Source organism: Ammospiza nelsoni, chromosome 1, assembly GCF_027579445.1.
Source record: "Ammospiza nelsoni isolate bAmmNel1 chromosome 1, bAmmNel1.pri, whole genome shotgun sequence".
In the NCBI taxonomy this organism is placed as follows: domain Eukaryota; kingdom Metazoa; phylum Chordata; class Aves; order Passeriformes; family Passerellidae; genus Ammospiza; species Ammospiza nelsoni.
This window is the reverse complement of record NC_080633.1, coordinates 136873835-137018013: the sequence shown is the minus strand read 5'-3', so window position 1 is coordinate 137018013 and position 144179 is coordinate 136873835. Positions and strand designations below refer to the sequence as shown.

Here is a 144179-nt window from a genome sequence, read left to right as displayed (position 1 = left end):
GATCCTGGTGTCATCTGCTAGTAAACCAAATTCTGTTAAAACTCTACAAAAATATCAGACACCATCTTATCAGTCTACATTCTCACTATTTCTGCTGCCATTTCCTTAAATACGAAGCACTTAAGGTTGTGAGTAGCCACAGACCCAATGGTTACATCTATTCTGTTATGCTGAAAAGGCCTTAAGGCCACATGAATTGCCCTCAGGAGTATTTCAGATTTCTTTCTAAGATAAGTCGTTTAGTTTAGTAAAGTGGAACAGTCCTGGCTTGTTTGCTCTGCTTTCAGCCTTTGGTGCACTCTTCCTCTATGCTTCTCCCCCTGCAGTGACACCACATGGCTGACAGCAGACAGAAATGTCACCCACAGAAGAGAATAAGTGAGGAAATCTTTCTTGGGAAAACTCCTTGGCACTCATTCTACCAGTGGATAACCAGGTGCAAGGTTCTTGTAGTTAGTCACAGCCCTATCTGAACCCGTCCCTTGCTCCTGTCTTTGCCCTGGGCATTTTTTATTCTGTGTTTGGCATAGAGTTGCAGTCCTTATGTTTTAAACTTCTCCAAGTAGCACAACCAGGCACTGGCTCTACTTTGTGGTTGCTGGTGCAATGCAGAAATCCTCTTTCTTTCTTCTGGGGATGGAGATACCAAGAGTGACCCATTTGCAGAAGCAATGTCTAACTTTGTAGAGGAATGTGATAGCAGAAACAAATGAAATTAGCAAAACTGCTACTTTGACTAGCAAAAGCAATGTACATATTCAGATAAAATAACAAATGCACCATGGCCCGTCTTATTTCTTTACTTCTGGGGAGTGTTCTGGGATTTTGAACTAACAGACATTACACAGCTTAGAGTTCCTCCCTTTCCCAATGTCTGCTGTAAATGGATTTTCTGGTAACATCTACCTAAGTCCAAAAGGTCAGATGAAGGTTATTTTGGAACAGTTCCTCTCATGCCTATGTTAACATTATACCTAAACTATCCTGTCTTGAAACAAGCCTGTGCTTCCAGGAGCTACAAATGCTTACATATGTATATGTACACATATTTACATATGTACACACTTACATATGTACACATATTTACATTGATATCTATTTACACTGCTTTTGTTTAGTCTGGATTAATGAGACACAGAAAACCAGAATAGAGTTTATAGATTGCTGAAGCCTCTGTATTTCTCCATTTTATAATAGTTTTCCATATTTCTGCTTCCCCTTCTGCCAGTAGTGGCTAACAAACTGTGTACACAAAAAAAATACAGTAGCTAGCTATAAACCTCCAGGTTTTTAATAGTTTTAACACTTAAATATCTCTGTATCATTCAAATTTCAATATGAGTTTTATTCCAGTTTCTTTCTCACTTTGATTTTTGATAGCTGATCCTACTGAAGTGACTTTGAAAGATATCACATTGACATCTTTGACTCATTGGCATAATAGAAGAAGGAGAAATGAAAGCCTATTGTTTTGTATAGGAAGAAGTAAAAATACTGATTTTTTTTTATATTGCAGAAAATAGCTAGAGGGGGATAGACAGAATTCATCAACACTTGATTTAAATTGCTGTATCTTCATTTTCTATGTGAACCAGTACATGCTTATTCCTGTAGTATGCAGACTGTGTGCTTATCACCAAAAGCTTCAAAAGTATGTGGGTGTAGTCAACATCTGTGATTGCTTTCCTGAATGTTCTGGGCTGTTGCAATCTTCTCATAACAGAGGCAAAGGGAAACACCTTTCACTGTGCATGTAAGGCAAGAAATGCACATTTGTAATAAGTTCAATTTGTGCCTGTCTCATGGTTTCCATTTTTAGAATCCTAAATAAATATTTTTATCCTACCAGGCTTCCCTGAAGAAAGTAGATAGCTTTACCTCCACTGCACAAATGGGAAGACTAAGGCAGAAATATAATACATATTACATATAATACAATAATATAATACAATTACATATAATATTATTACAAAATATACCTCTAATTCAGAAGTCAGAAATCTGTATCACCTAATCCTGAATACTCAGCTGAGTGGTCAAAATGGACCAGTATACTTCAGGAATACCACAGTGACTCTTCACAGAGATATAGCTGCATTTTTTATACACAGAAAATAGAAAGGAACAAAAGTACATCAGGGCTTCTTACCAATATATATTCACATTTTTGAATAATAAATATATTATATGCTGCTTCTGAAGTCCATACCAGCTCTGTTTTATACAGTCAGTACCCATTTCTGATTAAATCATCCTGCAGTCCATTTTTATTTATTACTTGACATAGAAATATTTTTTCCTCCATTTGTGAACTACTTGTGGATCACTATTTCCGTTAGTTTGGCCTCGATGACACATTTGCCACCAAAGAACAAAGCCTTAGAATGAGTTCTACCCAGCCTTGGGCTACTCCTTTTATCTCACTTTTTAGAAATTTTTTGACATTGATACAGAAGCAAGGGGTGGAATATTTTGCCCTCTATACCCCTGTTCAGTACTGCTCAATATTATTTGAGATGTGGAGTTCTAAGAAAAAAGGGATTGGCTGTGTAGGGCAGATGACCCTCTCCTGCCCTTCCCTCATGCCCAAGCTCTTCTGTGCCTCTGGCCAGGGCACCACTCTGAACTGGGTATGCTGAATAACCTATGGGCCAGGGGAGTGCTGCCTGCTCCAGCTGCTCCACAGCTAATTTTGAGCACTAGACATGCACAGATGCTCCTCTACCAGCACTAGAGATCTTTCTAGAACAGGGAAGGTTTTGTGAACCCATAAATTCATAAAGGCCAGAAAGGAGGGTTGCAACCTCTGTCTAACCCAGTCTCCTGTATGGTGCAAGGGAAGTTAACCCTTTTTTCCACTATCTTCATTTGACCAAGGTCCACAATCCCCAGAGGACTCCACCAACATCTAAGGGTGAGAGATGTCCCTGGGCCTCCATGAATCTTTCTGCTCCGCTCAGGAATGAGCCAGAGCTGGGCCTTTGCTTGGGTCTCAGGGCAGACTGGAGATACTGTCCCTGCAGCCCCTGTAGCTGAGTCTGCTCTCAGCCTGATTCAGGAAACCACAATGGTTTCACACCCATGAACCACACACGGCTAAAGTGCTGCTGGCCAGCAAGCCCTGGCTAGCACAGGTTTGAGAGGGGTGGCTCAGGTCTAGCCTCAAATTCTCATCACCTCTCTTATTGTCTCCTGGCCTCCTTCACCTTCCTTTAACTCTTGTCCATTCCCTACTGGCTTCACTGCAGAGGCAAAAACTGGACTGACAAACAATTAATTGATCATTTACTTCTTGCAACACAAGTACTTTTCCTTAGATACTGAACTAATAATATACAGTGTGGGAAGGGAAGCTGATCTCCTGCTAAAATTCCTGCATGAAGTTTGATAGAAGTCAAATATGCTGTGACACATCAGATTTCACCCTGAAAAAGAGAAAGAATACCCCAAAGGCTTTGAAGTCTAGTGCTACAAAGATGGTCAGAGTGGGATTTGGAAATTCTGTCACCTTCATTTCAAGCAGTTACATCTACTGTGGTTGCAATTTTAAGGTAAACTTCATGGTGAACATCCTTAAATTAGTTTGGATATCAATTTAGACATACAGTTACACACACCTATTTTTAAGGACAAGGATATTGATCTTGGCAAGGCAATAAATTCCAGTAATATCTCTCTGTAGAATAAAGCCAAGACAATTCAAACACAATTTTTTTTTGTCTTCACAACATTTTTCCAAAACTATGATATTGTTGGACAAATAATTCTGATTTATATTCAACAAGAGTAGTAAAAAGATTTTATAGAGGAGACAGCCAGAGTGATATTTTCCTATAAATCACAATGATTTTTACTGCCACAAGATCCCACAGCTCAACTTCAAATACAACTGAGCTGTAAACTGCATGGCTGAAGCTGCATTCCTTCTGGATGAGAAGCATGTTTCCCTTTCTCAGTGAGTGACTCCACATTCCTATCAGTGTCTAGCAGATAATAACAATATCCAAACAAAAGCAATTTTTAGAGCTGGTAGAGCAGTGATGGGAAAACATGTTCAAAGTGGTGTCACTCCATTGCATATCATTCTTCTGGAAAAAAAAAAAAAGAGAGAGAGAGAGAGAGATAAGGAAGGTGCATACCAGACAGTAAGTAATTTTTTTCTGTCATGTTTCTGTTTGTTCTCTTCTGGGATAAATTTTCCTGCTGATAGAATATGGAAGAATATGACTGGAACAAGAGCAGTATTTAACTGACCTGGGACACAGCACTCCTGATCTTTTATATAACCCACAAGGCACCTGAATCAGGTAAAGGGAACTGGGAAATATCTGTATTCACTTCTTAACCTAACAAAGGGAAATCCATCAAGGACTGTTGAAATTCAAATAACACCAACCTCTTATATACTATTAGGCATGTGTTCCCCAAGGAATGCTGACACTTCTTCCACAGTTCTTTCATTTTCTCCCTTGAGAACCATACTCACCAAAGCCAGGTGCCCGAAGCAGGGCCAAGGGTGCAGTGTTGTGATCTGACTCTGGAATAGATTTAGACAAAGGTCTCCTAGGCTCAGGATATGCTCTTGCTCTTCCAATGCCTCACTGAGAGCTGAGATGAGCATGCACCCCAAACAGAAATTGAACGTTAGTTTACTGCAGACCATCACGTACCCTTTATTTCCTAACTCCAGACATCAGCTCAGGTGGCAAAGGTTCCTGCTCTCAGATTCTCAGGACTCCAACTCACATGTGAAGCCTTATGTCCAACCTGGCCATGACTGCTCTGTGCCAGGATGAGGCTGGGACCACATCCTTAGCTCTGCCTCTCTTGTAGGATGTGGAAACCAAAGTGCCCACACTCTCCCTCACACCAGGAGCCCAGGGCAGCCTCACCCCAGAGCTGCAGGCAAACAGTTTTGTCACTGATGTCCCCCTCTTGCTCCTTTTCTTCAACCCACAGCTGTGGGGACAGCTAGGTTCATGGATCATTTGCTAAGTGGTATGGTCAAGTGAAAATGTGAATAGAAAACCACAGATATAAGAAGGCACAGAATATTTTCTAGTGAGAATACAAAAGCCACTTACATGGTTGGTGGTGTGTGGATCATGATTATCCTTAATTTAAATCCAGGGAATGGCAGTTCTGAATCTCCTCTTCACAGCACACTTTTCATCTCAGCTTCTCTCCAGAGCAGGGGCAGATAAAAATGGGATTTGTGTGGGAGTGCAAGCTCTGGATCCTCTGAAAACCTCTGTGTGAATGAAAGAAAGTTCAGATTTAAATCTCTAGTCACAGACAATTTTGGGATGGGGAGGAAATGCACTTATACCAGTATGCTAATACAAATATATCAGTTGTAAACTTCTGGCATGTGCAGAAAGTTGTTGTTCCACAGCTCTTTAAAAGAAAGAACCATTTCCCCAGCTCAGGCCACAATTATCATCACTAAATATTAGCAGGGATAAAAGGCCTTTTATAATTTGCACTTCAGTATGAAATAATACTCCCCTTTATTGTTTAAAAGAGTTTATTTTCCACTTCTATGAATAAAAATGCATCCCAATCAGGAAAACCTTGCAGATTAAGCTACTCTTTGTGGGGCCCAAGAAAAGAAACTTCTTTACCTTGCAGCTATGGACAGTGGGCTTGCAGCTACCTCAGTCAGCTGTGGGGCATGCACCAAGCTTTCCGTGCAGCCATGATATTGCTGTGTGCTTTGAAAAAAAGCAAGTTATAAATTATTAATGATGGTGGCCACAGAGGAATGTGAAAAGGTTTATTTCAGCTTGCCAAAGAGTGGTCACCTCTCACGCCTCAGACCAGCACCACACAGTTCTCAGTCAGCTTTCCCTCCACTTGGCTATTTGGGAAATAAGATCAGTAGAAAATAATGGCCCTGTGCGGCTTAAAAAGACCACAATGAAATCAGTGGACTACACTGTATTGCCTTTATCTCCACTTGCCAAAGCCAACCCATCTTGAGGGTCTTTTTAATCCAGAGGGCCAAATTAGGATGGCTGGGAATGGCCTGGAGGAGTCAGTGCTGTGCCAGAGCCTTGTGTGTACCCAGCCCCATCCCCCACGGGTGAAACCTTGGCTTCCCTCAAGTCCCATTGATTTCAGAGATTTCCCTGGCAGCCATTCCCACAATGCACATCACAATCTGCTTGTCCTTTCCTGAGGAGAGGCTGGGATTTTGGAGGCAGGTCCTCCTTTCCCATGGGCTGTGGAATGCAAGTCTGGGCAGCAAGTGCCCAGCGGCTTCAGCAGCTCAGGGTCAGGCTTGGCCTGGACACCTACAGAAAATCAGTGTGCTCTTCATTGCACAGAGCAGTCAATGCAATTAGCAGCTTTGCACTTGTTTGGGGGATTTTTCCTGACTTTGAAACACCAAGAGGTAAAGAATGTGCTCTAAAGTCAGCACATTTTGGAGGCTCTGCACATAAGAAGTGAAAAAACTTGAATTGCTCTTATGTTGAAACTGTCATGATAGCGTTACATCTACTGAATTTTTCTTAACATCCTCAAGTGGTTCTGATTAAATGCATTTTGATCAAATGAATTTTCTTTCCTTCTACCCTCCACCACCTACAAAGCAGCAAAAGTCAGGCCAGAATTAGGATACTGCACAGTGCGTTCTGGCAGCAGGATAAAGGTCCTGTTAGCCCTCAGATCATCTGGAAGCAAAGCAGTGTGGTTTGGCCATTGCTGTATTTGCCATTCTCTAGGTTAGTTGATGCAGAGCAAGACTTCTATTTGGATCAGCAAACAGAAGTGTGGGTTAAAGAAAAGAAAAATGAAAATACACATTTGCACTTCTGGTAGACAGCAATCTGAACTGATTTGTCATACAGGTCTGAGGAATGGGAAACAGTGTGAATATAAAACTGGAAAAGAAACATCAGTAGCAAACAAGAGAAAATCATTAGGCCAAGAATCAAAACCTGTGGTATTCCACCTGGGACCTGATTTGTCTTTTGAAAGTTTCAGATTGTCACCTCATGACCTGTCAAGAGATTGTCACCTCTTCTACAGCAGGGAAGATGGAGACAGAAATAATGTTATGAGTTTGAGATGTATTGTATATTTTGGCAGCCCCAACACAAGAGTTTGGCACACTGGAGTGAGTGCAGCTGAACTTAGAGATGGTAAATGCAGGAGGGGCTGAGGGAGCTGGGGTGGTTCAGTCTGGAGAAGGGAGAGAGAGCCATGTTCTGCACTGCTGTGCCTGCAGGGTGGATGAGAGACTCTGGGCAGAAGCTGAAGGAGGAGAGGTTCAGAATTTCCCCCTGGAATTTCCCGCTGAGGGCAGTGAGGCACTGGAGCAGGTGACCCAGAGTCTGTGTGAGCGGGGAGTCAACCCCAACCAGGCTTGCTCAGAGCCTTCAGCAATCTGGCCTGACCCTCCTGCTTTGAGCAGGAGATTGGCACACAGGCGTCCTAAATTCCCTTCCAACATGAGTTTTTCTACGATCCAATGATTTATTACATTTTTCCCAAACTGTACATATAAGAAAGCATAAAATAATTTTGCCTAATCTTTTTAAACTCTATTTCATTTCATGTGCCCAGCAAATTCCTTCCTCTGACTGTGAACTTTACTGATAAGCATGTCATTTACTGTGGTGATTTTTTATGATTTGGCACCTTTTTCCCAAAAACCATTCAGAAGTCATTTTATTTCAAAGCAGGCAATCATACACAGTCATTTCAAATGGAAACCACAGGTCATGATGAACTGGACAATTCTCTGATTTTTTGTGAATTAGAAATGGAGATTTAAATAGTCACCACCAAGAATTTTGTCTCCACATTCAATTAATCAGCACTTCTGTTTTTCTCTTTTATTGAGTATAGCTTACTTGCCTGAATGCCTTACTTGAATCTAACTTTTTAAAGACTAGTGGACAATTTATGACTAGAAATATGGGCAAGCACACTGATGCCAAGAAAAGCTCTCAAAGTATTAAGCTGTTCTGAATAATATTTCAGTGCAAGTGAAGCTGCTGTTTCCATGTCCCTGAGACAGCAAAACCAGAAATATTTGGAAGCTGTTTTGACATTCTTGAACATACCATTAAGCAACAATAAAAGAGGTTGTCATAGCTGCTGTGTCATAATGGAATGAGTTTGTCTCTCTTCAAACTGGTAGTGGCATTTTGCTAGTCAGAACACCAGGAAAAAATGTTAAAATCAGAGCTGGGGAAAAAAAAAATTCACAGGACAGTATAAATCACTATTGTTTTATATTAATTCAAGACATACTCCTTTTTTCTTTCAATCTTCTGATCCTTCTTTGAAATAAAAAGCAGGGATGTCAAGTCTAAACCAACAAAGAATAGTCACATAGATAAAAGAAAATATTTGTAGCTATTATATCTATGCTTTGTACAGCTTGTCAAGAGAAAGTTGGTAAAGCAAAGTTTGGTTTCAGTACTTTGCAACTGAGTTTAGATCCTGTGCATTACCTGCTGTTTCCTTCCCCCACCAGAAGCACCTCACATGCATTGGTCTTAAATTGCATGTACCATGTCCCAGTCTCTTTACAGATTAAATATCTAGATATTAAATAGCAGAACTAAAATACAAACATGTAGTAGGGAGTGATTTTATTAAATTATTGATATCATGTTGTTTAGCACTGGGTTTTTCATTGGGACTAGCTAAAAATTATAATAAATTAAAAGCTAATCCCAAGAACAAGATTATGTCTGATATTTACTAAGTTGTGATATGGAAGCAGCCACAAACATGCATCCTTGGCATCTTTGATTACACTTATCTACAACATTAAGATGTTTATTTCACTGCCAGAATTTTTTTGTCGTTGTCCTATAACCAAAGTGGAATGAAACGCTTTTGCAGAAGTTACTGTGCACTGAAGGCAGCACCTTTCCAGAAACAGGTTTTTCAGGAAAACAACATCTGCTACTAATAATATTCCTGCACACCTGTAAGTACAACTCTTACTAGGGAGGTGTCTGACAGACAGGACAGAAATGGCTGCAAGATTTATCTGTTACTTATATCACAGATTTTAATACATTACATATAAAACAAGTGAGAAAACCCTATCTTAAAGATGAAGTTGAGATTTTAGGCTTTTCAAGTTCTTAGTGATGTATAATATATAATCTATGCACTCTCTGAGTTGTACAAACACAACAAAATAGTCCCTGTCCTGATCACTCCTGCTTGTGGATGGATCATAGGAAGCAGTGAGCAGAAACATCCTTTGGATTCAATGAGCCTGTTGGTGTGGTGAGAATTCTCATAAATATGCCCTCAGATGGGCACTGGCTCTGTCATCTGTCACAATACAGAGTACAGACAAGCCTAGCATGAAATTCTTCAAAAGAATTTGGGGTTTGATCTTTGCTTTCATCCAACACTAAGATCTACAGCATTTACAGCATTGAGCAGGAAGTTATTCAACAGGCAACCACAAAGTTATTCAGCTTTGGCCAGGCCTGGGGAGAGAAGCAGAGGCTGCAGAAGCTGAGCACGGGCTGGAGTCCTGAGGGAGAGGCAGCCATGGCAACTGCAGGTGTGACAGCGGGAGGCTCAGTACTGGAGGTACTGTCATCTCCTCTTGAGAATAAGCAGAAAGTACAACATTTAATAATTTCATCTTATGTTTTCAAGTCTCTCTACCACAGAGCATATTTGCAGCAAATATCAGTTGTTTACACCCCAGTCCCAAGGAAAAAAAATCTCTCTCAACTTCTATTTTCTTGGACTCTCACTGCAGTGATGTTACAGATCCTCTCTACTTTGGCCTTTGGCCATTAAAAGTGTTGGAAAAATATGCAAAAACCTCATTTTTATCCTCATTTGGTTTCTCTGTATTTCCCCACTTTCTCTTGTATTTCTGCATCTAACCAGCCACAACTGTTACAGAATTTACTGCAGAGAATTTCTTTCTGTGGTTACAACTTAAAAAATATGATCAAGCTGGAAGTCAGGGCCTGACTGGGCACACGAATGAAAAGAGGAGAAAAATACCTGTTGTGACTTGTTTCCAAACACCACCACTGACTGCAGTTTCACTGTTTGCTCAGGCAATCTGCCCAAATACTTCACCATCTTTCCTGTTAAAAAGTTTATATCAATTTAAGCCAGAACCTTTCATGCTGATTTAGGCTGATCATTTCTTGCCCTATTCACCACAGATTCTACCTTACACTTTGGAACTACTTATACATATATGGAACTCTTACATACACTTACATGGAAGCTGTTAACCTGCCTCCATGCTCAGCCTTGTCTGTCTGCAGTTAATGAATCCCAAATAAGTTCCCCTATCCCCATACACCTTTGTAGTCCTCTGATAAATCCTTGCTCCTGTAAACATCTTCCAGTTCCCCATACATTGCTGCAAAGGCCAGGCCAGAGACAAAGCCAGCTCCAGACACTGTCTGCCCCTTGTGAACAGAGACCTGGATTATTGGATCTTGGAGGCCACACTCTTATTTGTACATCACAGTTGAAGTTGCCTTCTCCCAGTATTGTGGCACTTTTGGGTCATGTTCTTTTTGAATCTCTATTCTTTTTTTTTTTTTTTTTTTGACATCAGCCACCTGTCCAGTTTTTCCTATCCTAAATTCAGACAATCTGTTGTTCCTGGTGCTGTTTACAGTACAACTTTGAACAATCACTTGGATGATTTCTCCAGTCTTTCACAATTTCTTTGAATCTTTACCTGAAACCTTTTTTTTCCTGAAGTCTCTTTCAGCTGCTTATCTGTGGCAAGCTTAATGCTACAGTTCTCTGCTTTAGCACTGTAACTTATTTTGGTATTAAAGATTTCACTCAACATATTGATACTTTATCTTTGGCTTCCAATGCTGTCCTATACGTGGGCATAACAGTTTCAGCAAGATTACATCTTCTAGCTTGCTTGTCATTAGTCCAATTCAAATTGTCTCAAAGTTAGCCTATGTTATCTTTTGCTTCACTCATCTAGAATGAGTTTTTCATTGTACAAGGAAATTTGATGAGCTTGATATGAACCTTCCTTGGAAAAACACATTGCTCATACTCGGGTTATCTTCCAATGCCTACAGATGCTTTCTTTAATTATTGCTTTGGTCTAGAACACTTTAGCTTAACTAGAATTTCCCAACTCTTCACTTTCCAAGGTAAGTGCTGTATTTGCTCTTTTCATACACCCAGTATCAAACTTGAGCTCTACAAATTCTCAGAGAGTACTTTATTTTTTCTGAGCTTTCTTCATCAAGTTCTTTAGGCACTTGACTTTTCTCAAATTCAAATTATTTAAAATACCCAGCTCACCTAAGGGTTCTCTAATTTATTTTACTTTTGTTCTAGACTAAGACCTTACCTAGAATTGGATTCGTTGCCAACTAGTTAAATTATTGTGGATGCAGAAAACACTTGTATCTTCTTGGGTAAGAAGATACAAATCTTGTATCCTCTTGGGAACATCTTGTATCTTCTGGGTAACATCTTTGGCTGGTTCTCCTCCCCGGGGAATGGCCAGCTGGAAATGACATTGTGCTTCCTGTCAGTGTATACATATCTAAGTTAATATCAATTACTTTTATTATCAATAATAAAAGCATTAATAATTAATAATAAAAGAATAAGAGAACATTAATAATATTAACTTAGACAAAGTAGAATATCAGCTAATTACTCTGCTGTCCCTAACCAAGTGCTAGTGCTATTGATTTACAATTAATTTATAGCCAATCCAATTTCTATCTGATTTTCTATGTGCTTCCTTCTAGAGTTAAATGCCAGTGTAAAGCTAAACACGTGACCAGAACTCCTTTAAACTTCTTACCCTTTCACCACTCTTGGGCCAATTATACTTGCTCCTTTGGAGTATTTTCTTTCAAGACTTCTTTTATGTCCTTAAGTCCCTTTATTTTGGATTACATATTTATGAAATCTTACCTACAAATCCTGAGTTTACCAATTCCTGCTCTCAGGAAGCCTCTCCTTTTCCTAAGCACAGGGAAGGCACCAGCTCCTTGCCTTTCTCCTTCACATTCATAACCAGCTCCTCCCTTTTTGGTTACAATCAAAACCAGAACAGCATTTCTTATTAAATTAATTCATTTATTTTATTTAATTCAGTGTTTAAGCAAATACTTAAATCCTTTCTGTCATAAGAACCTATTTTTTTAAACAGTTGTTAACTCTGGAGAACATAATGTTAAAGTTCCTTTTAACTCTTTTTTATAGAACTATTAGAGGGAATGTCTAGTCTGGTTATCTATGCACTCCACATTATGCACTAAAATGTCAGACCTTTGCTATGGTCCTATTTAGGGATTTCCATTAAAATAGTGTAATCTAGTTCTTCAGGCATGAGAAACAGTTTTATTTCTGCAGTGTTTGACTTTCAGAGGCCTTTAAAACTTTTTGGCAATTGGAACAATCATTACAGATTGGAAATCTGTTGAAAAGATACCTTGGAGACTTTTGGCTTTACTTTGCATTCTTACAGAAAGAAATCATTCAGAAGGGGAAAAAAAGGAAAAGAAAAAAGGAACTTTACTATCCTGCTGAGAGTTACTTTACCTATTTTTCCCTGGACCAGGCCTCCTGTTGGAAGAGCATTGCAATGGATACCTGGACTTCAATGTCATCACAAGCAGAAAATGGATTTTCACATTTCTTGTGAAAGTCTTGTTTTTTTTTCTTTTGCCACCTTCTGATAATGTCACAATAGAAAGATCCCTTGCTCAGAACATTTTAACACAGAGAGGTCTCTGAAGGGCTTTCTCATTTAATTGAGCTCATTCTGCTAGGGAAAACATGGAAACGGTGCTTGGTTAATATGGAGGTCCCAGCAGATTGAAATGATCCAGAGCTCAAATCCTTGAAGCTCCAGAGCTGCCTTGGAGAGGCACAGGTCTGTGCAGCCCTGTAAACTATGGAGTCACACACCTCTGTACCACCATCCCCTCCACAGGGAAAAGAGTAACTGCTTGATTTCCTACCTGGACTTACTGAGTAACTTCTCGACGAGTAACCATCATCTCCATGTTTTGCTTAATTTGCTATTTCATATTACCCTGGGACATCTGCCAGCTTTACCCCTCTCTCCCTTTCCTTCACTGACACCAGACACCTTTGGAAGGCCACCAGCTTAGACTAAGAATTGTATAATGGCTAATCTGAAAAGCAATGGGAGCAGCAAATTTCCAGTTTCTTCCACCATGTTATGGGACTGTCCTCAGGAGGAACATTATTGTCCACAAGTTTTATACTTTTTTATCTCTAAGATCCTAATTGATTTATTTTGGTGACTATCATCATTAGTATGAGAATTGTAGGACCTCAGAATTCCAAGTTTTTAAGTGATTTTCTTAAAAAGAAGTCTGGAAAAGTCAGGGTTTTCCCCTTGGTCTAATAGCTGTGCTTCCTACATGTGCCTCCTACCTGCTGTTATTTAATACCCTAGAGAACGAGCCTGCCCCAAATCTGCTGACTTTGATGGAATTTTTCTCTATTAACATCACTGGGTAGTGGATAAGACTCAGAGTGAGTGTGGAGACAGGACTGCTATGAAGCAGAAAAAGCAGAAAGTTAAAGAATTTGGGAATGCACTATTTTTTAATGAAATATTAAATGTATGAAATGTTAAGAAAGAGAGAAGAAAAGGAAAGAGAAAAGAAAACATGAAGAAATGTCCTGAAGTTAATCAAATAATTACAAAATTACTGAATTCTGAGAAGTAAAAAAACTAATGAAGAGACATATAGCCCCAATTGCCTTAAATTATTTCATTAAGAAATATATCTACAGACTATGAACTCTCCATGGTTGCTGGGAGGAGAGGCTGATTTTCCCCAGATGAATAGATGAGCTGGGCTTGCCATCTGTCAGGTAAGAATGAGCATCAAATCCCAGTCCAGTCATTATTTATAAATGTTTTGGGATGTTTTTGTATTAATTCTATGACCTTCCTACGGAAAATGGATTGAGTTTTGCAAAATATGTAGGTCTCTATTTTGCTGACTTTTATATGGAAAACTCAGACAGCTGCATCCCAATATTTGGCATCTCCATCTCTTTCCCTCATCTACATTTCAGTGGTTTGGCTCACATGGAAGCAAGTCAGCCAAGGAAATGCTCGATGGAGCCCTGAGCTGGAGTTAGTTTTCATGCTGACTCTTAGAAAGGATTTCCCAACTGCACCCACAAGTAAAACAACTGATGAACTAGATTAATCCCCCTCATTACCCTTCATTTTGTCCTCCCTTATTTTTAAGCTCTTTACTTTCCTCCTTTGCCTTCCTCTAGGCTCAGGTGTTTCATTCTTTTGTTTTCAGAAAGGCTTTTCTCTCCCCCAAGGGCAGAGATCTCCTTGTTAATGTGGGTGATCAGTTAAGTTCCACAGGTCAGGGTAATTCTGGATGTATTGGCTGAGGCACTCACACTGAAACTGGGAACAGGATCAGTACTGACCTCACTGGGGGAAGCATTAAATTCTAGGGACAGCTATAGAGGATTTCCATATCTAAAATTTTCCAGTTACTCTGAAACTTAAAATGAGGTTTGGATAACCAAAACATTCACAGTAAGATATAAAAATACTTTATCCACTCCATCCTCCCCCCAGATTACTTGAATAGAAGTACTTTGAGAAAAATGTCAGCTTGGGTAAAGTTAAAATCTGAAAAGGACAAAGAACAAAATAGGTTGTGAAAAATTTTGCTTGCAACCTTGCAACCTGCAGCTTAAAAACACTGGTCTTTAAAGCAGACTGTTCTGGGTTTTGGAAATCATATGGGAAAAAAGTGGAAATTAATATTATTAAAATTAAAATATTTTTCCCAATCACTGTATATTACTGAAACAATGTTAATCATGGTTTTGCTATTGGAACTGTTAAAAATTAGCAGCTGTTATAAAATAGGATACTTTAAAGCTAATTCAATTTTAAGTCATAGAATAATGTAGTAGAATCACATAATGGTTTGGGTTGGAAGGGATCTTAAAAATCATCTATTTCCAATCCTACTACAACAGCTTCATCAAGGTCATGCTACTGGAAATGCAGGTTCTTTAATTTCACAGAAAAATTTTCTCTTGTATGAAACCAAGCATTGGCATTTTGAAAGGCTACCAAATATTCAAGCCATCACATGCTTTGTGTGAGAAAAAAGCATATTTTTGCTTGCAGAAAAAAACCCCAAACCACAATGGTTTTGGGCTCTGCTCGATGTAGAATCAAAACTGAGCTAAGAGAATAAAACCAAGCCAATGATCAAAGTGCACAACATTATAATTTAAAAATCCCTTCAACAAAAGAACATTTATGGGAAATCATTTCTCGGCTTCCTGGGATTCCTAGGCAGCAGGGCAGCCAGAGCACTCTCCCCTCTGGGGCAATGGAAATGCTCAGGTGGATCTTGTTCTGGATCACTGTGTATGTGTAAACAATTCCACACAACACCGGCGACTTAATCCATTCTTCTAGATTTGGGGAGATGCAGACAGGTGACCCATGTTTCTGCCCTCAAACCTAGTCCAGATTTGCCACTCTGGGCCTCATCTTTCATCATATTATAACAAAGACAAGCAAAATATGATGTGGGTTTTTTATATGACATTTAAATTCAGAGAAATTATCTAAATTTCTAAAGTACAACAAGAAATTATCTAAAGTACAAGAGATATGAGTACAATTTGAAGTAGAATTGTGACACCTATCTCAATGTAGGGAGGGCTTTGATTCAGTAAATCAAATGAACCTTACCCACAAACCTTACATTGTTACATTGAGTGTGTGTTCTAGGACTAGAAATGTATATTCTCCAGTGTCTTCTCTTTGTCTCCAAGGGCAAGTTTGTCTTGTTCAGTGATGAAACATGGTGTGTTTATTAAACAAAAGGCATCTTTCCAGTAGAGTGAACTGTTGGAATCTAGACAGGTATTTCAGGCTTTGCCTGCACTGCTTTCTTCCCTGACAGTTTTGTCTCCTATAATTGTTTCTTTGACATATTCAAAGCTTCCTTTCTAGGTACTGCAGACCAAGATGAGCCAAGAAGGGCTATAATTGGCAAAATCTGACAGTAAGAAAAATCTCCCTAAGTTGATCAAGAGGTGTTAGAGCAGATTAACACTCCTGCTAGTGGGTTGCTCAGTTAAACTGTAGATCTTTGAAGCCTGTGAACCTTGTCAACTTTTCACCCAGACCACAGTACAGAAATATCTGGATGAAATGGCATTGAGCTTACTCACTATGAAAATACACAGTTGAACACTCACATACCTTCTTAACCTCTCAGGGAAGCTGTTTTCCATTCCTTCTGCTAGACAGACTCCTTACTGATTGATGGTATGTTTCTCCATTCATATTTAACATGTTCATAAGTGTTTTGACACCTTGTTTCCAAAGATTTTAATAAAAAGAGTACGCAGAGAACCCATGAGATGAGCTTCTCCACCTTCCTTAATTATAATTTATAATTGGAATGTTCTTGAAAAATCACTGTATCAAAGCAGCACAGAACTTCCCCTGCTGCTCAGCCTCAGCTCTCAGCTGCCTCCTGCTCCTCTGATCCATCTCTGCCCCTGCTGCTCACAACACCATTTATTGTAACAGTGCCTGTGATATTGTGGTATCTTGTTCCATGGATGATGAAATGAAGATTTTTCTATATCATAAAATAATGTATTTCCTTGTAATTATTATTATCAACTAAGGTAGACCACCAAACAACCAAAATTTAGTTTTGATTTACATTTGCTAATCATACATAAAAAAGTTAAAGTGTATATTTTTGTCTCAAGCATTAAGAGCATAAAAATAAATACACATTTTCCTTATAAATTGTTGCTCCATTAAGCCTTTTTACAAGTTATCCATTTAATTGCCAATACAATCCTTATTTACTAAGAAGACATTTTAGATATTAATTTGCTTGTTACTTTTTAAATGTAAAATTTACATCATTGAGGCTACCAATTTTTAAACAACCTAGCATCTTTTCACTGATTTACTGGAATTAGTGCTATCTCTGCAGTAAATGTTTTAGAGTTTAGTTGACCATTTTTTACCAGTTTGGATGTTTTTAAGAAAAATAATTGTCTTATAATGCTACCAGTTTCTTCTGTTCACAAGAAAGTTTTTGTAGGTTTAATTAGATTTTGCATTTTAAACTGTCACTCTTACATATATGTTAAATGTTCTGAATTATGCTAGCAGGAGATGTAATTAAATTATTCAAATGAAAACATTTTAATTCATAAAAATTGAATCAGAGTAGAAAAGCAGGAAAACATATTATGCAGGGAAGAGGGCATATTTTGTCAAAAAGAGGAAAAGAAAATAGATCATCTATTCAACAAAGAACTCACATTTGTTTATAGGAAGGTGATATTGCTGAGATAATGTTGGATTAATGGTATTTGGATGATGAAATAAACACATTTTTAATCTTATGCTGTGAAACCCAGAGTGATGAACAGAACAGTTTAAAAATGCCTTGTCAAAAGTGCTCAGCATGATGAGCTTCTGGTTTCATCTTCCACTAATATGATGAAATAAGCTTCTTAATTTTATTTAAGTCAAAGATATCAGGATCAGAGATTGTATCTTTTTCTGTATCTGTATTGTGCCTACCATATAGTATTCTAGGAAGCTACAGTATTATCTATTACAAAACATATAATTATTAGTTAATAATTTTTATATATACCACATCATTGAATTACTTCTGCCAAGGACTAAGGTTTAAAATCAGCTTTATTGAACTTATTAAGATCCCTGCATTAACCTCCAGTTTCATCATTGCTGTTTCTGGAGATAAGGTTAGAATTCCATAGCAACTAATTAAAAAGTTGAATTATTAATATAGTAGATGTCTCTTTTTCTGCTTGTATTTCTCTAGCTTTTCTTTTCCTTTTTTTTTTTTTTCTGGTTTGTTCCTGACCTCCTTTCATTTCTTTTTCCAGTTTATAAATTTTTCCTCTCTTCTTGGCAAGTGGAACAAACTTGTGGCCTGGAGACTTTAAAACATACTCTGTAGCCATGGATTTCACATACCTACCCTCTGTCTGCACCGCATTTCAACTGAAAAACTACACCGAAGGAAATATTTCTGGAAATTTTTATGAACTAAAAGAACTTTACAGCCATTTCTAATTGCCTGGCACTGGTGCTGAAGGATGAATGGGTGTCAGCAGGCAGGACACAGCAACAAACCTCTGCCAGCCCTGTTAACACCTGCATGAGCCACTGCAGAGGTTCAGGGGCAGAGCAACCAGGCAAAAAGAAACAGATCAGAGCACAGCTCTGCTTTGCTTTACTATCCACCCCTTTTTTATATGACTGTGGAACAGAGGGAAAGCAGCCTGAAAGAAAAGAAAATGCTTTCCCTTTCATTAAACAAACCACTGAATGGCCCTTCCTTCCTTCCTTCCTTCCTTCCTTCCTTCCTTCCTTCCTTCCTTCCTTCCTTCCTTCCTTCCTTCCTTCCTTCCTTCCTTCCTTCCTTCCTTCCTTCCTTCCTTCCTTCCTTCCTTCCTTCCTTCCTTCCTTCCTTCCTTCCTTCCTTCCTTCCTTCCTTCCTTCCTTCCTTCCTTCCTTCCTTCCTTCCTTCCTTCCTTCCTTCCTTCCTTCCTTCCTTCCTTCCTTCCTTCCTTCCTTCCTTCCTTCCTTCCTTCCTTCCTTCCTTCCTTCCTTCCTTCCTTCCTTCCTTCCTTCCTTCCTTCCTTCCTTCCTTCCCTCCCTCCATCCCTCCATCCATCCATCCATCCCTCCATCCATCCATCCATCCTGGTGCTACAGCACAGGAGCACCCAGCAGTAGGAGCTGCAGTTGCTTCACATCATCCATTAGTGGATCTGAAGTTCCACATTTCTCTAAAAGAAATCCACATCCAGGTGGATGGCTGCATCCCTATGAACTGAGTAATGAATTACTATTTCATTGTGACAGTGCAGCAGTAAGAAAAGCAGTCTCTGACAATCTGATTTGATATATAGGGTATGATTTTCTATTTTTAGATTTTATGACCCCCATCTACACTTTAGAATTCCTAATTTCTTCCAACAAAACTGCCACAGGATGTCCAGTACAGTATCATGGATCAAAGATCTTCAACCCAATCCTGCCTATTAGAGATGTATGAAGACATCAAATTACTGTCCTGCTAATATTTATTTGGAGATTTCCTCCTTTCTTTGGCTTTCATATTAGATTTCATGACAATCTAGGCACTAAACAGCCAGTCACTGAAATTCACAGTGAGACCCTTGTTCTGCAGGTTTTGAAGCATTGTTCACACATCACCAGAGGTTTTAGATTTTTGTATTTTGCAGGACTAGTCAAGACATGTCCACAATGTGGCAGAAGAATACAATTATATTGCAAATGTCCATGGGTACAGATGTATATGAATACTAATGCAGGGTGCTCCAGAAGCAGGGGGTAATGTTAATGTCAGTAATGAAGTAATTTACTACACAATCAGGAATACTTTTCAATCTACTTCCTCAGCTGTGTGGAGACTCAGGAGATAATGGCTGATCACACTTCCTGAACATTACAAAGTTTATATCCACTAATAATCTAGAAAACTTAACATTCATATTTGCTTACTATTTGCTTTAATTTACATCCTTGTGCTAACTCATTAAACAAATGGGATGATGCCTAAATTCAGAAGAATCTTACTGCATGTTCCTCTGCAGAAATGTTGAGGCTGTGTTGTTCCAAGTGAGATTCTCAGTCTGTTGGGATATCAGTCTCTTTCACGGCTAGAAGAAGTAATTTAATTTCACAGACCCAGCATTATGTACCAGATCAGGGGGCTATCACCTCTCCAGTCCTTTCACCTTGGTAAATTCTTCCAGTGCTCTCTCCAGCTTTGTCAGAAGCAGCAATTTGAGGTTAGAAACATTGTCCTGTTCTTGTCACACCACCTCTACAACTGAACTAATAAAACAAGCAGCTGGGCTGAATTTTTTCCCTGGTAGCCACACCACCCTCTTTGCACCTGCTCCCCAGCTGAACAAGCTGCACTGGTGTATGGAACACACTGTCAGCTTGAGCCCTGCCCAGAACAGCTTCCCTTCCCAATGGGGCAGGACCACTTTTATTCCAGGACATCCCTCCTAAATCTCTTCTTTGAAAGAAGGCTAAAAACTCATCTCAAATTTTACCCACAGATTTCTCTACCTTCTTTCCATTCCTGGTAACTTTCACAGAGCCAACAAGTGCCATGCTAACTTCGGTGAATAGCTGCGCTGAGTTTATTTTCAACTTAGAAGTACATGCATCATATGTTATCAAGGAAAAAGTATGAGAGGAGAAAAAATGTTAGTAGAATTCATATTCATGTTTCATTTCCACTAAAGAGAAAACAGAGATAGTCTGGTCTGCAAGCTTTTTAGGACCAAAACAGAAACATGGGAAGAGGGCATGAGCTGTGTTAAAGCACTCTCCAAGAGCATGCCCCTGAATTTGATTTAGAAAAAATGGTATGTTGATCTAAATAGACTTTTTCCCCTCTAGGGATATCAGTAAGAAAACCAGGATAGATTTTAGAGAAACACAGAAAAAGACCTAAAGATAATTTACAAGGAATATTGAAAGTATTAAATTATTTGAGCTTGGCTAAAGAATGACACAATAATATTTTCAATTCACAAGCATTTTTAAACTTTATTTTTAAATGCTGTTTTCATGATGAAGTGAAGCTCCTTTTAATACAGTATCTCCCTGGCAACCAGAGCAGCAAAAACAGAAAAGAGATTAAATGACCAATAATTCCTTCCATCTCTCATGTCTTCGATTTCTTTGCTGGACGGCTGATAAAGTGCTCGGACTCTGTGGCTCCTGTGGGTGAAGCCCAGTGCAGTGTTTCCTTTGGCAAGACTCGGTGTGTGCAGTTAGATGTTATGCTGTGCTGCTATCACATGGCTGTCTGAGGGAGAAAAAACCTCTCTGGAGTGCCAGCAATAAAGGCTTGGCTATCACAGGGCCAACATTGCAGAATTTCCCTACGAGTATTTTTAAGCCCTAAGTTGCAAAAACATCAAGGAGATTTTGGGAAGATCAGACAACTGGTCCAGGAACTATGGAAGGGAACAGTTCCCTGGAAGGGCATCTAGCTTGCCAGCCCAAAATGAGTTACTCACAGCAATACAGGAACTCAGAACAGATGATAGAGAAAATGCAGATGTGTTACTGACGGAGAAAAATGATAGATCCTCAAAATCATATATCTGAAATGAAATGTATAGTCTTCAAAATTATTCCAGCTAAAGAAGGAACACCTTCTGCCAGGCATGTCCCTGATGCAACCCTCTTTGTGTGTACTCAGAGTCCCTGCCCCTCTCAGTCTGAGACAGGGGGGCTGTCAGACACTCTGCAGATCCCTCACAGTGTGCAGGGATCCCTGTGCCTCTGCAGGGAATGTATTGATCCTGCACCTCTCTGTCTTTTCTGGCTGCTCACTTGCCCTATGAGCAGAAGCTAGTTTTAACCTTAAAAACTGAAATTATAGGAATTACTTCTGAGACTGCCTTTATACCCACAGTGCAAAGGAACAATAGAGACTATAAAAACTGCTCAATCTAAGAGGGTCCAGTTTATTTGTATTTCATTTATTTCCCTCACCTTGCATTCTCAGAAGTTTAGAGTTTCTAGTTCAGAGCTCTCCTAGTTCAAAAGCTTCTGGAGCTGCTCATTCCCAGGACAAGTTCTTTCTTATTCAGTGATGACCAAAGAAAACATGACTAAAGCTTACTGGAAAATGAAATGAAAACTATAAAATATGTTCTCAGTACTTATGGTCAGATTATTCAGCATTTGGCAGAGACCAATGAGGATATGGGAAATAGGCACAAAGAACAGCCCTAAATTTGGTAACAATACTTACTTGAAAATGTTTGGAACTCTCAATTAGCTGAATTAGGATCTCATCAGCCATATCCCTTTATGTCACACATGCTCTGAAAAATGGCTATTCTTTAGTGAAGGAAATAAAGATAGGGAAATCCCACTCAGCTGAACTAATTTTCTGATTGCACAACACCCATTTTAGTACCATTAGGTTCTTCAGTCTGTCAGCATTTTTTCCTGCCTGTGCTCACACAGATAAGTCTTATTCTCAAGAGCAGTCCATGAGGGAACTCTTTAACAGCTTTCATCCAGGAAACCCCACATGTTCCACATGTATCTCTTACTGAAGCTCTTGAAGGAGAAATTAGGTGACACATTCCTCAGGGACCTTGTTGGCCCTCTGAAATTAGTTTCACTCAGTGAATAAAGAAAGGAAAACTTCCCTGATTCTCTTTATCCGTTATGATCTCACCTGGTAAAATGGGCCCATCTTAGATCCTCAGTAATGTTAATCTGGTAATTTCAGATCAAAACATAATTATATATTTTGGGTTAAGAAATTTTAAAATTATATAAATAAACAAATATAGACTATTTAATTTCTTTTGCAAATAACTCTTAATGACCTTTTCCTGGCACAAATGTAATCCCTTTGTTTCCCAACAGAGCAGAAATTGTCACTACAGAAAGGGGGTAGCTGTTCCTGAATATAAACACCTACTGCCATGCTGAACAGGAGCAGGCCTTCATACCAAAACAGCACCTACCCTCAGGTTCCTTGTATGAAACCACAATTTTGGAGGGCTGTACCATAGCTCTTAAGTGACTTCAAGCACTTTGTTCAGTCTTCCCACTCTTACCCAAATAATAATGCTTTATGGCCATAAGGGGACAGAAAATTCCAGGGGCATAAAATTCAAAAGCTAGTTAGTGTGTGCAGAGTATCTGCTCTAAAGAAGGACAGCTCTAACCACTGGGGACATGAGCCATTCCTACCTACTGTTCACACTATTTGTGCTATCTCTAACAGGACAGATACCATGTTTTGGCTTCTTGTCTTTCTTCTAAAAATCACAGCCTGCACAAAATCACAGCACCTGCCATCTTCTGACTGAAAAGGAGAAAATTTCTTGCCATGCACTATAGCATTTTAACATTAGGAGCAATTATAAATGAGCAAATAATCATAGCTTTTTAAAAACTTCTATGTCTTCTCCTATATTCCCCAAAATAACAAAGCTATGCATAAGAACTTCACCTGCTGATTGTGCTGGAAGTATTCCCAGCAGGCTTTATAACTGAAATAGCTGTGGAGCAAAGAAACTTTTTTGGTGGAACATGCATTTAAGAAGAAACTGGAACTTTTCTATTGAATTTCTTTCGAGCACGTAAAACTGTCTGACTCAGTGATTCAGCTTCCCATCCCCACATAAGTACTCTGGTATTTTCAAAATAATGTTTTGATTTTTAATGCAATGTTATTTCATTCCAAAATTTTCTTCAATTGTATGTAAGATATTTAAAAATAATGCTCTAGACTATTTTACTTTCAACATTTTCCCTCAGATTTCTTATTTGCTAAAGCTGTTCTTTCTTTTATGGATGACACAGCAGGCATATCTCAAATATGTAAAATCCAAGTCACTGTCATTTGCACAATTCTTACTATTGCAGAACTCACAGTATCATATCAAAACTTCAGCAGAATTGTAGACCATCACACAAAATACTGGAAAAAAGAAAAACTAGTAGAATTCTTCCATTGGCAAAAGGATAATACGTATTTAATTTCATCTCAAAAGCACAACCATGACTAAGTCTGTTGGAATAATTCTGATAATGACATTAAAAATAATTGGAACGTAATCCTACTTTAAATAATGTCAGGGTTAGCAGAAGTAATCACTGAATAAACCAGCTGCTTTCCTGGAATATCTGTCTCAGGTGAAGCAGGATGTCTTTTGAAGAGGGAAGAACTGGGTGCAGTGCATGCCCTAGGGGGAAAATTCACCGGCCTGGTTTATTCACCAATACCCCTGCCCGTATTGGTGCCAGTGCCAGCAGCACCTTCGGTGTCCCTGTCACAGCACACAGGGCAGGATCGGCTCTGCCGTCCCCGAGCCGTGTCCGGGCCCATCGCTGCTGTCCTTCAGCACCAGGAGCGGCCGCGCAGCCCCGAGCGAGCAGGGAGCGGTGGGAGAGGGATGAGCCCGACACCTTCCCAGGGAGCGCCAGGCCGGGAGGAGAGCTGCCCGTGCTCACCCCTGGCTTCTCCTGCCAAATCCACACCCCACCATGACGGGTGCTGTGGAATAAACAATTTAGTCACACCCACACTGTGATAAAACCTGTTACTTGCTCAGTGACAAGGACATTTCCACATGTAGCTCATGTGCAATATTAATAACGCCAACAGATGTTAGGAATTTGCAGCTGTCAGGTGCAGCTGGAAAGGGATTGCTAAAAATCAAAACCTGCAATATTTTCTAGAAAAATACTGCCATTTATGCGGTAGACTACCAGAAGGAGCATTATTTATGAAACCGTGCAGGACAAGTGCTGAATTATCCACCTTATGTTTGTATCAGTAAAACATGGTAGGACAGAAGGAGAAAGAAAAGAATATGATGTTTATGACAATTTTACTCTAAAAATAGCATTGCTTGCCATACACAAAGAATGGAAGATAATTTTGAGGAGCTACATGTTGTGAAACAGTGACTTTCACAGGCAACTGGCTTTAAAAAGAGGGATAGCACTATGGATGCTTGAATTTTTATAATGGTTGATATATATCCTGACACCTATGGAAAGTTATAGGATCAACCACCAGAAACCCTCTAATATTTGAACCAGTTTTATTTGTATCTCTATTTCCAGTCTTTTAGATACAGCTTTTTCCAGCATTTTGCCAGTGCAGAAAAACCTTTAAGTATATTCTTAATCCTGGGATTCTGCTGCTGGGCTCTGTTCCTGAATTTATACCTCTCAACAGTGTTCTCCAGCTGTGTTTCCCTGCAGAGCAAAGAACAGAGGTTAATTTCTTTACATCTTAGGAGGGATTACTCTTTGCAAAAGCTACAGCCAAGGTGGCACCCAAATATTAACTTACTTAAGTGCAGTTCTTTTTAAAAAGCAAACACAGAGAAACTAAAATATTTATTTGAACCTACTAATTTTGTCTCATGAATAAATGCTATTCATTGCCAGCTGAGCCAGCATGAAACCCCTCCACTGATCATTATTTTGCTCTATGAGAAGTAACAAAGGCTACTTTCATATGATACGAACTGTATGGCACACTTTAAAAGTTATAAGACAAGTACAAACAAAAAGATTCACAGTTAGGAAAATAAACCAGCATCTGAGAACTGGTAGTTCAATGGACTCCAAATTATGCATGGAGGAAGTGAAATATTCAGGGAAATATATTTGGTCCCATTGTACTAAAATGTGGCATAATCTTGTTTTATTAACTGGTATTTTGTAAACAAATAGAGTGTTCATAAACAAATACAGCTTTAATAAATCTATTAAACACTCCTCTATGTAAAAAAGGAGGGTTTTTTCCAAATTAAATATGCTGGCACATATTTTTTCATTTCTTTGACTTTTTCTGCAGTGGTGAAACCTTATGTGGTGAAACCTTTTTTAGGCACCAGAAGATATTTATGAGTGGTATGAAGTAATTTCATTGAAAGCTAAGGACACTTTCAGTGACTGTAATGATTATAGGCACTGAAAACCTCTGCAGATTCACGAACAGTGAAATGGGCAAAAACAAGTCTTGTATGTGCCCTCTGGCTTACAGGCTTGCTTCTGGGAAAACTACAGAAACAGCCTTGCTTCTTTTCAGCAAATCTTCATGCCTGGCCAAGAGCACTGTTATTCTGTTCACAAGCAAGATGCTGTAAAATGTGGCTGCACTGACTGCCTAGGTCAGAGATGAAGAAAAGAATCAAGGGGGGAAAAAAATGAGACAAGGAAGGCAAAATGGCCTGTTAGGCAGTGGATGACTTAAATAACCTCAAACTCATACCCAAGCTGCTAATAATGTTTGAACAATCCAATTTTCCCCTTGGCTGGTCATGCTGTTTGTCCCTGAGAAAATGAAGGGCCAGTACACGTCCAGAGATTACATGTTCCTGTACCAGTGAAGCCTGCTTTCCCCAGAATGCCCGGCTTTTCCAGAAACCCTGCTGTTGCCACTCAGCATCAAGAAAGCAATGGTCACTTTTATCCAAACCAAAACTTCTGTCTTGCCATTTCTGGTGTTGTGTTTTGCTTTGGTATAGAGCTACAGTAGCCTTGTAAATTCATGAGTAGCACTTGTGTCATGTCTTAAAATTAAAAGGCATCTCGTTTTCACTAGTGTGTCGACCAGTTTTGTTTACTTTTCAAATATTTTCTCTTTAACAAGCCATAACGGAATCCAGTGTATATTATCTGTCTCCGACAACTAAGGATAAAGAATTTCTGTATCCTAGCAAGGCCCAAGAAGGCCTGCCTTAGGCAGAAGGCAGTTCCTGATGAGTAAAACCCGTTAACAGATCAGTCTCCCTTACACTTGGCCTTAAATCTGTCCTGCACATGCTGAAATAACAGCACAGAGCACTGGAGCTACTTCTACAAACCATTCCTGAGGCCAGGCCTGTTGGCTCTGTATCCCCTGCGGTTGCACACACCATGTAGGCACTGAACAGTCTGTGACCACTCACACGCACCGAGCTGCACAGAGCAGGGAGGGCTCCCTGTGCAGCATCTGTTTCCCATCAGCTGACACACCTGCACCTCTCCAGTAAAGAGCGGTGCCCGTGACTTGAAATTGGAGAGTTCAGTGCCCACCAAGCTCAAAACGCTTCAGCGCCGGGGCCAGGAGCAGAATAGCCCCGGGAGGCGTTTGGCTTTGGGGTGGCAGTACCCCAGCGCCAAGCGCTGCCCGACCAGGCTGGCGGTGCCAGAGACCGCGGAGCAGCCGCGGAGCTGCGAGGCAGCGCCGAGCCCCCGGCGTGCGGCCCGGGGATGGACGCTGCGGGCACACGGGACGCGACGGGGCCCGTAGGGACCGGCTGAGGGCGGCAGCCCCTCGGGGGCAGCACTGGGCCAGCCCTACCCCCGGGCAGGGGCCGGCTCCGCTCCCCGCTCCGTGCACCGCCCCGGCCGAGGGGTCAGAGGGGTCGCGCCCGGCGCCGGGCAGGGCAGGGCAGCGGCTCGGAGCCGCCGGGGCAGGTGGCGGAGGGAGCGGGGGGAGCGGAGGGCCCGGCCGGGCTCCAGCTCCCCCGCTCCAGCTCCCCGCCTCCGGCCCGCGGTGCCCGCCGTGCGGGGGTGGTGGCGGAGGGGGGTCCCCGGCCGCCTCTATAAAAGCAGCTGCGATGGCTCTGCCGGCAGAGCCGAGCGGGCGGCGGGCAGGCGGCGGCCGGGACCATGGCGACGGGCGGCGGGCAGCACCTGCCCGCCCTGCTGCTGCTGCTGCTGCTGCTGCTCCGGCCGTGCGAGGCAAGTGAGGGGCGCCCGGCGGGGCCGGCGGCGGGGGGGGACGGGCGGCCGCTCCGTGACCCGGCCCCCGGGGCCGCGGTGTTCCCGCAGGTGAGCGGCCGGGAGCCGGCGTGTCCCCGTCCGTGCGGGCGCTGCCCGGCCGAGCCGCCGCGCTGCGCCCCGGGCGTGCCCGCCGTGCTGGACGGCTGCTCCTGCTGCCTGGTGTGCGCCCGGCAGCGCGGCGAGCAATGCTCCGCGCTGCTGCCCTGCGACGAGAGCAGCGGCCTCTACTGCGACCGCGGCCCCGAGGACGGCGCGGCCGCCGGCATCTGCATGGGTAGGTGGCGGCCGGGACATCCCCGCATGTGGCCGGGACACCCTCCCCGGGCCGGGCCCGCCGCGGGTGTCGCTGCCCCGCGGTTCGGTTCTCCCGCCCGCCCTCCGGGGAAGCGGCCGAGCCTCAGCACCGCCGGCGCCGCCCCGATGCTGCGGGAGGTGCCCGAGGCGCCGGGAGGGCCGGGGACTGCCCCAGCGCCCTCTGCCCCTGGGAAATGCCTCCCCTTTTCCCCCCAGTGCTGGAGGGGGACAACTGCGTGTTCGATGGGATGATTTATCGCAATGGGGAGACGTTCCAGCCCAGCTGCAAGTACCAGTGCACCTGCCGCGACGGCCAGATCGGCTGCCTGCCCCGCTGCAACCTGGACCTGCTGCTCCCTGGCCCCGACTGCCCCTTCCCCAGGAAGGTCGAAGTCCCTGGAGAGTGCTGTGAGAAGTGGGTCTGCGACCCTGATGATGAAGTGATTTTGGGAGGTTTTGCTATGGCTGGTGAGGAAACTAAAATTAGTTATTATAGTCATTGTGAGCAGGAGGTGATATCATTGTGAAAGTATCCACAGGATTGCCAGATCTAAGGTGCATTGCTTGTATGGTTGGGGTTTTTTCTAACATAGAGTGACGAGTATACCAGGGGTTATGAATAAAGGCAGTACTCATCAGGTAAAAGAATGATTCCGAGGATGAATATGCATGGCAGTTTTAAAAGCTAATTAATGTAGTTGCCAATTTTTAAATTTCTGTTTATCTGGTGCACATTAGTTCTGCGACTAGAAGAAAACAAGAACAAGGTCCTAATCCTCCGAACATTCCCATACGAAGGGAAAAAAAACCAAACAAAACCACCAAAAAAAGCTGCAGTCTTGCTAGTTGCTCCGCTAGAATATGTCACAACTTATATTGTTACAACTTATAATATGTAGACTATGACAGTTTAGTCTACAAGAGACTTTCTCCCCACTGAATTCTGCAGCTCTTACAAGTGATCAGCATGGAAGCTACAATGCCGGTGAATTCCAGCCTGTTTGTGATAGAGTGCTCATGTTTATTGATGGCATTAAAAACATTACAGAGTACTTGTAGAGGCAGTGGTTATAAACATGGTGAATGGATTTGTAAGAAAATTCAACCCATTCCAAAGTGAAGAACTCAGGCTTTTAAAAAAGCTAGGTAAAATTTTCCCCTTTTTCAGTTTTTCCCTATTTTCATTTTTTGTACTGAATTATGTCTCCATCCCCTTTAAATTATACTCTTAGTTCAACATGAATTTTCATAACTTTCTTCTGAGAGTAGAGGGCACTGCATTCTCTTCCAGTCACTGCTCTTTGTGATCTTGGGCAGTTAGTTATGCCAAAACTCAGCTAATCCATTTTAAAAACAAGTGAGAAAGGATTGAGGAATAAAAGCTTGAGTAATTTTCAGTGTGCTATGAAGTGTTAATTGTAAAGCACATAAGGTATAAACAAAAACTTTGACACTTTCTATTACCTTTCCTTTCCTTTGATTTGTCTGATGGTGACAGACTAATCCATAAGATGCCTACAGATGAATTGTCTGCATTCTTTCAGCAGTGGCCATCCCTCCTGGGAGGCCACCTTTTTTGGGTCTTTGCCATTCAAAAGGCAGGAAGGTTCTAGAGGAGCTTAGCAGCAAGAGCTGTGACTCAGCTGTGTTGTCTCCTCCTGTTTGCTCCTGTGCTAATCAGTGAACCAAACTATTCAGCAATGCTTGCATAGAGCCAGGAGGGCAGGATGGTGGTCAGAAGTGACCATGGCTTTAAGTACCTGTGATAGCTCCTCCCTCAGATTCCCTCAGGCAGATTCCCTCCTGCCTCCTCACCATCACCCTGGCTGTAAGCTGTCAATAATTGACAAGATGGGGTGACTTTATGACTCTCAGGAGTAAAAGGGCTTTCATTCCATGCTGTTTATTAGTTTAGATAAAAAATTCAGCCTCTCTCAAGTCATACCTAATATAAATATTTTTATGACATAGTTTAGAACCGATTTGTGACATATTTCCATTAGAAAGGATGAAGAATAAAAATCTGTTAGGGTTCTAAACTGATTTAAAAGTCAGCAGTAATGCTTCCAGCTGTGGACTTGAGTGAACAGAATCTAAATGCTTTGCTGATTACATTGATGTGCATCTTTCTGGTTTGAACCTTTTTTTTAGGTGTAAGAAGTTGCTACTTAGGATTCCTAAAAAGACAGCTTTTAAAATCTCTAAATCCTGTCAAAAGCATGGATTTTGGACCTTGTTTTGTCTCACATGTTCTTTCCCAGATATGACAGAGCTCAATTAGATAGTGAGGTTTCATGTGAGTTTTTCTTGTACTAAAGCTCTGTGGGGTTTTGTCTCCAGCCTACAGGCAAGAGGCCACACTTGGGATTGTGTCAGATTCAAGTGCCAATTGTATTGAGCAGACAACAGAATGGAGTGCCTGTTCCACGAGCTGTGGAATGGGCTTTTCCACCCGTGTTACCAACAGGAATCAACAGTGTGAGATGGTGAAGCAGACACGGCTTTGCATGATAAGGCCTTGTGAAAATGAAGACTCATCTGATAAGGTAATCTGCAGAGAGTGAGGCAAGGCAGCTCTTCAGCTCTAATTCCAAGGTTTCAATATTAGGGTCTACAATGGTCCAGATGCAGCTGTACATAAACACACCTTTCACTTTTAGCACGAGTGCAGCAAGCTGAGTGGGTTTGGTAAAGCATTAGACTTGCTGTGTTTGCTCAGTAGCTTTGTGCTGCACCTCCAGTGGGTCAAGGGAGGTGATTCTGCCCCTCTGCTCCACTCTGGTGACAGCCCCCAGAGCACTGTATCCAGCTCTGGGGCCCTCAGGAAAGACATGGACTTACTGGAGTTAATCCAGGGGAGGGCCGCCAAGGACTGGGGCACCTCCCCTATGAGGTAAAGCTGAGGGAGTTGGGATTATTTAATTTGGAGGAGAGGAGGCTGTGGGGAGACCCTACAGCCCCTTGCAGTCCTTAAAGGGGGCTATGAGAAGGGTGGGAACAGATTTTAGTAGGGTCTGTTGTGGTAGGACAAGGACTAATGGTTTTAAACTAAAAACAGGTAGATTCAGACTAGATATAAGGAAGAAATTTTCTACCATGAGGGTGGTGAGACACTGGAACAGGTTGCCCAGGGAGATGGTCAGTGCCGTGTTCCCAAAAATGTTCAATACAATTGGAAAAAGTTTTATAGAAATTTTAAAAGGCATGTATAAATAGACTGAACAGCGCTCTCAACAACCTGATCTTGTGGAAGATGTCCCTGCTCATTGCAACGGGGTTGGATGGGAAAACCTTTAAAGGTCCTTTTCAACCCAAACTGGTCTATGATTCTATGATAATTTAAGTCACCCCAAACAGATCACATGTATTGCATGTGCAGCTTGACAGCTCACAGTCTAACTTCTCCCAGAAATGCAACTGTACTACCTGTATGCTGTACATCAGAGTTGCTTCAGTGATACAGAATGGATATATCAGATTTCTAGTCTGTTGGGCATCTGGAAGAGCAGAGAAATGTGTGAAATGTCTGCTTGATAAACTAAACATTGTCTTAATCCTTATGATGTTTGGGTTTTTTTCCCCAAATAGACCCAATACTGACATTTCTGATATAAAAAAAAAATTGTAAATAAGAGAAAATACTTTTATACTTCTACACACTATGCAAGTGTTTCTATCAGGGAGAATAGCATGTACCTAGGTAAGAGGTCCATCAATTTATGTAATGTTCTGAGTGTTGGAAAGCATTTCTAAGGCCTTTGCTGTTTCTAAGACCTTTGCTGAACAGTCTGCAGTTTTAAGTACCATGTTTTGTAAAGGAGATGAAACAAGTGGGAGGAGTTGAGGAGATTAACAAGAATGATCAGAAATCTAGAAAACATGCTCATTTAGGAAAAACCAGATAGAACTGGACCTCTTCTGAATGCAAGGGAAGAGAGATGTGTTCTCATAACTGTATTCAGATATTGCAGCCTGTTTTGAGTGCATGGAGGATATAACAAGAAATTGAGTTTAGACTGCACAAAATTAAGACATGAGTGAAAATGTACTAGGCAGTAAGAATAATGAGCTCTTGGGGTTGTCTGGGGCAGATGTGGAGTCTCTGTCATTGAAGACTTCCAAAGACAAGTTAGTCAATCATTTGTTAAAATATAATGTCTAGAGCTGGTTGTGCCTTGAGTCACAGGAATGGGTGATGACTTTTGCAGTTTATTTTGCTCCCTTTTTCCCCCTTGAACTTAGTCCTGTAACCTGCTCATTTGACTTGCTGATTCTCTGATGGAACTACACTAGCTTGAGAAGTTTTTCAGTTTAGTTTCTTAATGAATGTAGACTGGGCTTTTCTTGGATGACAAGAGTGGATTTTAATTATTTGGTCCAGTATCATGCTGGTGTCAAAGAACAGATCTTGCAGGTGTCACCTGTAGGTAACTGCTGTATGGAGGGGCTTGACAGCTGGCCTGCAAACAAAGCTGAGTTAATAGAAGAAATAACAATTGATGATTTTGGAGTGTGTCTATAGCAAGGAAGGAGACAAGGCCGTCAGCGTGGAAACCGATTAGAAAAGATACATGAACATTTTTGTAAGCTAGACTATGTGCATAAGTAGATGTGTATACGTGCCTTTTTTAATTCCTATAAAACTTTTGCCAATGATATTGACACTAATTGCTTTGCGCCAATGAATATAATAAGTTATTGTGATGTAGTTAATGACCTAAAATCACGCTTTGATAAAAATATATAAGCTAGAAAACACGCAGAATAAAAAACTATTTTCTTCTTAAACCCTAATCACATATGTACATCACGTCTGACCTAACAATGACGCTACTGAAGCAGTTTCAGAGTCATCTTGCTGTTGAATGAGTACAGACAGCAAGTTTAAATTGTCAGAGTCAGCCTGTGTCTCTGCACGTCAGTTGTTGAATGCTGTCTGTCCTATGCAATGACACATCCGTTGCCTCCATCTTTCTCCCAGAAAGGGAAGCGGTGTGTGCGGACGAGGAAGGCCGCCAGAGCCGTTCGCTACGAGTTCCGCAACTGCTCGAGCGTGCAGACGTACCGGCCGCGCTTCTGCGGGGTCTGTGGCGACGGGCGCTGCTGCACCCCACACAGCACCAAAACCATCCACGTCCACTTCCGCTGCCCCCAGGGCATCCTCAAAAAGCCCATGATGCTCATCAACACCTGTGTCTGTCACAGCAACTGTCCCCAGGGTAATGTGGTGTTCTTCCAGCCGCTGGACCCCACGTCTGGTGAAGCAAAATTATGACAAGCATGAATTAGATAGCACAGAAAGTAGAAAGTATCAGCAGTTTATACAAGACTTGACCCACAATCAGGTGAATGTAACAATTGCATATCTGAAACTTCTAAAATATTTTTCAGAATGGTCTTTCAAACTAGGTGCTTCCCCCCCCCCCCATAGTTTATTAAATACCTCATTTTCCATTTGCCCCATCCAAATGTCTTTTATTCACTTGAAGAAAATTTTGTACCTTGGACAGAGCCCTCTTTTTATCTTGATGGTGGCATAAAGATTACAAAGCCAACAGCTAGACTTTCCCCTTGAGTTAAGGGGATCATGCAGCAAGTTTCAGTGGCTGTAAGACTGGGCTTCTTGAGAGCAAATGTATTCCTTGAGGAATACATGATACTGCATCACATAAGCTTCCAGGCTCTTAACTTTACTTTCCATACCGCATATAAACACTCCAGCAGTGTTCTTTTTTCTTTTCAATGAAACTCTGTTTTTTGATGACAGTAAAAATCTTACTGATGGAAGTGTTACATTCTTGTGGCTTATAAAGTACCTTCTGTCAATACCTCTGGCTCTGAGGATTAAGATTGCACATAGCCCTGGAAATGACATAGGGTAAGATCTCTTATCCTGAAGCACAGCAGGTTGATAGCTGACAGTAATTAAATTTTTCTTTGGTAACTTCACTAGCAGTCTAATCCAAAACCAACTGAAGTCAGTGATGGATAAGAATTTGATTCTAATCCATGTATGTCTGTAGATATAACTATCTGGATGCAAAAATAATATATCTGTAAATTCCTCTAAAATACTAACTGTATCACTTGGTGCTTAATTTCTTAGAAAGGTGTATATGTAAATAGAAACTGTACATACTGTAATATAACTTTACTAAGTAAATAAACTTTATGTGATTCAAAATATTTTTTCCTAAAGTTGTCTTTCTTAAACTACCAGCCTTTAACAGCTAAAAGGAATGGGAAGAAAAAAGGGTCTGCAGACTCCTAAAAACAAAAGATGATTTCTTGTGTTCATGTACCTCATTCTAATTGCTGCCTTAAAAGTCATGCAGTGCCTTGCTACAGGGAAGGATGAATCATTTGTGGGGTACATATTAGAAAGGAGGTTTTTTTCAGACTAAATTAGCCTGGGAGATAGGATGATGTTACTAAGGTTTGTGTGTCCTGAAATATAGTGGTGGTGGTGGTGAGGAATAATTACATGATTCAGAGTTCACATTTGGGTCTGAACAACCAACAAAGTATTTCATTGGGTCATGCAGCACTTCAGCCTCACCAAATCAGCCTGTGACCATGTTTGTGCTAGGTACTCTATGGCAATACCCCCAAGAAGTAAGAGCCTGAGGGTGGCAGTCTCACGTATGTTAAATCATGTATGCAGCAGGATTGTGCCAATAGGTCATAACTACAATTGTGGAGACATTCAACTGCTTTGACTGTGAGACCCAGTTTAACTTGGTGTGTGTCTGCCAGTGACAGGAGAGTTGTACTTATCCAGAACTGTTCTGTAACCATGTGGTAGGAGACAACTCTGTCTTGAGGAAAAAAGGCAGAAAGCCAATTCTTAACGTATTTTGGCCTAGTGTTCTACTCCTCTAAAGGAGTTACCAAACTCTGGTTTGGCAATTCCTGAGACACAGGGTGGAATTCAGTTGAAGGTTGACTCCTCATTTTAGTCAGTGGAGCCTAAGGTAAAGATACCTATGGGCAAGCATCAACAGCTGGTCGGTTTTTAGTTACTTTTAAGTTATCCTTGAAATTATGAGGCACTGGTGCTGATTCAGTTAAGCTTTAGATACATCAGGTCCTCACGTGGGCTCTTTGATGTTTTTCTCCATAAACTGCACCAATGATTCATTTCTCTGTAGTCATTGCTATTGTTATCAACACATTCCTGCCTGCCTTATGCATTCCAGGCAGCTGGAACAAGACTGTGTTTGTGCATACATACAACACTCCCTGCCCTTGCACAATTCAATTCCTAATCATAGAATCATGGAATAGTTTGGGTTGGAGGGGACCTTTAAGGATCATCTGGTCCAACCCCTCTCAAAGTGAGCGGGGACATCTTCCAGTGTTTCAGGTTTACAGAGTCCTGTAAACTGACACTGAATGTTTCCAGGGATGGGGACTTCCACTTCCCCGGGCAATGTGTTCCGGTGTCTCACTACCCTCATTAAACAAAATTTCTTCCTTATATGTAGTTTGAATCTATCTCTTTTAGCTTAAAACTCCTCTTTCTCAGCCTTTCCTCAGAGGAGAAGTACTCCATCCTTCTGACCAGTTTTGTGGCTCTCCTCTGGACCTGGTCCAAAAGGTCCATATCTTCTAATGTAATACCTTCTGTGCTAGGAAATGCCAGGACCTAGACAGGACATGGCCAGGACTCCTCAAAGCAGCTGAGAAGTGATTAAGGAGTAGATCAGAATCCAGGAGAGATGGAAAAAGAGTTTTTTTAAAACCACTTTCACCCCACATCTCCTCCCTCTTCCCCCCTCCACCCCAAAAATCAGGCTGGTTTGTGCAATGCTTCTCTAATATAATGCAAGCTGTCAAGTATTCCTCAGGGTCTTCTTGCAAATTACAGGCACCTTGGTTTGCAAGAGATGCATCAACTACTGAACAATGCAGCAATAATGTCTGGACAAATTAAACAATTTTTGGATTAATAAAACCCAGCTAATCCTGAGCCAGATGTAGTTAGAGAGGAATGCAGTCAACTACTGACTTCCTATGAAATAAAATTGTTCACTCACTTCATTTTGACAGTTCCTCTATTCCATCCACACCCAAAGTTATTTATACTTTTGTATCAGCTCATCACTGCTGCATTGCTTCTCCTCTATCCTTCTGTTTTCTCTTAATGTTATCCAGATTTTGATGTCATTCCTTAAGTTTTACTTTTACTGGATCATACAAACAAAGCCCAGGCACCAGGCAGAAGCAGTTCAATAAGCAGCTTCCACTTTGCAGGCGAGTTCCAAAGCTCATCTGGGATATGAACCCACCACCCTTTGTACATTAAGGTCATGCACTACTCTTAAGTTTGTGGGTTTTTTCCCACTACAAAGACAAGAGTTTTATTTCTGATATTTTTGAAGAGACATAAATGCAGCTTCCTGCTGGGACTCCTCTCGTGGATGGTCCATCCCTTCCTTTGGAAAGGGAATGTGTGCACTACGGTGTATGAGTTCAAGAGCAACTTGAGTAGCTCCTTTTGCCTATACTGTTTTCCCAGCACTTTAAACTGCAGTCTGCACTTCAGTAAACCAGTGCCAAAATGCCGCCAGAACCTTTCTGTAACCTTTCTATGTCTTTAACCCATTTTGTGAAAAGGCAATTGCATTGTTATGAGCACTGCAACCTCCAAAAAGAGAAGTGCTATGGTGCTCAAGCCCTTGTTAGACATCTTTATAAACATCAGAACAGCAGCAGTCCCAATGTCTTCTTACATTACTGTAGCAGTTCAGCATGGAAAATTATCTTTTGGAAGGAACCACAAATGTTCCCTTTGGACAAAATGAGACAAAGATCTGATCCAGTTTTAGTCTCTTTTAGACCATATACAAATACCAATTCAGTGGCTATTTTTACCACAGCTCAATTGATACAGCTTTTCATCTGCTCTCAGTTTGGTTATACACATTTAGATTTGTTTTACTTGAATATGGACAGTTACCACCTCAATCTTTGGTCTAATTTCAGCCTGTTCCCAAAAAAGCCTTTAACACTGAGTTAATTAAAACACAACAGTGGAGTGTCAAAACTGTGAAATTGATGTAAGGAATCTCCAATAATAAATTCCTGAACATTTCTTGTGTAGAGCTGTGATTTTCCTAAAGAAAGAAAGTTAGATTACTCAGATTGAGAAAAATTAAAGCAGTTCATTTTCATATCTCCAAGGAATCATATCTGAGCATTTCAGGGAACATCACTCAGAGTTCCAAGGATGGGCCCATACAGCAATGTTTACTGAGTATGTGCTGATGAAACAAACATAAAATATGCTGGTCAGCTTGTTCATCCCAAGTTCTCTGAACAGATGTACCTTTCCTTTGCTACTGCCAGTGAAGGACTGCCCCAAAAATAAGTCACTTAACAGTTTTTCCTGTTAACAACTGGTAGGCTAAGTACACCTTCACTAAGTACATCAACACTGGGTTGATGATACCCAGTGTTACACCCCACAACACAGGTACACTGAGATATTTATATCCACTTCCAGGACTCTTTCATCTCTAGGATTTCATCAAAGCAACATACTTCTTGCATTTAATCTGTTTGGAATTTCTCTCGGGCAGCAAAGACATTGAAAATATATCTTTTTTTTTGCCTTCATGGACTATGCAAGGAGACCAGCTGACAGCCTGCTCACTGATGCCTGACATTGGAGCGAAAACCTCAAAATGAGTAGAATTCTACAACTGATTTCACTAAAATCATGGCCTTTCTGTTTTCCAGTATAACTCCAGGAGTAGGAAAATGTATAATCAAATCTTCAGGAAAAATAGAATATTGCTATTTTTTTTCTAGTCCAAGCTATACTTTTCATTCACCCTATTTTTAATAATTTCTAAGTGGATGGGGATGGGAAGGCGGATGGAAAAATATTTATTTATTGTTTCTAGTCCTACTATTTACAGATTATGATAAATATGAACTTAATGAAATAACATTTTATTTCTCTCCTCTGAGAACTTACTACACTGGAATTTATTTTCCTTTTTTTTTTTTTAAATAATGAAATAATTATTTTGTACCAAAGCTTTCTATAAGGACTCTTGTTTCAAGAAATCATTCTAGTTATATCCACCATGGTAGATTTTGTAATATGAGCTGTCTATTGAAGGCACAAAATTCAGTGGGACCTGAGGGAAAATTGTGCTCTGATTTTCCCTTTATCAATCCCAGTTTGTGCATTACACCTGTTCTATGACCAGAGATACTACACTGATATCAATCAAGAGACTTACCATGCAACTGCAACAGGAAGAGTTGAGTTGCAAATATCTAGGAAATATTTTTAATATTAGTTTAAATCCCTGGTGTCAATTTTTTTCTATAAATGTGTAAATTTAGAGCTAAGTCTGTTTCTTTATCATTAAGCGTGTTTAAAATCTCATGTTCTCCATGGACTGTGGAGGGAGCCCAGCAGATTGCCTGTCAGTGAGCTTGCTAGAGAACACAAAATTCATCTCACACTGAGCCTCTCCACTCAGAGAAACAGAGCTGAGTAGCCATTGCTGGTCAATTGACTTAATTGAATGATTTAGCAAAAAGGCAAAGAAACCCCTATTTATAACCCAAGATGTAGATTTATTCTGCCTTGGACATGCAAATGGTCACACTAAAATAATGAAGAAAAGTACCCCACTGTCCTAAAACTCCTGCATGTCCATGGATGTTAATTTGGCTGTTGTTATTCTCAATGTCAGAATAAAGTATTTCCCCCAAAGTACTGCATTTCAGTTCATACAGGGACACCTGGATCTCTGGTCTCATGCTGTTTCTCCTCTTCTGTAGCCTCTCATGCTGTCACCATGTGCTGAGACTGTTTTCCACCTTCTTCCATGTTTTTTCTTTATTTTCCTTATCCCACTCCTTATTGTTCACTTCTACTGTGCCCTCAAGTGGTAAATGAAGGATGAACATGCACATCCCATTGCCAGAGGCCTTCCCTATGCTCCCCACCCACCCATCCTGCCTTCTCTCTTTCTCCAGGAGACTTGAGCCTTCAGGACACACTGTGTCCATTGCAGCCCATTTGCTTGGGGCTAATTAGAGCTTAAGCATGTCAAATTTATTTTTTCTGCTGGTAAAAGATAAAGGATATTTATAAGGATATAATAAATTATTTTCTAAAGAGAATAAAGTGTGTTAACTGAGGGAGATTTGCTCTCCTATGCCTCTGGGTCTGGCTCAGCTAAGACCCAGGCTCAGCACTTCATGTTGCTTGATTCATAGAAATTCAGAAAGAATCCATCCATTAGGCCAAACAGAGACTGGAGGCTACACATCCCCAGGATTGTGCTCTGATCATCAGGACAGAAGAGTAATAATGTTAGACCCCATGGGAGGATTGCTAGTTTGGCTTGTTTTGGCTTTCTTTACTTCTCTGTTTTTAATTAAAGAATTGCACTTTAATATAAAGTTGGGAGTTTGTGCAAAGAGGCAAAGCCCAGAAATCTTTACATAGATTGAGACAGAATTAAATTCTTTGAATTGCCTTTGTATACAAGTAAAATCATTGAAATGCTTGGAAAGTTGGACCCTCACCACCTTGCAAACACTGTATTTTCAGCCTGTAACATGTTATGCTGCCTACCTCAGCAATAAAATGCACCTCTTTTGGGAAAAGGATCTGAATTTTAATACAATTAAAGTATTCTGCATAAAGTATTTAGCATTCTGCAGCTCATGTTCTCCCTCTGTGGGCTGTGAGTTTGCAATTGTACATGAAACTCTGTCATCTCATAACAGGACTGCTAAGGGCTGCCTTGGTCACTGCTGCATTGCTCAGAGGAAAGGTACAAGAGCCCATCACTTGGGGCCAGGGTTACAAGCAGTATTTCACTTCAAATTTACAATGAAACGTGTTTCAGCGGCCTGGCTCAGTTCTCCTGCAAACCCTGGAGAAGGGGGACACCTGGTGGCTCCGGCTCTTTTGGATTTGACCTGAATAACCCTCGGGTGTGCTGCTGAAAGCTGGGATGCATCCCGAAGGATGAGGCCAGCTGGTGTTGCCAATGAAAACTGCCACTGGCTGGGGAGTCAACAACAGCGGGGGAGGCCAGAAGTCCAATTTTTAAGTGTATCTAAATTTTTATTAGCATTATGGCAGGGCCCAGCCTCGTCCAGGACCTTCTCTGCTTGTGTAGATTTGAAAGTTTCTCATCCCAGACTCTCCAGTGAAGTGGGAAAGACACAAAGGATGAAGGGAGGCCCTTTTCTCTAGACAGCACACAAGGCACTAAAAGCTCAGACTGTGTGACCAGCTTCCTCCCCACCACACACAATTTGTGGTAAGCCCAGGAAATGAGCCTTTTCTCTTAAGTCACCCTCTGCAACCTGAACCACAAAGGTTCTCCTCCTGCTCCTCCTCCTGCTCCTCTCAGCTTGACCCTTTCAAGTCTGCTCCCTTCAGAAGAAATGGAGCAAAATGCTTTTCAGAGAATGGAAGGGGTCTCAGGCCCCACAAAAGAGAGGCTTTTAGAGAATAGAAGGACTCTAAAATTCTCTAAATTGAGCCCAGGGAAATGATGGTCTCGGGAGTGGTGATTATTTGCTCCACAGAGAAGAATTTGCTCTCTGTGTATGATGAAGATGTACTTGGGACAGTCCTGCTTCACCTGATTACAAACCACCCTGGTTTGGGTCACAAAGTGCCTGGTGGAACATGGCTTTGCATCTCATCCTTCAAACACATTAACCATTATTCAGTGTCACTGCCAAATCTTTCTTCTTTCAAGCTGTAGTGAACATTTTATTTTTCATATGAGAGTGAAAAAACCACAAAGGGATCAGTGTTTGCAGCCCATGCAAAGTGACAGAACTCCAACTCCATCAAGAGACAAGGAAGACCAGGAGCTCCAGGGCTTGGCAGAGAGTCCATGCCCTGCCTCCCAGGCCCTTGGCACACACAAAAAACCCCGAAAACAGAAAAAGAAAAAGAAAAAGAAAAAGAAAAAGAAAAAGAAAAAGAAAAAGAAAAAGAAAAAGAAAAAGAAAAAGAAAAAGAAAAAGAAAAAGAAAAAGAAAAAGAAAAAGAAAAAGAAAAAGAAAAAGAAAAAAGTTTCTGCTGCAACCTTCAGGCCTGTCAGAAGTGGAAAGGTGGAAAGGGAGAGGGAAGGGGCGGAAATTGTTTTCAGAAACAGGAAAAGCCTCAAGGCAGCTGTGCAGCTGTTACACAAAGTTCTTTGAGGTTATCTGTGTTCTTCTGTTTAAGCTTATTTGTGCTTATGGTTCATGGAAAGAACTGGTATGTTCTTGCTTTAATTCACATTTGTTCAGCATTTTAAATCACCTCCCCAACTAAAAAAGAAAAAAAAATCTCTTGAAATGCAAGTGCTGAACTTTACCCAGCTTTTCACCATTTCCATGAAAAGAGGTTTTCTAGAGGTTTTCCAGATTTACCACGAGGGGGAGGCAGCTGAAAAACTATGAGTCAATCCATTCTTAGAACTAATTTTTTAATGAAAACCTGGGACATCCACAAAAAGAGTGCAAGCAAATCTGTTTTCAACCTTAAGGAAAATATTAACTTTTTAATGTCTATTATCAATTCATATACTTCCAAGTAAAGTGGGTTTTTAAAATCTTATTAACTGCAGTTAAGATAAAATTCAGCATTTCCCAGAGGAATGATATGTGCAAATGGAAATGATGCTTTTGCTTTTATATAGAAAGTGAAATAATAGAAATTACTTCTCCAGAACTTAAATGATCCCACAAACACATGCTGCATGATTTATATGAAGTAGATACAAAAATCTTTCTAAATGTCACATCTTACACTTCACATTGAATCACACAATTCATAGTCGTGCTGAAAAAGAAGCTGTTTTCTCTTTCTATAGAATATTCTACACACTCCAAACCCTTTCCTCAAATGAATTCATTTCTTGTTTGTTTTAAACAGGGTTTTTAAGGACATATCTATCAAAAGCTAAGAAAATGAAAAGTCTTAAAGTGATAACTAAGGTCATCAAAAAGCCTTCCACTGCCCACAGCATGACCAGACAAGGCAGAGAAGAGAGCCAGATGAGGCAGAGAAAAGTCAGGTCTCCAGCAGATCGGTGGCAGATCTGAAATACAAGGGACTAGTAATGTGTCTCTTGGATGATGTTTCTTGTTGAAGTAATGAAAATAAAAGGAGGTTTCTCCCTCAGTTTCTCTGATGACTGTACTTCAACAGCCATGAGGAATTTGATGTCCAAGGTCAACATGAGCCAAGAGCTATGAAAAGCAGCTGGGGAACCCTTTGGGAACACTAATTATGAGCCTGTGAGAAATGGGTCTTTTCCCCTGTGTGAGTCATGAATCTGTCAAAGATTGGTATTCAATAGCAAGCCTTCAGAATAGGCCACCTTTGAAAGCTATAATGAATAACCTCGAAAGAAGCCCTCATAAAATCTTAAACATGCACAAGATACTAGCCAAGGGCTTAATAAAATACACAAGCCCCACATGCAAAAAAACAGGCAAAACAAACAGAAAGCTATGGCAACTCCAAACATAACAAGATGGACCTCATAAGGAGGAATTAACAGCAAATCTCTCAATAACTTGCCTTTTGTGGCCAGAGGTCTGCTATCTCCCCAGGGTACAGAGCACAGAGAAACCAAATTAAACTGTGGTTATCTGATGTCTCTAGTGAGATTCACTTCGTCGCACGTCAGAGCTCAGTGGGTAGCTGAAGTCCAGGACTGGGAGTCAGAAAGTCTGTGTTTGGTTCCCAGCTCTGCCACAGGCTTGCTGTGTAGCACTGCTCTACTTACTCAGCCTTTGTTTGCCTCAGTTTCCATGGCAGAAAGAGCCAGGGATTGCAACAGGGCTGCTGCACAGGGCAATGCTGCAGAGCCCAGAGCAGGGCTGCTCACATACCACCACATCAAGGGGGTAACCACTGTCAAAGTGCTAGTTTCTAGATGTTCAGCATCACATATTTTTGAGTTGCTAGGATTCCTGGCAAGGAAGGATGACTTTCAGCCCAGCCTCTCTCTATGGACAATGGATTAAATGATTGCTGGAAGATGTGGCATTTCTTTATTGCAGGAGGTGAGCGTGCCCAGATGTTGAGCAGTGTGGTGAGGGGAGACCACGCAGCAGTGCCATGTCCCAGGAGCCCGAGGCCACATTGCACAGCACAGCACTAACAGGGCAGGAGAGAGGCTGTGGTCCCTCAGAACCCTGCTGAGCTGCTGCACTCTGCTTTTCCAGATATTAGTGACCATGATTTGCTCAAGATGTAGCTGTAGGAGCAGTCTGCTGAGAGAAATGGGACTATGTCATCTGGCAGTGATGATAGAGAACAACTCTGCACCCTTTGTGAAATGCCAGCACTGAAAAGGTGTCCTCATCCCTACGGTCCCAGGACACCATCTGCAGCAGAGCCAACCCCAGACAATGCACATTTTTGGGCTCCTGTGATCACTGCAGTTTACACATGGTGTCTTATGGCCTGGAGCAAACTTAGTTTTATAGAAAACAAACTTTGGGAGAAATTCTGAGACCCTGGTGGAGATCTCTAGTGCCACTTGCAAGGTCTCATCCCATCATGCACAGTCCTCTCCCACGTTATCATGAAACAAAACTTCTGCATCCACCCTGGGTTCTGATGGAGGTGTACCTGACCACAGAGAAGGGGATTTGCAGGAAGCCTGTGGGAAAAGAGAGCTGTAGCCAAAGGCAATGGGAATGCACTTGGCATTTGGGAACATGGGATAACAGTGAGCTAGATCCTGGCACAACACTGGGATTTAGCCCAATGCATATTCACTACACATGGAAGAAAGTCAAATAGCCTCTCCAATGCCAGGAGATCAGGCAACCAGCCTGCAAAAATGACTGCCACGAAAGGAAATATCTGAATTAAAAACTAAATTCATTTAAAAGAGAAAAATTAACATTATTGCAAATTCAATCCTTCCCAGCCTAGAAATGTCACCAATAAAGCTGCCTGTGTGAGGTGTGATTCAAACATGTTCCCTTATCAGACTCAGTCTTTATCTGCTTAAGAATTGAATCATTATCATCATAAAAAGGTTTGTGTTTGGCCTTAAAGATCATCTGGCTCTAACAACCTTCCATTAGAAGGTGTCTTGATGTCATGAATTATGAATTATATTATTAACCTTGTTGTTCCAATCCCCAGAGAAGAAAGTAACTAGGACATCACATCTTACCTGAGATCTGTGGTCAAAGAAAGTGCTGTGCAACCCAAGAGCCCACCTCTGAAGAGGCTGGGTGCACTGGGTACAGCAGCTGGAGGAGCCTGCACGATGGCAAACCACAATGACAGGGCCAAGGCAATGGGAGCTGATTTCCCCTTGCAGACAGCCAGGGAACTAAAATGTATGAGCCAAACAATCTGTGCTTACTCTGAAATAAGATGAAATCAGCCAGGCAGGGGTGGAATGGCTGCAGTAGAGATTTGCTTCTTGACTTCAGACCACATATGGATAAGTCAGTGGGTGCTACAGCTGCCTTGGAGCATCACAGGAACACCAGCCTCTAGGCATTTCTCTCTGCCAGATCCACAGTTTGCATCTCCAATGTCTTGGTTACTAACTAATCTCTTGGAGGAAGGGCTAAACTAACTCTTGGAGCAAGGGCTAAAAGAAGCCAGTGAGTAACTAAGTCATTTACAAAGTTCTTTTCATTATCCACAACACAACATCCTTGAACGCAGACCTTACCTGGTTCAAAGCACTGCTAGTTTCTACAGCTTTGAGACTTGTGTTCTCTCGTGGGAGTATAAATTAGGGCTTGAATTTGTCCCTTTGGGAAAAACAATGAATGAGTGAAGTAACTTCAGGCAGTTTACTTGCATTTAAATAGGCAAAATTACTTTCAATGATTAATAATCATTAAAATAGGCAGTGGTTATGTGGACTGTAATCCACCAACTTGTGTCACAGGAACTGCTTTCTTTTAATTTGCAACATCAGCCGTGTATTAGCTTCTATGATTCTTCAGACCCTCTTTTTACTCTCTTGTTTTGGACATGAGCTGTCATAGAAGCTGTCTGGGACCTTTGCTTTCACAAAGTCATTTTTAGCTTTTTCTATATTTCAGATAATAATGTCATTTGCATTTCACTTCTAGGAATAAAACAAGTATCAGAGTACAATAAGACAAGAAAATACAATAAGAGAATAGAAATACAATAATACAAGATAAGGAGACTGGGAAGCCAGAAGTGATAGAAATTCATTAACAAGTTATCGGTGTCATGACACAGCAGAAAAGATCCCAAAGATCACGGAAATCTTCATAAATTGTTCTGCATGGACAATAAAGCTCTGCACAGGGGACAATTCTCATAAATTACTTTGGCAGTTGAGATACAGGCAGTGAGGACCAGTCCTCCAGTCTCCAGTGTTTTCTCTGTTTTGTGTCATTTGCAGGTCTCTGTTCCACTGTTTGAAGGTTTTGAAGTTGTTTCAAATTTGCATCCAGAAAATCATTACAAGAGAATTGTATCAAGATGTGTTTTAATGGACTTTATTTTTCCAGGCAGTCCTTCTATCCACCTCCCAAATCCCAGAATTGTACTGAGTACACAAATAAGAAACAGGGTTGTGAAATCACCTCCATTGTGATGCAGCCCAGGCCAAGGCTCAAAAGACTGTGTTGTTCAGGCTGACCTACATCAGAAGGAAATGTAAAACCTGATTCCTGATGCCCTCACTGTGCTGTGGCTGCGAGCCAGTCTGAGCACAATCCTGTCACTGCCTCTTACAATCTCTCTGCAGAGTGGTACTGCTTTTGATCTGCTTCCTGTAGGTCTTGAGAGCTCTGAATAAAAGTCAATTAAAAAAAAATCATGTGAAAAATCTCAGTATTTTAATTGTGGTAAAGATTAAGACAGAATCACAGAATCACAGAATTTCTAGGTTGGAAGAGACCTTTAAGATCATTGAGTCCAACCCATGTTCTAACACCTCAAGTACTGATCATGGCACCAAGTGCCAAGTCCAGTCTTTTTGTAAACACATCAAGGGATGGTGACTCCACCACCTCCCTGGGTAGATGATTCCAGTATTTGACCACTCTTTCTGTAAAATACTTCCTCCTTAATTCTAGCCTGTATCTCCCTTGGGGCAGCTTGAGACTGTGTCCTCTTGTTCTGTCTGTTGTTGCCCGGAGAAAGAGACCGACCCCCAGCTGACCACAGCCACCCTTCAGGAAGTTGAAGAGAGTGATAAGGTCACCTCTGAGTCTCCTTTTCTCCAGGCTGAACAACCCCAGCATGAAAAAAAAATCAATCTGTGTTCTCTTAAATGATATCTGTATACATAGCCAAAAAAGTTGCACGGCATCTCACAGGCTGCAATGACATTGCCACCAGAAGAAAATTGCACCTAACAAGACCATGTTGCAGACACTTCTGAAGTATGAACAATTTTGGCTCTGAGTTATTCTGTTTCAGTCCGAAATTTTACTGTTTCAGATAGAGAGGCAAGAAGTATCAGATGGCACACACAAAGCAAGTGCTTACCTGAAACAGAAATTGTAAGACTTAGAGCAAATGGTTTCTGACTAAGAGAAAGGTTAAAATCTCAGCAGAAACGTTTTCCGGGTGTTTATAAAATACTTATATCACCACTTGGAAAGCAACCCAATTACATGTGCTTAGCATGATGGTGCTGGCACTTATAGCTCTGGTGCAACATAGATCATGATGAAATATAATAATAATAGATCCAGTGTGGAATTAGCCTCCACACAAACACCCAGCTCTCTTGTAACTGGAATAGCACTGCTGCCTAGTAACAGCAGCTGAGACTGTCCGGTGTTCCAGAGGTTGGAAGTTGCAGAGCCATTCAGATCCAGCAAGAAAACCACTGTGTTTGGGCCAACAAAAGAGTATTCTGTTTTGGGGCAAATTAAAACAAGGTCTTGGTTTGCATGGGGAGTTCACACAAAGTGTTTTCATACAGCCTTGCTTTACTGTCCCTAAATGCTAGGACATTCCACTGTTTTTCTTGCAGGAAGGTGAGGATGCTCAGTGAGCCTGGCCCTGGCTTACACGGCACAGGGAGAGCCTCAGACACACTAGTCCTGATCAGCCCACAGGGAGAGCAAAGCAGTGCCAAGGGAGACTTGGGTTGTCTGAGCACTGGAGGAGCAGAAACAGGCCGAAACTTTATGGTATATGATGCAAAGCTATGCAGCTTGGGGATCAAGAGCATGTGACAGAAACATGATATTGTGATTTGAGGACAGCAGAAGAGGAGAATGACTGTCATATATAACAGCTGCTACAGTGAGCCAGCCAGGCACGCATGTGGAATACAGAAGGATAAACTTTTCTGTGGGTTACAAAATAAAACTGATATTCCAGGTTTTAATCAGTACAGGTAAAGGATTTTTGTTAGGAGGAACAGGATTTTATATGCATTTTTTCTTACAAATCCATTTTCATTAAGGATGATTTTACAGCTAGAGGAGTTAAGAAGGAAACAGGCAACAGGAATGCCTGCCTTACAAGACAATATGAGGAGCATCTGTCTTAGCCTGGTGCAAACACTCATAGAGAAAAAGCTATGACTACTCTCTATAAACACAAAGAGGTAGAAAAGCTCATTCAAGAGCATATGGGCACAGGCTGGCAATGAAGTTTAGGCCTAAAGTTTACAAAAGAGTTCCTAATGGAGAAAGCAGTATATTCCAGTAGGAAGGGGAAAAGTGCCAAACTAAACTTGTTTCTAGGACAGTGCTTGTTAAAGACCTCTGAACCTTCTGTTTTACTGCAGTGGCAAGGTTGCACAGCATTTAAATTGAATTTAAAGTTGGGTTACTTTACAGACCTAGGCATTGAGAGAGTCCTGGCTGTGCACAGTTTTATCAAAGGAAGCAGCTGGAGACTTCACTGATACCCAAAATTAACTGGGATGCCAAAATTGGGATTTGCACCTCTTAAACTATTTCAGAGGTGCCAATTTTGGTGTGGGACCGCCAGACAGCAGATTCTGTCACCTTTACACACACAATAGCAATTCTGCTTTCCTTCAGGTGACAATGGTAGGGGTGCTACTCTGCTGCGGCATTTACATACAATCGAACAGGACAGGACAATTTGGACTAGTGACATGAGTTATTTATTCAGCACATCAGTCTCAGCACATTGTTAGACAATGGAGACAGGATGTTAACATCTCACTGATCCACAAGGAATGCCAAGGAGGTGTGACATTACAGCATAGCATAAAACTATCTCAGCCTAGATTTCAGCTAATCACACATAGAGCAACACATATTGACAAGAATTCTATCTAATCATATGAAACACACGTAATGGTAGTTAAAACAAAGACTGGTTCATAAGAGACAAAGAATAGAGATCTATTCATACTAACTTTCTAAAGATATACATTAAATAACCTTGTTGCAATCCATAAGCCAGTTCTACAAGTCTATTTTTATTTGTTACGTGTGCTCTACTGCTTAGAAAACTTTTTTGCTGTATTTGCGATGCTAACTAAACTTCTGTCTGAAGCCTACTCTTTTTAACCATTTCCTCAAAACCCTCTAATTTTATGAATCCCAGCACTGCTCTCTCATGTGTTTTATCTTAGCAACAAAAACATTTGCCTGGGGAGTACAATATCAGCACGTGTTGGGAACTCACCCTGTTCCATGTTCGGTGGGGAATAAGTAAAGCAAGAGGAAGTCAGAAGTCTCTGGACAGACAAAACCATCCCTGCTGTCCCTGCTCTGTCATGTTACCGGGCATTGGATAAAATATGAGGACAGCTCTGAAAGCAGAGAGGAGACTCCAGGCCCCTTCCTTGCCAGCTAGATGCCTTCTGCCCTGAACTGAAAGGTCATGTTTGTGTTCTTCCTCTCCTGCAAGGAATGCTGCAGTTTTCCTGCAGTTTTCCCAAGAACAATGCAGTTTGCACAGTCCAGACCAGTCTAGAGCTGATCCCTAAAAAGCTGCAGTTTGAGGGGAGCCATGGTTTTGAATGACAGATGCTGTTGTAATCACCAAGGTATGGGAGGAGAGCCAGCCCTATACCCTGCATCTGCCCCACTCCCACTTAACTGAACAAAATGTGAAAATCATCCCTCTTCCTTTCCTCCCAAAATACTACAGGGTTTTGGACAAATACTTCTGATATGTGAATACAGTAGTGCATATGAAATGATGAGCTAAATAAATCATAAACTGGGAAGACAAGACCACAAAGAAACATTTGTAATACTGCATAATACTCTTATTTTTAAAACTGTCGAGCAGAGCAGGCAACACAGCCCCCAACACATGAAAGGAAGGGACATGCTGTAACATTTAACTTCAAACAACATAACACAAATGGACTGTGGATCTTCATAATTGTTTAAGCCAGTGTTTTCAAACTTTCAGAGTAATGGGACCACCATTAATGCTAAGACCCTATTGTGGACCACCATGTACCCAGCATCATCAAACTTTTAATTGAAAACACAACTGAAAGCTGTTCAGCTTGGTTCTGCAGACCATCTGTGGACCGCTTACCATAAGATTGTGGACCACCAGTGGTCTGCAAACCACAATTTTGTAATTATCAGTCCACTGACTCAAGACCAGGCATGTGCCAGAAAAAGCAGTGGAGGGGTACTAATGTCATTACAAAGATATTGTGCATAAGTAACCATATGGATACAGAGCTCTTTATACCACCCGCAGCTTTCCATGTGGGAACACTCTTCCAGTTCCTGATTGTCTTCTTGCTAATGTCTCCCATACAGTGTATTTTTTGCAGCATATCCTGGGATTTGTTTATGTGTATGAGCTTTGTGCCACAGCCAGTAGCTACAATTAAGGCATAATTATAAGTGGTAGGGAAGGGAGGAGAACTTGGCTACCAGTAAATTTCACAATCAATGGCTCTCCTGCTACTCATAAAAAAGTTTAATTGCTCCCCTTCTTGTTTGCTTGCTTCATTATTTAACTAGTTATGAGCCAGGCTGGTTTTTTAAAGTCTCTGAGTCTTGTGAGTCTGTATTTAAAGTCCTGGTTCTCCTCCTCACTGACAGGAGGTGGAGCATTCAAACCAGAGATCTCTAGCCACAAATGACTACTCCGGGTCTTGCCCAAATACAGTTTTCTTATATGTTTTGGGCATCCTTGAATTCTTGGTTTATGTTTTCAGGTTCATCCAAACTCTAATTACACACTGAATAGCAGATACTTGTTTAACCTGCTGTAATGCATGTACACACACATACTCACATACACAGAGGGTTTATCTGCAGGACACAGTGAGGTGCTGTGCAGAGATGCCTTAACTATCTATAGATGACCTTGCTGAGGGCTATACAGCACTGCACAGAGCCAAGCTCAAAAGCCCAGTGCACCTTAAAAGCCAACATTTTCGTTCAGGGTGTAGGTGGATACCGCAAGGTAGAGAAGCCGAAGTTGTCTCTAAATAAGTTTACTCAGTTAGTACAAATAGTGTAGCCATGAGCCCATGAAGCAGAGTAGGCATATTGTAAGGGACATATTCTTTAGTACTAACACACTTGAGGTTTCCATGGTGCCCTTGCAAAGGAAAACTTTCATTCTGTCCTGACTCTCTAGTGGACAGGTAAATAAATGCCAGGAAAGTCTCCAAGGTGGCAACAGGCTTAGAACATGCAAAGATCAAAGAGGCAAGAAAGCAGGATTCTAGCTGCCAGAAGGAGTAAATGAGCCACTTGGGGGCTTCTTGACCATCCCTAAGGTGAACCCTTGCAAATGCATTTAAAAGTTCAGAAGAAATTGCATGTGAAATTAATCGTTGGCACTTTCTAATTTGGAAAGGGCCTTTGGAGTGCATTTGTAGCTGCCTGGGAAGCAAACAGCATGTTATTGTTTGGATACAGAAAGGTTGGGTCAGTTGCTCTAAATTGCACAGAAAATCAGTGGCAGGGCCAAAACCAAGGCAAGGAGTGATGATTACATGTTCTGTTCCCTTGACCCTACGCCTCCATCCCAGCGCTGCAAAAGGCAGCTCACTTGGGCAAACACAGAGAGGGAGGGAGCAAGGAAGAGTAAGATTAAAAACTCTGGAAAAGAGATTGCAGAGAGGAAGATGTTGCATACCACCCCTAAAAAACTGACACATGGAAACAGCAGCAGCGCTCCCCGGCCAAGCCTGTGGAGACAAATGTATCTCTTGTGCAACATTAGGGAAGGGAAAAGACTAAGTTATTTCAAGAATGGATTTGAGCCAATAAACCAACACAAATTTGCTGTGTTGTAGCATAGTTTTTTCTTATTCTTATCTTTGACCTTTTATTGGGAAAAAAATAGAGCTGAGCAAAGCTGTACTCTGGTAAGAAAAATACATCAGTAGCACGTGACTTCATGAAATAGAAGAGCCATGGATGTGTTTTATTCAAGGAAGATCATGTAGATATTCTTGGTTTACACAAACACTAAGCTGATGCTAATGCTCGCCCATGGCATTCCCCACAATGTGCTGTTCCAACACTGCTCAGTCTCTGTGAGAAATGGATGTAACATCTGATTAAACAGCCCTAAATCTGTTGTTGTAGAGTACAACACAGCACAAAGTACCACGACTTCATCAGAAGGGCGCAAGAGAGATTTAGTATAGCAACACATTGCTTTTATACTTTTTCAAGATATTTACATTCACTCAACATACACATTCACTGCCCATTGGTTATAAGAGAGAAACAAAGTTCTCAGTGGGTGATCAAGGAGCCACATCATTCTGTGAGCCAGCTAGAGTCTGTATCTTCCAACTTTCTCTCCTTCATCACATCTCCATGGTGACAACCTTGGTGTCTTCCTCAGGAGAGATACAGGACTGTCCTTTATCTTCAGGAGGCCTTTGCTGGCTCTCAAGACCAGCACAGAATGTCTTTCCTACATAAGGCCCTCCAGGGGAAAAGAAAAAAACCTCTCTTCTTTTCTTCCAGTGCTTCAAAGCACGTGTGAGCCCAGTGATGCCAGAGGCATTCACAGCCCCTTCCCATGCTCGGGGCCAGCCTGCAGGGGCAGAAACTGAGCTCTCTTACACACATGGCATGCACAGGAGTGTGTTCCTCACTGCACACCCCCCTGGCACAGGAGTGTGTTCCTCACTGCACACCCCCATGGGCACAGGAGTGTGTTCCTCACTGCACACCCCCCTGGCACAGGAGTGTGTTCCTCACTGCACACCCCTATGGGCACAGGAGTGTGTTCCTCACTGCACACCCCCCTGGCACAGGAGTGTGTTCCTCACTGCACACCCCCCTGGGCACAGGAGTGTGTTCCTCACTGCACACCCCTATGGGCACAGGAGTGTGTTCATCAGCTCCCAGCAGCTCCCACAGCTGGGCTGGCACATCAGGAGGCAATGACTCCGTGTCCTTCTGCAGCCTTGCAGCTCTCTGAGAGGAGAGAGGCAGATGTTATGTTCTTGACAGGGCTGTGTGTGTGCACAAGCATTTATATGTTTTTAAAAAAATCTTTTTCACAGATTGGTTTTGGAATCTGGGAGCTTATGTGTCTGAAATAACACGAAGTCTTTTTCACTTGTGATACCTCAGTCCTGCTTGGAGGAAGTACAGAAAGAAGACCAGACCTAATCTCATTTTATTTCATTTTGGATGCTCTTGCAAAATTCAGAAAGCCTGTGAAAACCGAAAAATAGAGAAAGAAAAGAGAAAAACCTGGAGGCAAAGAAATCCAGCTTTATTTGGGTTGCCCCTAAACACTGCACAGCACTGCTTACTGATGATATTCCTCAGGTATCTTATGACTCACTGAGCTACATAAATCAGTCTCTAGGGCCCTAAGTGGCTCATATTTAGTTCACCTCTATCCCCTTGCATTCTTCTCCTTATTTACTCTCCCCAGCCTCCTTCCATCTCTCACTATGCCCATTGTGACCCCTCAGATAAGCAGACTTACAAACTAGTTTTTGTGTTGTTTCAGGGCAGGTTTTGGGTGCATGTTTCTTTCTTCCAACTTGTCCCAGCAGCTGATTTGGTATTTGGTGGGATCTCCCCACACTTTCTCCCACACAAATGGTTCCTCTGAGGCCTGCCACAAATTTTCACAGTAGAAGAAGTGGAATGAACTCCCAAGCTCTATTTAGTTTTCACTTCACCACACACCTTAAAAGGAATTCTTATTTTAAAGTCCCTCTGAGGGACTTACTGTCCACATCAATGTAGGCAGGATCTTCAGGCACATCTCCTGTCCCTAACTCTGGGAGGTTAAAACACTTTGCTGATGTATTGCCATGCTTACACTGAGCTCCTCCTGTGTCTTAAACTGCATAAATAACCTCGAACCCCAAGAGGTGCTGCAGCTGAAGCACCACCTCAGGGAGCCAACATCTCTGGGACTGAGCCCACCAAACAAAGCTGTGGGCAGCAGCCCCAGGGCACTGGATCCACCCCATCCCTCGTGCTTGTCCTCCCCTCGAGTGTGAGGCAGCCCAAGGCAGCAGGGAGCACCCTGACCCAGCATTCCACGTCTTTCCCAGAAATAGCGATGGTGGCCGACTCTCCGTGCCAGGCAGGAAAGTTCAGCAGCCCCAATACTGCCAGGGTGGCTTGGTCAGCAGTCAGGGGCTCAAGAGCCACAATTCAACCCCTGCAGCTGCTGTGGTTGAACCATCTTCTTAATTACACAGGAAAATGTGCTTGAAATCGTGGGTTTCATTGGCTCAGTTCACCCTGCCTGAAACCACAGCAAATAGGCAAAAGAAAATCAAAGTTCAGAGCCAATTTTGCCTATCTGCACCAGCCCTGTCAGGATGTGGGGACACCTGGGAACCAAGGGATTTTCCTGAAACAGAGAGAGTCATAACAAAGACTGATTTTTTTTCACAGTTTGTTGTGGTTCATTTTAGTTGTTTAGTTGTTTTTTTTACCCCACTCTCTAAGAAGCTACTGCCACTTATACCAGTGTTTAGCAAGCACTGAAGGTTTCTCTATCATATGCACAAACAATTTTGCTAAATTTGTCATAGGTAGCTACATGCAGAAATTTGGAACCAAGAACAAACTTCAAGAGAGATCAGCTTGCAACTCTAACAACAATTGCCCTTGCCATGCAATGATGTTTAAACCATACAAAATAATCTTTGGAAATGTAGGATACATAGTTTCAGCAGCTGTGCTTTTAAAGATATTGTAGACTTCTTACTCCAACATGAGTGAAAATTACCTTCATCACACTGTTTGGAAAAAATAGACAAACCTCAGGGATTACTAATAATGTGTAAATAAACCAAAGTGAGCATTCTGGGAAGGAGTAAACAGCAGCAGTGCTTGAGATCCAAAATTGTGACCCAGGTAACAATACTGATCAATGCCTTCTGCAGGAGGCAAGATTAGAGAGTGCAGAACTAGAGACACCATACAGGAGAGCCTTAAGCCAAACAGAAGGAAACAACCTCATCAGGTTGTAAAGGGGCTTTTTGCCCACCCTGTGCCATGCCTCCTTCCATTGTGCAAGGCTGTTATGAACTTTCATTAGTGACTCTTTTGGAATTAAATTTTTCTCCCATGAAACATGCAGATTTTTATGCACCAAATTAAGATTATTAAATTAAAATCCTGGATGCTTGACATTGAAATATGACTGAGGAAAGAAATCTGAAAGCACGCCAGAAACAATCAGTTCCCTTGGCAAAAAGAATAAGCAAATAGATACTTTGTAGCTGGATAAATGTTATGTCGTGCTAGCTTTCAGGAATATCAGACACGCTCACAACAGACCCAGGAGAGCAAATTTAAATTCTCTTCTAACTCAGAGGCAACCACATGGAGCTCTAGATTGGGGTTTCTTCTTTAAAAACATGTCAATTTATTTTACTGAAGCGTTCACTACATCTGGAACCCAAGACATGTAGCCACAACTACTCACCTGTGGAATGGTTACTGCTCCCTGTCACTGCAGGAATCCTGTAGGATTCCTGTGGGATTCCTGCAGAGGGTACCAGCATCCTCAGGAGTACAGGAGACGTTCCAGACTGGTCTGCTCATACCATGAGAAGTGTTGTATGTGCCTGGAGAGAGGCACAGAGGAGCAGTGGACCTCCTCAAATGGAAGAGTGAACTGAATGTGGGTCTTTTTGACATCTACAGCTACCTCCACGCCCAGTTCACAAGGACAGGCTCCCATACTGACCCCTTTCCTGCCTCCTGCTGGGTCTGTCCTTCCAGACCACCCTTCCTGTGGTTCTTCATTGTGATCAAGAGGGGGTAGTAAGAAAATCAAAATCCAACCAGGTTAATGCATTAAAGCACAATGATAATAATCACCTTGTGAGTATCATGGCAGGACCCACTCTCCTGCATCAAAAGGCTGAGAAAAGCTGGAGCTCTCTTATGAAAAGCAGCAAGTCACAATTTCACAGTTTTTCTTCTACTTTGTCCACAATTAGGCAAGGAGAAACATTGACTTTGTGATGCTTGTATCCCAGTCATCTGCTCTGTTTATGCTGGATGTTGAGTTCTACACCTTTAAGATTGGTTCTGAGAGCAAAGTGGGGAGAAGAAGCTCAGTTTGTTTTCAGAAACTTCACTTGCACCCCTGCATTCTCTCTCATGGACTGTGTTGTCTGCAGCACTGACAGACAGTGGGAGAGAGCTCTCCTTTCCTTTTTAGTTGATTTTTTTTAAGCAGAGAAGTTCCCCAGACTGTGGCTTTTCTTTTTCTTGGAGCTGATTGGCCTTGCTCTGGACTGACAACCCAAAAACCACTGGGAGCTCACAGCTGTGGCCCACCAGGGCCCGGGCCATGGCATTTCCAGCACAGGAGGGACCAGTAAGAGACTGAGCGAGCCGAGCTACACCCCATGAAAAGGACTTTCTGAGTTTGCCATCTCTTCTAAACAGCAAGAGCTTTTATTGTTTAATATTATTCTCTTTTTAATTCTTGTGGATACTTTGCTTGTTAAATAAACAGTTTGTTTGCACTTTTCTGCAAGGAAATCTTTTCCCAAACCAGCAGGGGCAGGAGCCGCTTGAATCTGCTTTCTAGAGGGATCCCTTTGGAAGTTTGTTCCCAAATTTGCCCTGACCCAGGAGAAATATTAATTTGGCTTTTAACATAGATCTTCCACTCTTCTCTCAGTGCTCTTTACTAGTAATGGAGAAAGTGAAGGCGACTCGATTATGGTAGGGAGCATCATAAACACCTTCAGCTTGAGAAGTGAGGAAGGGAATCCCCACAGACAAGAAGGAAAATACAACATGGAGGAGTAGAGAGCACACAGCTCCTACAGGAACAGACATGGAACAACACCTGCAGAAACTCTTACATAAAAATACAGACCCAGCTGGAGGCAGCACCAGCACTGGGGTTGTCTTGACAGTTACAAAGGAAGGAATTGGAGAAGCTGGTTTGCTTTAATTGCATGCAGACAGGATGAAATCCACACCAGCAATTCTGTGTACTTAGTGCTTTCAAGAAGTCAAATTACACAAAGCTGAAAACAATTATGAGCCATATTATTGCAGGGAAAGAATTTAAACAGGAAAAATGTGAGTGATAATTGGGAACTATTTAAACACAATTTATAAGTGCCTCAAAAGGAACATTCTCACATTGCACAAAAGAGGTCAAATGGAGTTAAAAACAAAAGCAAAGCAAAACAAAACAAAAGCACAAGCTGGCTTTGAGAGGAAATTAAATCAGCTTTTGTGAAAAACTCCACAAACAATCCCCCTTCACAATTCACCCAGCAACAAAATATTAAACAAAAAAACCCCACATATATCATCATTAATAAGGAAGGAACTGCTGATAACAACTGTGTATCAGATACCAGCAAAGGCAGATGAAAGGAAACAATGGAATACAAAAGGAGGGGGAGGGAGGGGGTTGGCCATTGAAATGATAGCAGGGAGGATAATATTTTTCCTAAGCATATCAGAAGAAAAAGGCCTCCCAAGAGTTGTAATTATTCACTGTCAGATGGTAAAAATGGACGAATCATAGTTCTAGGAAGTTTTGGTTTTGATAAAGATCATAATATTTTCACTGTGTTCTTAAATTTCTATAAGGACATTTTGATTTAGAACTGGAGAATGGGGGAAAAGTAATGCAACAATAGAAATGCAATTTGTTGTACATTAAACATGTTTAAAATGCTGACCCAAAGGAACACTGCAGTGCCTCTGAGGCAGGCAGCAGGGCCCAGGGGACAGTGCAGGTCAGGGAAGGCCTAAACTGGACCTTTCCTGGCTGCCAGCACAGCCCTGGCCAAAGTACAGACCCCAGGTCAGGCACAGAGTGCTCCCAGGGTCTCAGAGCATGATGTGGGGAGGAAAAGGGCACATTGCCATCTGTGCAAGGTGGTGGAGATGCTCTGTAGAAGATCCCTGCCCCGTGGCACAGATTTGCCAACCTCTATGCACCATGCACACAGCAGCACAGACTGAGTTTTGAAACACCTCTGGGCACCTCAGGAGCTCAGAAATCAACACAAGTATGACCTAAGCAAGGCCACATGGGTTGAACAATGAACCCAGGCCTCTGGATAGCAGTGGATCAGGCAGAGATGGACAGCATACATGGGGCCAGCACGAAGTGGCTTTCACCCTTCATGTCTATCTCCCCAACTTGGCAGGACCTGGGACCTTACACAGCCACCCTTGGGTTTTGCAGGCTTTCTGTCAGTTCATTTTGCCTCTAATGCAGCCTGATACCCCACCCTTGACAGACTATTGCCAACAGTGCTGCTGCCCTACAAGAGGCATTTTTAAAATGACTCCAAAGCCCAGACTCCTATGGTAACTTGATCAATGGCATTTATGATGATTTCCAAGAAGTCAGGCCATGAGAGCAGTGGTTTTCGATTGCTGTGACAGATGCTATGAGCTTGGCTCACAGCTGGTTGAATGTGAATATGTTACATCCATTTGAAAGGATTTGGCTGAAGAACTGGGAGAAATGCTACCAGTTAGCCTGGTCCTGGCAAACACCTCTGCTGTGCTGTGTGTCAGAGCCATTTGTGGGGAGGGAAGATGGCAAGTGACATTTTCCCTGAAAATCCTGAGAAGGGGAAAAATCTGTAGGCAGGTATGTGGTGAGCAAAGGGAACATCCTCCTCTGGCAAAGCAGGAGCCCCCTGAACAGAGCAGAAGGAGGAACAGCAGCCAGGGGCTTCCTGCAGGTGCCCACAGGGGACTGGCAAGGCTGGATGCACCTGGAGAAGTTGGTACAGCATGGCAGGACTAAGCCTAGGCTTGAAGGAAAGGACCTATCCATAAGGACACGTGAGCAGGAGTTAGATTTGTTTACAGATTTTTTAAACTTAATCCAAAATTTCCTTGAAACTCTCTTGTCATGATTTATCTTCCCGTAAAGCCTGGCCATGGAGTTCACAGGCTCCTCTGGCATCTGGATGCACTTATTTTCACAAAAAAGCACAGATCTTCCAAGAGCACTGTATATAATCCACTCTTCTGACAGCCAACATCACCTCAAGACACGGCTCAAAACCAGACCAAGGCCTTTTCACCCATTGCTGCAATTCCACCCTCTCCAGACAAGTTTTTTTGCATTGAATATTACTCATAGACAAAGAAACAAGAAATTCCATATGTGAGAAGCCTTAAAAGAATATTTTCCTGGCACATCCTCCTCAGGATCAAAAAAACCCCCCAAAAATTAACAACCAAAGGACATTAAGATAGGTGCTGGCTAGAAAACAAAGAAATGCAACCATGGAAGCATTTCTGCAAAGCAGAAATGGGTTTTGCTGCCTGTTTCTGCCACACTTAAAGGACAGCCCAGAGAGGAAATAGTGGAAAATTACACTGACCTTAAAGGTCTTTTCCAAGGTAAATAATTCATTGTCTGTATGACCCCAAAAAGCAAAGCTGACGCTGTGGTTGAGGCTGTATCTAGCTGAAGCCCTTGCCCTGGTCCTTCACTGTCCTTGGTCAGTAGTGGCCTGGAACTGTGGATTTCGTACAGGCTGGGTGCAAGGTCCTTTTTTCCTTTTGTGTACAAGATGGGTTTCCCAAATTTTGGTAGAGCATCTGTAGAGACAATTGGCAAACATGTACCCAGCTTGGCTTGACCCAGCTCCTCCCTGCCTTTCTGCCCCTCTGGCCCAGGGGCTGCTCTGCTGCTGCCACCCAGCAGCTCCCAGGGCACCCTTGGAAGGCAGTGGGACAAACGTCACAGAGGGGTGAGCAAGCCCTGCAAACAAGAGGGTCTGGGCATGTAGACCTATTTTTATAAATTTCTACACAGAAATGGAGGCTGGAGAGCAAGCTCACTGAGTGTTTATCTGCAGACACTGTGCTGCTGAAGGAGTGATGCTTCTGGTGGGCTCCACAGCAGGGGCTTCCCTGGCCCCTTGGGATTTTCTTCCCTTCTTAGGACTGGTCTCTTCTGTGAGCTCTCTCATCTCAGCCTTGTGGTCTGCCAAGGTGGCTGCAGCAACATTTCCCAGAGAAAGACAAAGATATGTGGGAACAAAATAGTTGGGCACCTCTTTGGAAACTGTTCAGACACACTTCCAGGTTTAAATTCTATCTAGGCTTACAGTTACTTCTCACTCTAAGAATTATTTCAAAGAACAGTACTAATGAAAACTTAGTACTTTAAAATATACCTTGCATTGCTTAATAAAATTTTTGCTGTAAGACTTTTTATACTAAAAATTTTAGAAAAAACCCCAGATTTTAATGTCCTCAATTAATTTGCTAAGGTGAGAAACAAAAGGGACTCGATTTGAGCCTCTGCATTGAGAAAAAAAATCCCATGAGCTGTTGCTTGATTTTTCATATCATTAGGTCATCTTGTTTTCCCAACACATGATGTTTACTGGTACACCTGAACAGGACAAAAATAGGCTGAGCTGTACATGCAAAACAGATTAACAGGTACATGAAAAGATGTCAGCTTAATATTTATATCTTTTGCTTAGATGCTACTTAACATTTTACAACTTTAATACCTCTTACACATGTATTTTAACTTTTACCTCATTGAAAAGAGGGATTTTAATTCAACATTTAAAGATTATTTAAGAACTGTTTTAAGTGTTAAGTGCTTAAAAATTTTCCAAGGTTCAACATGTAAAGTTTCATTTATACTAAGAAATCAGTTGAGATGAAGGTACCACTTAAAATACAGGGTAAAACCATATTTTGTAAAGCACTTGCCAGTAAAGTGTGTGGGTTTAGAAGAGATAAAGAGGTTCTTTAACAAGCTTTGAAACTTGTGAGTAAAACCAGCGCCAGCAAAAACACTACAGGGCAGTCAATGTCTCATATGAAGACAGGAATTAAAATGCCAAAATCTATTTTGCCCCTTTTGACTCTCCCTCCTTATTTTGCAGAAACATTTTTTTCAGACTCTGAGACCTCAGACAAAAGCACGTTATTGAACCAAAATAAAAGTCCATTTTTATATTGTTCAATAATTTGTAATACCAAGGATCCCATCAAGAGACAAAGATTGCTTATTTTGTTTGTTTCTTACTGGAAGCTCATTACCTGGTAGATCCTGAACTACTGAGTTCACTGAACATTAGTCGCTACTACTGTGCAGGCACCCCTAGAGATCCATCTTTGTTTTCTCATTTCTTTTTATATGCTGTTTTGGATAATCAGTGAATATAAGAATTTATTGCAGGTGAGCATACTTAAAGAACAAAACAAACAAGCAAGAAACTCCCTTAAATGCATGCATTTGAAAAAAACTTAAGTTAATGGAGCAAAGAATTACTATTCCAGAAATGCAATGAGCAAGTACCTTTATACATATAATTCATAGATGACAGACATAATCCTTCAGTAAGGAGGTCAAGGTTATTTTCAACTATGCATTACCATTCCTGGAAAATCAATCTACATTATTTTTAGCACAGGTTAAGAACTGGAGTAATGATTAAGTGATTTTCCAAGGACATGTTTAGACAGACTTGGAAAATGGGAAGCAGTGATTTCTTTCCAAAGGGAGCACGTAGTTTATAGTCACAGCTGGTGTCGTTATGCAGAAGAGTTCAGTCTTATAATCCATAGTGTAAGAGATCAAACAGATTTTAATACAAAGTCTCCTATTACCAGAGTAACAGGAATTATCTTAGACTTCAGTCAGGTCTGGGACCTACTCTGAAGCTGTGGTAGGACACAGCAGGCAGCTCAAAAGATATGAGAGGATTCACAGTTTGTAAATACTTTTTCCTACACCCCAGTGCACTTCTCCCCCAAAGGAAAACCCAATGTTGGAAAATACTTTGCACCTTTAAACACATGATCAAGTGCCCTCAAAAATCAAAGGGATTTAAGTATAGAGATGTGAGCTAAACACATATTTAAGTATCCTGTTGGATAACACACACACAAAAATTTGATATGACTGATTGAACCTACATTCCAATTACTGGAACATGTTGAGAGCCAAGGCTGTTGGTACAGCATACCCATTGTGCAATACCCCAGTATTTTGCCAAGGAGTAGTTCTGTTAGGGTTATATGTCTATAAAAAAGATTTAGGAAAGAGCAAACATGATGAGAAGGGTTTTCTCCTTTTCTAGCATCTGGCTTTATCTAGAAAAACACTTTTTAATTTCACTATAATTAGAGCTACTTAAGGTCATGCTTCCTCCTTTATTTTCAGCTGAGACATTTACCCAGGCAGCTTCCATACTACAGACTGGTTCTCTGCTGCCCCTCAGCTGTGTCTTTCAGAGGCTCTGGGGGCAGCTCAGTCCCAGCAGGTGGCAGAGGTGCCGTGCTCATCCCCTGGCCTGGGATGTGCCGGGCCTGGTTCGGCTGTTCAGAGTCACCGGCTGTGCCCCAGCCAGTCTGTGTCCCACTGCACCCATCCGCTCAAACGCCAGCCTAATTCCAGGAGACTTTCCTGGAAATTACAAGTATCAGATGAATAACATTACTGGTTCTTCTTCTTTATTCAACCAGCCTTGGAGACTTTAGAGTTTGACTAACTGGCCAGGCCAGAAAGAACAAACTGTTACTTAATATTATTCCATCTGTTTTGCTGTCACAGTTAGAGATCATGTATCCTTGCAAAAAATTATACTGTGTGACATAAAATACTCATCTTTCCTAGAAAGGTCTGGAGCACTGAAATTCCTTTTAGTTTGAAAGGAACTTCTTGGGACTGTTTTACACTTACAAATGTACTAATTTGTACAGCTTGGGTAACCAGGACAATGCCAAGTTTAAACCACGAGCAGGACCCAGTGTAAAACTAATCTTTCCCCCTCAATAAATTTGTTCATAAATGGCTTGACAATGTTCTACCTAGACAGGAAGGACAAAAAAATAAGTCACAGTGGAAAGTCATGATCTAAAGATGATTCAGCATAAGACCAGCATGAAAGGCAGGAAGAGATTAAGCACCTTTCAGAGGGAAATACCACATTACCACATTTTACATTGCAAATAGAGGGCATCAAAGAAAACTCAGATGAATCAGATAATAGCAGGAGCTTTTTCATTCAAATGTTAAAAACATTTCAAAGAAGATATCCTGCATTCACTGACACTTGCAGCGAAGTGCTGCAAAAATGTTTTTTCTGTTCTTTCAGCCTTGAAAGAACAGAAAAAAACATTTTTTCTGTTGAAAAAGCAAAAAAGCAAAAAAGCAAAAAAGCAAAAAAATTAACAGAAAAAATGGCATTGACTAAAATGGGCTTGTGAGGATTCAGTGAGAGGCTCTTCAGCTGGAAGCGAGGTGTGAAGCAGCAAAGAAAATGTTTGATGCAGAAACAAAAGTTGCAAGAAGGAGGCCTTTGGGAAAGGGGAACAAACTGCCAGTGAAGTGGTTAAACCAGCTCTTGGCTCACTTAAAGTGAAGTGAGAACTGGGGACATTTGCAAAGGCAAGAATAAGATCATCTAACAAAGATTTTCCATTAACAGTGTCTGATGTGATGGAAGATGCAGAAACTGCATTTCTATCAGGCCTACATCTCCTCAAGGCTGATTGTTTCCTTTCACAGAAGTGGCACATGTAGGACCTACAAAACTTAGAGATGTCAATATATACACCCACCATTTGCATCTTCTGCTTTCTCCTGACTAGCAGGTCTATTGATGCATCTGTGCAAGTCCCCTCCAAAAGAGAACACTGGGCAGAACATCGCTTCTATTTATTGCAGCACTTGGGTCCAGATTTTTACCCAATGATTATATGAGTTGAAATAAGTCCATGGAGACAAAGGTTGTTGAAAGTAGGAGATCAAACATTGGGTCAGAAATATGTGTCACTCCTGAGAAGAGCGTATTTTTCACACACAGAGCATTGCCAGCAGTTGCATTAGACAAATATCTGGATTTAAGGAGCTGCTGAAATGCTCTGCTGAATAGAGCTGAGCAGTGTCAGGACATTACTTTCAGGCCTATAAGCAAGTAAGGAATCTTATTTGAGTCCAGAGAAACAGTCAGCACCATTAAAAATCAAGTCATGTGGTAATTGAGCAATTAGGTATTTAGGCCATGGCCTTAAAATTATTATTATTTCAACACATATTATTTCAAAATAATTATAATTTCAACACATGAAAAGTCCTTATGCTCTGGACTGAAGCTCTCCTAAGCAAGAGAGAGTTAGAATTATAGAATCATAGAATCCTTTAACAGACTCAGCTGCCTCATAGCACCACAGGGCAAGCCTGCACCAATATGGGTGACTGAATTCCTTTGAAGCATTAGTAAAGGTAATCTAAACCAATCAGGCTTCTTTGTGACTTAAACAGATAAAGGCTGTGAAGAATCACCTCAACTTAATTTCATCTGTCTCAAATGAAAATGTCTTTAGTCCCCACTAGATCATCTCAGTCACTCTATCACTAATTGCCACTCTTTTTTGTTTTCTAGGCATATTCTGTGTTACTTCCTAACCCATTTCCAAGTAAATGAGCCACAGGAGTAGAACTCTAGCTTTTTAACCCTTTAGTGAAATAAACTGCTCCACCTCCTCCTGGAATGGATTAGAGGGAAGCAATTCTGCAGGCACTGAGGAAACAATAACCCTGCCAGGAGAGGAGACAATGTCTTCTTCAGCCAGCTCAGTGCAGCTGAGAGCCTGTGTCCAAAGCCCAGGAATATCACAGGATCTGCCTCTGCCACACCAAGAAATTGAACCTTGGGCTGGATATGGTGGCTTGTTAAACCACTCTAGGAAGTCCCACAAGACTATATCCTTAGGCAAAAATTAACAGTAAATTATGTGGGGATGGACTCAATAGCTGTTGAAGAATCTTTGTGCACACTTTATGTGCTAGTGTACGTTTAGTTATGAGAGTGGAAAATACAGTCCTCTCTATGGCATCCATATTATGAAACTAGAATTAAGCAAGGGTACCCAGGACATAAATGTAGGCATGTGCTCACATAAATCTAAATCTGTAAGATAAATACAAATATTAATTGAGCCTCTTTTTCAGGAATCAGTTGCAACAGCTTCTTTTCTTATTCAGAAGAAAAATGCTTGCAGGTTAAAGAAAAAACCAAAATAACCCAAAAATCAAAATACCCCAACCAACTAAAAAAAATATTTTGGGAAGGAGTGGGTGGATTATTTAAATACGAGTGAGGAAGGCGAACCTGTTAGGATAAGAATGATGTTGACACAAAAGGGATAAGAAGGATAAGAAGATATAATCTGACCATGAACACATTAAGAATTGCCATTTTTTATCATTACAGTTCTGGATTTAGTTTTCACTTAGAGCAGAGAGGCCAACAGCTTAACCCCAACTGCTTGTTGCAGTTCTTACTGGAGGTTTCCTAGACCTGCTGTGATCTCAAAAACTCACTACTGAAAGTATTTGTACACTCTTTTGAGTGAATTTCACAAATGCAACCTCTAAGACTATGGAGTTTGGGATTTTTTTTTTTCTGTCAGGTAGTGCTTATGATAAAAACAAAGTTTCAAAAGCCCCATCCCTTGGGAGAATTACACAGTGCATACTTGATGCTGAAATTTTGGGTGGGACTTTCCATGAGCATCTGTATCTTCAAATATTGTAACAGTAGTGCAGCCTAGAAACTTCAAATCCTTTTCAAGCCCTTTTAGTATGTGCTGTGTTATCTTACAAATGACAAGCCTTGAAGTATTTACCCTCATGAATATCCAATTGCCTTTACAAATTCCTGGCCAGAGAGGGAAGGGCTGAGGCTCTCAGCCCTTCTCTGTCAGTCACTCTGGGTAGCAAATCCAGCATCTCCAGTGGACCACGCTGGGATCTTCAATGGGCCCCAGGAGCAGCCAGGTGAATGGTGTGAGATAGCACAGCTGGGGGTGCTCCCCTTTAGTTACACAGCAGGAAAGAAACACTCAGCGTTTGCCCCACTACAGACAAAAACAAAGGGCTCATTTCTCCTCCTTCCCTTCCTCATTTTCACCTCACCCTTTCCTACTCCCTCATAAACCTGCTCAAGATTGCTGACACCTTTGCTTCTCATGCACAATGAAATGCTGTTGAAAAAGAAGCAATTTCCATGTGGAAACAGAATTTTCCCGAGGGGCTCTACAAAGGCCAGAAAACTAAGGAAATGTAAAACCTTTTCTACAACTTCAGCTCAACATTAAAAATTAGCACACCAAGGCCCTCAGAATCACATACTTCTCCTGCAAGGAAGACAGTAAACTTGAAATTTGTGTTGATGACATTATTTAATGCACAGTTGGAGGGCTCTGAGACAGATTGATGATGAGAGCCTGACTAGATCTGAGCAGAAATGGAGAAGCCCACAAAGGACAGCAAACAGGGAGAAGGAATATGGAGAGAAGAAAGATGAAGTAATGGGCAGATTGTCAGGCAATACCCCAGCCTTGGAAAAGAGATGTGGACAGCATCAGATAATGGCCAATGGGAATGAGATGGAATGAGATTGACCCATGCAAAAGTTCAGGAAACTATCTAAACTTTTTTTCTTCCTTAACGGATTGAAGCTTTCTTAATGAATATTCCAAAGATAAAGTTTAATATGGAATTGACTGCATCAGATTTTGGATTACAACTGGAAGAATAGCTCATGATTTTGACCACAGGAGGGCTCCAAGGTTTCATGAATGCATATGGAAACCTGTTGAGAAAGGCTAGAATTAGATGAGACACAGAAAGTGAAAGCCATGGAGGTGCACTCTTAGTTCAATGTGGAGGTCTACAAGCCCAGCTGAGCATGCTGCATATAATGGGGGTTTTTTAAACAAAGGAGAGAAACAAAAAGAACAATTTTCCTGCAAACTTCTTTTTTCTCTACTACCTTAAGAGGATCATCATAAAGACGACAGTTGTTAGATCCTTAAATGGATGTTTGGGGATTCAATGTTTATCACACGGGAAAAGACTGATTACACCTGCCCCAGCTCTGCAGCCACGCAGGTAAGATACAGCCCAGGAGAAGCAGGAGAAGGTATCACATCATCTGTGACCTGCTTCCTACTGTCTTTTTCTCTAGACTCTGCAGAGGTGTGCACTAAGTGTACTACAAACCTGAGTACAGCAAGGGGCCTGTGGCCATGGGGAAGCAGGGACAACTGTTCATGTGGCACTACAATGGAGGAGGAAGAGGAGGATGTAGTTACTGTCAGTCAACCCAGAAGATCATGTCCATGCACAGAAAGCACATCCCAAAAGCCAACTGGAAACATGGAAAAGACTACAAGTACAAATGACAACGCGCATCCAGCAGAGAGCAGGTGAAACCACAGCCATCAGCTACATCCTAGAGATGTGTTGGGTGAAAACAGGCCAATGAACAGAGGTGATCTGTCACAGTCAATGCTGAGATAGAACCTGAACTCTGGCTCATCTGGATTGGGTCTGAACTTTCTAGCCCCAGAAATGAAATACTGACATTAGGAACAGCTAATTTTCTCTGTTGTCAGCAATAGTCTAGCTGGTCATGGCCTGTGAGGAGTAGTTCTGGTTGATTCATCAGAGCTTTGGCATTCTACCCTCAGGGACATTAAATGCCTTCAGACAAAGACACCTACCTGGGTAAAGGCCACCAGATTAAATACTCTGAAGAGGGTTTTTATCTGAAAAACTGGCCCTGGGTTTTAACTGCACTGGAAAAGAAAATGGGGATATATCAGGAACTTCCACATCCTCTTCAGATTAAGTGTGTGAAACTTGACAGAGCTAAAAGCTGGTAGGCTAACACTAAAGCTATTTGCAGATGATTAACAGATCAAAGCTAAAATAAAACAGGGAGGTCAGCAGAAAAAAAATTGCTGTGTAAGGAGATAAGAGAAGTTTCCCATTTCAGGAGACAGAAGAGGTTGAACAGGTTGAACGTCCAGGAGATGCTCCCAGAAGGGGATTTGAGCTGGAGATTTATTTGGGGGGTGTGCAAAGTTCCTGTTCTCTCTTATCCAGCCTCTTCTGATATATCAGTTCTCCCTGCAGAAAAGAAGAAATAATTCCCTCTTTGCTGCACCCAGCCAGGAAAAAAACATTGATGAAAATATCCCCTGAAAAGGATTTAATCCTTTTCTGTTGAGGGTTTATGATGTCAAATAATCCCACCTCTTTTCTAGTAAATTCCAATTTTAGGGTCAATCAGTTACAGCTGTGCTAATCCACAGTTACTAACTTCTTTGCCTGCTGGTGTCTCCATGGTGAAACCTGCAGATGAAACCTGGGTGACCTCCCTCTGCCTTTCCCTGCCGTGTTTAGAAAACAAATGATAAGGTAACGCAGTAAGGTAAGGCTCCACATCAACTGTGCACATACCAGGGATGCTGTAAGCAGAGCAGGGATTTTCCTTTGGGAGGGCAGATCTGGATAAATTACGTCCCAAATTTTTGACTTGTAAAGGGAAAGAAACCTGTGGGGTTTTTTACTGCAGCTGACTGTTAAAGCAATGCTGCTTTTTATGTCAACATACATTTTAGTAAATGTTAGTTTGTACTCTGTAGTGACAGGCTGTTTGCAGTAACCTTGGGAATACTGCTCTTATCTTGTATTTACACAACAAGTGCAAAGAAACGAGATTAGGTATTTTTCTGCAATGTTTAAAAAACCTTTTTTTTCCCTCTCTTGAAAAGGGCTGAACTTTAAACATTTCAAGCACATTTCCCTCATTTGGAAGATGTACAGTTAACGTGGTATTAATAATTTACTGGCAGGTCTATCCTGGTCAGACTATACGTATACTTTCATGACTGTACCACGTCTCTTAGGTCAAGTGCAACAGTGGTCTGAGACTGCAGTAAGGGAAATTGAAACTAGTCAAAAACTGACCTCGACTAGGACCACATACAGGATGGACAGACAAGTACTGTGGCATGTCTCTGGGATACAGAAGGACTCTGGTAAGGAACCAGGCCTCCAAAAGCATTTTGATGCATGGGATTGATAGAAAACCAATTCAGCATTATTTATTGCCCTCAAAGAAAGTGAGTTTTGCTTCTCTTGCCCTGTATTCAAATTTTATTTCTGCCACATGATTCTGAAGCTTTTGCTTTACAAAACATACCTGGTACTCTCTTGTCAGTGATAGCACTAGCAAAAATTATTTCAAAATGTCACATACTAAGCCCTGTACAGGAGTGCTGTGACCAGCTTTACAGGCCATACTATATGCATGCCCTTAAACAGACTATCCAACCTCTCCATGCCACAGTTTTATCCATGCCTGTGGTAACAGCAGCCTCCCAGATGTTTCCTTTATCTCTCTGTGCCAAACCAGCAGAATAATCCCAGCTGCCCTAAGTGCCAAACTCATTGGAAGAGCACTGTACCGGAGCAGAGAGGAAGAGGCAGCTCTGCAACACCCACACCCTCCCCTGCTCTGGGAAAGCCCAGCTCTACCCCTCTCTCACAAGGCAGAACAAGTGAATTTGCCCCTCTGTTGGTAGGGCCTTGCAGGTTTTCTAAAAAGTAATATATAAAGGGGGAATTTTCTCAATTGCACTGCAAGCACTATCTCCTCTGTCTCCTGCAGAAAGGAGCCAAGATAATCTGCACAGAAGTGTCATACAAATTTAATGGTAGTTAAAGATGTTGGATGTGGATGTGAGACTGAAGGGAATGATTGCTGGAACATCAGTTCCTGCTGCTACAAATTTTTTTCCTTCAGTCAGGTCCTGCATTCTGTCCTCACTGTCTAAGACAGACATTGCCCAAGTTCCTGTTCTCTCCTGCAACTAGCAACACCTTCAGAGGGAACCTCCTTCAGCTTTCCTGAAAAGGTTTTTGGTTCCTGGCTGTGTGCAGGAATTAAGAGAGCTATTTCACCTGTTGTACCTGACAGACTGATGGATAGGAGGAAACCAAATGTAAGGGAAACAGGGACTTCATAAACTTCCCATGTGTGTGTATTTTAATTTGTAGTCTCAAAATCTTCACACGTTCAGCTGACCAACTGTTTGCATACAAAGCACTGAGAAGCAAGGGATGATGGCAGGGCTGCTATGGAGCAGCCTCCAGGGACACAGCAAGATTGGCCTAATTACACATGGTTATTACTCACACTAAATCCATGTGAACTCTGGAAAAACCTTCACAAGATGGCACAGACTTGACAATTAAATATTTTCATTTTCTTGCTCATCTAGAGATGAAATTGCTTTACAACACAATGCAAACTGATCTGCTGTTAGCAAACCAGAACCAACATTCAAAAAAAGTGCAGAAACTGTTGAATATTGTACCTAACTCCATAAAAGAGGCTAAAGGCTGGACATGGAGAAGAGGGGAACAGCAAGTAGAAAGTCTCTAATCAAGCTGTTAGCTGACCAGGACAGAACATAATCAGAAGTCATTAAGTACTGTCCTACTGTCAGAACAGGATGGGGACTTTTGCTATAATTTCTGCATCATGACCATTCTGTTGGTCAGGTTACTTGACCTGCTTTCAGTGCTTATCTGTTAAGGATATGTGACTGTGAAAAAGGGGTTTAAAAAAGTAACAGTTTCCTGGGTCATTCTAGTTGCACAACTACATCTGAAGGATTTTTCCCAGAGCAAAACGACTTTGCCAGGTGTGCAGGACATCACAGCTTTTGTCATTGTGGCAGTTGCTCAACTGAACTACATCTAACCCATTGAACATGCTTCAAATTTACATCACCAAGTGCAAACAGTTATTACCCAAATCCTCAAAAACAGTGTTTGCTCCACAGAAAAATTCAGTGCTTGTTCTCCTCAATGGACCTCTTGCTGAAGCCAGAGAAATATCAAGAAAAGGCAATATGTAACAGAAACAAGAGGTATTTAATCGTTTCAAAATGGTCTGACAGGATTGGAAGGCAGAAGGGCTCCTTCCCTCTGCCCTAAGCTAACATTCACCCTGAGGACTACTGGAAGAAAATGATAAGTTTCCTTTAAAATACCTGTTGTTCCTGCAGAGCTCATGCTGCTCAGAGGGATTTACAAGGCCTTAGCCTAGAGCCTTTGTGTTGATAAGGCATCTTTCAATGGGAAAAGTACTCCATGCCATGTGCAGAAGTCACCACAAATATTTCTCAGCAGAGTTATTTCTGCTATGTTATGCAGTAAAATAAAACAGCAATACCATGCAGGAACGTGGAATCAAAGGCTGAAGAGAAGTAGGTAGGACAGCAGTAAATTACTAGTATTTACTGTCACAGTCAGAAACTTAGTCAAAAAATTGATGTTTCCCTACACACTAATCACCACTGTTTAGTGAAACCAAGAGTTAAATTGTCTCTCCCAACCATTTTCAATCACTAATGACATCACAGAAGCAAACTTCTTTGAACACAATATTATTTTTTCAGAGCTTAAATGTTCCTTTGGTATAAATTTCATGTTATTTTGGGAGAAAATAAAAGAATTACATAATTTGTTCAATTTGATTAAAAACCCAAACAGAGCAACAGATTAATGTCAAAGCAAAACAGCAGTGGTGGTCTTTAGTTTAGTTTATGAACCACCACATTAAATCATCACTAAAGTTCATGTTGAAGGAATTCGGTCTTAAGAGAAAGTTCTTTTAAATCCAAAGGAAATACCCTTTGTAGTACATGTAAGAACATTAAGTTTATCATGGCAAGAAGCCCTGCTGAAAGCTTACAGGAAAATATTTCTGTGCTACCAGACAACCACAAGAGACAATTTTTAAGTTGCAAGAATAGGATGTTTCCCATAGCTTTGTGCAGTTTATTAGAATTTCCATCCTAATATTTTGGAGTTATTATAAAGTATTCAAGCTTTGTGCTTTACTAAATTAAACAGAATTAGGCAGATAGAAAAAGAAATTTTTGTCTGGTCACAAGAGCTTTATTATCTATGTTAACATGATTAATTCCAGTTTACTACTTTCTCTTAGATGGATGCTACAGGGATGCAAGTTGATGTGCTAGAATAATTTTACTTAGGAGACCCTGGCTACTCATCTGTGTACATGGCTGAGATGCTTTCCAGCCCTTCCCTCTTCCCTTCAGCAGTTCCAATCCTCAAGGAGAAAACAGACACAACTTTCATAGAGAGAGGAAAATGTGTAAGCCCAAACGAAGGCTTTACAACAGTGTAATTAGTGGGTTCAGCCTCAAAGGCATTCAAAACAATAATTCCTCTTTTCCATCATCTAGGTACACTAACACTAATGCTCCATAACATATGTCTTCCTTAAAAAATCCTTTCCACAGTTCTGGAGCAGGGCCAAGTGGCATCAGGCATGGGGTATCCCTGCTAGCTCATGATAGCAAGCATCCTCCCGTCCCAGCTCTCCCCCTAAGGCAAAACCTAACCAGTAATGACTGCTCTGGGTGTCTATTTTTTGGTCTCATTGCTGAGTATGAGGGCAGGGCACCTGGGCCCCTGGCAGTCCTCTTACCAGCAAACCTAAGGGTTTGAGAAGGGCTCTACCCAGTAAGAGATCTGTCAGCTGCCCGCAAGCCCCTCTGAACATCCCTGTGAAAGGAAATCAAAACACATTAAAAAAACTGAATGTGTGGTTTATTATATTTAAGATGCTATTTGTCTATAGTGTTTAAATATCTCTGTCACACAGTTATCAGTAAATGAGTGTAATTTTACATGTTCAGTATTTTGATACACAGTACAGGACTACAAGTGTGGTAAAGGAGCATGAGAAATTAATATTTCCTTGATGCACGCATCAAACCTTGCAGCACCACTTAAAAAGCTCAGAGTAAGGCCTCAAAATGCAGTATTACAAGCACTACTAAATCAACCAAGAGACATACCTATATTAAACATTAGAGAAACAAAACAAATGACACAAAGGTTTAATGTTTAAGATTTGATACAGGATTAAAATACTAATATTTTTAATGTCCTGGCCTCAAATTAATAAATATAAAAACAATATAAAAATATACACCAGTTGATAAAAGGATGCACTGAGTAAGGTTAGAAAGCTAAATTTCACTTTCAAATGTATGCAGGTATGTCTTTAGGGAGAGGATTTCTGTGTAGCTGCGACTGGTCTTTCGGAAGAAGTCCAAGCTAGTGAGCTGCTCGATGTCACGGACACGTGCAGTGTGCATCTTAAGAAGATCTTCAACCCACTTTGACTCATCCTCTGAGCTCTGGGGAAAAAGTAAAAAAAAAAAAAAATTATCACAAGTCTTGTTAAAAATCATCTCCAAAAGCAAATGCAACTTGTCTACACATTTGTTCCAGATTTGAAGAAGAATCTCTCTGCCTTATTCAAGAATGAATAAGGTAAATGAATTCCAAGAAAATGAATTTGACATTTTAGATGTAAGATGAATCCTGCAATTTTATTTCAGTACCCATTTTATGATGGGGTTGACACAATGACCATAATCATCTAGAAAAAGCTAGCCTCAAGTTGCAGGTGTTTCAGAACAGCTATAGGTTTTTAGAAGATACACTGGTCACTCCATGTTTTTCTATCTCACAGAAAGAACTCCATGGTAAATCAAAAGTGATTAATACAGGCCAAGCTCTAGGCTGTTTGGCTTTGAATTCTACACCTACACATTATTCTTAATCTAATCTAATACAGTAATATTTTAATATTTCCATTTTACTTTTAGAGGACCTTCACAATTCATTACACAGTTGGACAATGGTTTGTGTAGGTACCTAAAAACTCTTGTGATTGGAACATACATATTATTCACTGATAGAAAAAAGAATTTAACCAAGCATTTCCTGATATAAAGAAAAAAAAAAAATTGCAGGAAGGCTATGCTGCCAGAGTGTTTGGGGTCAGGTTGTGTTCTCTTAGGGGACAGCTGCTGCCTCATGCCTTGTGCCAGCACCAGCACATGTTGGAGTCATCCACAAACTAAGGTAACTTGCAAACACATCAGAAAATCAGCCCTGCAAAACACTGCAGTGACTGGCTGTTTGTGTGCCTTAACCAGCCCAGCAACATGTGCCACAAGCACTGCACCCAGGCCTGGGGACAGCACAACGGGGCCCAGACATGGGAAAAGGACAAAGCAAACAAGACTTTTCCCCCTTTGGCACCTCTGGCTGGTACCTGTACACCACTGCTAGGGAAGTGGGTTATATCTCGGGTATTTAGACTTCATGTGCGTGTCTATTCCTGGAAATTAACCCTTTCCTGACTGCCTCAGAAATGTCCTCCTACCAAATGATCCTCTCATGAATCAAGACTAAGCTCCAGCAATGCCAGGACCTATCCAGTGCAGTAGCTGAGCCACAGACTAGGAAGTGGGTCACCCAACAAGAGGCAGGAGGGAGAGGTGATCATTTGCACAGAGAGGACACGAAGTCCCAGACAGATCACAGCTGGCTGCTCTAAAGCAAACGTCCATGACCCAGTCAGCACCTGTTTGGTTCAAAGCTCTCAGCCCCAAAACAGCTTTCCTGTCCTACCTCTAACAACCTCAGGACCAAAATCAGGTCTGGAACAAGAAAAGAGAGATGCAAATTAAGAAGGAAGAGGAGGGAGTGTGTCCTGCTCACTCCCCTTTGCCTGGAGTGCCGTGCTCTGGGGATGCTCCTGGCAGCACGCGGCCTGCTCAGCCTTCAGCTGCAACAGGGGTCTGCAAACAGGCCTCAGCAGGGCTGCCAGCGCAAAGGCAGCCACTGTGGCATTTTTGCTTTCTTCAAGCCTTTCTTCTGAGCAGGAAATCTGCAGAGCTCAAAAGGAAGTTATGAGCAAGCTACAAAGTTCACTTTTTTTTTTGAATACAAGCAGTTTGCAAAAGATCTGCAACATGAATAAATCACGGGATAGGGAGGCTTGTTTAACCTAGTCCAGCAAGACAGCATTTGCATGACTCCAGAAAAATCAATCAACTGATCTATGTTTTATTTTTTCCAGTCCACAACTGGCCCATGAAGCCTCAGGCCCAGCAGCAAGGATTTTAAATAGTGATCAACCAATTCAGTATTACCACATAACAATGAATGAAGTGTATACATTTAAAAGCCAGTTTTCTCCAGCTTTAGTGCTTAGTCCTACCTCAAAAATAAGGAGACTTTTATAAGGAAAAAGTAACAATTGAAAACATGGAGATAAATAGGAAGAGGTAATCAATGAGGAGGCTAGCACAAAACCCAGTGGAAAAAATTACCAGATATTCTGCACAAGAATCTCTCTGAATATCAGTTGGAAAGCTGAACATGATGCATGTAGACAGGTGGGTGAGGAACTGACTTTAGAAAAGAAATTTAAGTGCTTTGCTGAAAGAGAAAACAGTGGCCTGGAAGACTTTTCTAGTAGTTTCTAGGGTTCCTTCAACTTTGGTCTTAGAAAGGATTTTTTGTAATGTTTTCACACTCACGTCTTGTGCTAAGGTCATTAGATGCCAGCAAAACCCCCAACAGTTGAGAACTCCTGTCAGTGCAGAGGAAGGTGGAATAGCACAGTGGAGGATGCAGATGCAGGAGCTCCCAGGACAGAATGAAATTGGGTTATCCAAATTGACAGGCAGAAGAGAAGGACCTGGGCTGTGCATGAATGTGAACCACCATTATAACACAGCTATGAAAAAAGCAAATTATAGGCAGTATCAGAGGAGTTGTGTCCAGTGGAAAGAAAACCATTTTAATTTTGAGATCTAAGCTGCAGTACTTAATCTCATTCATAATCCAGATGAAAAAAAAGATTGGACTGGATGAGATGCATAGGAAGTCTATTCTACTAACAGTCTTATCCTCTCTTACAAGAGCAAAAAAGATCCTGGGTCTTCCATGAATAGAGAGAAGTTATTTGCCTTGAGAATCATCATAAATCACCTCAAGGGTAAAACCCAGAGAAGGCTATTTAAGACATAGAAAAATGTTGAATAAGAATAAATGGGTAACAAGAATAAATGGGTATAACCTCACCATGAATAAACACACTTTAGAAAAGGAACAAATTCAGATGAGAAGATTGGTGGTGTTCTTCAACAGCTGTGTGAAGAGAATGTGTGTACAGCTAGAGCAGAGGGAAAGCTAATATTTCTTCAGATCTTAAAAGAAAACGGTGGAGAGGTTAAGGCAAAATTCCTATATTATCCCATGCATTTCATCCATGAAGTATGGTGAGGTTTTATGCAATCACTTCTTTGAATAAATAAGTGCAAAAGTAAGGCTGAATGCAATCAATGATGGATTTCAGTGGCAAAAATTTGCCTAACTGTATTTTCATTCAAGAGCAACATTTAAATATTTTGGAGTGGTTCTTTGCTATATAAAAGGCATGGATCAGTATCTGCTAATGACCTTGCAGAAGCACTGAAGATTCTTTCAAACTGTAAATACATATACCATATGCATTTACAAGTAGCATGATCTACAGAGAAAAGAAGCCTGGTTTGAAATGTAAGAAATCAAGGCCTAAAAGAGACCATTATTGTAAAGAGCTCATTAAAAATATTTCAGCAGTTTAAGAGAGTGATGACACACAATATAAGGAGGAAAAAATAAGTTACTTTGGCATAAAATTACATATTGGCAGAGTTACAGGGCAGAGACACTGATAACTACCAAAAATAGTAATTTCCAGATCACTAACTGGATCTTGATTCAGAGAAAAGCAGTCCAGGGAAAAGCCACGATGCATTATATGTAGGACTTCCAGAGACTTCTGGTGAAAGATGTCTCTGCCCAAAACAGTTGAGATCCAAACAGGGCCAGACCTGCTCAAGAGAGAGGAATACTGCTCCAAAAGCATGGGCCCTGAAAGCAAGCAATACTTGATGAATGAAAAAGAAATAGTGTTCAAGGTCAGTTGTGCTCAGAGTTGGAATGACTATTTCTGCTTGTAGCTGGAATAGGAGTCTTAGCTTTTTTTGCCAATACAAAATTTATAACATTAATGCATTCATTCAGGAAACGGTTGTTAGATGAGTGAGAAAGAAACAGTGTTCCAGGTGAATTGTGTACAGAGTTGAAATGACTATTTCTGCCTGTAGCTGGAATAGGAGTCTTAACTTTTTTGCCAATACAAAATTCATAACATTAATGAGTTCATTCAGGAAACAGTCTCCTGGCAGCCCATAGTGAAGTGTCTGTGTGCAGGAATCCACCCAGCTGTGTAATGGGAGAGCAAGTTCAGGCGGAAGGACAAGGCTAAATACAGCTGCCTGGGAGCTCTGCTGTCCTCACGGAGTGCCAGAGCCCACGGGGGACCCAACACCCTCCTGCCACACAATCAGCTGCTAAGTGTGCACTTTCTGCAGGGCTGGCCAGACCAAAGCCTTCATCAAGATCCTTACAGTAAAGGATCTTGCATCCTAATGGAAGATAGAAAAGAAACCAGGAGGGTATTTGACCATCTCTGTAATAAGAAGCCAAACCTTTCCCTTGAATCAAGGTGTTCTGGAAGCAGCAAGAATTGGCACTCTACTCTTGGCAGGTTACAGCAAATACTTTTAATACTGTATGGGTTGGATGTAATCATGCTGACTGATGCAATCAGACTGCTATAGCAGACAGATTGCATTGTATCTGCAAATGGAAACTGACCTCCATAAACACATCAGGCTGGGTGCCAGCACAGTATGTTTATGCATACAGCCTCCTCCGAGTCTGCTCTGAAGTTACACTGACAAAATATAGAATCCTACAGGCAAAAAACAATACTGCCAACCTTCTGTATGTCACTTCTTCCACACAATTTTAGGTGCAGTAATAGTTCCTTACTTTTGCTGCTGTCATGGAGGAGTGCTTTTATCTCATGAGCTAATGACACTTCAACAGAGGCACAACTGTGCTCTCATCCAAGACATTAGTGAACACTTGCTTCTAGTAGTAATGGGCTTTCAGATGTCTCAGGGACACATTTACCACAGGGCTGCAGCAGTGCAGCTGAACTCACATTGCAGCTCTCATCGTTGTCAGGCCGGTGGGGAAGGATGTATGAGAGAACAGAGAGTGGTCCATCACACTTGTCAGCTGGCTGAGTGAAATCTAAGCAGCTGGTTATGATGGCATAGTAATGTGTTGGAACAGGGATTGCACTGCCTTCCACAAACCTGGGGGAATAAAGCAAATATTTATCCACAAAGGATGAACTTGTTTGGGAGAAGGTTACACAAACAACATGGTCTTTCCTCTCCTACGTGTGAGGACACTCATACATTGTTGAAATGTGTTTGATTCCCGAACACTATTGAAAGGGAGCATCCAATTAGCTCACACTATGCTACAGAAATACCTCATGCAGTGCTGAAAGGCTTCTTCAGTTCAGAGACATAGAGAGAATGCATTGCTGAATTAACAAACACTTGAGCATGTAACTCAATAGCACAGCTCTTAAGTGCTTCTTAAGTAAGGAGAATTTTAGAGACAATAGACTATGTGGAACCAAATTGAACGTCGTCTGGAGGATGAAAACAATTTCAAAGTCAAGGTGAATAGTTAAGTGCTGAATTGTCATTTCCTTATTTTAACCACTGTCCTACCTACATAGGCATTCAGTCCCAATAACTTTAGAAAGAGCTAGAAAATTATGTTTCCTTACAAAAAATTAAATAATGTGCAGTTAATTAATTGTTTAATATAAAGCCATCATGAAGAGAAGCAACAGCAAAGCAATTTAAAGACAAGCACTTACTGTTTTATTTTGTCAGGTGTGTCATGTAAACCATCATAGTCATAGTCAAAGATTGGTCCACTTATAACATTGACTCCATTTCGTTCAGTGGCATATCTCTTCACCAAAACCCTTTGGAAATAGTTCCATACCTCTGTGGGGAAAAAAAACCCAACCCAAAACAATCAAGCAACTAAAATTAATTAAAAAACCCCAAAACTCAAAACAAACAGAAAAAACCCAACCAAACAAAAACACCACAACACACCAACATTTGGATAAGTCAAAACATGTCAAGATTACAAAGTTTTTCTTCCTCAAGATAAAAATGTAGAGGATATTATTCAAATGACAGTAGGGGAAATGAAAGACTAAGCATTACAGAGTTACTGCAGCTTCATTCAGTTTTGTCAATGAAGTCTATTCAGATTTTGTTCTCTGTTATTTTTTCCCCCCAACCAGTGATAAAGGAAATACATGCTACCACTCCCAGGACAGCATTGCCATAGGCCTTGCACAGAGATTCTGCTGCTCTTCACCAAGCTGTAGAAACAGCTATTCACAGGTTTTTGATATCTCTTTAAACACTGCCTTTGTCTTTGTTATCTGCTTACAGGGAACTGTGCTGGGGTGGTGTGTTTAGGGTGTTTTTATTAATCTTAAAAAGGATACAGTACCATAATTAAAAGCTTAAACCAAACATTTTAAAAGAAAGAGAAATACAAATTCATTCAGTTAAATACTCCTTTGATACAAAATGTTTAACTTTTAAACTAGGTGCCATCAAGGGTGACCAAAGTCATTGCAGTAACCTTTGGGAAGAGCATGATACACTCTCTCCCACCATGTCCTCCTTAAAAAGTTAAGATTCTTGCAGAGATGGGAAACACACTGGAACCTCCAGTGATATCACTCTTTTCCTCTTTTCCTTTTTATTTTAACTAACAGAAGTGTGGGTAAACAAAACTTCTCAGACTTGTAAGAGTTTAACTCTTGTCTTGCCAGCTCAGACCATTAAGTCCATGGTTCCCTGGAGCTGGTGGCAACGACAGCCTTAGGAAGCCCCCTTGAACACCTTGTTCTAACACTGCTCAGTGCCACACACAGTCCCAGCTGGGGCTGATGCCCAGGGCCCCACCTGCAGTGGTCTAACAAGAACCTCAGCCTAATCACTTGGCAATATCACTCCTGCAGCTGCTCACTCCTCCTTTGCATGTGCTTTATCAATAAAAACAGTCCAAAAACAAAAGACTCTCCCTTGCCCCACTGCTTCGAGTTTTGTATCTAAATAAGATTGCAGCTCCACTTCCCACTGCAATCACATATAGAGCAATGCCGGGGGAATGAGGGGCCAGCTCAGGGGTATCATTTTTGGAGCTCCAGCAAAGCAGGAACTGCTTAAGCCAGTCTCATTATGGAAAAAGTGGACACAGAATTATTGCCAGTGGGGATGGGATGGGACAGTGAATTATAAACACAAAGCAGAGGAGGGGGCCTCTGCAGCCAGCACTACCACCATAGCCAGCACAGCACAGCACAGCACTGCCACCTCCTATTTAACCTGTCATGGAAAAAGATCCATATAATGAACTTATACTTGGCTCTCAGCACTGCAACCTGTACACATGGAGCAGTATGTAATTTCCCAGCAATGACATTAGTACCAGAATTTTTTGTAAGGAATCTGTGACCCACATGTGAGGAAGAAGGCCACTATATAAAATGAGCTGCTAGAGGTGGGGTGTTCTCCTGTGATTAGCATTTCAGCCAAATACTTAGATTAACATTAACATTAAGAGCATTTTTATGAAGTGATTCTGGAGTGGGAAATCCCCAATAATTTTTCACTCTTTAATCAGTCAAGTGCTTTTGCTTAGATTTCCAGCAAACATCACCACTGGGTCCTACACAGAGGTTTTTCAGTTAAAAACACTCTTTTCTGGTTAAAGAGGACAAGTTTCCATAGGCTTTGATGCTTATCCAAACCTCTCTGGCCTAAAATCTGAATTGGAAATCTCACAACAGGCTTTTGAGATTCTTCCAGGGCTCGTCAATCCCTGCCAAGCCAAAAATGCCACCAGAATAGCCTGATGGTTTTCCTACCTCTTGGCAAGACTAGAGAGAAAAGGGATGTGCAGACAAAAGAAATGTTAGTAATATAACCTTGCAGCACTGAAAGTCTCAGACAGGTTTAAATCATCCCTCATTTTCCATAAATTGGTTTTCTCTTCTCTTTTTTTTTTTTTTTAAATAGGTAATAAAAATGTTCAGTCTCCCTCCAAGGGCGTGGATAGAAAAATGAAATGTAGTCACTTGTCCCTGAAGTACAAAATACCAAGGGGACACTCCCAGGCTTGTGCACACTCTCAGGCTCCAGTTGCCTAAGTATGCTCTGCACTAGCTTGAGCTGCAGACAAGAAAATCTGAATGGTCTTACAGGAAGTGAATTACTGTGGCACAAAGCACAGCTGCAGACCTCCAGCATGACTGTGCCATTACTTTAACCCAGCACCAAGGAAAATAAACCTTTCTTAAAACTTAAGCCTTTCTTGTGGTATTTTGCCTGCCCATATCAAGCACTATACAGGTGTCCACAGGTACTATCTGCTGGCTACAGGTAACTGAATTTAATGTTCTGAACCTGTCCTAGCAATTCATTCCATAATCCAACACAAAGTTAGAAAAAAAACCATGCTGGTAAAGAGAAGTATAGTCATGGAAAGAGCACTTACTTTTGAAGGCAGGATACATTGGAATGATATTTGTTATTAGAAAAGCATCATATTTTGCTTCTGCAGAGGAACTTAATTCTGAAAACAGGGAAACAGAAAAATATTAGTAAGATGAAAGATAAGAATTTCAGAGAATATAGAAATGTTTTGAAAATGGCTTCAGACATTAACCAAAGGGAATACCATAATCTAAACAGCAATCTGATTGTTATATTCAGAAGTGCACACTACATACACAAAATTTGTCTTTAATGTGACAGCTGAACATGGAAAGGAAGAATTTTATCTGTACTTCAACTGTCAATCAGTTCAAAATATTTTCATATAGCTTATCTATTTTTGCTATCTTAAAATGCAGAGAGCTCTGCAGGCTTTTATAAAAGATGCCAAGGATTTCTTGGGAGAGGAGTGTGGGATTATGTTCTAGTTCTGAGCAAGCCTCTGCAACTGTAATTCCATTTCAGAAATCCACCATAAAATATTTCAGCCACTGAGTGAGGAAGACGGAGCAATGAAGTTCAAAACTGTGACAGTTGTGCCCCTTCAACATTTACTAATCCCAGAAGATCATGGATCCAATACTGAAGCAAAGCAAGCACATCAGGAGAACTGAGGATGCTTGTTTTACACAGGTTTTCTACTATCACTGTTTCTATAGGATAGTAGAAACTTTTACAGTATGCAAGAGACTAATTCGGATTTATACATTAAATATGTTTATCTTACTGGTGTTTGAAATCAAAATTAATCTGTTTATATCTGGTGGGGTTTGCCTGAAGTTATGTTCACACCAAAAGTTTTCCCTACAAAACAAGAAAACTACAAAATCCCTAGGTAATAAAAGCTATGTAAACTTACGAGGAGGAAAAAGGAATGCATAGGAGAGCTGTTTGTCGCCTCTGTAGGCAGCACAGCTCTGGCTGTTTCCTGGAGAAATGCGGAGGTCAGGCCTCACACAGCTGGCCAGGTGCTCTGGGACACCTGACACCTCTGCCTGCATTCAGGAACATGGAGACAACAAAAAATGTACTTTCAGCTTTTACAGATAAAAGGAAACTAGGTCATACTGTTGACAGACTACACAGAAGGCCTTGCGTGCAGTAAAATAAACCACTTGGCTGTACCACCAAATCCTGCTCCTGCATTGCTGCACAGCCTCTTCTTCAGGGAGCAGAAATCCCCACGGGAGAAAATTCAAATGAAGTCGCTCATAAATAAACAAAGCCCCTTGAACAAAACTTAAAAATAAAACAGGAAAAGAAATACACAACCCTTCCCCTTAAAATTGTTCTCTCATTAAGGAAATAAAAGAATATGGGCATGGTTTACAACGGTACTTTGATGTAATTTCTGGTAGGAAGATTTCCCACCAAAAAAATTTCCTGGGGAAGGGAAATTTTAGGACTTCAAAAACAAAGATACCACAGAAATTTTACCAAGATTTTTAAAGCACATTTCAAGAGTAGAGAGAACACTAACCTGTTTGGAAATAGTGTAAGATGTCCACAGAGGCATCAGGAATGTTTCACTGTAGCCACTTTCAAAGTCGTGGTGATGCAAGATATTGTATTTTGTGCGGTACAGTACAGCAGGGCGTCCATATAAAAGATGCTTCTCTAAAATTCAAAAGAAATTACATTTATGTTTATTACTGAAAATCTTAAGGATGAAAACAAAAAGGGGGGTTGGCTTTCCAACAGATGTTGAATTTTTCAGTGATCGTTAATGGGATACTGACCGCACGTAACTACTAAGGAAATCTTTTGACAGAGAGAGAACAAGAAGTCTTAAGCTGTTCTGGCTGAACCCCGCTCCAGGTTCACAAACACCCTTAGGGATTAAAAGTCCCTTCTACAATTCAAAGCTTGTTTGTGTCACAGGGTGGAGAGAGGATTTTCTTTCCAAAAACTGGAGACTCTTGAACAATCTTTGTGCCTGTCAGTCATACATGAGGCGATAAGGACTTTCTTTTCATCACTTTAAATCAGTTCCAGCCTATCAGTCCTGCCACTCTTCAGTGGACTTTCTCTCCTTCCTATGTTTGGTTTTTTGTTTTTTTTTTTGGTCTCAAAAGTGGGGCAAAAGCAGTCACACACTGAAAGAGTACTTTTTTCCCACTTGGCTGATACAGATTTGTTCTGAAGACTGATGTGCTATTTTTTGTCCATAATATCAAAGAAACAAACTAAAAAAAATCCTTTTCCTAACTTTGGCTACAAAAAGACACCTCTAGCTCTGTAAAAACAGCCCTTCTTTCTTGGTAATATGTTATGGTTAAATGTCCTTAGATAACTCTGACAAGCTTGCTTACAAAAAGAAAAAAAATTTGAAAGGAGCAGAAGAAAAATAAATTTCCTGGATAATCTTGCATTGTCCTGTACAGTCCATTGAATTTGATAACCTTTTGGCAAACACACTTGGCTTGCTTTTGGAAATTAAAACATAGAAACAAGGAAAGTGGCCTAACACAGTTCCCAGACAGGCATTTAACCTGAAAGAAAAGGGCATGTTTTATTAGTGCTTGAGTACAAACAGAGGATGTTTTTATAGGGCACAAGGAAAAAAGTAGGAAATGCCTAGTCCAAGGACAAAGATGATAAACTTGCTTTATTCAAGAGAAGCTGAAGTCATCTTTTTCTTCTGCCTGGGAATATCAACATGGTGCACCACGATGTAAAGTGCACCATGAAGGAAAATAAAACTTGCATGAAGCAGAAGTGCTTCTTTAAATAAGGACACATCATGCCATTTAACACAGAATTGACAAATGAGCAAATGCCACTGGTTTAAATGCTTACATCTTAAAACAGACCAAAAATACTATTTTTATATTGCTGCAGTGAAGAAGGATGAAAACCAGCAACCAAAATAAAGATGTTGAAATTCGAATTACAACAGTGAGGGTGTTTTTTTCCTGATGCTATAAATTGTCACAGTGAGGAGTAGCTCTTCATTAATTGGGAAAATCAGTATAACGAGATGAAAGCTGCAGAAAGGCAATTTAACTCACAAATAAAAAGACTACAGTCACCTTTTGAAACTAAAGGATAGGCTGCATTGCCCTTTTACAACAGAGAAATAGAAAATACCTTCATAAGGGAATTAAAACAAGTCTCCTTAATCATCTTAACAATGCAATTTGAGGGACCTAAAAAAAAATCTATGCCTAAACTGAATGCTTCAGAATTTGCTAATTTGGACAATTGTTATGGTAAGGGAAATGATGTGAATTGTTATGCTGAACTCGATCACCATTGTGAGAAGGAAAACTCTGCTTTGGTGAGCCTTTCAGTCAGTAGAGTTGCTCAGAAAAGCAGCTCCCATCCCCTTTCCTCTGCTCCTCTTGCCCCACTTAAACCTGGACCACTGCCCTGATGCAGCTGAGGGTGCAGCCACACAGAAGTCAGTGTTGGCACACAGCAGGAACTAGTGGCCAGGAAAGCTGGGAATGCTTTCTCCTGGGAGCAACATTGACTTGAGCACTGAAGAGGAACAGAATTGCACTGAGCAGCCTGAACTAGCAGAGCACTTCCTTCACTGTGTAACCTGCACCCTAAGAGCCAAGCATTAAGACTCACTCAGATTGTCAAAGCAGCTGTAGCATCCTTTCTAGGTGAAACCTAAGCCTGGATAACTATGGTAAAACCCAGCCCACAAATACAGTCTGGTTTCTTCCCCATTTACAGCCTGTAGTTGAACAGAGTACTGCCTCATGCACCCTCTCCTTTCCTCTTGTCTCTGCTTTCACATATGGGCTTAAAACATCTCGAGGTGATGGAATGGAAACTCGCATTGCTTTGAACAATACTTTAGTCCTGGTTCAGCAAAAGGTACTGTGTACCTTCTCAAGTGAGCAGCACTTCATCTTGCCCACAAATCTCACGTGTGTCCATGGGCTACCTTAGCAAGTACTTGAAAAGACAGTTTACTACACATTACCTAAACCACATCAGGAGTTGCTCTGGTATTAATGATGCAAAGTAGTTTACAAAAGAAAATTAAATCAGCTTTCATTAACTGAGGCACCAGGCTCTTACCTTCTGTTCCCTTGATATGAAAGCGCTTGTTGAGTTCATCCAGCTTGTTCTTCTCAAGAACAGAAAAAAAAGAATGAGATTAGGACCACTGGAGCACTCCAACATCTTGTTTTACTAGCATCTAACAAAACAAAACTAGTGCTATAAGACAGTGAGGATTTTCCTGTCTCCACTTTTACAAAAAACAGTAATTTTTCCAAGGGGGCATAATGACTTCACAGGGGGACCTGGGAAATTCTTACAGATCAAACCCTCTCAAAATAAATAAAATGGCTACAACTTTACCAAAACTACCACTAATAGTGGAGGCTTCCACAGATCCTACACACCTACCTTATCATCACATGTACACCCTATATCGAAATCTGATGCAGAAGGTAGAGCCACAGGATACAGTGGTTTAGCAACTTCATCTGGCACAGTTGGTTTATAAACACTGGCTCTCAGCAGGTGATTTAAACTTCCGTGGGTGCCATTATTGGGAGCAGGCTTTAATCCAAGCAGATCTATGAAAATACCAAGGAAAAATGAATGGGGGTTACACTACAAACATATATTCAAGCAGCAACTCTATTGAGCCAACACGTTTCTTAGTAATACTGTTTACACCCCACAGCATGTTAGTGAAAGCTTTAAATGTAATAAAAACACTGATTTTTTTTTTTGTCCAAATTATAAAATTGTAAATGTCGCACTAATAGTATCTTTGGCTTTATGACAAAATGTTAATTTGCACCAAGACACTGGAAAAGTTTAAAACTGTAAAAGTTATTATATACTATTTTATTATAACTACTCCTTCAGCTTCCAGTGCAAACCTATGTACGGTCCATGTGCTGACCTCAATCCAAACATCTGCAACACAGTGATTTCTAAATAAGGGCTAACTACCCCTTAGGCAGTTAAACATTGCATGTTTGGGGGAAAAAGGTGAATTACATCTTTGAAACACCTTAAAGTTTCATTGTGAATTACACCTTGAAAGTTTCATTGTTCTAAAAAATCAATACTAAAGAAAAGACCCTAATGAACACCTGTATACATCATCAGATTCTTCTTCACAGCTTCAGTACAAATTCAGGAAACATAATCATACAAGGAAATGCCATAGAAAACTAAGTAATCAACCTGAACTGCTGCATGAGACCTGCAGATGCAGAAGCAGTCTCTGAACAGAAATCTCTTTCCTAGACAGCTGAGATGTGGACACCACACATTGCAGAGGTGTCCATTTGATCTCTGTCAAGCTGCAAACATCAAAACTACAGTAACCCCCTTTACTGACCAGCCAGCTCCAGAGCAAACTGAGACCCCTGAGAAGGGCCTTCATCCCTCCTGGCAAGTGCTTAGGAAAAGGGGACTAGGAAAAAAAAGGGCATAAGCTCATGGGTGCCTACATGATGGCCTATTAATATAAGTTGCTGCTTTTGCAATTTCTCAAGCAGGCAGCTTACCACACATAACGTTGTAAAGTTCAATGTTTTCAAAAGGAGGCACTTTGGTCTTGTACTTGAAGGTAGGGCCATAACCTATAAAGACAGTCTTAAAAAAAGAAAAAAAAAAGAATATGAGAGAAGAGCATAAAATTTATGGGGTTTTCACTAAATATTTACATTTCAGAGACCTTCAATGACTCTCCCAGACATTGCTCTTACCTGCATGCTGTTTATCTTGTTGTCATAGCCATGGTCTCCATGAAAGAAACATTTTCCTGTTGGTTTCTTGTAAACATCCATGGCTTTCCTAAATTGAAAAAGTATTAGAAATTTTCATCAAAGGTGGCTGACCTGACAATATTCTTCTGGGCAGGAAGGCTAAGGTTACAGGCAATGCATTGTAATAATTTATCTTTCATGAGTAGCAGTAGTAGGGACTTGTAGACTTATAAAGCATCCCCAGGGTTTCTCCCTCTACTCCTGCTCTAAGAAACAACTCTTATTATTGATAAAACGTCAGTATCTATTATTTTCTCAGATTTTCTTATATCACATAATCTCCTGCAGACTGGAGGTGCTGGACCTCCAGTCCAACAGAGACTGCTCAGAAAGCACTTCTGTGATGTTACAATGCTGCAAATGTCATACAATGATATAAATTGCTTTCACCTGTTTGCCTTCAGTCCAATAAACAAAAATGGGTAGCAGAAAAAAGAAAGATCTTCATGAAGACAAATAGCTGGGATAATAAGTCCTACACCACAGGAATGCTAATTATCAGCTTGTTATTGAGATGGGGTTTTTTACAAAATATGTGGGAAAATAAGTATTGTGTCACAGGAATTATAATCACCAGCTTATTGCAGAGTATTTCTATACAGTTTTATAGGACCACGTGCAGACAATATATGCAGAGGACCACATTATCCTACAAATTAATTTCTTCATCTGCAATAAAATAACGCTCGAAGTTTGATTTTGGCCTTATAAATTACTAGAGTTGCAGCAATTAGGGCTGTAACTACCACTTTCCTGTAACTACCAATTACAGTTGCACTAATAAATGAATTACTGGTGAATGAGATCTCTGCAAATTAATAAATAAGCCAAAGAAAGACTGATGTAATTAATAAGAAATTACTAAATATAAATCAACCTGGGCAGTCTCATCCATTCCAGTACAATTCTTAACGCTTAAGCTTTTATAGACCTAAAATTCAGAGTGTGACTCTTTGAAATATACACAACCCCAACCACGGGGCAGCCTGCCAGCAGCCAGCGGAGTTATGCAAGAAAGCAAATGAGGTTTCTCATTCACTGCTTCGGCAGAGCGATCCTTGCATAATTCACGGAAAGATAAGCACAGATGTCAAAAGGCACTTACAACACACCGTGTGTTTGCCTGGCAGCTATATGGGCAAAAAATCCTACCATAATTTAAAGCTCATAACAGTCTACCACGAGCCAAAAGTTGTGTCATCTTCCAAGAAGCACTGAGTCAGATTCATGCAAAAAGAGCCCACCATTCTCATACTGTGACAGGCAACACGTGGCAAAGCATATTCAAATAGAAAGCTGTGCACCACCCATAAACAAAGGCTATTCCTCTCCTGTTCTCTCTATATGTGTATGTGCCAACTGGTTTTTCCTCATTCAATTTTTAGGTAACTAATAAACACCGCCCGTATTCTATAACCAAAAATTCAGAGTCATGAGGCTAAGAGCAACCCAAACCAGAGTTTGTGCCAGAGCTAAACCATCCTGGCTTTCTGTGGATTTGTTTTTATATGCAATACACTGCCAGCACAGCACTTTGATGGCCAATCTGTGACATCCTTACACATGTTCTCAGACATTCACCTACTCCGCCATTATCTCCATTTTCTTTCCATTCACCTACTGCATCCACTCAAACTCTTGCTCCCTAACATTCCTTCACCACATAAGCCTACCCCTTCCTCCCATATTCCCTGCTTCCCTGTTGGACAAAGCTTGCACCTCATTAGAAAAATTTATCAGCTTCCACATTTGAGCTAATCAGTCAAAGCCACCAAGCTGCTTGAACAAATCAGTCTGGGTTTCTACTTTTTATGCATCAACTGCTTTTCCCACACTTAAAAATATTTTGTGCTCTCAAAACTCCTCCTTCTCACAGGGCAGGGGAGCAGGATGCTGTCAAGACAGAGCAATCCTAAGTGTCCCATTTCCTCAGGAGAAAAGACAGGAGCTCAGGATGGCAGCAAACGCACGGATTTACCTTGCCACATGCCATTTGCGATCCACCAGTAAATGGACATCCTCAATTCTTCGGTTGTTAGCATAGTGCAAGCGTTTAGGCAGGTGCTGTTTCAGGTAAGGCTTGAAGTGCTGGTCAGGCTTTCTACACTGAAAAATAAATGGTTACAAATAGCACGCTGTCAGCTAGTTGAAGATGCACACAAAAGCTTTGACTACAGAAATCAAGCTGTTAAGGTCATCACTGATGGTATCTGGAAAACAAAGTGTACACCGAGAGTATTTAGTCCAGTCATTTCTGCGCAGTATTTACATGCAGCCAAGGCCCAGGGAGCCATTCAAATATATGTTTGGAAAGTTTGATTCTCGTGACAGTCTTTATAAAACTATCAAACAAAATATTACATATACTTAATTCACAGATGAATAATTTTATCAGAACTGGACCAAAGTTTAAGTTACAGCGGGAACTTGAATGCTCAAAAATACACCTCATCTGCAGATATATTCAAAGCCATCTGGTTACAAAACTCGGGGGATTTTGTTTTGTTTTTTTAATTTTAATTTTAAACATTTTTCTTCCATTAATGGCAAGGTTAGAGTTGAAGGCTATCAAAAGCACTTTTTCAGCATCTTCAAAGTGCTAGTAAAATGCTTACCCTAAAAGATTACTTTCCAATTCTGAAGCAATGAATAAATAGACTCAATTCAGGCAGTAAAGACAGTCCAGGATATTCTGTCTCTGTACTGCCCAAAAAGGTTATAAAAGCTACTAGAGCAGCAAACAGTGGAAAACATGACTAACATTAACCTGTGCTCATGAAGAGCAGCATTTAACATTCTTTATTTTTAATGATAGTTGGTTGATTTTTCTGTCAAAGAGTGAGAAAAGAAAACTGAATAATACCACAAATCAAGAAGTGAACAGTGAAGTACAGATAGATACCTCCCTGTCCTAAATACTTACTGTAAGGTTGGCAACAATCATTTTAGGATCATCTGTAAACAAAGGTAAAAAAAAATAGACAAGATTAAAAATTTCCAAAAGAAAACACAAGGTTTACATAAGCATACTTCCTAATACTTCCATGACCTTTACTAAAAGTGCTTTCTACTTATCATAGAATCACAGAACTATTTGGGTTGGAAAAGACCTTAAAGATCAAGTCCAACCTTTAATCCATCACTGTCAAGTCTATCACTAAACCACATTCACAAGTGCTCTATCTTTCAAACACCTCCAGGGATTGTGACTCCACCACTTCCCTGGGTGGCCTATTCCAGAGCTTGACCATCTTTTTCATAAAGAAATTTTTCCTAATATTCAATCTGAACCTCCCCTGGTGCAGCTTGAGGATTTTCCTCTTGTCCTGTCTTTTGTTACCTGGGGGAAGACACTGACCCCTACCTGGCTACAGCCTCCTTTCAGGGAGCTGTAGAGAGTGACAAGGTCTCTCCTGAGCCTCCTTTTCTTGAGGAGACAAACACTCCCAGCTCGCTCACCTGTTCCTCTCAGACTTGTGCTCCAGACCCTTCCCCAGCTCCGTTGCCCTTCTCTGGACAAACTCCATCCCCTCAGTGTCCTTTTTTGAGTGAGGGGCCCAAACATGAACCCAAGATTTGAGGTGTGGCCTTACCAGAGAAAAATACAATTACAGGACCAGTACAGTCACTGGCCACACTGTTTCTGATCCAGGCCAGGATGCCATTGGCCTTCTTGGCCATCTGGGCTCACCCTGGCTCATGTTCAGTCACTGCTGACCAGCACCCCCAGGTCCTTTCCCAAGGGCAGCTTTCCAGCCACTCTTCCCAGCCTGTAGGACTGCATGGGACCCAGCACTTATTGTGACCCAAGTGCAGGACCCAGCACTTGGCCTTGTTGGATCTCACACCACTGGCCTTGGGCCACTGATCCAGCCTGTCCAGATCCCTCTGCAGAGCTCTCCTACCCTCCAGCAGATGAGCACTCATGCCCAGCTTGGTGTTGTCTGCAAACTGATTCAGGGTGTCCTTAAATCCTCTCATTCAGATCATCAATAAAGATATTAAACACAACTGGCTCTGATACTGAGCCCTGGGGAACACTGGGCCCAGCCATCTAGAGAGGTTTTTACCCACTGAAGGGTGCACCTGTCCAAGTCACAGTTTCTCCAAGAGAATGATGTAGGAGACAATATCAAAGACTCTACAAAACTCCAGGTAAACATTATCCACAGAAGCAGGTCACCTTGCCATAGTAGACCATGTTGGTCAAGCAGGACCTGACTTTCCTAAACCCATGCTGGATGGGCTTGATCCCCTGGCTGTCCTGTATGTGATGTGTGAGGGCTTGCTGGCATGGACTTGCTTAGGTAGTGCTCTCACTGTTTTATAATCTGGGCCTTAGATAATACTCATTTTGTTTTCTGCAAACACATACTTTCAAAACTTTTGTCTGTTTTAATTTACTTTAAAATAAAAAATTATCCCCAAACACAATGACTTTCCTTCAAAAAATTTTGAAAGCATACCTGAATGCAACAATGCACTCTGTTAGAAGGAGTAAGACAAATATGCAGCATTTTTTGGTCACTTTTAACATTTGACCAGTTTCACAGGCTACTGCTGAGAAAGTGAAAAGCAACAGTAAAATATTCTGGATTTGGTTTTGAGCTATTAAAGGGACATGCAAGAGGTAGAAAGCCCAAAACCCAGTAACAGTCCATACTAACTGTGCTCTTCTGGGAGGTGGGGGAAACATTTTTCAGTTATGAGGGGGAAAATAGGCTAAAACAACATTTTGGGAAGTGAAAATCTCTTGTTCAAATACTATTGTTTTGGTTGCTTAAGGCATGATCTTGGTAAGCTTGAAATGGGCTCTATTGCATCTCAAAATACAAGCTGCAGGCTTTTGCATTGCAAAGGTGTGTTTGCAGTACTGAGACAGTATTATGGAACAATAAAGAATAAAGAATGTGGTAATTTGTCATTTAAGGAGCTAAATCCCAGTTCTAAAGGTAGGAAACATGCTTCTTTGTTCTACATTCAAACATTCAAACTGCTGATTTATAAGCAATTGCAAATATTCAAACTAGGAAGCTGCACACAGAGGCCAAAAGAAGAAAATGTTACTGTGGGAAAACCAGTGTTATGACTCAGAGGTCACACAGACAAGCTGATCTTTTCGAAACATACTGCCATTCCTTCTCCAAGGAAAACTTATTTTTCTCAGCAATTTGGAAAGACAAGGATTGACAGATCTTAAAAAAAAAAAAAAACAACTCAGAACTGAAATCTGAAATTTGTTCTCAGTAGACTGTGTAGTGTAGGAATTCAGTCTCATGCTAGTCTACAAAATTTGAATAACACATGCACTATTTTCAACAAATATTTACACACTCATCATATATTCTTTGAGCATAAATACCCAAATACTGATTTGTGTATGCATTTATTTTGCTATAACCTTTTTTTACCTGGCAAAAAATTTATAACAAAAAAAAAGGAAAAAAACAGTATTACGGATGTTTTACCACATTCTTAAGATTTTTGCTATTATTCTGGAAGTATTTAATCTTCAAAGATGGATCTTTCTATGAAATTTGTCCTCACCCAGAGCACATTTGAACTGTTGTGAGAGAAAATTTGGCTATCCCAGATGTCAGATCTTCCCCTCTATCAAACTGTCACTCTTAGAAACATATGGTGCAAAAACATATGGTGCAAAAATCACAGGTACTTATGGGTTATTTATGAGTTACACAGTTTGCACGGTAGCTTAAACTGCTGGCAAAGCCAGGTTTGCCCTTGTATGCTGAACCAGAGCAGTCAGGGTGCTGGCACAAAGCCCTGTCCTGGTACTGCTGCCCTGGAGGCAAAAGGAGGGCAGTTGGTCTGAAATGCTTGAAATTACAGAGTTAATTTCACCAGAGGACTCCTGCCTGAGCCCTGAGCCTATTGTCAAAGATGAGTTAATCTCAAACACTAAGTCAGGGTAAACTTCTAAAAGCATGGTTCAAAATAACAATAAGTTTTACTGACAACATTGGCCCTGGATGCATGTGCTAATCTTCCTTATATCCTTCAACATCTCCAGTCTGTTGCTGTTTAGAAACCCACATGATTCTCATCTAGGCCAAAAGTATGATAAAACTACTGAATTCAAAATTAACAAGTCACTTATTTCCTATTATCTCATAAAATGTACCAGATGCTTTTCTTTTTTCACATCCAAGCTGTGCAGTGCTGAGATCACCCAAATGCAGCTTTAGTTGGAGGAAAAAAGGAGGAGAAAAGTGCATGAATAAACTTACAATGACACATAAACTGGCATGTGAAACTGGCTTGGAGCTCCCATTCCTCCATGATATAAAAGAGTCGTGTTTAACCCAAAACTTTTAAGCACTCCCCAGAACAGTTCTACCACTGTGGGGTTTGTGAAGTACAAACTGGAAAGGGAGCGAGCAGCTGTCTTCAGTGGGATTCCCTCTGAACTTCCTGCCAACACCCTGCAAATTTATACTCTGTGGACAGCATCATTTCAAGGAAGGAATAGAGTCTAGTTCTCAGGATATAAAGGGTACAATTAAACTAACTTACACTTTAAGTTATTGCTAGACCTAGGGCGAATTCGCCCTAAAGATCCAGGCAGCAAAATTATATCATCCACATTAGTCAGATAGTTGCTTAAAAATTCAGTTCTTTCACAAGTTGTGTCTTCCATCCCTGCAGAAAGGAAATGTAAAATTAATCCACCCTGAAAATAAACACATTTTCCAAAACAGCAAAAAAAAAGGAGACCACAAACACCCTATATATTATTTCCTTCTGGACGACCTCTTTACAGCCATCTAATTCCAGCATAATACACTAGTGGGACTCCAGCTAGGAGCGCCTATGCAAGAGAAATACCAGCCTAGGCATTGTAGGAACAGTCACCACATACAACATGTGTGCACTGACTCAACTCCAAACTCAACTCATGGAAAAATCAAAGTCTGTTTCTAGTTTAATGTTCTGCTTTGGGGATTATTTCTTTTTAAACAAATGATTTTAAGAGGAATAGCACACAAAAGGTATTGTCTGTTGGTGGTCTGCTCTAAGGCAGCCGCAGATAAACAATTTTCTCTTGCAGATATTTGTGGTGGGGAGGAATGTACTGCCAGCCACAGGAGGTTCTCAGCACAGAACTGCTACCCCTGGAAATCCTTCCTGCCCCTTACCCTCCTCTATCCACATCCAGAAACGAGGCATATGCCATTTTATTGTTGATATAGCAGTTCATCTGAGACTGCCAAGAATAAAGATCTAAAAAGAAGAGGACCTTTGGTGGCATCACTAAAAAAAGTTATGCAAACCCAGGTTTTCCTTTAAAAGTTTCTTTTTATCTTTGCTAATATTTACTATTTCATATATTGCAAAGTTCATTCTAATGTTTGAAGGAATAAGACCAACCAAATAGTATCTGTGCTTTTAGGTGATGACATCTGACCATGAAATATCTTTTTACCTCCTTCCTCCATTATTTTGATTACTTTTCCATCTAAGTGAGGCACAGTCTTATATTCCACAGATATAAGAAAGTATTCCAGTCTTTCTTCTAATAGGATAATTTGATCTACTAATTGCCATGGAAGTACCCCAATCTAAAGTCCTATTCTTCTCATGTACAGGAGAACAAGGCTATTAAATTTTTCATTCCATAAAAACTGACAAGAAGATTACTCTAGGCAAATTATAGCCCTCCAATACATGCATAAGGAGCTACACTTGGATGTGATATCAGAAACACCAATATTTGAAAAGCTCTGAGTAAAGAAGTAAATACCCAAATCACTGTTATGAAAGAAAAGTGTCTCTTGATAACAATTACCAGGTGAGCCGAGTGGCCCATTCACACCAACTGGCTTTTTTGGGGAGACTTAAACTACCAGAAAAAAATATCAGCACAAAAATATCTTAAATGGAACTTTGATTTAGGTTACCTATTATATTTACAGCTACATTGCTCAAGCATTTATCTTCTCATAAATATTATGGTTTAAAATTTACCATGATCACCAACAAATATGACATTGACACATCGATGTAGTTTCAATTGTTTCAGTCCATCCATTAGTTGTCCTACTGTCTTGTCAATCTCTCTCAGGGGATTCACCATCATCTGTATAAATATTCAGAAGGAAAAAAAATTAATTGTCATTGCATTCAACTTCTACAAATGGGGGTCCTTTGGCAAAACTCTGATGGGAAAATCATCCAGGTCAAGAGGCAAAGCCTTGGCTGAGCTGTTACTCCTACAATTATTGTACCATTTCCTTTGTATATCCACACCATGACTGTATTGTAAGAAAGCCTTGCTGAGATGCTGACAAGACAGCAAAGGGTCTTTATGGCTGATCCTAGGCCTCCCATGAACATGTGTACAGTTGGTAAAACAATGTGTAAATAGCAGAAAAACACACATGACTTTGGGGTTCAGTTCGTTTCTTGTAGATAGAAAGCAGTGCTTTTAAAAGAAAACAGGACTTCATGTGAATGGTTTATTCAAAAAATGAGCGTGAAATGAAGCTTTAGACTTGGGATTCACATGCCAAGGCACTTAATGAAGTTCACTTCAAAGGACATCTGATACCAGTATGACATGGTGCATGTCACTTGAGTAGCACATGGGGCTCAGAGTGAGTGTTCTTCAGCTTCAAAGCCAAGAGTTTCCAACAGCTCAAATGACAGTTCTGGCAAAATTGTCAGCAGGCCCCAGAGGACAGATACTGAACTGTGATTTCTTCATTAAAGTTTCTTTTATATATTAAAAAAAAAAACCAGAAAGAGAAACAAAACAAACAAAAAAACCCCAACCCAAAGCCCCGCAAAAAAACTGAAAAAAGCAAGACATAGGACTATGTTTTCAGCCTTAAAAAATGAAACATTTTTTACCACATGACACAGAGAGGGGAAAAGTAAGATTTTAGGCAGAAGACTCATTTTGTTTTGATTTTGAGAATAAAGCATTTGTTGTCACTATATGGCAACTTCTTCCTCACTTGTCTGTTTGATTTGGCTGGTTCAAATATTCACAATAAAAAAATCCTTCCAATGACAAAGAGGATGACAGAATCTGGATGAGAAAAAAATAGATTTCAGCAGAATTTTCTAAAATAAACACCATGTTAGTGTGACCCAGAAAGAGATGGTTCAGAAATTCTCCCTCTGCCTGAATCATTAAGGGAGAGATGTCAAATGAGTCTGCTAGGTTACGAGACAGGAAATGTCAACTCCCATGTGGCACTATAAATACAGAGAAGGGACTTAGAGGAGAAGGAATCATGGTGGGGAACAGGAGGAACAATTTCTGCAACATATGGAAGAGGTTCAGACAAGGGGTGAAATTTTGAAATAATTTAATTCAGGAAAGCCTAAATAGTCATTAAAGTTAAAACTTTGAAACCTTCAAGTTCAAAAAAACCATTTTCTGTTTCAGCATTCTTCCATTCTTCCACTCTCCAATACAAGGAGTTTCTTCTACAAATGAAAATTCCATTTTTATGAAAGTCTATTTATATTGTGTCAATCATATAAGGAAATACAACTTTTACTCAGAATCCAAAATGTACTCAAGGAAGCTGGAAATCCAGACAGATTTCCCAGTAATGTCTTCCTTTGTCAGCAAGCTTGAGTCTTCTTTTCAAAATTAATAATGATGATAAACAGCACCAATAATTCAAAGATTTCAAGTGATAGTTCTGTTTAGCTACCCTCTTCAGCAATCTGATCTCCTCTTACAGCTCCTCCCAGATGCAGATTTCAAAGATTTACTGGCTAAGAAAACTGTTGCATAAACCTTTCTTCACCTATTATCAAGACTTTGGAAGACTGTACAGAAACATTTTATCTTTAAAGATACATGGATTTCTAGGATGGTGCTACAATAAAGAGTTTTTTAGCATTGTGAAAGTGCTAGGTGTGGTACCTGAACTATAAAAAATCCAGCTGTATTCTCTCACAGGTTTTCCCATTGAGAATGTCTGATTAGAAGGAAGAAAGAAAGAAAGAATCTTACTTTTAATATTTTTAATAATTGATAGGATCCATTCCATAGGGCATTTCATTGCTTTCAAACAGCATCAAAAGATTAACTTGCAAATATGATGGCAACTACTACATAACAGTAGGGAGTTTTTTTCTGAAATAATGGCATCAAATTTTCACAGCTGACTTTTAAGAAAAAGTTCTTTAGGGGTAAGTTTGGATGACCTTTTCATTCAGAGAAAGAAAGGCAAAAAAAGAGCAATACATGTTCACGTCACTAGGAATATAATTTCTACACTATTTCATGTCAGAAGGGAATCACTTGGAATGGCAAATTAGGGAGTAATAGCAACATCATCCATAGTAGTTATTAGTTCTCCTCTCAAATAAACCTTAAAATGTTAAAAGTTCTCTGGAAAAATTCCTGGGGTTCTATATGTGGGGGGTTTTTTTGCATGTCCCTGTCTGTCATGATTTTACACTTAAATAATGTGTCTCAAAATAACTCTTTAAAGCTCAATTGTGCAACAAGTCAAAAAACATTCCCACAAAAATCTCTTGAGAAGAATGTTTATAGCCTCTTGTAGGATGCTGTGGAGTGTAAAGGCTTTTGTTTCTAGCTTAAAGGAGAAATATGTAGATTGTTAGTGCCAGGTGGATAAAGACTGTACACTAAGAAATACTCTTTTCATCCACTTGCACTTTTTCCTAATAAAGCAATTTCTATTTGATGCTTTCCTTGTGAAAACAGACTTACACACCACCTCTTGCAAATGCACCATTTAGAAATCCCGCAAGAAAAAATCCTTACCCTCCAAAGTTACAAAATGACTTCAAAATGTGTATTTTTAAAACAAATGTTCTTTTCCTTTCATATTTTATTAGTCATATTTTCAGGATATTTCCACAACCATGATGTTGTGGAAACATAACTAGACACAAAACCTCAAGTCATCACCATGCTCCCATGAGCTGGGAGTTAGGGAGGCTACAACATATTGCAGAATTTGTAACAGTTCAGAAAGTTTAGCAGCAGTGGTAGTGTCTTTCCAGATTTTTCTGACATTGCCTCCAGCTGATGGCTTCTCTCACTCATATTTTAAAAAATAAAGATAACTTTCCCTAACGCAAACACTCTGAAACAAGATAAACACAGCTCCCAGAAGGCTTGGTCTGGTTTGGCTGCTCTCCTTTGGGTCCTTCAGTAAATTTATAAAAGTTTTGGCTGCAAAATCCCAACCTGAAGCATGGAGAGAACTCCCAAATTGAAAAAAATAAAGACAGCTTAGTGCCTAAAAAGTGGCACTTCCATCATAAATTTTTGGAACTTACTTTCTTCCGACGAGTTTCCGTAGAATACTGATCCACTCTATGTACTTTTCTTCTTTTCTTTGGAGCTGCAACTGGTCTTTCCTGTCTCCTCTTAGGAGGAAGCTTTCTCTTAGGTCTCTTAGGCGGAGTAAGAGGGGAGCCATAACTACTCTCCTGTACTGGCAGGGAGAGATGTCTGGACTCAGAAAAAAAGCCTGTCTCAACTCACATCAGATAGTAAAGCTACCTGCGCCAGATAATCCTGAAACATAAATGCTATGGCCTTATCAAATGTTTAGGCTTTTGGACAATTTAGGATCTACCCCTTTTTAAGGAGGAATTCACCAAATTGTACTGAAAGCAGAACAGCAGTTACAAGAGCAGACAGCATAAAAGCAAATTAAATTGATGTTTCTAAAGAGAGGTGGGGCTTCTGTATTTGAAAAGACATAGTTATATAGGGGGTATTAGTTATCAAATATTAATCCATTAATATTACTGAGATTTAAGTTAATTTCAATTACAGCAAAATTCACTGCACACAACTTAATGAGTGTCCAGGGTTGAGTACTGATGGAAATGCAACATTTCACTTGAACAACAGTTCAGGTTTGAGTATGAGAGGCTGTCCAATCTCAGTGACTTCTGCAAGGTTTACCACACCAATGTTTTGACTGAATTAGTGAAAGCAAGTCCTCTCATCCATAGCACTAGCAGGTACCACTACTGAGTGCCATGCCCTGCACCTCACTGAAATCACCAGAACCCCATTTGCCACTATTTGGGATCTGCAGATCAGAGCTACGCAGGTGAGACTTGATTAACATGGAGCTTCAAATTAGCTGGGTGGGGCACATTAGTGGCAGTGCATGAGAAATCTGTGCTGCTGCCTCTCTTATTACCAGCTTTATGGGCATTTTGAGAATTTCATTTCCTAGCTGTTTCAGAGTGGCATCTGATTGGGTAATGGTATTATTCCTAAATGCACAATTACCTAGGATAGACTTATGGAAGGAAAAAAAAGTAGAAGGAAAAAAACCTTAAGATCTAGCTAAAATAAATTACTCTCCCTTTAATCAACTTGCTTGTAATTTCAAACTGTCCCACTCTTGCTGACTGTCACACAACTTGCAGGCTCTTGGCACTGCTCAAGATGGTGTGAGAAGAGCTGACAGGTGACACCTATCAGGGGATAAACCACAATCTCCAATGGAGCACGCTGAGTGGGCTGGGGAGAGTGGCATTTATCATGCTATTTAAGTTCTATGTACTTAGGCAGCTTGTCCCAGTTGTTGAGTTACAGAGCTCCATGAACAGGGAAGGGGGAAGAAGGGGATGTTACCATCTGCCATGCTGTTTCAGTGCTTCCAACGCAAGCAGCTGGAAAGGAGATTCTAGTCCAGTCTCATTCGTCTTTCTCCAGAAAGGCATTTTAATAAAGCAGCACCAGAGTTTTCTGTTTCTAAAACGCTTCAAGCTTTGTGCAGTCCTGATGAGAGGAGTGGCAGGGAAAGGAAGGACTCTCATTTCACTGTCTCTGAATTGGCTCAGACAGAGCTCCACAATGCCAGAAACACGCGAGTGCAGGAGACCGCAGTCTGAACACTGAGGTGACTGTCTCAAGACAGCATGTTAGAGGAGCAGCAGAAATGGCTTAGCACTGCCAGATTTTGATGGATTTCAGAGCTCTTATGGTAGTATATTTCTAGAATATTTTATGTAAAAAAAGTTAGCTAGGAAAAAAATAAAAAAAGCCAAGTTTTTATTAACCAGCCAATTCTTAGTCTTGCTTGAGAAGAGTCAGAACAGAGTTATGGAGGAGGGAACTGAATCCCTCCCCCCTTACAGAAGGAAACTGTAACATCACAAGGGTAACCAGCCAGCCAAAGCTTTGCTTCTTGACCTGGATGGACCAACCTACCAGAGTTCAACTGCAGAAGCAGAGAGGGAAAGAAAAAAAAAAGGCAGAAGTAAATCAAAAGCAAGCATATTATTTTATAACTCCCACAACTGTTCCTGAAAACATAACAGAATCCACTGAAATACCCCCTAAAATGTTTTTAAAGAAAAAAAACCCATAAAATGCTCCCACCCCAAAGCAAAAAAACCCAAACAAAACAAAACAAAAAAACCCACCAACCTCAAAACCTAGACAACCAACTCATTTACGCTGAAATTCATGTTAGTGGATATGCAAAGTTACACTTGTGGAGACTAGTTATAATATCAATTCCATTTATATAAAAAACACTGGCAATTCACCAATAAATTTTAAGTGTATCTAAGTCCCTTTGCTTCTTGCTTTAAGACACTCTGAACATAGGCTGCTGTGCATGTGCTGGGAAGATCTAAGAGCCATCTGGATGCCATTAAACCTCTAAGATTTAAATTTATTTAAAATAAATTTGGAACATTATTTGGTATAATAAGCTCAAATAAAAATTCCCTTCATTCTAATAAAGATTTGGAGGTTTTCAAGGTAAATAACTATTCCTCAAACTACTAATTGCAGTAAGAAAAATCAGCATGAAATATTCACTCTTCAAAAGAAGAAATAAGAAGCCCATTGTAAATATAACACAGAGTTGTTACAAGCTTGTTTTCAAACTTTATTGTTTGGTTGATCTGCCTTTGCATGAAGAAAAAAATGGTCAGTAATACTCCAAATGTCTAACTGCTGCCAGTCATGTACAAGGAAATATTATTTCTCAGGGAAGTCATGCTCTTGGTATCAAGGAATTAGCTAGAGGGGATCCTTTTGAGGACTGTCTTCCAGATCATGTAAATTTCATAGCTTCTAAATACTGAAACCAGTGTTAAGAGAAACAATATAAAATGCTTCCTCTAGCTCTTCTATCCCGAAACCAGGCCCCTAGCAAAGCTCAGCATCTGTGTACTTACACAGCTGTATTCATTTACTTAAGTTTCCATTCACAAAGTCTGGTCCACTGTTTGAACTGCAAACCCATACATGTTCTTCTGCTAACTCATCTGTTCTCAATTTGCTAAATATCAATTTCATGGTTTTCTTGTGTTTAATACAAATGACATGAAACTATCTATTTGCAAAACTTTCATAAGCTATTAATTCACACTTATCAAGAGCTGAAGCTTGGCCTTGCAATTAGAGATCAATCTTCAGATAACGATCCACAAGAGCCCTCCTACAGCGAAGAGCCTTTGGCGGCTTTTTGCTTTTATAATGACTTTTCCTATTTTGAACACTTTGCTACACTTCACTTTTTAGACTCATAATTAACCTGAAACTAGATTGCCACACTGGATGCTAAGCAGATTTGTTAAACACCACCAATTGAAAGAACATTTACAATGCCATCATCTTAATATTCCCCTTTTAAGTCCATGGACAAAGCTCCATCATTCTGTTCAGAAGGAAGTGGCTGTATCCAGATAAACAAAACTAAAGTTTTCAATCATAAGGCACATATATAGTAATTGTAACATTTCACTAAGAGGAACTATAAAGCATTATTAAGAGCTACATCATTAAATCAGAGAGCTCTCATTACCAGTACCTTGCCTGACTGAATCAAACACAACTCCTGAGCCAAATGACAACATGGACACATATCCATGTCTGTCAATTTAGCAAGTGTTGGTAGATCTTAATCCCTGCTTATCCAGAAAAAGGACTGCTTCTGTCTATCCAACATGGTGCTTCAGTACTGATTGGGAATAATCACACCCACTGCTTTAGGACCATGGCTCAAACTGCTCCAACAGGGCTGCTACTCACAGCAAATTCATAACCTCTGCAAACTGTTTAAACAGCCCAAATAACTCAACTATACTACAAAATATTAATGCTGCTTCTCTTTGCTCTCTTCTACTGTCAAGAACAGCCAGCAGATGTTGCCAAACAAATAAGAAACTACTGCTGGGTACCTGGCTGCTCAAGGAGATTGGCATCGCCTTCCAAGGGGTAGGCATCAGATACACTCCTCACTTTTTGAAGATTGCACTTGTTTACTTGTTGCTTGTAAACATTTGTATACCCTTTGAAAATCTTACATATAAAACTCCTGCAGTCTTGTGATAGGTATCTGCAGGCATGCATTTGCACTGAAACCAGGGGACCTTTGCAAGACGTCAGACATCATTGGAAATGCCAGATCCCAGCCACTCAAAGCAGGATATTTGGGTAGAGCATTTACTTTTTCTCCCCACATATCCCAGACAAGTGCATTATCTCTAAGTCCTTGTCACCTGGACAGTGATGTCAGGGGAAACAATGCCCATCAGTCCCAGCCAGCTACACAAAGTCAAAGAAGAGGTTAAACTACTGCAGCATGTTGCACATAATTTTTCATTAAAATGCCTTATGGTGCTTTAAAAGTTTTTCCAAACTCAACAGTATGGTCCTGAGGGAACATTATTGGAAAAGCTTTCTGAACCCCTGTAGGGCCTATATGAAACTGGAACTAGCAGCTTTTTACATTTCCTGACAGACTGGAATTATTACTTTGGCTACTGCTGGCTGTCAGCTTTAAAGAAAACCTTTTTCTTCTCTACATTTTATCTCAATATTTTCTGTATTATATTTCAATTACTTTTCAGAAGGATAAACTGTTAGAGGAAAGTTAAATTATGTTGTTGCACACAAATATACTCCTGTCTTCACCAAATAAATCTTTCCATTTGCATTATTGTGTCACATCAAGAAATTTCCTCCTGAAAGGCAGAGGCAGTTCCTTCTCCCAGAAGTGAATTTTACATGATCAATCCTTTAGAAGACAACTTTGTTTTCTCTGGTAGAGGGGAAGCATACTGCAGAAACAGGTGAGAACAAACTTGCTAAAAGTGTTACTCCTGAGCAGCATCAATATTTTGGGGAGGGAAAAAAAGTATTAGAGACACCTGCTTTTTCTGTAGAAAAAAAAAAATCTGTGCTAACCTCTGAGTTGAAAGGACCATATCTGTGGCCAGCAGCATCTGGTTGCTCAGAGTAGAAGGCATAAACATAAGGCCTGAAAGAAAGGAAGGTCTTGTTCAGGTTAGATTTTCCTTTGACAACACCACAAAAACACAGGCTAGCCAGGTAAAGTCAAACCGAGTCAGCTTTCCAATGAGACTTAGCTCTATGGAAAAGGAACTGTTTCTCAGACATAGAACCCTACAATTATTTAGCCATTTTCTGTTTCCATGGCATGATTAGTTGTTTTGCAGCTTTATTAAACCCAAGAACAAAAGCAAGGAGGCACATGGAGTACCATCTGAGGACACATGCTCATTCTAAATCTTGGAGGAGAAATCCCAACCACAGCTTGCCTAAGCCTTGCAGCAGCATGTGGGAACTTGTGCAGTAAAACCCACTCATAATTAAAATCTTAACATTTTCCTAGAGCTTGGTGTCCAGTTCTGCAACTGCCATTGTCTGTAAGGTTGTTAAACCATATTTGGCTCAGTAGGACAAGAACAATGCAAGTTAATCCATGTAATTACATGCTTCTTGATAAGAAATAAATTCATATAATACATTTATTTGGAAGAATCAAACTGCGGATGGTTAAAAGCTGATATGAAAAAAACCCAAAAAAAGCCAAACCAACAAACCAAAAAACTCCCAAATCCCAAAGAACTCACACTAAGCACAAAAGCCAAACAAATCCTTAAATCAGTGATGGCTTGTAACAGACAAACATAAATTTCAGAATTAAATTTTTGCTTGCTCTTCCAGCTACTTAGAAAGAGAAGACAAACTAGCAGTTATCCAACAGCAGATAACAAGTGAATTACCTTTCATTGTCTGGAAGGGTTAACCACTGAAGTATTGTTAATATTCTGCGCTCATGGGGGATGACACTGGACCACAAAATACAAAGATATACCTTGTTATCACAGAATACAAAAAGCATCAACAAAATGCTTGCTATGAACTGAATTTAATATTAATATAATGTATCATAATAGCATAATTTGCTTTTAGCATCCTGTATCTTCTTTGTTGCTTAATACTGATTCTTAATTTGCAAGCAAAATCACATCAGACCTCCTGAATGTCTGCATACTCCAAAAGAAAGATGATTAAAAGTTTGCAAATGTACTCAGAACTCAAAGAAGTAAATTTACCTCTTCAAGCAGGAGTGAATAAAAGATCTACTCTGGTGCCTTTAACCCAGATGTACCTTTATCTATGCTGCCATTGGATAGCTGGCATGGGCAAAATCCACTATATTGCTCACATCAGTACAAGTTTAAAAAACCACCCTGCTCTGGTAGTACTCCTTTTTCCTGTTTCCAGACACTGGAAAAATTTCATTGCCTTAACAGTAGCCACTGAGGGCTAGGCTGGTGTGAATCAGAACAGAGCCATGTGAAACACCAGGCCAGCAGCACAGGGACTTGGACCCTGACAGTTCCTCACTCTGCAGAACAGACCCATCTCACTTTACTGTTTGTACAGTGCTTGCCATTCTCACTTGGCTGCTGAGGCCAAGTACATGCTATGAGAATGACTAACCCTAGAAACTGTTAAAGTTCCAAATATCTCATCTTAGGAAAGCTCTGCAGGTCAGTGACCACACAGTCATCGTAATACAATGGCACAGTCAGATCAGAATCCATTAGCTCAGGGGCAGAATCCCAAGGCAGGAATCAAACATCACCATCAGTCATCATAATAAACTGAATTCAGCACTCTTTGGAAATCTCTGGCAAGAGAAATAGAGATGGCAGCAGCCATTTCCAAATGCCTTCATTTTTAATGCCTTGTAAACAAACAGTAGTCCTCAATCTCAAACTACACGGAGAACTTTGGGTTGTAAAAATCCATAAAAATGAGAATTTGTACTAAAATTTGTATATAAGGCAAGATTTTAAACTGGAATAATAATTTTGGATACTGTCTAACTTTTATGTTTTTTTTACTTGTGCAATATGAAAAAAAAGAAAATTCATTAGTTCAATTAAATAATTTCTGACTAAAACATTTTGAAAATTCTGTTTTCCTGAAAAAGTCTGCCTGAAAATTCTCCCAAAAATATTCTGTGTACCAAATGAAAAAATAAAGTTTTAAGACATATATATTTCAATCATACATAAATTGTCTGCCTCACTCCCTTTCTAGCCATTCATACAACCTGTCCTTAACCACCTTTTTTACATTTTATATCCCCAAGCATGCATTGGCCAGGGTAGGCTATGTAGCTATAGATTAGTTTGTAGAGTACCAGAGTGGAGCTCTGTCAGATTTCATCTTGCAAGCCTAAACCTATCATCAGCTTGTGGTGTGTTTTATTATTCCCTCAATGTGCTTTATGATATTTAGAACAGTAAACTATATTATTTCTAAAGGAATCACAAAGGAAAAATAGTCAAATCCCCTATTACTTCAGTCTTCTAGCTTAAACACTTTCTTTGCTCCTGCAATCCTGCCAGAAGCAGTAATAGAAAGACTGATCTACGTGAATTCCTCAAAACTTATCAAAATTCATTCATTTATGGTTGTAAAGATACATTTTAGTGGGAACAAGGGAAAATAAGTTGAAATCGTTGAACAAGAGAACAAACAGCAGAGATCTTCAAGGCTGTCTCTTTGGAAAGGAAAATTGGGTATCTTGCTCAAAGGACAGACTGTATTGTAAAATGAACGAATCAGACCTTTAAGTAAATTAGACTGGTGATGTCAATTAACATAAGAGTACAATAAGAATTCTTCCACACTCAGAGGACTAAGAAACATTGCTAGCAATACTAAAGAAGCAAAAAAACCACACTTTGAAATGAAAGACTAATTTTTCACATAGGCACATATCTTTTCTTTAGACAACTGTTAAAAGTCAGTGCATGAGTCTAAAGAAGCAAACAGTAGCATCAGCTTTGGTTATCAGAAACATTGCACAAATAGAGGGCTACAAATAAAGTCTCTAATCTACCAAATGATTAGAGAAAGGAAAACAACTTCCTAAATACTTATATTGAATTAATTCTGAATTATTAGTTTAAAACCTCCAGAAAACAGAAGGTACTTACATAGACCAGAAGAACGTGCCAGCTTTCACCCCTTGCTTGGCTGCAGTAATCCAAATCTAATGAGGAAAATATAAGAGGATTAGAATGTGTTCAGATCTCTAATTACTTTCTGAAATCAAAAGAAAATGTTTTCAGGACACATTCTTCTACCCTGAGCCTAGAAGTGAAAATTGCAGTTTTCAGCCTCGGCCCTAATTTGAAAACAAGGAGTGACAAACCTATGCAAACTCTGTAGCAGTGGGTTAGCTGCTGTGCTGTAGACTTTCACCCCTAAATCTCTATGTTTTTCTAATTAAAAGCACTAAGTTTCATGGTTAGGAATTCCTCCAGTATTTAATTTCGTTTTCAAAACCCAGTACTACTCACCTGACCCTTTTAGCGTTCAGGTTTTGGAGGATACTCAGTTAGAAAGGAACATACCTTAACACTAATCAGTGTCTGCATAAATGTCCCTCTTCTCCATACCCTACAATCAGTAACCATCAGCAGAAGACGTGTTAGAAGAGAGCGCACAAAAAAGGCCACAGAGAGTGACACAGAGGTGTTAAGACTGCAGGGAAGGACACCTGGACACCTTCCTACACAGATGTTTAAGATCTTCTTGAGCTCATCCGATGGGGTGATTGCTGGGAATGGCCAAAAAATCTCCATGAAATTTTCAAACCCTTTTTTCAATCCTTCAAGTACCTTGTATTTTTCTAGCTATAAAGCAGTTTGCAGCAGAAAGTTCTGCAATGCAGTCACACACTCCGTGAGCACATTTTTAATTTTGCTTAGTTTAAAACCTGCTGGTTTTCAATGGGGTTACGGTACCATTCTCATACTCCAAAACAGGTAATTAATCTTTTCTCTTTCTACTTCTATACAACATTCATGATATTCCCCTCTATTCATTCCTTTTTAAACACAGGTTTGTTTGATCTTTCTCTAATGAAAGCTATACCACATACTCCTAGTTATCCTTACCACCCTCTTTCTCTCTTCTATCCTGACTCTACACAAAGCAGAGGAATGAGAATGCTGGAAAATCAGAAAGGTTCACAATCAAGGAAAGCAAACATTGTTTATAGCTCTACGGAACTAAATTTCTCTTGCAAGGAACTATCCAAGTTACCTCAAAACTCATTTCAAAAGTGGCCTGTGTATAGAGCTAGATTATTTCCTCCCATTACTTATGCATACTATAATGTATACATTTAATGAAGCTTTAAGACAAAATGTAGCTCACTTATGTAATAATTGCAGGATTTTGTTTACTTTAAATCAACTCTAAAAATACAAAGTCCCTGTACTTTGCTCAAAGAGGCACTTATAAATTGTCATCTAGACATGCATCATTCAAACGTCATGCCTGAATCATTCACACATCAGTCTTAATTGAAATTGATTTGGCACAGTAATGAAAGATCAATTGCACAATGAGGCTACAGTTAAAAGCAATTAGATTTGGATATTGTAATGTTATTTATGGGAAAATTGGTCATATTTGCATTTCCATTGCCCTGGACACAACCTTTACCTGTCATCTTCTACTCCACCAAATCTGACTAGACTCAGTCCAATTAAATTAAAATTACATCTATAAAAGATCATTTGCTTTCATATTCTTCTAACTTTTTAGTAATGCTAGAAACCTCTTTTCCAGTGAAAACTACATCCAGAGTAACACTATAGAAAGGACATTTTACTAAATATGTGCAGCGAGATCAGAAGCAGAATGGCCACGGGTTTGGAGCCCACTCTTTGTTTTCAGGTGCTTCTCCTGAAGAATCTGACTTCAGGCTTGGTTCATATTTACAAACACTCAAGCTGCCACCAAACAGGGAGTCCCCCAAACATCTCCCCCAGCCTCTGCAGCCCCAGCCTTCCACCAGCAGCACATGTTGCATGGTGACAATGATCACAAAATAATTTGGCTGCACAGTAACTACCAAAAAGAATTGCTTTGAATTTATATTGGAATTTGGGGGTTATAGTTGAATATTGTTTTCGGTATCTCAGGATACTGAAGTTTGAATATCACAGGATACTTGCTCTGATGGGATGGGACAGAAGGATGCAAGTGAACAGGAAAGGAAGCATGCCTACAACCCAGTGACCATGTCACTCAGCCCACACACTGCAGTCAGAAGTATGATTGCAATGCAAGGATGCTTGTTTGTGCCACCTATCAGCACATCAGGGTATATAACCAGCGTAGATACTGTCTAATTAAAGACAGCTATTCATTACATATTCATTAGTGCCTCATGGTATTCACAAGTGAAAAAGGGCCCACACTTAAAGCAATTTCCTTCGCATTGCAGATTTATTCATAGAGAAAAGCCCAGTCCTGGCAGAGAAAGGTGGTCAAAGACACATTCAGCATGAAATGTGTGTCAGCTCCTCCTGTTGCTATGCTCTGTCTTGCTCTACTTGGAGAACCATTTCCCCCACAACAGATTTTTCTTTGAAAATGTCTGTGTTCCTGCATATTCTAAATAATTTTGCAGATATCTTTGGGAAGGTACCAACAAATTAAGTCCAGAGAATTCTGTGTTTGAATTTTACCATCTGCAAACTCTAGTTTGAATTCCTAGTACTTTGGTCCACACGGGCCCAAACTGTCCAGTCTGCCTGGCTGTCTAAATGTGACCAGCCAACTTCGACCCTCAGCAGCTGAAGACATCCTGTGCTGCTCCTTACACAGCTGAATTCCCCTCTGACCCTGTGTATTTTAAGCAGGGATTTTAAACACGTGCCAAAAGACACTCTCACTCTCCCTCCAGCCAGGCAAGTAAAATACTTGTCATCCTGATAGATGAATAACTGGATCATTGGTATCTTGCCAAGTAGCCAGCACATCTGTGAGAAAGAGGTTGCTATATTTTTATTCTCATTGAGCATAGAGTTTGCTTCATGAACATCACCTGAAAACAGCATGCATTGGAGTAATGCACATAAATGGAGATGCTCCCAGTTGTGCAGTCCTAAGAGCAATAAGGGCAGCCTAAAGGCATTCAGCCTAAAGGCTTCAGAGAGGGAAGAGCTGCACCTGCCAGTATTTCACCTCAGGAATGCAGCCATTTACATTGGCATTAGCAGTTTAGATGAGTACATGTGTCTGCTGCACTTGAAATAAGATGAATAGCTAAGACAAAGATCTGTTGAAGTCAAAGATCAGCAAATCAAAGGGCCCCTATCTGTCTGCAACATCTGAGTGAGTCTCAATGAAACCATCCTGACTTTGGCAGGCAGATCCTGATTCAACTCAAGCTTACAACAAATCACTACTGGATCTCTGCTCTCCTTTGTTTTTTAAGAGGAAGGAAAAAAAAAAAAAAAACCAAACCAGCCAGCCCTTTGATTTATTTAAGTCCAAATTAAGAAAATTCAACACTCACCACAGTACCTAAAACTGTCACTCAGCAATGTTTGTGGATGTCTTTCAGCATGCAGAGAGGCAGCCATATCGAGATGAAAGAATTTCTACTTGCATTGATCAAGCTCTAAATAAAATACTCATCATGTTTTGGAGTTGAGACACTGCTGATGCATCTAGCAGCAGCTGTTTCTACTACATATACCTTTGTTACCCAGACCCCTTAGTGGATAGGCAAAATTAGACAACAGACTGGAGCAACTGATGGAAGCACACAAGTTTATTTAGTACTTTGGTTATAGGATAATAACTTCAGTAGAAATGTTGGCAGCAAACTCTTAATGTAGTCTTATCACCAGTGAACACCTCTCACTGTCTAAGTTAAGTTAAATTCATTGTCTTTCAAGGCAGTCTACAAGTTGTGCAGGAGGGTGGGATAGAAAAAAGTTACCAGATGCCCTCTCTACTTTGTCCATTCAAACCAGCTGAAATTAGGAAGCAAATAAGGTTTATTGTTCTGCAAGGTCAGTACCATTTGTGAGCTTATGCAATTCATTTGCCATACATAATTTTGTTGGGTTTAACTGTTAATATGTTAGAATTTAACCACGTCAAATGTCCTCTCCTGGCTTGCATAGGGGACAAGCTTAATTGTATTGCAAACTATATAAAGGACATATTTCTGAATTAATTTGCTTAAACAGAGAGAAGGGGAATAAATATTTGAAAAATAATGTGATCAACCACTCTACCTTCCTACCATCAAACCAACAATATGCAGCATTTCCAATATAGAAAGACCTATTAAAATATGTGATCACAAATTCAAACCTAGTACACTGGCATGTGTCCCAAAAAATAGTATACATGCTTTCCTAGACGTACATTAAACATATCCTGCAAGTTGAATTGCTTTTATTTTTATATCCTTTGTGTTGAATGACTACAATTCTTCTCCATTACTTATGGATAAAAGTAGACAAGGCTAAGCAATAAGTTAGATGTAATATGGAACATGAAGTCCCAGGTCCTCCCTTCTTCTTACTGCTAGACACACTTGCACACAGGTGCAAGTGCAAGCACTTAATCCAGAGTTATTCAAGATAGCTGTGGAATTTTCTTTGAAAACCTGTACAGAAAGTAGGACACCTCCCTGGTTTTAATCTTCCATGAATAAACAAGAGCCCACAACTTCACAAAGGCTGACATATATTTGATGTGTCAGATGAATCAAAAGCTGATGTAGCAATGAGAAATCCCTTCCAGATCTAGGCAGAGGTGGGAAGGATGAAATCACAGCATTTGCTAGTAAAGAAATGTGTACAAGACTGGTGCAAGCATGTAGAATTAATAACACTCCTGCACCATTTGCAATTTGCTCTGCCAACAAGGTAAAATGTGGAGTAGCCCCTTCCACACTTCTTACATGACAGAAATGTTCTCCCAGACTGGGCAACTAAGCATTGCCTTCTTGCCCAGACAGAAGATTTTTGGTACAAGAAGTCTATTGAATAGACAGAGTCTTGTTGCTTGTTCATGGCTCAAGCTGGATAAAAAGAAGTACTTATAAAACAGAATTACAGACATCTCTCCTTCTGCTTCCTCTACCAATCAACAAAGTGATTACAAGACCTGCTCAGGATGGAAAAGGCAGATGACAGCATTCTGAAGCTCCATCTGTAATTCTTAGACACACAAAATCAACAAAATTCCAATAATGATTTTATTCTAGATACTGATATATAAATTTGGATTAATCAGGAATATCAAGTTGGGATTCAGGGTGATGATAGCTAATGCCCACAGGCGTACCTTGAATACTACCAACACAGCTTCACAACATGCTGTCTGATACCTAGGAATGTCATGGCCATGTTTAAGGATTAGTATCTCGAGACAGGCCTTTTTTGAGTGTTGTAGTCTTTAAAAGGTTGATAGTGAATTTAAAGCTACATACAAGGCACCCTAAACATCCATCAATACTTTTATAATTTTGATATTTCTGAAGTAAAGACATCTTTTGGATCAAACTCAAATGCAAGCCTGGTTACCTTGTGAAGGAGCCTCTCTGTCCCCGTTAACCAGCAGTTGTATACCTTGCCTCTTCTGACCTTGGAGAGGCTAATGGGTTATTTCTAAAGATCATGAAAGATCACTTTAAAAGACCCCAATATGTGTAGTGTAAGTTTAAACTCACTACATCAAACCAAGTCATGTAAAACTAGTGCTTAACAAGCCAAAGACAGCTGGGGCCTAAATTTAGTGCCTAAAGTTACTTGGGATAAAAACAAGAATGTCAGTGTCATGAAAAATGAGCAGTAAACTTAGTTTCCCCCATGGGCTCTGATGCTCACCATTTCTGTGAGATGCTGTTGCAGTATGAGGAGTGGTTTTATGGCTGTTTCCTATGAAACACTTTTGTTTTGAAAACAAGGTTGTTTTAAGCTTATATAATAAATCAATGCTGTATACTAAATCAGGAAGTCCCATAACCAACTAGAGTACCCTGAAACACTTCCAAGCTACTTCCTCCCCCTTCTCTCTTTCCTAATGCTATTAATTTCTCATAATTCATGGAGTAAAAGCATCCAGATATTCATCTGCCAAATCCCACTGATGCCTGGGGTAATCTGGCTGTTTTTCAGCAAAAGACTGAGCATTAGAATAACTAAAGAAAGAAAGAAGGAAAAGACCACCAAACCCCTCTACATTTTCATAGAGCCATACACAGTAGGCCAGTTTCCAGGAGCAAGAAAATATTTCAGAAATTATCAATGTTAAATTACATTCTCTTCTAGGCCTTTTAGCCATAATACAAAGCTGGGAATCTCTGACACTTTTTCTGCCTTCTTGCACAGAAAAATAGTAATTTCCAATACTGTGCAAACCATATTCCACTCTGCAGGTTCTGAATACTTCAGTTTGAGACCCAGGACATAAAAAGAGCCAGCTGAATATGTGATATGACAGACAGGATTCCTTTGATACACAGACCAGGTATCCCTTTCTATCCTCTTAATTGAACTGTCTCATCTTCCAATACCCAGCTACTTTGGGTAGTCTATGTCAATGTCATATTAAAAGAAAATTATAAAAAGGTGTTAGAAACTGACTGTATCTAACCAATATATAGACAGAGATAAGTTCTTCTCTTATAAAAATTTGCAGTTCTCTTATCAAATGTGCAATTCCTGCACATGCAGAGAGAGTATAATTTAGATCATATTTCTGCAAGAGATCTATCATCTCCTTATCCAGCTATTGTGACCACTCTATCAGATTTGCCCAATTTATGTGTTTCCCTCATATTATTGTGTACAGGGATTGAATTATAGTCCTTCCTCTGGGCATTTGCTTCCAATTTTCCAAAGACATGTCCAGTTTATTACATGATTTGTGTGTTTCCTTTTTGACAATTCTTCAGAACAACTGGTTTATTTTATCATCCCTTCTTGGGTATGCAACACCCCCACAAACACACACCCCATCCTCTGAGGATTTCCTCCAGCATAAGGTCACCCACTATTGCATAACTTTCTTGAACTCTTCTCAGATGAAATTTTTCATCCAGAAAATCTTTTATTCCCTGGAGTAGCATAGGTGTGGGAATTAACAATGTTCCCCACACAACACAGCAGGTGATGAAGTCTTCATAGACTTATATTGTACTTCTAAAATATCATATTTTAAAAGTAGACACACTTGTACAAGCCCTAACAATTAGTTCTCCACTAACTCCTACCTAACCATGATTAAGGTAAGATGCAGAATTAAATTTGCAATGCATAATTAAATTCCAACTGCTTAATGAATTGTCACACAGCAGTTGAGCCACAGGATTATCTGTGAGTGCAACTCCAGACTGCAGCAGGTTTTAACTGTGTGGCTCTGGCTGTAGCAGAGATAAAGAAGTTACACACTGCTGCTCTTTTGCTGCTCCTAGTTTTGATCCTGATTCCTTGCTTCCATCTGGAAAAGTAATAGCTATGCTCCTCACCCTGTCTTGTCCTCACCACCCATGCCAAAAGCTAACCCAGGTCATAGCTAGCCAAGGGAGTGCCTACACTCACTGACAGGCACAGACACTTGCTAGGCCTACAACTGTCACAATAACTCCCTTTAGCCTCTTGGGATATTTCTGTTTTAAGAGATTTGAGGGATGATATCGATCAATTTAGCAAAGAGAAATGACAGATTATGGTGCTCCCAAACCCCTTCTGATTTCCTCACCTTTACCATGTCACTCTTTTGTGGGGTTAATTCATCAGAGAGCATTTAAACCATAGTTTCCTAAGCAATCAGTGTAATGAAATGTGCATGCACCTTGGCTTCCTGCATTTAAAACTTACTGGTTTTACTTTTGTCAAAGCCACCATAGCATGCACCAACAGGGAAAGAGCAGCAAAAGTAAAGGGACTGGAAGGACTCCATCTCCTTGCCTAGAATAAGGGTTCAGTCCTAGACAAACCAAGCCCAACACTAATCTAAGAGACTGGACCAGCCTCTGCTGCTGTGCTCACTGCAGAAATTAATTCTCAGGTTTCCCCAGCCTCTGCAACAGTGTAACAGGAATCAGGAAACAGTGATTACTTGTGGACCTTAATAATAATTATGAAATTATGCCATGCTATGCTGACAAAATGTTTACACTAAAACTTCTCAAGAACATTACTAGGACAAAAACCTAGGAAACCCATAATGAAAAGGAAACATTACGCCATAGTAACAAAATCACAGTGTGACACTGCTGCTTCAAATGAGGGTTTTATCCTAGCTGTGTCTAATTTATACTTATCAGCACAAGGACCTTTCCATAGTCAATGGATTTATTATTCTGAAAAGCAAAAGCCAACTCAAAACACTACATTAAACTGATAGACAGGGCCAGCTGCGGGGAGGGGGTAGGGATTAGGTACAAATTGTTCACATATGGTTTTTTTAATTATTATTATTGGCTATGTTCCACAGCACAGGGGGAGGGGAGAAAAGGGAGGAAGAAAAAAGTAGGAGGGAATTTGAAACTTACTGGTTGACCTCCCCACCATCTGTGATTGAATTTCTCTCGCCCTCGAAGACTGAAGCTGGCATCAAACACTGGGTCATACATCGAATTGCCAACAATCCCATGTGATTCAGGATAGAGTCCCTTTGTGAAGAAGTAGATTAATTAGTAAAACCCTAATGCACACAAGTGAAGTGCTTCCTAGCTATCTGAAAGTACCACTAAATTATTTTAAAATAACTATCTTTGTAACTACATAATAGAAAATATTTTTACTTTCAGATAAGCAAATTTAAATCTGGCTGTATTAATGAAAGCAGTAAGAGATGATTGAATTGTGCTAAAAAAAACCCCAAAACTCCTGTTACTCAATACTTTGAAGTTTTTCACACTCTTTAAAAGATAGTTTGAGGTCATCAAAGAAAAAGCATATATGTATAAAAACAAGATCTGTTTGTACTTTCAGTTCTCTTTTATGAATGCCCTTTCTGGACACAGTAATTCATTCTCTGGTTGCAAGAGTAACACTTAGCATTTCCATTTTATACTATTTTTATCTTCATGACTGCTTCTGTTAGATAAATTATTTCCAAGAAAAAAAAATTGAGGCAGGTCACCCAAAGCCATGGCTTTATACCATAATTTGTCCTGCAGTGAAAGCACTTCAGAGAGAAGAGCAGAAAATTCCTTTCTCTGGGCCGTCTCCCCTCCCAACCTATTCTTTCTCCATATGCCCCTGTCTCATCCATTTAAATGTTTGTGCAGTCGCTGCACAAAAAAAGAAGGGGAAAAAATTTCAGCTGCAGGTGGAGAGTCCCTTATAGCAGCTTTTGGAGCACCATCAGTGTCACACAGGTGTGGGGGCTGCCAGCCCTGCCACCACAGCACAGCAAAAGCTCCTCTCTCTGCAGGGCCAGACATACTCAGCAGCTGCACACTGCCTCCCTGACTCCGACTGCTCCAGCAGAGAAACAACTGCTGGTTGTATTCAGGGCAGCATTGCAGGAGTGGGGTTTTTTTCCCCTAGGAAAACTTTGACCTGTAATTATGCAGTACAAATAACTGCAAAAGCAGGCATAAGAAAGCATAGGAAAGCTGTGACAGAGTATAGTGGTGAGATACAATCCATTTCACCACTTCAAAATAAAAGAAAATACTTAAATACTTCAAAATGAAGAAAATACCAAAAAGCACGGACAATGAAACAGTTACACATATACATATATATATATTTTTTTTTTAAACATTGCTTCTCATAACACATATTTCTATTCCAGTGCAACATTTTATCATGAAAAAATCCTTCCCAGGGACTTACAGTAGCAAGGGTGTACAAGTTGGGGAATGTTTTTGTAGGGTAAACAGGTCGCATATAAGGAGAATGTGTACCACAAGATCCTGAAAAATCAAATGCAAATGTGAGGAAGCAAAGCTCTTAGATATGGAAAACCAAACAACAGAAAGTAATTTCTGTGACTCAAAATGATGCAGAAACTAGTTAAATTTTAACTAATTTAAATGAACTTTCTGCTGCTTAACAGCAGTCAGCAGTACAGGCAGTAGTAAATCTATTCATGCACTCTTCGTACTTCACAACTGACAACTGAAATAATGCCTCCAGCTGACTACAGAACCAGCTATATTCCCATGGATTGGGTTTTTTTCCTGAGCTAGTCTCCATCTGGAGTCATTGGAAGTGTCTTTTTAAATAAAACAACATGAGAAAACACAGGTTTATTTTAAGTAATAAATACACCAAAGCTGCAGTTTCACACTGGGCTTTATGGCCTCAGACCCCCACCCCCATCATAGAATCAAGATCATTGAACCCAACCATAGTTGGCTACACAAATATGAGGGCCAGCACAAACACAGGGGAAAAACCCCAACACATTTCAAGGGTACAGGCACACACAAACCAACATGCAGTACAGAGAGGCTCAAATATTCAGTGCACTCAGTCCTCCATAAACCCAAAGGGATGCCTATTCTCAGGAGGATGAGTGCAGGGCATGTTTTCAGCCAGTTACCAGGCATCCAAGTCTGGCTTCTGCAGCTACTTATCCATACCTCTGACATTTCTGAACCAAGTGGAAAATTTTGTGGGCACCTACCAACTAGCCTGTAAGTATGTATATGTATCATGTACTAAAGATGAATTCCTTTGCTGACAGAACCACATAAAGGTCACTGATTCTGAGCAGCCTTTCCCAAAGCAGCAGAGCTGTGTGCTGCATTATTCAGGGTGCTTTCAAGTCACCAGTAGATCCCACCTAATTTAAAGGGGACTTCTGCCATTTCATCTCTATGCTGACCCTTCTGTTGCTCAACAAAGAAAGCAATTGAGCTGCAGGAGACTGTCTTTCATTTATTTGCAGAAAATACAGGTACTCACTCAGTTTTTCAATATTGGGCATGACCTTGTTCCCCTTCTTCATATATGATGCACGGAAACCATCCACAGAAAAGATGATCAAAGGAGGACGAACAAAGCTAAAGACAAAAGCACCAGGAATACAAAGCAGCATTTCAACATCTTAGTTTTTTTAATTTCCACTTGCTCACTGAGCCTCTAGGAAATCCAGAAGTTCAGTTACTGCATAAACTATATACCTACAGTCTTTTACATACTTAACAGATCATGAGAAACTGATAATCCTCACACTTAGTAACAGCCAGTGCTCACTCACAGCCAGTGAAAGGGCTGATATCCAACATAAAAGACATCTTCCCTGAGCTAAAAACACATAACTCATAAAGGCAAATGGTTGTAGAAGGTGATGGAGAAGGAAATTTACCATGCACAAGTACCCAGTCCAGCACACAATCTCTAGTTAAAAACCCCATGTCTCATGATTGCTGGTCTTCTTTCTCAAACAGAAGTCCATGGGGCATGTGGAGCATGCTCTGTGAGGTATAGTTCATTCTAACATACTAAAGATGACAGTATTTCTTATCACTTCACTACTTTTTGAATTTACTACTGCTAGTGAAAGTCAAGTCCAAGCAGGCAGATACATGCCATGGATGGACACATCTGGACTTTTAATGTCATCTGCTGCAGGGATTAGCATCTGTCACTGTCACCAGGAGAAGCATCTCCAAACTATCCTCCAACAGCACAGGCTGAGCTGCAACCCAACACAGTACCAGAGCAGATGCTTTCTTTAGGGATAATAATGAGACAAATGGTTTCAAAAGTTACTTACTTTCTCCATATTGCTCATATGCTCAAGTTCCTCACTAAGTCTGTACCCCACTGCAGTTTAGAAACCCTTTCATTCAAGGGCATAATGCTAAAAGTACAAAATTACACTTAAAAAAAAAGCCAAACAGCCTGAACTGTGCTCACGTATGGCTTAACCAGAATTTTACTGAAAGCAGAAAAACCCAGGCCTCTCCACTGACTTCAGAGGAGTCTGGCTACCTTCCCTATGCACATAAGTGAAGCAGGCAAACCCAGCAGCAGGTGATTGAAGACCAAGAATTCAAACCCAAATATCATCCACCACTACTCATCCAGCAGCACAAAGGCAGATGCATGACAATATTATGAGCCTAAATAAAGGCAAATGCATTACAGTATGATGAGCCTAACTGTAGAAATGGTGAAGCCCAGGAAAGCATCCAATCCACAGTTAATCAGCCAGCATGACAGAGCCAGTGCAGAAATGTGATGGGCAGAGGTCCAAGGCAGAGCTGGGGACCACTGGCTTTGCTGCATTTGCCTTTCCAGATGCAAGCAAACTTACCCTGCTGGACATTCAGGAGCCTTTATCTCTTCACAGTCATCATCCACCCAGTGGGTTTCTCCTACCAGAAAAGTCACATTGGAGTTTCAAAAAACAAAAAAATACAAAATCTGCAGATACAGCCACAGGTTTCACAGAAAATATACATAAAAAAATAAAGTCTAGCTCCAGTTAATGGACTGACTTGTCATACTTCCCATGAATAATGAGAATGTCTTTTCACAAAGCTGAACAAGTGATCTGGTTATATTCTATTCAACAAAAATATCCAAACTAGCACTTCTACAAGCAGCTCTAAAACCGGAGTTATAAGTGTCCTTTTGACCGCAGGAGACAGTGGTAATGCTTTAGACACAGCGGTCATCTATTTTAACTTTTTTATTTTTGATGTGTCAAAAACAGGTAGTGCTGCTTCTGTCTGTGAATTCCCACCCTCCTACCATCAGCTCTCATGGCTCCATGAGCTGATTCAGCTGGCTAAGGGCATAGAACAAAATTCATTCTGGGGAAGAAAAACAACTCCAAATAGTTTCCAGTTGGCTTAGAGAGGTGATCAGCTCATGGATCAGGTGAGACTCAAGCTAAAAAAAGCATTAAATACTCTTTCAGAGCTACATTAGTTAAAATTACTTTGTGTAATCAACTATTTTCTTAAGGTTTTCACTGCTGAATGCTGTCTATAGAGTGGCTCATGACTTGCATTTTTACAGATCAGTTGAAAAAAAACAAATTATTAACTAACAACCCTACTTTCTGAACCTGGCACTATTAAAGGAACTGCAATTCAATTAAAAGAACAAAACAAAAAACATCATAGAAAAGACCTGCAGGAAATGTGTGCTGCAGCAATTCCATCTGACCATGACAGGAGGTGGATGGACAATTTCCAAGGGAAAAAAAAACCCCAACACACTATCCTCAGATGGCCAAAGGCACATAAAAAGAGGAAACACTGTTCTCGCATAAAGCTTAGTCATGTCAGAGTTCCAGGGTCAATGAGATAGTTTGTTATACCCAATTAAATGAAGATTATGTACATTAAAGCTAGAGACGTACTAGTTCCTCTGTCTTGACCCTTGTGAGAGGAAGCTCATGAAAAAGGCAGGAACTGGAATCTATACCAGTATTTAAGTGGTCTCAGCTTCTGGTTTATTTGGGAAGGGGAAGGACAATCCACAGGGATTTGTTGAAAATTACACACTCCATCTGGATTCCCAACAGCAAAACCCAAGTAAACAAAAAGGCCCATTTTTGGTGTATGGATGGATCTGGACAATTACAATTTTGTGAACACATGCATTTGTCCAAAATAGTGAAACATTTTCAAACTGTAACCCTTGCCCCCACAAAGTTAATGAATGAAAAAACCTCAGAACTCGGTGAGATACAAAAGCAAAAACCTGCAGAGCTCATTACCAAGGACCAGAAGGCCTGCTGTCAATGGCAGACACACTAGACAGGCATCCACGCTCTAAAAGAGCAGAGCAGTGGATGAAGACAAAGTCCTCAAAGCCCATCCATCCACCAGGCAGTGCAGGCTGTTCTGCAGCCATGGTGTCATGGTCACCTGAAGCCCAGCCATAGCCCTTGCAACTCCTCTTCCACAAGAAACAGAGCCTACAGATATTAGGCCAAGTGGTTGGAGCAGGAGCTTTTGTGGTGGGGGTGGAGAGAGGTCTTTGGGACAGAGATAACATATCTAGGAATGCTCCGTTCCTTCTGGAATCATTAGATACCCCTGCACTCCGTGTGATGCAGAAAAACGCATCTGAACACTTTAGAGCTTAGCTTTAAACTTCACCCACCTTCACCTCTTCTCTTCCTACCATTACCTCTACAGGCAAAGATAACATCCTTCAACCTACTATTTACCTCTGCTAGTGCCCAGAAATTTACAAATGCGATTCCCCACTTCCCTCACCTAAAAAAAAAAAAAAAATCAAAGTGAAACAAGGAGAGTTCCTCTTTTAGATGAAAGCTCTTTACCCTGCCTTCTATTGGGCTTGGAAAGATAAGAGGTAGAAAGACCAAAGACCTACCTTTGCAAACGACTTGGTAATTAGTACAACAATCTCCTCTACTTAAGCAGTCTTCAGAGCAGTGACAAGCATTGTCATCATTCCTGGTTTCTCCACAGCGATCTTTGGTACACTCCCAGCCCCGAGCTAAAATATTCAGTGTAAGCAAGAATGAGAGATTGCAATCAAAACAAAAAGTATTCATTCACGCTACAAGGAAAACACTCTAGTCGTTAAAGTAGGTATGTCAACCAGAAACAAAAAAGGACTCTCATCACTTGTAAGTGCAGGAGGGCTCCTCCACAAACCAGTGTGTGAGTATTTCTGCTACCCTCAGGTGTTATACTTCAAGCTTTGTACAGTCTGAATGCCACAAAAAATGCGGAAAGGAAAAGACAAAAAAGGATCTTCACAGATAAATGGTGGAACCTAAAGTACAAACTAAGAATTCCGGTGTTTCTTGGATAACCTTTGCTTTTCCTCACAATTACTACAGTCCCCTGTTCAATCCCTAGGAAATAAGAAAGTAGAAAAGAGACTACATCCATGCAAAGTGATGCCTTACTCCCACCATCAGTTTCACACCCATAGGGCAGATCCAGCACCAACCTCAAGGATATGAAAAACCAAGAGCTGTTTTTCAAGGAAAAGCATGGCATGGATGCTGTGAGAACTCCATCTTCTCTTCTCTTGTAAATGAATTTAAGATCTGGCCTGTGTAAATTAGATGCTCTCTCAAGGGTAGTACATTGCTTTGGAACAGGGCCTATGGTTTTAAACATATGGTTTTCCACAATAAGGCCCACACAAGAAACTAAAAATCACTTTAGACAACATGCACCCAGTAAAAAAACCCACACATCAGAGTAATGTGATTTATCCCCTTTTCTGCTTCATTTGGGGCTTTTTCCTATAAGTGTGTAATATTTACAGATCACACATGTGATAATTGCCTGAATAAATGCCTGTGGGAGTATATGATCGCTAGCACAACAGCCCCAGGGGCTATAAAGTATCCATATGCGTATGTGAACATATGTGTCTGCTGTGGACAGGAGATTAAGGAACTGAAATTCTGCCCTTTGGTAGCAGACATTGTGCTGAAAGTCCTCAAAAAGAGCCTCTCATTCTGCAGCCATTTACAGCAGGGGCAGAATAGCATCAGCCTAAAATTCAGACATTTGTGGCCTGGAACCAAACTTGTTTTTCATACTAGATTAGCTCACTCTTTCTTGGTACCAACCTATGAAAATTATATAATCATAAACAGAACTGAGGAAGTCAGGACTTTCAAGCATGGCACATCCATGGGCACTGATATTTTTAAGCATTACACTTTTCTTCTGGCTGCTTATTAAGTATAATATTTCAATAAAGCAAGAACAAGTTCAATGGCAAAAATAAAAGGCACCTGTGTCAACTCTGACCACTGTGCAAACACTGAAGGAGATGGGTACAACTAATAATTTAAATGCACCATGCTAAGAAGTAAAATATAACTCATGTCCCTCTTTGAAGTTTTCCTTGCCTATGACTCATGGAAAAAAAAAGTCCAAACCAGAAAATGAACCTATTGCTACATTTCCATTCCCCAGGATCCAACAAATTGAAGTCAAATGTTTCTACCAGCGCAGTAATATGCATCCTAACACCTGGAAATCAGGATCTGGGGCATGGGTAGCAAAACCTGGCTGTCCCCTCCTCCAAGAGGACCCATACCCCTTTAACGATCCCAGCTTCCAAGGCACTCTCTCAAGTGAGCTTGAATTGCTCCACGATCAAGTTAGCAGTTAGGATGAAAAAGGATGGTTGACACAAAATGACTAATGTCCAGTTTTTACCATGGTTTTTGATTGTAAACTAGAGATCAGATGGGTGCCTGAACATTGACTATTGCTTTTAATTTTGTGTCAGAAGATCTGCTTTTCAGGGTGGTATGAAGAGTACCTTGCTTTTTCTGCTCCCCACAGTAAGGAGCAATAGGTGCACAAGTCCTGCTGCCCCTTGCAAGGAAACCTGGGCTGCATTTTGGGCTGAGCTGAGCCTGCTCAGCCAAAGCAAGGTGAGGAAGAGATGCAGGTTATGCCAAGGAGTGCTGTTTTATCAAGCAGGTCCTGACCACTGGCAGAAGCCAGGTGTCAGCAGGGCCTGGCAGTGCAGGGCAGGAGACCCATCATACCTGTCTTTAAGCACAGCTCATCAAAGTCGAAGCAGCAGCTGTTGTAGCTCTTGCACAGGTTGTCACAGCGGCAGCCAGGAGGCTCAGCCTCTTGAAGTTCAAAGCATCTGTTTTTGCAGGAGCCAGAGGTATTGATCCAGGGGGAATCTGACAGGACTGTGTGGAACAAGAAACAGGGCAACATCTGTCAGGCTGGCAAGGGATGGGACAGGCAGCTCAGCCCTGAGCCACTCGAACGAGCAAGACCTCGGATGCTTGCTCCAGGAAAGGGAAGGGAGCGCAGAAGAACTGCTCAAAGAAACAAAACAAAAAAAGAACAAATTCAGAAAAAGTTGTTCTTTTGGGGAAAATAAGAGGAAGCAGCATGCTGTGATAACATCCTGCAAAGAAACAGCCCTGGCTTTACCTCTGTAACAATCAAGAGATCATTAGCAGAAATGTATTGAAGTCTCCAAGGCCCCATTCCAAGAGCTGCAGCTATTCCACAGAAGCAGGCCTTTGTTTTCAGAAACCAAGTGACATTTTCATGGCTGGCTGGACAGTTTACATAGGAAAGGACTCCAATTAATCTACATGCAGACAGCAGGACTTGGTCTGCTACACTGGAAGGTGTCAAATCAATGTGAAGCATGAAAGAAAACTTTAAAATGCTCTATAAATTAATGGAGAAATAAAGTAAGACTTTTTGATGGGCTTTTGCAAAGCACTAAATTATAAAAACTTTTTAAATTACAGAAGTATTTAAGAAATCAATAACTATTACATATCTAAATAAATGGAGGGCTGCCAGTCTGCAAACCATGAATAATGTATTAGACTTCAATAATCTATTTATTAGTAAGGGCCCTTAATGTCAAAGCTGATATATGTCAGCTCTTTTCTCAAAACTTACTATTTTATACACTTTATATATTTTAAAAGTTTTTCTTGTAGGAGAATCCTACATAACAGCTTATATGAAGCAGGAAAATTGTGTGCTGTTCTCGAGGCTTAATTGTATTTTATGAAATAAATTATGGAATGTATGTTATCCTTTAAATACAGAGGTGTTCCAAAAATTTCACAATGCCTTTTATTCCTTGAGAGACTTATTAAAATTAAGTATTTGAAATTGTCTTCTGTTTTGTTTTCTTTTAGGCCATAGTTTGGTTTTGGGTTTGGCAGACCTCACCATGATTAGGAGTATGACTTTTAGAGGACTGACGCAATGGCACTTTTGGGAAATACTTGCTCTGATATTTTCTTAAGTATTTTCCCCCCTACACTTTTACATAGCTGAGAGTTTAGTTTCCACATAAACTGAAGGGAAACCTCTTCCCAAATAAGATGGCATTAAGTGAACACTGTGAGAATGGATGGAAAAGATGATGAAGGGGGGGTTTGGAGGTGACACTGTAGCAGGTGATGTGTCACCAGCTCTCATCCCATTCACTGCTGCTCCACCACTTGCCTTGGAGTGGCACTGACTGGACACTAGCACAAACCACTTCAGGGAGTTAACCTGCCAGAAAATAAGTGTTGCAGCAAGATCATAGGTAAGAAACCTAAATGTACCATGGTTGCAGTCATGGCTCATAGCAGGTTCAAGGCACACTCCTATGACTGCTGGAAAAGGTAGTAGCAGACAACTCCATCTTTCTGGTTTTGTGGGGTTTTTATTTCAATCAGATCAGCAGTGCTCAGGATGAGAAACATCATACACACAGTGAAGTTTCACTCTACAGGTACATACCTACCCTGCAAGCATGCTCTCAGTGAGCCATTAGGATTTTGGCTATCTGAAATTCCAAGGAGATAGAGTGCACATCTATGCTGGCAATACACAGATCAGTATTTTCTTTGATTACATAAGTAGGTCACAAATCTACGCTAGAAATTAATCACATGAGAATTGTTTCAAATCCTGTTAACACTCAAATTTTCAGAGTTATGAAGCTGTGGTCCTTATTTTTGATGACAGCTCTTTCCTATCAAACGCTTCTGAAAATCTACTACCAAAAAATATTTTCATGTTATTGAATCTCTTCCACTACTTTCTTTTTTGGAAGGTAGGTAATATCTAATCACAGATCCAGTAAACTGCAAATCAAAGGTATTAGAAACTTGAAGGTATTGCATACCAGCATATAAACCAAATCTTTACCTGGACATCATCCTTTTCATTTCAAAGGGCAGAGAGGGAGACCTTTCCAGAGGGCCAAAAAAGCCCCAAAACCAACACATCAACATGTGTTTAGGAAAGAGAAGGTGTAAATCTGACTGCAGATTAGGTAAGAGACAATTAACTGCATTCTAGGAATGCCTACCTGTTGTAAAGAGCAGCTCATTTGCACCAAAAACCACCCACAGAGAAGCTGTGCGATCTCAGAGCTTGAAGATTTTGAAGAAGGGCTAGGGATCTAGAAGATCTGTCAGAAGTACTTCTGTAACACCTGACCAGGTCTTGGGATATGGAGGTCTACATGGCTGTTCAAAATCCCTTCTAGCTCCATCTTCTATAACTGCAAGAAGGGTTTCCATATAATGTAAGAAAGGTTTAGCCCACCTACCTTGTCTAATTTTTTCACATCTCTTGAGAACCACCTCATTAGTGATGTAGCAAATTATCCCAAATCACTTAGCAAATTCAAGTCACACGTCCTGAGTCAATGTAGGACACTTTCCATAAGGCAGCGGAAAAGAGAACTTGCTGAATTTCTCCAAATACATTAAGATCACTCCTTTGTTTCTCATGCTTGACCTTTCCTTTGCAGCCAGACCACGATTTTCAGGTCATGCACAATGCCATGGCACAGGTACTGGTGCATGCAGAATAGTTTGAAAATATGTCATCAGGAGCTCTCTCCCTGGTGAGCACTTTCAAAATAACAAAAACCCTTGTATAGAACAAACTTAGACAGTTTAAAATTCTTTTCAAAACTCCTGCATCCCTCCACAGCTCTTGCAGTCAGATGGTGCAGCAGGCACTGGGACCTCAGCCTGAAGATCCTTCCTTCAATATTTCATACATAAAGCTTTTCACACTGTTTTCCATCCATTCTTTTTATTGCCACTAAGTTCAAAACAGTCATCTAATTGTCTTGTATATCATAGGTTAGAGAGCAAACCTAAATAGGGCAATAGTGCCTTTGTGATTCAGTTCAAGGAAGCTGTTACATTTCCATTTTAAAGGTGTTCTATTTATCTTAGAAAGTGCCATATCAAATCATTTCTTTTGATTCTGTCTGATTAAAAGGTTTAAAAAATAATGAAATCAATTTATTTGCAGTAGTGTTTAAAGCAGGATTACACAATACAGACAAGCTTACAGAGTCATTATAAAAAGGAGACTACCTAGTAAAAAATTTGCCAGTTTGGATCCCATATGGAGCAACCAAATACCTAAAACATCTGGAGTGCTAGTTCTGCTAGATGATACATCTATTATGAACTTGCTTTTCATCTTTGCAATGAGTTAAATCCAAATGGAAAGCCAGGTAAGGGAAAAATACAAGTGTTCCAACAGAAGAAAAGCATTATCCATTTTTAATTGCATGCTTAAAACTACAGTGAGAAGAGAGAAATGTTTCTCCTTCCAAAGCATTAAGTTATCCTACTGTGATCAAGAACCATGCTTCAAGAGATTACTAAGGCCATTTTCCCTGAAAGTGCTTTAAAAGATGGCTAAGAAAATTCATAAAGCAAGTAATTTACAAAGGCAAAGTTAAGGAAAATTGTGAGCTTTCGTTCTCTACTGTATCTTAAAATTTTGAGTAAAAATTTATTTCGATTAAACAATTTGTTGTGTACAAACATTCAACGTGTTAAGTGTATAAAGACATACATCTGTACACTGTAAAAAGAGAACAAGAAGGGGTGTTTTAGCCACTGTGGTGGTACTTTGGAGTGCATTTGCAAGGGACTAGGAAAAAACCATGATGTTTTTGGCTCACAGCAGAGCTCCATGCTAGATGAAAATGAAAATTTGCTTACAATCACAGCATACCTCTGGAGAAATAACAAACTGATTTCTACAATAATATTTGGTAAAGAAAGTGTTTTGCCAACATAAAATAATTAATTCTCAAGTCAAGACACTTGGGAGCAAATAAGCTAAAGAATAGTGATGTTAAAAAAGAATTTATACTAATCTTTTTTTCTGTACATTTCATTGGACTTCTAATGAAGTATAATTGGAAGTCATGCAGTTAAGAGTGACTAAGGTTCTTAGATCACAGTGCTTTCAGTTAGCTAAAACCCTGTACATCTCCAGTGTAACTTTTTACTGTTTATATTTTACTGTTACTATACACCTTTATGCTTTTCTATAATTTTTTTCTCCTGCAATAAAAGCAGCCAAGCTATATAAACACAGAATGGACAAAATCCTCCATTATTTTGTCTCTCATTATTGCACCCTTGACTGGACTACTTCAATGCCAGGTGCTGGGTCAGTCCCACCTGTAAACAAATTTTCAATATATTTCCAAAAGTACCCCATCTCCCGCCCTTTTCAAGAGATCCTGTGTTTCTTTCTTCTTTTCTGGAATGCTGAGCTAATCCTCCTGCTATTGGAAGGAGCACACAGCTACTGTTCCCAGCCCTGGAGGTGTTGAACACTGCTTGCTGGCTCAGCAGGGTTGGCACCGATCAGCTGCCATGGGACCCCAATATCAGACCTCTGGGTCTTTAGGAAAAAACAGCTGAGCTCTACCCTAGACAGTCACCAGTGAAAGCAAACCAACTGTCACTCAGGATTTGAAATGCAAATATTTCCTATCCCTATTACAGACACTACACATCTGTTCTACAGTTAACATCCTAGAAGATTTTTAGAAATTATTTTTCAATCAATTTTTCTTTTACTTCTAAAAAGATCAAAAGCAACAGCCACTATCTTCTTGATTACCTAAAATGCCTCTACTCAGCGACCAGCAGCCCTGACATTGGCTGTGATTAGACACCAATTCCTCAAAGAGGGAGGACAGGAGGACACAGATACATTACCAGGAACACAAGAAACTCTGGCCACAGCAAGCAATTTTATAATTAAACTTCACACGCTATCATTACAGACAGGCACTACAAATGAAACCCTTTCACTTCAGTTATGTTAACCAGCTCTAAGTCAATGACCGCGAGTTTCCCTTCTCCTGCCAAAGGAACAGAGACACAACTCAAGCCTGCTTTTTCTTGAATAAAAAAAGACTAGTTGTCTGGTTTACACATTTTTCCATTTGGACTATGCTTGAGCTCACAGAACCCTATGCTGCCCCACAACACAAATAACAGTTCCTTCTGCAGCATGTTCTTGCTGTCTTCCAAAAAGAAAAAAAGTAGCAGGCCTAAGAAAAGCAGAGGACTCGGTGACAGCACATGTGCACGAACACCTGCTCTCCTCTCCCAGCCCTCTCTGCCGTCAGATGTCTGCCGTCTACTGTTCACAAACCAGCATGACCTCAGGAGCCACAGAAATCCCAAAAGCTTTTCTCACCAGTGCCTCTTGAAAGCATTAATCAAGTTTCTAGAAACCGCTTCAGCGCTACCAAAATAAATCCGCCCCCCTTAAAGCCATCAGGGAGTTTCTCTTAGCGCTAGAAGGAAGCCATGCAAAGTACAAAATACAGCAAACACTTCACAAGCTGAGGAGACCAGTCTCTGTGAGACTGACAGCGCTCAGTCCTAAAATAAGCTAAATTTTCCATAGTCACATGCACACAGAGCAAAAGTTTAAGTAAATAGGAGACCTATAGGTGAGTCCCAAAGGTCAACTGACTCAAGCTCAGTGAGTTATTTATTCTTCTCTATATCCTACAGGGAAAAGGAACAAGCAAACTACTGTTACAGAGTAGGAATGGTTTCTAACCACAGTCTATAACATAAGGGTATATGGTGATGTGCAATTTATGTCTGTTACTGTACCTGAGACCGGGCCCTCATCCCATTCTTCAGATCTCCTAAATCGATTTGTTGTAAATCCCATGCAGACATTTACTCCAAAGGCAAAAGCAAATAAGGATATAACCTGCAAAAGTAAAACAGCAAAGTAAGCAAACTGGGCAAGACGCAGGACTTTTGCACTAAGAGCATTATGCATAAAGGGAAGAGATGGTCCTCAGTACATTGGAGCTCCCTAGCACTGCAGTTCCCATCACTGGAGCAGCAGCTGACAGCGTCACCGTTGGAGAGTAACACAAACCAGAAGGGGTTTATGAATAAAACATCTCTTTCTGGAGCTGAAACGCTCCTTTTTGTAGGAACTTATTCGGAATGAGAGACGGGCTACTCCTCCTCTAAAAGTAAACACGCTCCTCTCCTCTCCTACCTGGTGCGAGTGGACGCAGCCCTGCTTAGCCATACCAGGGAATTCTTGAAAAGCCTACGCCGCACTGTCGCCTTTTTTTATAGTGAGCGCAGAGCTCTGTTTGCTCGGGGAGTTGAGGCTATTAGCTACGAGTAATCCCACCTGGTGAGGTTGACAGGCTCGTGTGATTTGTCCAGGGGGTGATTTCATCATGTTTCACTCACAAATCGCAGCTCCGAGTGCAAGAAGCTCCAGGCATCATCGCTCGCTACGCCCTCCCCCCAAACGCACACCCGCGCGCTTTTATGTGGTTTTCTCTGGCAGAGCAGGGCTCGCTTGTGCCGCTGCGGCCAAGAGCTGTTCCTGCTCGTTTTATTCTCCTCACAAAAGTAACATGCTTAAAAGAGAAACCAAATGCGGCTCCATCTGGCTCAGAGAAGAAGAGGGGGGAAGCTCGCTGGGGGCTGCGCACTGCAGATCTGCCGCTGCCAGCCCCAAAAGCGGCCCGGCCGGTGTCAGGTGTGGCAGCGCCGGGGGCTCGACCCGGGGCGCGCCCGCCCCGCTGCCCTGGCACGGCCGGACGGGTCTGGGGCTCGCTCTCCGCGGCTGCTCCCCGAGCTCCGCACCGCGCTGCCGAGCAGGGGCCTCTCGAAACCAGAGACACCTTCAGAGCTGGGGAGAGCTGGGGGCAGGGGGGCGTTTTTCAACCGTGTTCTCCCGGGCTGCTGTGGCAGGGCAAGGCTCGTATCGATGGAAACACAAGCAGTTTCGTCTGAATAGCTGGAAACCCCAAACTTCCAGAAAGGAAGGGAAGTGACACGTTCCCTCTGCCCCACATTTCCCCATTTTCATCAACAACAGAAAACTTGGCTGTTTGGATAAGCACTTTTATTTACAAAGCAAATGATAATGCTGAACAGAATTACGGTTCAAATCAGTGGCTTAAATATTATTTGCCCAGGCAAATTATTTACCACTGTAGTTTGCCACTTTTTTTTCTCTGATGAAAGCTTCTTTCATGAAAGTGTTTACTAACAATTACATTTAAAGGGACAGAGTCAAGGTTTATAAGCCCTCGGGTGGACTGAGCTTCCCTTGGGACCTGTCCCATATTCTATACTGGCATTGAAAGACACAGTGCAGTTTTCTTTAAAATATTTTGCAGTATTAAACACATACAATTTTGAACTTTGTTTAGAGGCAACTTTTACCTGCTGAAATAACTCCCCCACCGTGAAGGTTTACAAGACAGAGTCTAAAAATCCCTTCTCTTTGCTGCCCAAGTGTCAGCCTGCCAGCCTTTGCTAGGACCTGATCCTTTTTTATGCAGTTTCTTAACCGAAAGTGGCTCCATTGTGCAGCTGCAGCTTTGCATTGCAAGGCTCAAGGCCATGTAATTAGCTTGAAAATTCCTACACAAGGACATTGTATTCGTTTTCCTTGCACCAGCTGAGACTATGCATTCAAGACCCATCTTCTAATGTTCACTTTATCACTATCTGGGCTGAAAAAAAAAGAAAAAAAGTTGCAATGGGCACTATTCTTCTAGCAAAAAGCTGTTGTGCAGAGGTCTAAAGAAAAGTAATCATCAAAGGTTTTACTATAAAATTCTTTGCCCTTAGCCTCTAGTATATCCTGTGGTCAAACAACTTCATCCCCAAACGCCAGCTAAGTGCAGCAGTGTGTGACTGCAGCAGAAGGTAAACCTAAAGTGTCACAAATGAAACTGCTAACAGTGTTGCCCATGTATCTTAACTAATGGAGCTCATGGTTTCAGAGCAAAATATGGGAATCGGCAGCTCCAAACTCTCCTCCGGGCTAGGACCTTCGGATCACCAAGGGACTTGGGCAAAACACAATGGACTTTTCAAATCAGGTGGCCAATTTTGTGTGCTCAAACGAATACATGAAGTCTCTGAGATGCTCTCAATTTCAGAGCCTTTGCCGTTCCTGCATATCTTCCTAACACACAGGTCCTCAGTTTTTTTGGAAGGTTCCTACATATGTTAAAAATGGCCATTCAGGGAAAAAAACCTTAACAAAGAAAACCAAAAAATACAGCATTATGAATGACTTCTACCGATTTAAACATACATATTTCATTTTTCCATTCGTGTAACATCTCTGGAGCTTGTAAATTTCACAATTTTACATAAATGGAAGAGCTTATTTTATGTTTCCTAGTCCATGCTACAAGATTATTAAATTAATTAAGGTCATTTGTAATGTCCTTTAGAACTATAGATGATGACTCTGAAAAGGCTAATCTTTTTCATCTGTGTTATGTAAGACATTTTCTAGTAGCTCTCAACTGAACACAGTCAGATGCACAATGTTCTTTTTGTCACAAGGCTTGTGCCTGAAGCTATCCCACAGATTCAAAAGGAACTTATTAGCATAAACAAGGTCTAATGATTTTGTTCAGGAAAAATTTCACTGTTGGGATCACTGGCAACTAATTTTTCAGCAACTAATTGCCATTTTACTAATCAGAAAAGAAAGGACTAAAGCTGAAATAATGTATTCCTGGCCCACAAATTCAGCAATTCAGTGGAAGTTTTAAGACTTAAATGAAACACGTTAAAAAGGGATTTTAACAAGTTCATCAGAATATGTAATGCCTCTTCCTCAGTTTTTGTGTATAAAAATTGTCCTTGGGCTTTTCAGGCTTGTATGATTACAAGCCTGATTGTTTAACGCGGGTTGCAAAGCTTACAAAGAGACACCAGATGGCGCCTCACAGGAGAGGTTCGAGCTGTTCCATTTCCAGTTACAAACATTCACTGAGTCGCAGAAACATTTAGGTTGGAAAAAAGCATTAAGATCACAGAGTCCAAACCCATGTCCACCACTAAACCACGTCCTTAAGTGCCACACCTAAACGTCTTTTAAATACCTCCAGGGATAGTGACTCCACCAGCTTCCCTGGGCAGTTTGACAACAATTTCTGTGAAGAAATTTTTCCTAATATCCAGTCTAAACCTCCCTTGCTACAACCTGAGGCCATTTTGTCTCATCCTGTTACGTGTTACTTGGAAGAAGAGAACAAACTCCACCTGGCTGCAGCCTCCTCTCAGGCAGTTGTAAATAGTGATAAGGTCTTCCCTGAGCCTCCTTTTCTTCAGGCTAAACAGCTCCAGCTCCCTCAGTTTCTCCTCATCATGTGCTCCAGACCCTCCTCCAGCTCTGTTTCCCTCCTCTGGACATTCTCCAGCTCCTCAATGTCCTTCCTGAAGTGAGGGGCTCCAAAGTGAACCCAGGATTCAAGGTGCAGCCTCCCCAGTGCCAGGTCACTGCCCTGCTGGCCACACAGTTTCTGATCCAGGCCAGGGTGCCGTTGGCTGCCTTGGCCACCTGGGCACACACTGGCCCACATTCAGCCACTGCCGATCAGCTCTCCCAGCTGCTTTTCTGCTGGGCAACAAACTGACTGAGGGTGCCGTCAACTCCCTTGTTCGGGTCATCATTAAAGATATTAAACATAACTGACCCCACTACTGAGCCTTGGAGACTGGACACCAACTAGATTTAACTCTATCACCACTCTCTGGGCCTGGCCATCCAGGCAGTTTTTTAATCCAGTGAAGAGGGCACCCATCCAGCTCATGAATAACCAATTTCTCCAGAAGAATGCTATGGGAAGTGGTATCAGCTATTCCATAGAGTTAATATAAGCAAAGCAGTGTACTTACAGTCTTATATAAACTCATTTTTCTTGAGCAGTTTTTCTAATGAGAAAAGGAATGCAGAGAAATCAAGTATGCTGGCTGAGTCAGAGGTTGGGGATGGAGTGGACTGCAATAAAATGAGCCTTTTTAGCTACTCCTGTCAACTTTGCACTGGATGCTGGAGGTATGGGGTGACTGGGGGACCAGGGTGAAAGCCTCCAGTAGGGTTGACAGCAACATGAAAGACAGAAAGGTGAAGGACTTCTTTATAGTGCCTCAGAACTCTCATCCTCCTAAACACAGCATCCACATATAGTTGTGGCCAAGAAAAACAGTCAGTTGAGTGCACAAAATAGCAATTTCAAGGAACAAAACCTTTGGATAAACCATAGAAATTCAAGTTGTATCCACATCAGTCGTACTCAGGTATAAGCACTGGGAAACCAAATAAACTTCCAACAGTCAGAGTGAGCATGGGGAAGAGTTGAGTACCTTGCTGAAGACACCCTGAGTCTTAACAAAGTCAGAGAGGCACAACATATCAAGTAGAGCTGATTCCTGTGTATAAAGGACTTTAAACCACATTTTAATTACAGACTCAGAGAATGGTTAAAGTTGGAAGGGACCACTGGAGGTCATCTAGTCCAACCTGCCTAATCAAACAGGATTCCCTAGAGCACATTTCTAAGGATGGTGAATATATCCAGAGAAGGGGACTCCACAGCCTCTCTGGGCAGCTTGTTCCAGTTTGCTCCAGTCACTCTCACAGTAAATAAGTTCTTCCTTACATTCAGATGGAACTTCAGAAGGCACAGGACTGACTGCCAAGGAGCAATGCCCTCTGCTACCCCATGAGCCTGGGGAGACCCACAAACCAGGCTGTGCTCACATGAAAGTACACCCTCCTCACCGCAGTTTCTCAAAACACCACCAGTCTTCAATTATCTGTCTGCTCATCACTGCCCCGAGGGGAATGGTATGCAAATCATAGGGCCTGCTGCCCTGGAGGGCTGTGCTGAGGATGACTTTCTTGGCAGTGCCAGACCCTCAGGGACAATCATGGACAAATTAAAGTCTTCAAAATTGCAGTTTGCTGCAGCCCAGCCCCTGAAGCACCAAGTGCCTTAGGCACATACAGGCCCATCAGCATTTCTGAGCATTCTATATGATGCCTGCAGGGTTCATAGGGCTGGAGGGAGAGCACCCAGATACAGCCAAAACTCACTGAGTACCACCAGCACAGCACGTTGCACCCCTCCTCACCTCACCCTCATGTACGTGTCCTGCTCAAAACACAGGGACAGTGGGTTCACGCCTGGCTGAATCCGGGTTCTGCCTACCCGGAGACAGAAGAGGAACCACTGGCCAGGGGAGGACTCGAGTCCCTGTCTCTGCTTTACTTACGTAAAATGTTTGTATCCTCACTGGGATGACTGAAACGCTGGTGAGCAGCGCAGTGAGAAAAAGGAGGACATAATGCAGCAGAGAAATAAATTTTCTCACACCCCAGATCAGATACAACAGCTTCAGTGGTTCAGTGAGGGTTGTGGATTTGGTGACAGCACTGCAGCTCCAGAAGCTGCCTATGATGCCTATGGAGGGGTGTTGGCCCAAGTGCACTCTCTACACACAATCACCATTGTGGTGGCACAAGCAGAACAAGGTTTATGAGCCAGGTTATGTCTTTTAGCAGGAGAGCTAGGTCAGCTGGAAAGAGGAGAGGAGTTTTCAGTGACCTGGAGAAAGCTTTGGGTGCTTGTCTGTCTCCCAGCACACCACCCACTCCAAGGCACGGTATTTCACCTCTCACTAAGAGCCACACACGACAGCAGCAGCGTTAACAGCAGTTCCATATCTATGGCTTCCTCATCTTTAAAGAAACTACATATACCAAATTCACTTTCAGTACTCAAGTACTTCACTAAATGCACTGAGAATTGTATTTCTTAAGATAGTCATATATAAAAATTCTAGCAACTGCAGAATAAAAACTATTCTGTTATGAAAAATCTTCAGGGAGAATATGAAGGAGTGAAACATGGAGCCACAGGGCCCATGTGTGTTTTTAGCACAGACCATAAAAGCTGTGTATTCAAGTCCTCATTGTGGTTTTCTAGTGCTTGATATGGATGTCACAGGTGCCCATTAGCAGCTTTACATCGGTCTTTTTCAAAGAGTTGTAGATTTCAGTGGCGTGAAATCCACCCACCTACCCCCCAGACAGCAGTCTGGAGGTTTCAAAGGCCTTGCATGGTACCTTGCATATGCCGCACACAATCACTGTTAATTTATTTGAATTTTACAAGAGATACAACCTATTACATCCCACAAAAACCATAGACTCTTTAAAATAATGAATTAAAGCTAAATGGGAAAAAATCCAACCAAAACAAAAACTAACAAGCAACAGTGAAAAAGCTAAACAAAGACAAAAAAAACAAAACAAAACAAAACAAAAACAAAAAACCCACAAGGATGGGAAAGCTACTTAAGGATGTAAAAAGCAGGTTTTCTAGACTTCAAATAATCTTTCCAGTTTCTTTTTCTAATTTCTATATACATCCTTTACCATTTTCAAATTTTTCTCAGTAGAATATTAGCTTTGAATCTCCTGGGTATATAAAACTTCTTGAGAGGACTTCTACAATAAGTCTGTAACATATCTCTCTGACTTGATTACATTTACCCTCAGCTCAAACTCCATTTTGGCACATTTTCAAGGTCAAGGTTTGGATATGATTAAAAATTTCCAAGTGCTAGTCTCTCCCCTACAAGTAAAATGTGGATATAATTAATACTGTTTACTTTGTTTTCTTTGCAAACAAGAGTTTCTGTTTGTTTGAAATACTTTTTTTCATGTTTTCAGCACTTGGATCAAAAAATAAATATTTTAATTAATATCTTTCTGCTAGTTAATCTTTAAAAAAAAACCAACCTGATATTTTCAAAGCAGCAGAATCCTATTTGATTTCAGTTTAAAGAGATATGTCACTAAGAATACTGTTCTTAACTTGCTTGCAGCTGAGGCTTTTTTTGCAGCATCAGTACTTGAGAAAGATCAAAGTGGGGTCAGGCTGGAACAGAGGATTCCCACACAAATGGAGACATGCCTTCAGATTGGCACATTTTCTTCCTGGTTCTATGCTTAAGAGGCATCTAAGGCTGAAGAACTGGCTGCTGTTATGGTGATGTGTGTTTCCACCTAAAGCTTTTTTTTAGCATGGTAAATAAATGCATGAACATAGAATAGACCTTGGCAGTGTTGCAGTTAAGGCAATAAAATTAAAAAAAAAAACCAAACTGTGGTCCCTCTGGGGCTTGAACCTTCTCCACATGAGCCTCAGCCTCAGCCTGACTCAAGCAGATCTATTTTATTTGCATAAGGACTGCAGGTCTACACCACTAAAGGCAATCAGTCCAACACAAAGAGAAGGAAATCCTGAAGAAGTTAGGACAGATGATGAAGAAGAGATGTCCTCTTAAAGAGAAAAACAACAATTATTAAATGCTGCCTAAACTGCCTGATCTGATTCACTGGCCACATGAACATTTATGTGGCAGAAGATACAACAGGAACTGTCCAGGCTTTTGTTCATGGAAAATTGCATAAAATGGGGACACAGCTAACATGTTAATAAACTTAATCCCATCTATAGCCCTTTTTTGGATGTACTGATTTATCTCATAGTTGAAAGACACATCTTTTAAAGCTATCCCTAGCTGTTGAGAGGGGTGAGATATTTCCACACCTTGGAAATAACTGGCTCTTCTGGCCTTTTCCTTCAGAACAGAAATAAACACAGCAAATAGAATCCAGATACCTAATGTCTACCACCAGGCCTAGTAGACTGGCAAATCCTTGCTATCCCTTCCATCCTCTCAGCCCAACCATTTCTAGAGATACACTGCAAATCAAAACAGGTTAAAAACTTCCCTTCCTTTGACAGGTTTTACAGTTGGATCAATTTTCCTGCCCTGGTCCTCAGCCCTGGCAGCAGTGAGACACAGTGAGCTGCAAACTGCTGCTGGTAACTGAGGAGCATCCGTGGGCAGGGGAGTGGGGAGGGGGCAGGGACAAGCTCTGCTGTCCCCCCATTCCCTCTGCTCCCAGGGGAGCGATGTCACCTCAGCATTCACTAAACACACTGCATTTCTTAATAGGCATCTGCTGCTGCCCGTTGTAATGGCAAAGCACAAAAGGGTAAAACAATCACATCTTGCTTTTGGGTCATTTCGGACAGATGGGCCACTTTCCAAGCATCACAAATTTTCCTAAGTTGAAACATGTCACCGCAAGTTCAGTTGAAGGTCACTTTTTTTTTCTGATTTCAGCTGAGTGCAAAGATGACAAATGTAAGTACAAAGGGAAAAACATCCTGTTGGAACAGTACTCCCTGTTTTCTACGGGTGAGAAAAGTATAGGCAACATTTCAACAACTAAACAATGTGATCCATTGCTGAATGATTGCTTTAAAAACCCATATCATAATGTGTAACTGAAAAAATTTCAAAGTCTGCAGGAATACAATATAAAAATAATGAAGAAAAATGCTAGTAATCAAAAATATGCTACTCTGCATTCGTTTGCATAAGGATTATCAGGGGGTTTTAGGCAAAATACTTTTTTCACTTTCTCAGCATAAAACTTTGGAAAGGAGTAAAGTATTTTTTGTAATGGATTAAACAAATAAACTGCAGGGAAACTCAGGTCACTTAAATATTAATAGATTTCTTCATTATTTTAAAGCAAATAATCTTACTGAGTTAAGCTTTGTTTAACTCATATTTTGGTTTTTTATTTAGCAAAACAAAACTTTCAGAAAGACACAATTCATTGGTTTACTGATTGCTGACTGCTGTAGACCAACAGCAGCTCTGCTCTGCTTAGCCTTCAGAGAAGGCTCCCCGCCCTGGTAAATGTCCTTTTCACAGCAGACAAGACTGAAATCAGCTTAAAATTATAGTTGTTGAAGATTTCCATGGTAGAGACAGATGTTCCTGGGCATCCACAGAGAGCCTGCAAAGCTATTTAATTTATTATTTTTTCACTGCCCATGGCTAACCCTTCTCCAAAACACTGAAACCAAACAGCTTTGATGGCAACATGTGATCTAACGCATGTAAAAAAGACTTGAGTAAACTACTGCTGTGGTGAAGAGAGCAGGGACATCTCCTTCACCAGCTGCAGGGAGGGCCTCCAGGGCCTGCTATCCCTGCTCAGATGTGCAAGCTCAACATTTCAGTCTTTTGGGAGAGGAGAAATACTATGAGTAAATCACCTTCAAAACAAACAAAAAAAAATCCCAATACACTTTGGGCAAAGAAGCCAGGATGGATGATGGAAAGAGGCAAGGAGCAGCAATATGCTCAGGTGACAGCTGAAGTCATCACAGGAGGAGTACCCCTACCCCTGTGTGAACTGAGTTCCCTTTGCACCGAGACAGAACGGGAGCACAAACTGCCTCTCTGGTAGCTTAAGCTGTGAAAGTTGGTTTGAAAATGGGTGTGGGACTATAACCTCATGTTCATACTCCCGCTTCCTGGGAGTCTAAGCCTGCTGAATCACCTGCTTCATTCTGCAGATAATTCTAGCATAGTTTTGGGAGGTACTGAAGTAAAAAAAAAGCAACACTAGGAAAAGTTTTGTTGCTTCCTACTCTGATGCATTATGAGTAAAACAATTAAGGCAAACTCCAAACTCCATTGTATAAGTGCAGGTGGAAGTACAGTCAGACTGCAGGACAGAAGGCACAGGGGAGAGGCACAGGAAACTTTTGGAGAAGTGGCAGATTCAACACACAAACCAGGCTCAATGCTACCAGCAGCAACTGCTAGGACAGCACAGTAAATGAAGGGTACCCAATACCCCACGACTGTCACAGCCATCTCCTGCCATCTGTGGGGAATGCTGGGCTGGCTTGGCAGCGCAATGGGAGGGCAGAAAAAGACATCTTAGTGTTGAGAGTGAAAGGAGATGAAATATATTAGGAGAACAGAGTTTTGGAGACTCCAAAAGGGAATCTCCTTCTTCTTCCTGTTGTTGTGAGGATTGGAAGGAGGAGACCGTCCTTGTGATCTCTGCCCTGTTGCTAATGCTCTTTCAGTTGTACCCTACTGCACAAGTCCATTATATGTTAGAGAATGTCAAAGCAGTGGAGTGTCTTTAGGTGCACTGAATTTATGTAGTCAAGCACAAATGACCTGGGCCAGTGCTTTTGGACTTGCAGCCAGCTGAGATTGGGACCCTTCAGGTTGTTTCCTGTAAGCAGAGACTTAGATTCTCTGGTACAATCCTGTCATTTACAAGGAATATACAAAGAAATGCTGTTCCCCTGAGCAGAGAAAGGAATCCTGTTATTCTGGAGATCCCAAAGGCACTTAAGGGCTTCTTACATTTTTTCCAGATGAAGGGTCATCAGCTCCAAGGGAATCTCACCCCATCTTACAGCATGCCCTCTCTCCAAGCTGGAGGGGTGACCTTTTCTGGGGTTTGCCTGCTGTCTTCACTGCCATTTTAGCTGCTCAGCCTCAACATGGAAAGAAATAAAACCAGGAATTCATGGGTGATGGCAATATTTACAGTACATTTTCTCTTACCCCATAATTACCATATTTTCATCCCCTGGATATCCAGTTTATAAACATGTTTATGTTCATGTTCATGTTTATGGATGTTTATGATTGTCCCAGCCAAAATTCATTGTGGGTGTGCAAAGAGCCTTTGAAGAATGCCTGAAACAACTGAGGAAGCCATACCTCAATTCTAGTGTCACCTGGTGCAGGTACCAGATTGCAGCCACAAACTCATACTCTTCTTTCTCCAAAGATGGCTGAACCAAGCAATATTTTCTCTTTATACAGCCTGTGAAGTCTTAGGTATTGCACTGACCATCCTTCAGTGGTCCTGATACAGATGAGTGCCAGTTCCCACCATCCCACTCACACCTGAGCCCAATGCTGACACAGCAAACTATGGGCTGGTGCAGCTGGAGGGGCACTCAACTGTTATAGTCCTTGCAGTTGCAATCACAGTTTCCCTGTCCCCTTTGGTAGCTCCAACATTGAATTTGGTGCAGGGCTGGTCCCCCTTTGCTGCTGCCACAACACAGGTTCCTCAGCACCATTCTGTTGCAGCTCCAAAACTCTTGTTCCATTCCCCCTTTCTCCTGTCACTGGCCAGAAAAGGTTTTCAAGCTGTCACATTCATCAACAGCACCAGGGACATAAAGCTAATGCTACTTTAAATATTTTTCAGCAGAGTAAGATACAATAGGTTCAAATCCACAAATGTCCTGTGGATAGTAATTCCTATCTTGGAATTCACTTCAGTGTCTTTGCCCTTTTTACTGCTATTTGTCATGAGTGCTGGTGCATCGTGCTGCACCAAAATCTCCCGCCTCAAGGACTAAATTAGACAATCTGGGGCAATTCTGCAGAGCCCAGTTGCTGTAGGCAACTAATTGAAAATTCAGGGTGTGGGATGAGGTGTCCCTGGGCTGTATTCCTACCCTCTGCTTTGTTATGCTGTTTGCAAAACAGGTGAGGGAAGTGTTTCAGTCCTGTCCCAGGTTTGCACAGGGCTCTCTGTAAAACCTGGAGTGATTCCCCGATGGATGTGTCTGGGAAGCAGTGGGCTAGTGCTGGCTGAGTGCATGTGTGGCCTGGCAGCCTCAGCAGCTCATCCTGCCATGAACCAGCAGCCACCTCCACTGCCACATGTGCCAATATAGAGCTTGGAACTTGGCATAGATCAAGAAGCCTGCATGAACAAAGCATTATTACCCAGGACAATCCATATATCCCAAGTTCTTTAAGCACCACAGGTATGAGAGGCAGGACCTCAGCTAAACGTGCCATTTACAGCAAGCAGCGGGGAACAGAAATCTGTGAAGGAAATAAAATGTGACATTTCAGTGAGGGGGATGGGAGGCAGGTGCTGTGGGAGGGAGGACTTCAGGAACAGCCCTGGCCATGTCCCAACAGTGGTGTTTCTGCAGATTACTACATCAGATGACATGGGAAGAAAAATATTAGGTTATGGACAAGGATGGTGAAGAGCCAAGTGACAGCAAAGCCAGAGAGGTCTTCAAAACTAGAAGGCTTTCAGGTGAAAATCTTTAACTAACCTAAAAATACATGGAAACAGAAGAACAGAGGGTGAGAATGCAGAAACATGTGCAGTAGTGCATTATGTGGAGAGGCCAGATCTGCCATGGAGCAGACACAGCCTGTCCCACCACAGGCCGGGCTCAGGCCCTCACCAGCCCCTCACGAGGCCAAGATGGTGGCGCCTGGGGTAGAACAAAAGAGAAAGGGGTAAAAAGCGCTGTGCAGGTAGTGCTGAGTGAGGGGAAAGTAAGAGAAACAGCTCTGCAGGCACCAAGATCACTGAGGAAGGAGGGGAGGAGGTGCTCCAGACCAGAGCAGGGATTCCCCTGCAGCCACCAGAAAATACCTTAGGGAAGCAGGTTTGTCCTGGCCCATGGAAAGGCCCCAGAGCGGGGCAGGGAGATGTGGGAGCAGGAGGGAGCAGCAGAGAGGGGCTCTTACTTAATTCATTCTTACCAAGTTGAGTCTTTTTTGCCCATGACACTAATTCGCAAAGCGAGCTCCCTGTCTTTATCTCAATCCATGTGCCTTTTCATCCTATTTTCTCCCCCTGGCCTGTTGAGGAGGGGGAATGAGAGAGAGCATCTGGCAGCCAGACAAGGCCAACCCAACACAGCTTCCTAGTAAAAAACTCTACAAAAAATGACAAAGTTAGATAAACAAAGGGGAAAGCTTTTGGACAAGACTTCTGAGTTACTTCACAAGAAAAACAGTATGGAAGGAGGGCATGAAGCCCCACAAAGAAATGAAAAGAAAACAGCTGGCTAAGATCTGGAGAAGAACAGGTGTCTGGACACAATCTCCTAGTCATGGATGTAATCCAGCTGCAATAGGAGGAAGTTCTGTCTGGCTTAGGGCAAGAGGACAGGAGCTGAGCATACCTGCTATTATCTTGTATTTTTAATCTCTTTTTATCCAATTTTTCACATACAGCACTATCAACTAGAACTTCTAAACAATTCATTACTTCAGTGTTTTGAAACATGAAGCCTTCTAAGACAAAAGACCATTTACCATGAATCTTACGGAATTTAAACACTGTACACAATAGGAAAATATTTCCCCAAAAGTGATAGAGCCAATATGTATTTATTTCTATATTTATGGGGTTTTTTTGTGTACCAAGGCAACAGTTCTCTTTTATTCTAGCTATGTGGAGCACACAGAGTTTCCTGGGTTTTGAGACAAAGAAAGCCTGTGAGATCATTTGGTCTGGCTCCCTACAAACACAGTTGTCATCTCTCCTGGTGGTGAGCACAGGGGAGGGTGCATCCCAGCTGGACTGGTGTGGGTGGCATGGGGAGACCTGTGTTGGGAGGCTCAAAACCCCTCACCCAGCAAGGTGTGGCATAGGTCAAGGATGCTGTCAGATTTGGAAGCACCTGAAAAACAGTTTGTGTTACTGGTGTGTCAGCAATGTGAGGTTTGATGTGTTTCCTAAGTGGTCCATTAATCTGGGGAAATACCATAAATGAGCACAAACAGCACACAGGCATTCAGACAAGCTGCTGCTAGCCCCAGCACTGCCAGGAGCAGTCTCATGCACCACTTCATTCATCTCTCACAAATATTCATTACCTCCACTTCCAGTTCAGCTAATGTCAAAGGATTCATTTGGCATCCTTTGGTAAAGGCTGCAGCGCAGGCACTGCTATGAACAGATCCAGCTTCCAAGAATGAAACTAACATATCTTCAGCTGTCTGGCATTCAAACTCAGCTGGCATCTTTGATGAATAATTGGAAACCTCTTTGCTGCAGTGACATTAAACTTATAGTTTAACCTTCATATTACAACCTCTGAAATAAGCTAAGATTTTGTAGAATAAATATTACTACAGAAATGGAGCACTATTTTGTTTTCTTAACATCTTATACAGGCCAGCCTCCTAGGAGGAAACATTCCCCAGCCTTGCACTTCATGAAAAGCTCGTAATCTACAAATGTTTCTATCTGTCCCTTAACAGGTACAACAGGTCTTCTGTGGGCAGCCAATCTTAGGGGCACAGTCACCTTTGCTTTCTTTTAGGTACAGGCAACCCCCCAGTATCTCTCCCTATCCACCAGGCACAGCCACTGCTCTCTGCCAGCTCCCACCCACCTCCCCACAGGTCCAGTGGGGACCTGGAGCATTCCTGTAAACTTCAGGTAGAACCGGCACCCTTGAAATGCCCTAATTCCCTGTTTTGTTTTTCATGGACAAGTCAGTGTCCCAATTCCACTTGCAGAGCTCAGGGTTTCCATCACAGATGTGGTGGCAATAAGGAACAGGGTGCACAGCACTGATACATGCTGACAGGAAGCTTGGATAGATCAACAGAAATTAGAAGCAAATTACAGTCAAAATGTAAGCAAATCAGAAGCAAAAGAAACTTGAAAGAAGGACCCAAGACTAATACTTCAAAATCAGAATAATCAAAATCATCGTGAGTCCATTACGAGTAGAGGAACTATGAGGCATGCAGTGTTTCATTGATCCTTATCCAATTTATCTCTCTAATCAGCACTTTACAGTTGTGGCATAGGGAGTTATGGGAAAAAAAATACAGATACCTGAAGTGTTACTACCTTGCTTAAAGGAATCCATATAGTTCCCCTGGAGAAAAAGGCTTAGGGAGAGGTACTGTAACCGGAACTTTACTGAGAAAGATTGCCTTCAAGCCCAGAACTTTACCAGTGAAGCTCCAGACACTGGAAATTTTAATATAAATCAAAAACCAAGTGATGGAGGAGTTCTAAACTCATATTTATGTACTTGCATAATATTAATACTGTAGGAGGTAAATATAAACAAAACACAAGATACTTTGCTCATGTCTGTGCTGGATGCCTATTTTGATATTGCTATAAGGTAAGAATATATATGAAAAGCAGTTTATATTAAATAGCTTAAGAGAGGAGATCTCTTCAGGAGGCAAAACAAGCTACACAAGAACTACTATGGTTTCCAAAATACATTTTCTTCTCTGTGCATTAAATAATATTTTCTCTTTTATTATAAACCAGGGGACTTTCAACATCACCCCTGAATGCATTTTGGAAGGACTTCCTGCTTGCCAAATCCCAATCCGAGTTGCATTCTGCAAAACCACATTCATGCAACTTCATTAGCTGACCTTGCTTGTCAGCTTTCATTTATATTATTTATTTAAGGCTACTTTGGCAAGCCAGGAAAACACGCAGGGCAGAAGGGTAGTGCAGATGCTCCTACCGTACCAGCGGGTCTTTTCTCTCCATGGCAGAAGCTCGGCGCGGAAGCTGCGCTCGGCGCTGGCTCCGCAGCGGCTCCGGCAGATGCGCGGGGCCGGGAGTGTCCCGGGGAGGTCGCGGGCTGCCCCGGCCGGGCGGGCTCCGGGGGTGCCCCGCGGCCCGGCCCCGCTGCGGCCTGGCTGAAACAGGGTGCCAGCTGCCCCGGCAGCACAATGGCTCCATTGGGAGATAGCTGGGGGACAAAGGCGCTGCTTTCAGGAATGATTTTATATGCATACATGTGACCTTTGCCTGAAATGGTTGTTTGGAAAGTGTCCCTGTCCTGAAGCTCTGCTTTCAAATGCAGAACTCTCGGGTTCTTGCTTAATCTGTCCTTCTTTTTTCCTATTTTATTTTGTGCCACAGATGCCTCAGAAGAGGTCATGTGCAGATAACAAGGTGGTGCTGAGCTTTTTCTCATCATTTAATAGAGTAATGGATAAGATTCCTTTCTTCACTTTGCAAAGTCCTTCACCGGGATCTGCTATATTGAGCTCCTTTTCTGACACATCCAAGCTCAGGCCACCTTTGCTAGAGTACATATAATTTTAAATTTGTGCATCCAGATAACAACAGCAGAGCCTTTGGGTTTTTAATGTATTGGAGTGGCTTTTATTAAATCAAATTTATTAAATAAATTTATTATGAATAAATGTATTTTAAAATTGTTTAATTTAACTATGATTTTAAAGTATTTTGAAGGCTTCTTACTTGAATGGGTTTCAAATAGTGGCTGTCAATACACAGTATGCATGAAGTCCAAATATCATGCTAGCTGGGCTGGAGGTGTAGGTGTGAAGACAGAATTTATTACCTTTACCTTGGGATATGGCAATGAATGCTGCAGGTGAAGTGATGGGCCCTCAGAGTGATTATTTGTTAGGTTACAGGGAAAGTTAATAGCAGTGTGACTCTGAGGTTAGCCAAATTTTCCTTTATAAGACCTTGATTTTTGCTGTTTATTGCTCAGACAAATTTATATTTGCACTGATATTTTGTGCTGAAAAGAGTTGGGAGTTTTTAATCTATTTTTAGTTTGCAGCAAAATACACTGAACATTTTTGAGATTAAAACAAAGAATGTGTTCTTTTCTATACAAATGTTAACCAAAATTATCTGTCCTGTCCATAAACAGATCTCAGGCTTACATACCCTGGAGCAACAGACCAGATTTTGGGGACCAGGGAAGAATGGCCTTTGTCAAATGAATACATTCATTTATTGCTACCAAATTCC

General features: G+C 41.0%; 2 protein-coding genes across 7 annotated transcripts; one reads left to right on the top strand and one right to left on the bottom strand.

Annotated features, from left to right (window-relative positions):
* The first annotated feature begins 27259 nt into the window (after positions 1–27259).
* Positions 27260–33853, top strand: CCN3 (cellular communication network factor 3). Of its 2 annotated transcripts, XM_059478509.1 has the most exons (5): positions 27260–27331; positions 27422–27647; positions 27884–28135; positions 30008–30213; positions 32649–33853. In XM_059478509.1, exons 1-5 carry the CDS (start codon positions 27260–27262, stop codon positions 32940–32942), a joined length of 1050 nt encoding a protein of 349 aa, XP_059334492.1. In that variant the 3' UTR covers positions 32943–33853. The 2 variants fall into 2 exon arrangements, with proteins under 2 accessions (XP_059334492.1, XP_059334482.1); XM_059478499.1 differs by having other exon boundaries at positions 27260–27647.
* Positions 33854–71518: 37665 nt separating this feature from the next.
* ENPP2 (ectonucleotide pyrophosphatase/phosphodiesterase 2) lies at positions 71519–143184 on the bottom strand. 5 transcript variants are annotated; one of them, XM_059480947.1, is made up of 25 exons: positions 142906–143184; positions 127538–127640; positions 121637–121792; positions 119479–119604; positions 117440–117500; positions 116083–116180; positions 115006–115085; positions 113712–113831; positions 105325–105380; positions 103090–103155; positions 102248–102320; positions 94045–94156; positions 92593–92718; positions 88982–89013; positions 88037–88164; positions 85999–86086; positions 85798–85885; positions 84677–84849; positions 84344–84392; positions 81786–81922; positions 81165–81300; positions 80307–80384; positions 77596–77728; positions 76858–77014; positions 71519–72136 (listed from the first exon to the last, which is right to left on the bottom strand). In XM_059480947.1, the coding sequence occupies exons 1-25, from the start codon at positions 143182–143184 to the stop codon at positions 71966–71968; spliced, it is 2826 nt and encodes a 941-aa protein (XP_059336930.1). In that variant the 3' UTR covers positions 71519–71965. The 5 variants fall into 5 exon arrangements, with proteins under 5 accessions (XP_059336930.1, XP_059336962.1, XP_059336939.1 ...); XM_059480979.1 differs by having other exon boundaries at positions 142911–143046; XM_059480956.1 differs by lacking the exon at positions 142906–143184 and adding an exon at positions 128082–128212.
* Positions 143185–144179: the final 995 nt, after the last annotated feature.

Excerpts from the sequence above, each read along its gene's own strand:
- CCN3 (XM_059478499.1), top strand. The coding sequence starts at position 27,260 with ATGGCGACGGGCGGCGGGCAGCACCTGCCCGCCCTGCTGCTGCTGCTG. Across the intron at positions 27,648-27,883 it reads GGCCGCCGGCATCTGCATGG|TGCTGGAGGGGGACAACTGC; the intron begins GTAGGTGGCGGC and ends TTTTCCCCCCAG. Across the intron at positions 28,136-30,007 it reads GGGAGGTTTTGCTATGGCTG|CCTACAGGCAAGAGGCCACA; the intron begins GTGAGGAAACTA and ends TTTTGTCTCCAG.
- ENPP2 (XM_059480947.1), bottom strand. The coding sequence starts at position 143,184 with ATGTATGCATATAAAATCATTCCTGAAAGCAGCGCCTTTGTCCCCCAG. Across the intron at positions 119,605-121,636 it reads TGAGCTGTGCTTAAAGACAG|CTCGGGGCTGGGAGTGTACC; the intron begins GTATGATGGGTC and ends TGAATATTTTAG. Across the intron at positions 88,165-88,981 it reads TGATTGTTGCCAACCTTACA|TGTAGAAAGCCTGACCAGCA; the intron begins GTAAGTATTTAG and ends TTTATTTTTCAG.